Below are 119,451 nucleotides of genomic sequence, written 5' to 3'. Positions count from 1 at the left end.
TGTTTTACACTTGTTTTTCATGTATTAACAATTGTAATATTTGTTGATGATGTGTGCTAATGAAGCTGTGAATATATTTATTGAATATAAATCAAACTAAGTGTGATTTTTTCTATCTGTTCATCTCAATTTTAGATATTTAAAACAGAGATTGCATGACAGCAACCATACACCAACTTTCTCCAAAATTCAACAAGATGTAGCTGTGATTAATTCCACTTGTTGGTGGTCACACTTGTTGCTACCAACTGAATGTGGCCGAAGAATTGAATTAATGGATGTGAACCCATAAATTGTTCCTAAACATTTTTTTAAGACAAAAAATTCTTTACCGCCTAATTATTTTTATTTTTACACTTGAATATTTGATTTAATGAAATATTTCTATCTCTTTGTACGTAAAGAACTAATTCAATCTCTTGTTTCATGAATTATAAAAAATATAATATTTTTTAAAAAATTAAATTATTCAAAAAATTAAATAAATCTTTATTTATTTATTGAATATATTCGAGTCAAATAAATAGTTATAATTAATAGTAAAAAATGACATCTATAATTTTATATTTATGTAACATTGACATTATAAATTAATTTGATGTAAATAAAATGTCTTGTGTCATTTTAAATAATAATAATTAATTAATTATTTGTTATAAAAAATTATTTGATTTAAAATAAAAATATAAAAAATTAATTAAATATAATAAAAAAATAAAATTTTTAAATAATTAAAAAATTAGATTAATTTGTTTTAAATATATTAGTTGTAATAATTAATGTTGGAATCTCGTCGATTGCCGAAGGGTCAATAGACATCTCAAGTTCTATATTCTCATAATCTGCCAAAGGAGAGGAGAAATAAAAGAAAAAGACCAAAACATAATGAGAACAACACGGCTAATGCTCGCAAATTAAAAGTCACTTGATCCCATTCTATAGGAAAGTTGAGGAAAAATTCATGATTAAGTTGTTATTGTTATGAATAAATATGTAAATGTCTATCATATTATGATTCAAAAAGTTCAAATCAAGTCAAACAGTTCAATAGATAAGATACAAGAAATGTAATATGATTTGAACTTTTAGATATAATTATATTAAGAATATGATTCAAGGGGTTGTTGATATATAAATAGGCCTCTCACTTCATTTGTAAGTACATATTTAAATAAGATATTCTTACTCTCTCTAAATACTTTATTTCTCTTTAAATACTTTATCTTATATTTCTTTTATAATTGTTTTTATTTCATAATAGTTATTCAATTTATTTATATTTTTTAACTTCTTAATTAAAGTGCCTTACCCTCAGCCGCATTGACTAAATTGTTACCCCATTTTTCTAACTCATCGGAAGAATTAGGGAAAGGCACCAAAGTCAAAGTAGAAATAAATAAGAAGGCTGCAACCTTACTCAAATTAATGTTGGAAATTGTTTACATACACAGCCCCTTTTCAATAGAAAATGTACGGTGGCTGTCGGCTACTTTGAAAAAATTAAAGTCTCCAAATTTGCAAATTGAATTTTTTTCCTATTATCGAAAAGAAATAAAAGATGAGTTTTAAATTTATATATTAATTTTTTAATTTAATAAATATTTTTTAAATTGAAAGTGAAGACTCGTGATAAATGATATCAAGCTACTAAATTCTTTATTAGTGTAGGACTCTCAACTATTTTGTTGGTTTTGCGGAAAGTTGGAAGGTTTTTTTTTTTGTAATTTTGATAAAGAGGAAATTAAGTAGAATTAACAGTGAAAATATAAAAGAAGATACACCACCTTAGGTGATTTAATATCCAATAAATTTATTGACACTTATAAGAAAATACAAATAAAATGAGATAGAAAGGGTAATGTAATTTGGTCAAGGGAAATGTTAACAAGTATATGTTTTTAGACATTTTATTAAAATAATATTTATAAAAAATATTTTATTTTTTGAATTTGGCAAACATAGTATATTAAATGAAAAAAATATTTTTAAAATAAAAATTTTAACTAATCATGAGAAGTATACTATATATAATCTTCATAAATCAATGTACAGTACCATTGAATCAAAAGTTTTTCCCATAACCATAAAATGGGGATAAATTATGAAAAAAAGGAAAAAATAAACATAATAAAAAAAGGAGCAAAATAAAAGTAAACGTTAATTCGAGGAAGACAGGTGACAGCCAGTCAGCCAACGCGCGCTAAGCAATTACAATATAAGATCAAATTGGCAGAAATGAAAGCGAACGTTGAAAACTAAAATCTAATACTAAACAAAGACAGAGAGAAGCTCCATCCAATGCTCCATGTCAAGGTTCTGATACGAGAGAAGGGACACATCAAGCAAACTTCAAACTATCTATATAACCAAAAGTAGAAGCTAAAGTCTTTCTTTCTATATGATTCTGGTGTTCTATATAGCCAAACCAAAAGATAAAATAGAAGCGTAAGATCAAACTCTCTCAGCCTCAATTTCCAGGCCCGTCACTCAAACAGGTCAGTTAGTTCTCTCTCACGTTCAATTATCATTTTTGCTGTTTCGATTTTTTGTTGTCTAACATTGCTTTCTTCTTAGCTTCTTGGTTCATCTTTTGAGTGTTGGGTTCTTCTTCTTTTGAGGCTTTTTCATCGAAATGGATTCGTTGTCAATATTTTTTTTTTCATTTTCCTCCTCTATTTCCGGGTAGAGTTGAATTTCTGTTTGTTTTCTGAGAAAACATAAGAATAAAAAGATGGCAGTTGCAGCGCAGGTCCATTGGATCTTTTTTTTATAATGTTTTACGTATATTTTATATAAGGTTCTAAGGATTTAAAGCTTTTGAGTTTCGATTGAAGAATTCATGATTCTATTTCCGGGGTACCTCATTCCAAAAAAAAAAAGGAAATAATTTTTTTCTGTTTTTCTTTGTTATTAATGAACGATAGTTTTCTTAAGATCAAAGACAAGATTGACGTTCTTGATGGGTTCTAAGCGTGCATTTTGGAAAATACTGAGAATTAATAAGATCAAAATGTAAAGTTTTGGTTTAGTTACTCTTTACTTGCTAAAATGACAGATTTTAAGGTCTAAACCACTGGAATTTTGTGGTTCATAGCAGAAAGCTGGTAATACTAATTTTTAATCAAGTTGAAATATAGCATCTGCTTCGTTACTGAGAAAACAAAAGGAAAAGCTCAAAAGACGAAAACTTTTTAATTTTTATATTCAGGGGGAAGGGCCATGCTGATTTGTTAAGTCGATGGTCCCAACTATATGGTTTTTTGATTTGTTTCCTGTTCTTATTTCTTTTTACGAGTTGAGTTGTCCTGGTTAGAGATCCTCGTTAAGTTCAATGATCTCACCCCATAAATTTGGTGTTGCGGTAAAATATCAAGAAGTGGGAAAGTCCTAGAATTGGATTGTCGTGTAAGGTTCAATGTTTACACAGCTTAGCCTGCTGTTTCCAGCTCTCGTTGTTTACCCGATCTGATGGCAGGCAGATCGGAGGTATGGGGGAGCAGGAATATTCTAATTTTTTTTTTCACTAATCCGTCTCTTTCTTTAGTTTAAAACGTATGGAGCCAAGGCTAGAGGCCGTTGATTGTGTTTGTTATTTTGTGGAAGTGACTATGGGCGGTGAGATCTGCATCTGCTGATGTTTTTGTTGGTATCAAGAGAATGGTCTATGCAACAAAATCTTTTGCTTTTGTAATCTTCTGGATTTTCCAGATCATTTTTTTTTTATTAAAATTGCGTCTTTGAATAGGATCAAATGGAGTTTTCAGATTGGTAATCAATCCTAGTATTTGTTTCTTGGTCCCACTAGATCTGTGGCCTGAAGTGGAGGTTAAAGATCATATATGGCATCATTCGCTGCAAATTTAATTTCTGCTCAATCTAAAGGATCTATTGGTTTGATGAGGAGGCTTCTTTTTTGTCTCTTCAAGCTATGCAAGTACTTATGAGGCAACAGTGAATTTCTCACATCTTAGAGTGTATGGGTGATGTATGGACTTTGAGTTTGACAGCCTTACCTTGAAGCTTTTGTCTTGGTAGCTCTACAGCAATAACTTAGAGCTAGAGAAAGTGATTCTATTATCAGGCCTGTTTATTGTTTAACGCCTGCTGAACGAAAATTATATAATCCAAGCAACCTGTTTCAGATGCGCGATTGCGATGGCTGCTCCAACTAACGTTGTGGGTTTTTGTTGATATGTAGTGTAGACCTAACTTTTGTTGGCCTTTTGGCAAAGATCCAGACACTCCAAAGATGGTTAGACTAGACGGAGGAAGGGCACATCTTACGGGAAGTTAGCTGGGTGGTTGCTGAGATAAGCGTGTTCTTTAATATATCTTCTACTCCATGTTTGAAACAACTCGTAAATGACAAAAGTCCAAGCTATGTCACCCTTCCAGATGTCATTTGCCTACTGGACATTTTGTTCTTTCACTTTTGAATTGTTAACTCTTAGGACAGCTGTTTATCTACGGGATGGCTGCCTATCAGTGCTTCACCACCGAGCTTTTCCCCTTGTTGTCAACTAACTTATCATACTGCCCATAGTTGAATCTTTATCTTTTGCTTTCCGGGACTAGCAAGCCAATCTATTATTTCACATAATCTTGAAGTATGTTAGTGGCCGTAAACCCTTTTGATCTGTAGGATTTCCTGACGTCAAATATGTTATTCACTTACTATTACTTTTACCATAAGCAGATGTGGTACCTTTTTTTCCTTCTTATTTTAATGATAGCCCATATTTTTGATTTGAGACTATGTTATGGGAGAACTAGCATGGAAAAACAATAGCTCTAAAATAATGCATTCTAAGACGTCGACGCACATTGTGGCAAGCAGTACCCTCTTTACGCTTTCTGTTTAGAGAAAACCCTGTACTCATCAATATGCTTGCCAGTCTTATCTAGGAGGTGTTCTGGATAAGCGGTCACCTCAAAGTCATTTACTCTCCATTCTCTTAGTATTTAACCAATGATCACCTTAGTTCGTGCCATGTTTGGTTGTTGTGGTTAGAATTGACTGTTTGTTTCAGGCTTGAAGGAAATGCTCCTTGAAGATTTTGCTCATCTGTTGCTTGAGTTAATAATAAGATGCCACTGATAAATCTTCTAGCATAATGCTTGTGAATATAAGTAAAATGTTTAAATTTTGGAATTTTTGAGTTACAGTTCTGGATGAGGCAAGTGATTGTTGAGAAATATACTTCTGTTATTGGCAGGTGAAGCTTCTGCAGCAAATGAGTGCATTGTCAATAATTTTTGTGATTGAATAACACTAGCTGTTGTCATGGGCTGTGTAAGCTCAAAGAGAAGAAAACAAGAACCTGGCTACGAAGAGCCAACTGTTCTTGCTGCTGAAACTCCTTGTGAGTAACAGTTCCCAGCCCTTTGTAGCTTGCAACTTCATCATGACGTTTGCCTCTGTTTGTCTTTCTCTTTACAATAGTGGTTCTCTTCTTTGCAGTTACGGTTAGTGAAGTAGAGGCCTTGCATGAGCTTTTTAAGAAATTAAGTAATGCAATAATTGCTGACGGGCTTATTCACAGGGTATGTTGTCTGGTGGTTAGTTTTAATTTCACATTTATAATTCAATCAAGCATAAGATTTAATTGCAGTGACGTTTTGACAAATTTCAATGCTTTCTTGTGAATAGGAAGAATTTCAGCTTGCCCTCTTCAGGAACAGAAATAGGAGGAATCTTTTTGCAGACAGGGTGTGTAGTGTTAGCTCCCCATTGTTTGTATTGTTGTATCCAACTTTATTATGTACTGAAACCTATAAGTAGCTTTGGCTGATAATGCAGAAGCTTCAACTGTTCATATGCTAGCTCACTAGAACAGAACATTTATTTTTCTGCAATCTTACTGTTCCCTCCTTCTAAATAACATCGTTGATGGATTTGCAGATTTTTGATTTATTTGATGTCAAACGTAATGGGGTCATTGAGTTTGGAGAGTTTGTTCGATCATTGGGTGTCTTTCACCCCAATGCGCCTGTGGCTGACAAAATTGCATGTAAGGTCAATTTTATGAATATTCTAGATCATACATGTGCAAATGATGGACCTTTCTTCATAAGCATAGCCTTCAATATCATGCTCAATACAATATGTTTTAAGTTGAGACAATTTTTTTGCAGTTGCTTTCAGGCTTTATGACCTAAGACAAACCGGCTTTATAGAGCGTGAGGAGGTTCGTATTGAAACACTGCTAGACCTGTTAGTTTTATTATTTGTAGATCTTTTTATTTTATGTATATTAAATGGTTCCTAATCTATTGATGGTTGCTAACAAAATTGGAATAGTTTTAGCTAATCATCTCAGAAAACATAATTCCAACAATCGGCGAACTCCTAAATATTGCTCTTTCTACCATTGGCTTTACTGATATATGCTCTCATAAAATTTCGTTCTGTAGGATGATAAAGAAAAAATATCTTGATTTTTAGAAATAGAATATAAATGCACATCATGATTCTTGGTGCTTATGATCTGTTTCTAAATCAATCTTTGGATACTTATATTTTATCAACTCACAGTTGAAGGAGATGGTGTTGGCACTTTTGCATGAATCGGATCTGGCTCTTTCAGAGGATGTTGTTGAAACAATTGTGGATAAGGTGCACATAACTCCAACCTGTCAACTATCTGACCCATTCGTATTCGATGTGGACAATTCTGAATCTGTTGCTTTCATCTTTTCCACAGACATTTGGTGAAGCAGACACACAAGGCGATGGAAAAATTGATCCAGAAGAGTGGAAGGAATTTGTATCAAAGCATCCATCTCTGATAAAGAACATGACGCTCCCATATTTAAAGTGAGTAGCAAGTGTTATAACAAGTTCTGGTTATATGCTTGGTACTGATCTCCCTTGTGGATTGTGTCTTGCAGGGATATAACCCTAGCATTCCCCAGCTTTGTGGTCAGGTCTGAGGTTGACGAGTCAGAAGTTTAGGCTTAATGCTGAAGCTAAAAGGGTATCTTAATCATGCCTTATCCTATACTGTTGGAGAAGATTCAGAAGAACATCAGATTTTGTGTTACCTCCTCATGAAGAACATTATCTAGGAAGAAGAGTTTAGGACCCCTTGGGCGGCAGGCAAGAAGCAAGATCGAGTTCACAAGCTGCAACCTTATTCTGCCATCATCAGGTTGTTAAATATTTTTCCAATATGGCGGGTTCTGTACAGAGTTGTAGATATGTTCTGTCAATGTACATTGTTGTTAAGCATCAGAGATTTTGTGATAAAATAGTTTGAAGAGATATGTTTGCAACCCAAAATCCTTGAATCGAACTACGAGTTTAAGACAGATTGATTATTCCCTCTTCAAAGTGAAAAGATGATGAGGCAAAAGCGAAAAGCACTACTAAAATAAAAATGTGGGTTCGGTCTCGCATTGTGAAACTTCCGTATCTGTTTAGACAATTAGAACCCTAGTTATGGCTAATTAATTTTTGGTCAAAACAAAGATTAGGCTACCTAACCTTGTCTGCTTAGAGTGTTTGTAATCATTAAACCTTATTAGAAAATTACAAAAAAAAAAAAAAAAAAGTGGAGCAGAAGTTCCAACCTCCAACTTGTGCTTTTTCAGTATTAGCTATGAAATTGCAGACATCCTGTTTCAGAGACGATGCCATTTTTTCCAGGAAAATACTGTTCTTTCCATGTTCCTGGGTTTGGGTCTGCTGTGTCTCATCTAAAGAAACCCATTGCCATAGCCCGACAAGCTTAAGGTTAAGGTCCAGGTTTGCATTTCTACGAGAAGGCTTCGAGGCAACAACATCGGCACGATGATGCATCAAGCTGGCGAGCATGTTGTCCCGACCCTCCCTGCGCCTCTATTATCCCTTTGCCTCAAATCAGAACGTGGCTTCCTACCTAGACGACCTTAGCTTAAAAAGGATTGAACTATTCTTTTCCCTTCCCTCCTTGGATACCTTGGAAACTTTTCACCCAAGGACAAACTTTACGGAAAAAAAAAATTGTTGTTCCCGATAACAAGTGAAGGAAAAGTTTGTCGTATAAAAGAGTTGCAGATGCAACGGTCCACATGGTCTTTGATCAAGATCATGAGCTAAGAAAGATACTTGCAATAATGAAAAAAAATAACCAAAAAAAAAAGAGGTAAAGAAAGTAAGTAATCTATCCCCTTTAAATGGACTGGATTGACACCACATGAACTTCAACTGTAGAAAATCTTGACCATTCAATCCCATTAACCTTTCTTCTAACAACTCCTCCAACTGGTCCCAAGTCCCAACCCATCCGATCATCCTTTCTAGGTAAGACTCTGCATCACTGTCATCACGCATGCTGCCTATTTTTTCCAACCCATCTTCAATTTCTTTTCTTTGTTCACTTTAATAACTTGGGTACATTTCTTTGTGCAAAAATCATTTAAATTTCCCATAAAATTCTTCATTATGTTGATATTTGTAGGCATTGAATATTGCTCATTATCCTTAATTATCTAATGATACTGCTATTTAATTACCTTCGATATTAAGGCAGTGCGTTTTGAAAATGACTAAATATTATCATTGTTCCTTAAATTTTCATATTCCTTCATCAACGTGACAACATCAAATTAAGATTGACTTGCACAATTGAATTTTGTATGCCAAAGTCAATTCCCTAAAGAATAATTTAACCAAGACATTTCCAGCTTCATGATTATCCTGTGATCATCATAATTAAAAGCCTTGATTAATTTAGAGGGCGGAAATCCGCTACAGTGATCAAAATTTGGTATGGTGAAATATTCTAGTTGTTACGTTATTATTGGCCAGGTTGGAGTTATGGTCAGCCATCACACCAAAGAGGGATGTCCAAATCTGTTTAGGAAGACAAAAGCTATTTAACTTTTGTTGAACACGAAACGGTAGAACACGTGGCGTACCGACAGTGAATCTGTTTAGGAACTTTGGTTGCTTCTCAAACACTGAGGATTCTGTCTTGTCTTTTTTTTTTTTTTTTTCTTCTTCTCTCTTTTTTCTTGTTGGAAAAGATTACGAAAATTGAAATTTTCTTTCTTCTAAAATTTCAAGAGCAAGAGTCCACGCGCCTTCAGGGCGGTGAGATAAGCTGTTTGTACTATCATAGTATGGTCCTAGATTTCAGTGGTCCGACAAACATCATCTTTAACGTGGTTCTTTGTAATAACGTTGTAACCTTTCCATTTTTTACTAATTTAATTTAATGGTGCTAATTTTTTCATTCTTATTAATTTTAACTCTATCTTAATAGATACATAAAATAATATTTATTAATATCAATAATCTCATTCCACTATTTTTTTGTTTTAAAAAAATTTAATTATTAGAGAGATTTAATAAGTATCATATAATCAAATACCTTGTATTATTAGATCTAATTAAATAAAATTAAGGTTAATTGACTTTCAATAGTAAAACTACTAACATCATGAGTTTGGGTATAGTTTGAATAATGATCTTAAGATTCCATAACCTCGATTATAAATAATAATTTTTAATAATAAATTTTTATTTATTAATTTTTTGTTATGAATGCAATCCTTACCAAAATTCATTAATCATTCTTTCGAAAATATCATTAATTGTTCTAAATATGATTTTAAACTTTAATTTTGTTTTTTATAAACTAACTTTAACTTACTAATTTAATTTTCATTAATAATTATAAAATTAACTTTAATTTATTTTAATTAAGAAATTAACAGATAATGTCTAAGATATTAAAATACAAATTTGAATAACTTATCAAATAGTAAGATTTGGATTAAAATACTTAAAAAAATAACAACGACCTATCCGTTATCATCTTTATTAATTATGTTAGACAATATGCTATTGAAAAATAATAATAAACTATTAAATCTAGTAAATTATTGTTTATTTGATTTTACTATTTTTCTAATCAATTTATCTCAAAATCGTTTACTTACGAGCACTAAAAATAATTTATTTCTTAAAAAAAAACTCCAAAGAAATGACTAAAACAAGCATATCATAACAACAAAAATAAGAAAAAAAAACAATTATCCATCGCTTTCCCAGTTTTCTCCTCAGCTGTTGACGCTCAAGAGTTAGCGCGTGATTAAAGAAACTTGAGTGTCCAAAAATTTCCAAAGTCGAATGATTAATGCCTACTTAATTAAAGCTTAAATTAATTTATTACTAATAGTTTCTTCTCTTATCTTATCAGCTCTCATTGAATGCACATTTCGAGTCCAACGCTTTCACTTGATTGGATCTCTCTCTGCCATTACCAAATCATCAAAATCCCACAGAATCTAACTCCATTCAATTCCTCCTTCTTTTTATCTTAATCCAAATCCTCTTTGTTAATTTAAGTTTCTTTTTTTTCTGAAAGAAAAAACGTTCTTATGGCCGATCAGCTCAGCTTATTATGCAGGTAATATTCGAATCCTATTCCTTCTGGAAATAAAATAAAAGAAAGAAAAGAAAAAGTTGCACTTTCCTTTTTCTGCTACTTTCAAATTTAGTTTAGTTAATTAATGATTAAAGGTAAAAAAAAAAAAAAGAAAGATGTGATTTTCACGGAAAAAGTGTGGATTCGGTGCAGTTCAGTAGGCTGTGATCGGATCCACTGGATTTATTCTCGTGATGCTGAGAGCTCTGTTAGGAAGTTGTTTCTTGGAGTTTCTTAGCAGGTAAGGGCTGTCTTAAGTGTTTTTTTTTTCCCATTATTGTTATTATTAGTAAACTTTTGTTTTATAACTAATTCCTGTTCCGGTTGCCGAAAAAATTATGGAAGTGAAGAGTGAATCCTGAAATGAGGCCATTTTCTGGGTTTGATTTTTGTTAGATAAGGAATTAACAAAAAAAAAAAGATTTTAGTAAATTGAAAGAACATTTCAGAATAACTAGAACCATTTAGCTAAATAGTTGAATTTGAAGGAAAAATAAAATGAAACTTTACATTCTTGAATTCATGATGATGTTTTGAATTTATTTATTAGATAGTTCCGTTTTGTTTTCTTTCTTTTTTTAATGTGTATGCTCTGTTGTAATTTGAATCAATAGGAGTTCCTTCAATTTGTAATGCAATCAGTTGATGACAGTAAGGAAACGAAGAAGAGTTTGAAGCGATCAAGATCATTGTCCCCTCGGGATATGCCTGTGACCGACTGCACTGCTATGCAAACTATTGACGATTGCATTCTTTTCCCTGTTGAAGAGATAGTCCAATCACCATTGCCTGGATACGTAGCGCCTACCTCTGTTAGTTTTAGTCCGGATGATAGTTTGATAGCTTTTCTATTTAGTCCCGATCACACTTTGAGCAGAAAGGTTTTCACTCTTGATCTCAATGCTGGCAAGCAAGAGCTATTTTTCTCTCCCCCGGATGGTGGGCTTGATGAGAGTAATATATCGCCGGAAGAGAAGTTGAGGAGAGAGAGGTCAAGGGAGCGTGGGCTGGGAGTCACACGTTATGAATGGGTGAAGACTATCTCGAAGAAGAAAACTATTATGGTGCCTTTACCTGGAGGGGTATGTTAAAGAATTCCATCTATTAATTTGAATATACTGTTGCAAAGGCTTATTTAGTTAACTTGTATTGTTTAATCCTTTAAAAGGTGTCTCATATGATTTATTGTAGCCTTTTCATTACAAAACATAAGAGTTATTCCCCAAAGTCTTGGTATTTTGACATTCGATTTTTCTTTGTTGATAAAATTTGTTGTAATCTAAAATATTCTTAGAAAATTACTTGAACCAATGAGGGTGAATTTGCTATATTGGTAGTATCACTCATTCAACAGAGTACTGCCTTCAAGTCTCCCTCTCTCCCTCTCTCTTTTAATTTGGGGTATCAGGGCATGTTTCTAAGTGCAATAACATATGATTGAGATGAAGGAAGTGTGTTTCTTTATTTGTTCCTAATTTGGACTGGTGGAGGTTATGTCAGTTGATACCTTTTCTTCGTACTTCATTGACCACAATTTGCGAATTTTGCATGCTGGATTAGTGATGCTACCATGATGCTGGATAGTAGGTTCCCTTGTATTGTTTCCTGCACTTCCTCATACTCACTGTTTATACTGATACAACAAATTTAAACACCATCACCACACCTCAACCCTTGTGGCCCCACTTTAATACCTTCAGCACTGTTTTCACTCACTAACTGGTCAAAACTGTATACCCTCCACATTCAACTTTAGCTTCTGTTATTTCTAAAAATTCCTGGTTGTTGTGTGAATTAGCTGGCCAAATAGCATTATTTCTCAGCAATGTAATCATTTCGTGCAGATCTTCTACCACTTTGGATCACTTAGCATTGTTATCTTATATGCTACTTATGTATTTTTTCTTTTCTTTTATCCAATTCTTGCTAATGACATACAATTTAGAAATTTTGTTTTCCCTGGTAATTTGGTTTCTTCTCCGTGGCAGATTTATTTCCAGGAGTTTTCTGATTCAAAACCAGAGCTCAAGCTTCCAAGCATGTCATCATCACCAATCATCGATCCACATCTTTCCCCAGATGGCACTATGCTTGCTTACATAAGAGATTATGAGCTGCATGTTCTGAATCTCTTGTACAGTGAACAAAGACAATTAACATTTGGCGCCAATGGGGACATTCTGGTAAGTTTATATTACCAGTATCTATATGCAGTGGAATTTTATTGTTTCACTTCTCTGGATGTTCATATATTTACAACAAGCTTTCTTTTCTTTCTTTCTGTCCTCGCGTATGGCCCTGCTTGCGAAGGGAAGGGGTTGGGGGGGAGAGGGGAAAGTTGGTGTAAAGAAGAAAGTATGTGAATTTTTAATGATGCAATCTATACAAGGTCTTGGGGGCCATCTAGAACAAGCCATTTTATATATGACTTGAAACAAATGGTATACGTATACCACTTTGCTCAAGTCAGTTGGTTGCAGGATAACATAAGCTTCAGCTACTTAGGGTCCGAATACTTGCTCTGGTCTATGCTTATCTAATTTCTCTTTTCCTTGTACCTTGGTGCTTCTTGTCAGCCGGAGCAATGATTGTTGATAGCAGCACTGCCTGTAAGGAAGCGAATGAACCTGTAAAAGTTGCTCTGGCACAATGCCAATTCATTAACTACATTATACAGCGTAGAAATCATCTGACAACTTTTCCTGCTATTCATAAAAACTATTCAGTGCAATAATTTCAAATACATTAAGCTCCAGATTGTCAAAACAGTTCAACAAGACTTTTGAATTTGTTGGCATTCAAGTTTTTGGCTTATTTCTTTGATCTATATGTGGTTTCAATCTACTATGTGGGTGTGGCAAATAAGCAAGTTAGACTTAAAACATTTGACATTTGTTTAGTGTTTTTTTTCTCATCTTGAATTTGACACTGTTTTTAATGAATTGCAGACTCATGGACTTGCTGAGTATATAGCTCAGGTGAGAATTCCTTTCAATCTCCTTCCTTTTGTTTGCATATTTATGTAAATTTGGTCAGTGATTAGTATGATTTTGGAACTAATTACTGATCTTGACTGTAAAGAGAGTTTACAGTTTCTTTTCAGTGGCATACAATCGATGCCATCAAGTTACCAATGATGCCAAAATTCAATCTTTTTTGTTTTTTTAATATCTCTGTTGTGTATGTGGATTTTCCCCCTCATATTTTGGGAATTTCGCTGATTGAAGGAGGAGATGGATCGAAAAACTGGGTATTGGTGGTCACTAGATAGCAAGTTCATTGCATTTACGGAGGTTGATTATTCTGAGATACCTCTTTTTAGAATTATGCACCAAGGTAAAAGCTCAGTTGGTCCAGAGGCAGAGGAAGACCATGCATATCCTTTTGCAGGAGCTTCAAACGTCAAAGTTCGCCTTGGGGTGGTGTCCACTGCTGGTGCTTCTGTCACTTGGATGGATCTTTTCTGTGGGGGATCAAACTTCGATGACGAATATTTGGCTAGAGTCAATTGGATGCATGGAAATGTTCTTACAGCACAAGTCTTGAATAGGTCTCACTCCAAATTAAAGATCCTTAAGTTTGATATCAAGACAGGCCAAAATAATGTTGTCATGGTTGAAGAACTAAAACCTTGGATTAATCTGCATGACTGCTTTACACCTCTGGACAGAGGAGCCACCAGATATTCTGGGGGGTTCATCTGGGCAAGTGAAAGAACAGGATACAGACATCTTTATCTGCATGATGCTAATGGGACTTGCTTAGGACCCATTACAGAGGGTGACTGGATGGTTGAACAAATTGCTGGTATAAATGAGGCTGCAGGGCTTGTGTATTTCACTGGAACTCTTGATGGACCTTTGGAATCACACCTTTATTATACTAGACTATGCCCAGATGAAAATTCTACTTTGCAAGCTCCCATCAGATTGACTCATGGCAAGGGAAAACATGTGGTTGTGCTTGATCACCACATGCGGAAGTTTGTTGATATTTATGATTCTCTTGATTCTCCCCCTAGAGTTTTGCTTTGCAACTTGATTGATGGAAGTGTAATAATATCTCTTTATGAGCAACCATTCACCATTCCCAGGCTTAAAAGGCTTCAACTTGAGCCTCCAGAGATAGTTCAGATACAGGCAAATGATGGTACCATACTATATGGGGCTATATATAAGCCTGATGCTGCAAGATTTGGTCCTCCACCGTACAAAACCTTGATCAGTGTGTATGGTGGTCCTAGTGTACAGCTCGTATGTGATTCATGGATAAACACAGTTGATATGAGAGCACAATACTTGAGGAGCAAAGGCATTTTAGTTTGGAAGGTTGGCATTTCCTGCCTTGACAGCTTATGTACCTGATCATTTTTTTTCCTTAAAGAAAAATTAAATTCCTAATACGCTATTCTAGATTAGGAGATTCATTTGTTTGAAGTTCACTGCACTTACTCATGCCTAATACGCTATTCTAGATTAGGAGATTCATTTGTTTGAAGTTCACTGCACTTACTCGTGCAAGTTCATGATCCAAACATGATGTCATGTTTCAAACTGTTCATGAAGATCATTATTACATCTTCTGTATCTTTCTACTTCCTCGTCTGACATATGCTCTTTGCAGTTAGATAATAGAGGAACGGCTAGACGTGGACTGAAGTTTGAAGGCTGTCTCAAAAACAACATTGGCCGTGTTGATGCTGAGGATCAGCTTACTGGAGCTGAATGGCTAATCAAACAAGGGCTAGCAAAAGCTGGCCATATTGGGTTTTACGGTTGGAGCTATGGTGGTTATCTCTCGGCTATGACCTTGGCTAGGTTTCCTGATGTTTTTCAATGCGCTGTCTCTGGTGCTCCTGTTACATCATGGGATGGATATGACACATTTTACACCGAGAAGTACATGGGATTGCCTTCTGAGGATGCTGAAAGTTATGAGTATAGCTCTGTGATGCACCATGTGAATAAGATGAAAGGAAGGCTGCTATTGGTTCACGGCATGATTGATGAAAATGTACATTTTAGGCACACTGCGAGGCTTGTTAATGCACTTGTGGCAGCTAGAAAGTCGTATGAGCTGTTGATTTTTCCAGATGAACGTCACATGCCACGCCGTCACAGAGACCGAATTTATATGGAAGAGAGGATATGGGAATTCATAGAGAGGAGCTTGTGAGGTAACTTCTTGTTCATTCATCATCTATAGTGTTGTTTGTCAGGAAAGAGAATACTGTGGGGTTCATTTCTCTTCTTAAGAGAGTTGGATTTTCCTACCCTCTTTTTAAATTTTATAAAAATCTGGGAAAACATCTCATGTATTTTTTATTTTTAGAAAAATTTTAATTTCATAATCTAGCCAATCAATCTTTACATAGAGCAAAGTTGACGCTGGTACTCTGCCAAATGCTATGCATTGATGAAGATCCAGTGTGACTGATGCTTTCTACTGAAAGGGATTCGGAGAGTGTGGGGTTGAATACTTGCGGGGGCCCAACCTCATCATTTCATTCAACATAGCTACAGAGGTATTTAGGAAGGAGGGTAGCATGGCCAAGTTCTGATCAACGCATGAAATGGGTGGCAATGACTTAGTACTTGCTATGTTTTGTCTATTCGCTGAGTGGAGGAGAAGCATAAGATACGTATAATAGGTACAGCAGAAGATGGATTGGAATGCTTTTTGTTCGTGCTTGCCCGCACCCCTCTTTCATTGCATAGACTTGCAACTTCCCATTAGGCTGATTTTATTATCTATTTTGTAGCTTCAAACATACAAGTCTATTACTTATCTATATGCAATTTCCTTTCATCTTTGTCTCGAAGTGTACGAGGGGACGAGAGGGGAGTGCCGAGTGCGGCACACATTTTTCAACAAATGAGATTGAAATTTCTTGTTAATTTCATGCGCATACTGGCGGCAACATCTTTTTGAACTTTTTAATTAAAAAAAAAAAGGGAAACTCAAACTCTGCTGTTTGAACGATGAGGTTATGTACTTATGACATGTCAGGGAGCTGTTGGCTCGCATATGGAAACTTGATGCAACTTTTGCCCCCTCTTCTGGTTTTGACGTGGGAGCAATTATCGGTCCCAGTCAAATGTTTACATATCGCAGCCTTCACACCAGATCCTATAAAGAAACATAATTACGGAAACGCCCTTCCTCACTTAGTACGAAATTTGAAATTTTTCTAGAGACATGTACAAATACAATTATAAAAAAGAAAAAAAAATTAATTTACTTAATAGTAATGATATTTAACGTCAATTACAAAAATACTTTTACATGAAACAATCCAAAGTTGCCGACTGTTTTTCATCTAATACATATTATTTTTACCTTTTATGTTCTTAATAGTTAGCATTTAATCATCTGTCATTAAGAAGTAGAAATAGGACAGTGCAACACAAGCCAACACAGTGTCTCAGATTGAGGGTAATTCAGTCTTTTACCATATGTGATTACAAAAGCCCGTAAATTAGTCAGTAACCCGTCCGAAACTAGCGTGAAAATACGTTCTGTCTGACGCTATAAATAGACTGGCGGATTTAATTCAGTCACTCTAAAACCCCACTCTCCCTTCTCTTCTCTCTCTCTCTCTCTCTCTCTCTCTTAGGAGTTGAGACTCTGAGAAAAAGAAAAGTCGGAGAAATGACTTTCAGAAAACTTTTTGAAAGGGAAACTAATGGTAATTGAAAAGAAAGAAAGAAAGAAACAATCAATGATGCGGCTTTTCTTTAATTTCTCTTTCATTTCTAATTCACCATTTCTGTACCAGCATTTGTTTTAGTCTTCCATTTTCTCTTCTCCAGGTACGAATGCGATCATCATTTTTTTTTTTATTTCGCATCGTTGATTCAGTCCTCTTTGGTTACTTAATTTTTTTTGTTTTGTTTTTTTCATTTCGTTATTGAGCTTTTTTTAAGGTATGATGATGCCTTGTTTATTTAATTTTTAATTTTTTATGTTTAAAAATAGTTTATTTTTTGCTTGAAGTGTTTCAGATTGTTTGATCTATAAGGAGATCGCATAGAAAATTTGAAAAATCCTGATTTTTTTTTACGAGATTTAATTTTGTAGACATTTTCTCTTTGGTTACTGAGAAGTGTGAGCGAGAATTATAGAATATCCAAGGTTCCTCTTTCCTTTTTTTTTTTTTAAGTATAATTACGTTTTGTATGTTAGTATCTGATTGAGTTCTATCAGGAAGTGATGCTTTTATTAACTTTATTTTATTTATGTAGTAGTTGTTATTTGTTTGGAAAAAAGAAAATCTGAATAAAATTTTTTTAAAAAAAATCAGAATAGCAGAGTATGAAATTTAAAGTCTTAATTTTATTATTTTTTAGAAGTATTTTTATCATTATTGGTTTTGACAAGATAATAGAGTGAAGAAATTAAAGGAATCAATGTTTTCTTATTTTGTAGAAAAAGAATCTCCTTTGGTTTCTTTGGTACTGAGATTAATGTTTTATTCTCTAATTCTAGATGTTTACTAGTGTTTTACTTTTGTTTTGCTCTATCGGTAACCAAATGCTCACTGATGCTTTTTGTGATATCTGATTACATCTTTATTTGGTGTATTGTAGGGAGTTTGAATTTGAAATTGCAGTAAAGGTCTTGGACTGTCTTTATATTCCAAAGAAACCAGGGAGTGAAATAGATCCTTAGCTCTTCTTCTATCCTTGGAATAAACTAGGACTTCTTTGGATCCTTACTATGAGATCTGACCACTTCTGGCTAAAGGTTTTTTTGAATTTCTCTGCTGCATTGTTTGAGGATTTTTAATGGAATTTGGTTTTTCGAGGTGCCTAGTTTCATATAACTTTCTATAGGGTAGACAATGTCAATTGCCAGTGTAGCTTTAAGCCAAGTCATTGAAGAGTCTCTGAGTTTCCCTGGAAATTTTGTGCACCGATATGTTCAGACTTTGAGTGACTCGATCTTAATTTTTCTCTCTGTTGGTGGGTCTGTCATTCCCATGCGTGTAATGGTGTCAGATTCAATTGCTTCTGTGAAGCTGAGGATTCAGAATTCAAAAGGCTTTTTATGAGGAAGCAGAAGCTAGTTTTTCAAGGGAGAGAACTGGCTCGGAATAATTCTCTTGTCCGGGACTATGGCGTTGCTGATAGGAATGTGATGCATCTGGTGTTAAGGCTTTCAGATCTCCAAGCAATCACCGTTAGGACTGTATGTGGTAAGGAGTTTGAGTTTCATATTGCGAGGGGTAGAAATATGGGTTATGTGAAGCAGCAAATTGCTAAGAAGGGAAAAGGATTTCTTAATCTCAAGGATCAAGAGCTGGTATGCAACGGTGAGGAGCTTGAAGATCAGAGACTAATTACTGATATCTGCAAAAATAATGATGCTGTGATTCTCTTGCTGGTTCGAAAGTCTGTTAAATTAAGGGCTGTACCCTTTGAAAAAGATATTGAAGTTTCTATTGAGGAACTGAACTTGAATGAGGGGAAACCAGATGCAATTGGACAATATCAGGGTGTCACACTCTCTCAGGAACATCACGTCATGGAGAGGAAGCTGATGCAGAGAGATTTCATTTTGGAGCCTCTGGTTGTTAATTCCAAGATTGAACTGCCATTAGTTATTAAGGAACTAATTGACTTAACTTTTAATGGATTAGAGAGAGGCAATAAGCCTATTCGGTCATCAGAGGGGTCAGGTGGAGCTTACTTCATGCAAGATTCATCTGGTCAGAAGTATATCTCAGTTTTCAAGCCTATCGATGAAGAGCCAATGGCTGTAAATAACCCACAGGGCCTCCCCTTGTCACTAGATGGCGAAGGGTTGAAGAAAGGCACACGTGTAGGAGAAGGTGCACTGAGGGAGGTTGCAGCTTACCTGTTGGATCATCGAATGGCTGGACCTCATTCATTTGATGGTGGAGGGAAGGGCTTTGCTGGGGTTCCTCCTACTGTGATGGTTAAATGTTTGCATAAAGGATTTAATTATCCAGAAGGTTATGAGTATGATCCCAAGAACATTAAGATTGGGTCACTGCAGATGTTTGTTAACAATGTTGGAAGTTGTGAAGATATGGGCCCTTGTGCTTTCCCAGTGGATGAGGTGCACAAGATCTCTGTGTTGGACATAAGGTTGGCAAATGCAGATAGGCATGCCGGAAACATACTGGTTACAAGAAATTGTGAGGAAGGTCGGGTTTCTCTTGTTCCTATTGATCATGGCTACTGCTTGCCTGAGAATGTAAGAGTCTAACTTGCTTATTTCTTTAGTTGGCAGGATTTTGTTAGAATTTTGTTCCCTTCAGACAATTGATTGCTCACCTCATTCTCCATGTTTCAAATTTATTGCTTTGCAGCAAGCATTTTACATTTTAACGTTCGAAGACAAAGTGCAACGATTAAGTCTGTGACTCTTCATGTTGAGAAAGAAATTGCTTGTTGCCTTTCTTCTAATTCTTGTGTTTGCTGCATACACAGTTATAGTCATAAATCTCAAAAGGAGTGTCTAGTTTAGCTGTCTGGTGATCTTATGTCCATAAAACATAAAACGGTTATAGTTATGCAAATGCTTTGCTTTCATGTTGTTGAACATGTCATCACTTGAACTCTTGGTTCTAGATTGAAGTTGCAAGAAACCTAGCTTTCCAAATGAAAAAGCTGTTTTACAACCCAAATTTTGTCTGAAAAAATAGCAATTTTTGGTCAATTTCTTCTTCACTTTGAAATTCTTGAGATTTGTCAACTGTTCCTAGTTTGTATCAACTCTTGTTGCGAGAGATTAGAGCTTCTTTAGAATTCATTTTCATCACCTTATGATTGCTCTGCTTATTTTTGCAGTTTGAAGATTGTACATTTGATTGGCTTTACTGGCCTCAAGCTCATGAACCTTATACTCCTGGTGTCATCAATTATATTAAGTCACTGGATGCTGAAAAAGATATTGAACTTTTGAAGTTTCATGGTTGGGACATGCCACCTAAGTGTGCCCGCACCCTTCGCATTTCCACCATGCTTCTAAAGAAAGGTGCAGAGAGAGGACTCACACCCTATTCTATTGGAAGAATCATGTGCAGGGAAACAGTGAAAGAGGAGTCAGTAATTGAGCAGATTGTTAGAGAAGCTGAGGAAGCTGTGCTCCCTGGAATGAGTGATGATGCATTTTTTGAAGCTGTGGCATCAATCATGGATCGGCATCTTGATGAACTGACCTCATAAGCCCTGAGGTGACTGGTTAGGTAGCTTTGCACATCTGCATTCGCCACATTGCAGAGTTATTGCTGAAGGATGATGGTACTCCATATTTTTGTTAAATGGTCTGCATAAGTTCTGTGTAATATTGGGTTGTTGCTGGAACTTGTGTCTCCATCATCTGTTTCATTTTGTTCATACATCTAACTTCCCTTTGCAGCCCATCTTTGAACCATAGTCTATTACCTGGAAATGCCTTAAGGCAATCTATCCAAGAAGAGAGTGTGTTCTGGAGATTTTAGTTGTTTGGTTATAGCTATATGTGAATAATAGTAAACAGTAAACACACTCTCGTATTCTTCTTTTTTTTTTTCTTTTCATTTATTCTCTTTATTTAGCCCCCGCCCCAATAGTTCAAATATTTGGAGTTGGCTTCCCCTTGACCGGCACTACTAAATTTTTGCGCACAAAATAGAATGGGAGCTTTCTACACAGAGTTTCAGCAGGATTCCATATCTGGTTAGCACAATACTTTGAAATGGTGTTCATTGTTATTATTATTTCGTATGAGCAATTCCAGGCTTCCAGTGGTAGTCCATTATCCTGGAGGGTTCAGATGATGGTCTCCCGCCTATCTAGGGTCTATCTCCAGATTCACCCATCTTCTAAGGCTCTTCTGGAAGACTTTGAGACTGCTTCTCTGACCTTGCTAGAGACTGTCTGAGAAGCGAAGTAACAACTACAACTGGATTAGACACTGTTATAGTTGAAAGCTGGTATTACGATTTTGACCCATTGCAGCAAGCTTTTGGATGATACGATAACTGAGAGATCGGTCATGTGAAACAAGATGAGGCCTGGTTGCGCCAAGGTCACCATCTAGAACCAAAATTATTCCACCACAGCCAGGGCGAAGTTAGAACATTTTGAAGGGAGAGTCAAACAGAACGAGGTATTAAATAATTAAAGAGAATTTTATATATAATTTAATTATCATTTATTTAAAAGATTAAATAAAATTCAAAAGACATTGAACATATAAAAAAATACACATTAATAGTAATAATAATGTTATTTATATATATGACTGAATCGAATAATAAAATGAATATCTCTCACTCTTTAGGTACAAAAATGGAAGAAAAAATAATTTTTCAAACTTAAATGAATTGTCTCTTTACTTCATGTGTCTTAACTCTCCTCTTATTTTTTATTTACCTTTTAAATTGTTAATTAACATGTTGGGTTATTAGATTGATCTATTGAGATGTAATATAAGATTGAACTGTTAAGATATAATATATTATAATAGGTTTAAATTTATATTAAAACTTAATGGATTTAGATTAATAATTTCACTTTTATTTTTTTGTAAATTTGATAAGCTTACCAAACTAGTTTAGAATTTATTTGTTAGACTTAACTTGTAATATGCTAACCATAATGACTCTAATTTTATCAAACAGTTTAAAGAAAAAAATTAATTATTAAATGAAAAATTATTTTGATAGATATTAAAAATAAATATAATAAATAAAATTGTATTGAAAAAATATAATTATATCATTCTATCAATTTATATGTATATCCTTATTACTTAAAAATTGTAATATACATGCTAAGATACATTGGTTATTTTGAATAAAAAATAATATATTGATGAAATTCTAAATAATAGTGCAATATTGTAATTTATATTTAAAAATTACATAATAATTTATTTATTTTTAAAAATTAAATCTAAATAATAAAAAAAAAATATGACAAATAAAAGATAGAATCTACATATGACATAATAAAAATGAAGAAAAGAACATAATTGATGGTTCGTATAAATTTATTAAAAAAAATTTATACAGATTTAAAATACATAAATAAATAAAATAAAATAAATAAATAAATAAAAATAATATAAATTAAAAATAAAAAATTTTAAAATTGAATAAGTATATAAAATTATTTTGTTATTCTTTATTTATATTAATTATTAAATAAAAATTTATTTGAGAAATTTATTTAAAAAATTAAAAAAATTATTTAATATGTAAAAAAAATTTTAAATTTTGAGAGGGTCACGCCCCCCATCCCATAAGGAGGCTCCTCCCCTGACCACAGCTGGCTTCGCACCCATCGCTTTTTAGCTGCACTTTTGCTGCCTAACTCCCGTCTTGTAGGACAGCCAAACTTGCTTTTTTATTTGTCCCCTCAACAAAAGAACAAAATTCTCTGTGAAACGTTAATCCACTAAAGTCGCTGCATGCCGTGTTGCAAAGCATTTTTGGTTAAAAAGATGGACACTTACCCCATTGAGGCTGGCATTCATCAAAAACAGGGTGGAAAAAGTTTATTGGCATTTCCTCTGCCGATCTACAGGTTAAAGTGGATTTAGAACTCATTTATTGGCACCTGGTTGCAGGCATTCGGGTAGTTTCCAGCCACATGTCTAGAATGGGACCCAGGTGCAGTAGGCCATCAGCTAGTTTCATCCACGTGTCTAGGATGGACCCAGGTGCAATGGGGCAATATCGTTTTAAATTCCGGGTCCACGAACTGCGGGTCGAGCTCAACGCCCATGGGCTTGATTTAATGGCCAACAAATCAACAGTGCAGTGGCTCCGCATTTATTTCTTGCAAGTCAGTCACTCACCGACACCAATAATTTTAAAATAAACCTGAGCCACGCGTACACAATAAAGTTGCAGCGACAACAGCCCACCGAGGCGACAAAACAGTTCAAACGAAGAAAAATATTAACATCATTTCCTTATTACAACACCATTTTGATTACGTATGGAATTTATAATTACAAATTAAAAAAAAAAGTAATATATTAGCAGCAGTAGTAGTAATTCTTAAGACTCTAGGCGTAGTAATTCTTAAGACTCTAGGCTTCTATAACATGTTTGGAGTTAAATCAACGAGAACAGGCGACCCTTATTACCATATCATGGAAAAAAATTAGAAAGATAAAAATTATATTTCATACAATTAAAAACTAAAAAAGAAAAAGGGGTAAGAAATATTTTAAATTTTTAAACTTGTAGGCCAGCCAGGAAAGCAACCCCAGTTGATGGTAACCATGACGATCCATAAATAAACTGTCCCACGGTGAATTTGCCTGCTTCAATCTCTGAAGTGATGACCCTATACCCGGGCCATCTGACCCGTTGCCCAACTGCCGCACCCGGCCCAGAATTCATGTATTCACCATAATATAGTGTATCCAAGGCAAACGTAGCATTCCACTCCAGCCATCCCCTAGGGTGAATGTGGTCACTCATGTACGATAACATGAACACAGTCCTGGAGTACAACTTCCACGGACGTCCTAGATACGTTTGGAAGCTTCCTTTGGCCGCCACGAGGTCGGACGTGGGTAGGATCCGACACGCATGGATGGAAATACCTGTGTTTTGGTTGGGGTCCTTTCGGTTTTGGGCCGTGATGGTGTTCTTCTGGAGGGGCATGGGCTTCCGGGCGTAAATGCTACAGTTTTGGAGTACCACAGCGGCGTTACCGAAGATGAAATCCACCGTCCCGTATATGTCACATTCACGGTAAAACTGGCGATTGGAGTGAGTGTATAAGGTGTCTTGGTATCCAATGACGTTGCACCTGTACACCACGGCATGGTCTGCCCCAATGCGAAGTGCCACCGCCTGGTGCTTGGCTGGTCCAGCCCAGTTCTCAAATGTCATGTCTCTTGCAATAAAACCAGCTCCAGTTGCCGCTGAAAAAAGAAAACATTAAACTACCAATGAATACGGCTTCCTCAAAAAATGATGCAAACATGATATCCCATTAGTATTAATTAAAGTTCGATCAGGATGGGATTATTAAACTAAAAAGTGCTGATTATTTGACAATGATACTATGCAGATTCGTGAGAGGGGATAAGCTATGACCCACGGCGAATAATGTCACTCTTTCCGCTTTAGATTGTAGCCACATATCCAGTTTTGGACTATATGAGGTATTACATCATTCCGATTATTCCCAATGAGCTTCAGGCTCAATACTAATTTAGTGGCAAATCAACAAAAACATAGCTTAAGCAATGTTATTATTCCAATCAATCATTTCCCAACGATTTCCTTCAAAAAAAAAAAACTCTTCTGTTTTCGGGCATTTTTGAAGGGTAATTGTGGTTTCCATGTTATGGACGGAGAAGTAGGCAGATAAAAGATAAGATGAAGTTGCTTCAGGAATATTAGTACTTTGTCTGTCTAGAATAACAGCCCACGTGCAACTTCTACCTCATGCATGGTGAATGGTTTGGGTCCAATGGGTTTCCTAAGGAGTTTTTATTTGTAGTAAAATAATATATATATATATATATATATTCACCTACTTCCGCGTAAGAAAAACAAACTCACCGAAGGCAGCGGTGTGGAATGTCGTCATGTTGTCAAATACACTGTTCCCTCCAGTAATCACTGTTTTACCCTTGCCGTCACCTATAAACATCAAGTTGATCTTCTTCCTCCCCACCTTCAAATTACTCTCTTCGTACCTGTCAATAAGTAGCAATAAAGTAAATTAACTTTTTCCATTTCCACCCAGCTGTAATTTCCAAGTCAATTTTTAATTTACTTTCCGAGAAAATGTTTAAAGAAAAACTAAAAAGAAAATTTTCCCAAGCGTATTCCACTAAATGCCCACCCACCCTAACCATAAAAATATTTCACGTGAATAATAATAATAATAATATCTTATTCACATGATTGATGCTAATATATTTTTTTTATGATTATATTGCGAAGGTCAAAACTTGCAATCATTAATTGGAATAAAAAGGGTTCGGTAATGAACTGCAAAGAATGCAATACTTCAAGGCTACTTTCGTCATTTTAGGTTATAAAAGGATGGTAACGAAAATGAGAGGGAAAATATATATGGAAAAGTGATTTCAGAAAAGGCCAAGGGGAAAAAGCTGTCGCTAGCAAAAATTGGATCTTTATTATCACCGCAATTTTACCTTCCTGCCCTCACGTAAATGATGATCCGCCGAGCACTATACTCCGGCGCCTTCTTAATCGCCTCGGTAATCGTCTTAACGGTGCCGTTTCCGTCTTTCGAAACGATGATGTCTGCCTGGATCGTCGACACGGGAGTGTCCAGCAGCTCCCTCTCTTTCCTCCCCAGCCATTTCGGGAAATTCTCGTCATCGATAATTTCTCCCGATATGTCGTCATCCGTAGCCAACAATCTCCTGTTCTGTATCGGCACTCCTGCGAAATCGTCTCCGCCACTCGCAGCAAAAATCGACAAGCAGTTGCTCACGAGTTCGGACAAGTCCTTCATTTTCTCTGCCACTTGATCCTTCACCGCCCCGCTCACTCCCTCGAATCCCTCCGAACACGTGTCCTGGTTTGTCAACGCTGCGCTAAGCCACGTCATCACGTCCTGATTTGTCCCGGCCTTAACATTATTATTATTAGCATTGCCGTCCTGAGAAGGAACGACGGAGAAGAGGGAACGGGAGAGGGCGTCGATGGAATCTTCAAGAAGCTCGAGGCAGTCGTCGTATGCCGACCGTACACGTGGATCCATCTGAACGTAGGAGATGGACGTGGTCGTATAAAGAGCCTTGCTAAAGTGCTGCAGCGTCATATTGAAGGAAATGTGGACGAGGTCTTCCTCATTGGCAGTGAGTGAGCCAGGGAAGTCCAGGAGTGAGTTGACGCAGAGGTTGGGGAACCGAGTTTTGCTACAGGTCCTGGACATCGCTTGGGTGGGCTTCCGGCGGATTTGGGTGCCAACTGGGTCGGCGCCTCCTTTACGGAGCCCAATTACAAGCCCAGCACAAACAGCCGAGATAATGATCATAGCCAGGGCAACAACTGAAACTATAAGAAGCTTTTTCTTGTGGTTTTTAGCTCTGGGTTCTTCATGAGGTAGTTGTTGTAGCTGAGGAAGTCCAGAGCCTCCAGGTTCGGATGGTCGGAGCCTATCGTATCCCATTGCTCTTTCTGTGCTGAAGCAGCTGCAAAATCAGTCAATGGCTTTGAAGTGTAGAGAGAAGGAAGAGAAAGGAGAGGGATGAGTGGTGGTGAAAGGATATAAATATTACTACTACCACATGAAGAGCTAAGGGAGTATGTGAATGCACATAAATAAAGAGTAAGAGGGTGGGGTTATATAAAAAAGAAATAGATGGACTGGGGGATGTGAGAGAGTAACAGAGAAGGTTGGTGTGAAGTCTATGTCGAAAGCATGAGCTGTCCTCTACTTACTACTTTCTCAGCTCTTTGCCCACAGGGATGGACTAGAAAAATTTTTTGAAAAAAGGAAAAATAAATTTGTAAGTTGTAACTTTGTTGTAACTTTTCTCTTTAGATTTTGAAAAGTGGATGATGATAAAATAAAAATTAATTATCTGATGAGTTAAGGAATCGATGGAGATATGATTTATGAAAGAAAGTTGAGAGAACTTTTTGTTTGCTTTTAAGCAGTTAAGTATGAAGACTTAGTTAACAAGTTTAATTAATGAGTGGATTTGTAGGGTTTTTTCCTTTATATAAATGGATTGTGATTCATATATTGTCAGTTAGTTGTGAACATGATTGAGCTTAACAGAAATCTCAGAATCTTAAGCTCTTTTCTGGCATGCTTATGCCAGTAGTTAGGATTTAATCTTGTTCTTAATTAGCTTATTGGGTTTTTTTAGGCATATATGTGCTTTTGTCTCTTAATCAAGTGTATTGCTTTCTTCTAATGACCAAGATCTGATGTCAATCTTATTCCACACAGGATACAAATATAAATATTAGAACTAGGTGTAGTACATTTAAGTTTAATGCTGTGAGTTAGGCTATGTACCAAATTAATACAATTAAGTGGGACTAAAGCTAGCACAGCCATCAGCATACATACAGAATAAATTAACCACATAAATCTAGCATTGAGAAATCAGTAGGGGGCACCGAATTACTTCAAAGACAAACAACAAAAAGAAATGAATTCTAGAACAGTATATGCCAATTTGAGTTTGTAGCCTTTTGATGATGTATTAGCTTTAGACAACATAAACTCCTCTGTGACCTGTTTTATGGCACATTGTGGCAGTGTACTTTGAGGAAAAGAAAAAGCGAATTAAGGAACATAAAGTATATTTTGTACTAAAAAGACAAAAAAAAAGGTATACGTACCTTCTTCAGTCGATCAGCTAAAATTCTTGTGTTTGATAATTTCCCTGGGGGCTGAGCTGCTAACTGCTAAGGTAGTACGTGTATTTATAGACATAAATTTAGGTTTAGGGTTTAAAAGCAGAGATGACGACCTATGTGTGCCGTACAGGGTTGGCACATTTAAGAAAGATTTTTTGTATTTTTATTTGAATTGTTAGAGTCCCCATATAGCAACAAAATTAATAGGAAATCAAAGGAAATAATTGACTTTATTGATGGAAAAAGGAGAGAAAAGCGAGAACCGAATCTCTTCACGTTCAAGCCAGCCATAGATACCTTTAAGTCCGAGAATTTGATTTCGATTCTTCTTCCTTCTATTGAAATTTAACAATCATTTTTTTTGTTTAATTATTTTTATTGGCTGAATTAAGATCAATTTTAATTTCTTTCAAAATTATTCTTGGTACAATTGAACAAAGGGTAGAAGAAGTTAATTGAAGAAAGGAGGCAGAGAGACAGGTTCATGTGTTGCTTAGCCTACAAGGTATATCAATGAAGAACACTCTGCAATGGTTAGTTAAACTGTAGCATGTCAACTCAATAAAAAAAAAAAAAAAGTGGATGCTTATGCTGTTTGCTTTATGCCCTCTTTTGAAGGAAGTAATCAAGCAGACCATAATTTAGTGATTTTCATGAAGATGATCATGCCATAATCATCTAGCAAGAAGAATTTATACCATTGTACCCCAATCCGACTTTTCTAACAGAATCCCATGTTGAGTCATGTTTGCATGAAAACTATAGGGTAAGCTATAACGTATACTATAAATTATCCTTTAAAAATATAAAAAAAATGGATTAGATAGATTAATAAATTACTAGTAATTATTAATTGTTCTATTCTTTTAGATTATGCCTTTCTCCAACCTTCTATGCATCCATAAGCAAGCATTGGTTGAAATGCTTTTGGGTCCTTTCCACATCATCCAATTGTATCAGAGGCTTTACTTCAACACATTTGGTTAGTGGAGATCCACGGCAAATATTAAAGTGGGACTTGTAAAGGGACGAAAACGACACACAAAGTAAGAGTATTTGTCTAAATTTTACTTAAAAACTTTACTTTATTTCTGGTAAAGAGGCAAAGTTTTGGAGAGAAGAAGTCACGGACCATCATTTAGGAACCCCAAAGGGAAATCTTTGATATGATTAACGAAACAGAGTAGTTCTGGAAACGAAGTTTCCAGCTCTCAAGCCCACCGGATTGGGGAAAATTGTATATATAAATAAACTATATATATGGACTGGATAAGACTTACCTAACAAAACAGTGGAAGGCTAATGATACAGAACAAGAAGACTGAAGACATATACTTAGTAACAAAATGTGCTGTTTAGGTACACAGTATGAGAAATTCCTCCACCAGCTCTCATCAAGCTTTGTGTGCGTTTTCTTTTTCCATCACCTTTAAAAACCACTAGAAGGGGAAGGAAAAAAACCAGATGAAAAGTAAAGACGTGTGAATGACGTACCAAAATTTGATTAAAATTATCCAAAAAGGAGAGAAAAAGCCCCCTAGAGTAAAGAGGGGGAAACTTTAAACAATATATTAGATGTTTTCTTTTTTTTTTCTCTTTTGTCCCCAACATTAATTAATCGTTGAATTTTACAAGCTATAGCTTTTTCCTTTTTTTTTTTAATTTGCAATATAATCAGTACTTTTTTCCTTCTAATTTGAATTTTTTTAATAAAAAGCTAAATAAAGTTAAATTCTTCAATTAAAACAAAATTTTACTAACGGATGTATCTGAAAAGATTCATTCAGATTATCATATTAAATAACATTTTCTTCCATTAAATTGGAAATTCATTTAATAAGAAATATTAAAATATAATCTTAAAAGGTATTTTAAAACATTTATTGGCAAGAAAATATATGTAATAAGAAAAAAAATTGAGCGGAAGATACTGAAGGAGAAGGACCCCATGGAGAAGCCAAAATCCACCGACAGTTGTTCAGTGGATAAATCACCCAACAACATTAAATAAGGAAGGCGACCACGTTAATAGTAGTAGTACATTTATTTGGTGGTGCTAAATCTTTGATATGTTTGAATCCAAGCGCTGCGGTTTTGCAAATTGGCAATCGGCTATTGAATGTGATGTCGTGTGAGTGCCTACTCTGACTTTCCGACCTTGTGAACTGTGGAGTGAATAACGTGAGAGGACTGCTGTCGCTCCCCGTTTCTCGCATTCACTTTTGTTATGCACTTTTACACTCATGTCCCCCTCCCTTTCTGCAATTCCACGGCATGGGATTTACTTATTTGTAATCAAACAGTGAAAATATTGTCCGAAATTAAGTTGATGTCGTGTCAGCGACGTGTTTGTGTAGCAAAAATATTTAGTATTTTGCATTTTGGGTAAATATGTATGGACCTTTTTTCACGTGTTCTTACTGCATGTATAAACAGCTTATAAAGTGATAAAACATTGGAGATTAGTTCGTATGGCTCACAGTTTCAATGGGCTGATTAAGCACACAGTACTGTACGGAAACCTTCTGCAACTCTTTTGTTGAAGTTTGCCCATATTTTTCTCAAATTGAAATGAAAGGAATTCACAGCTTACTGATGGACATTATATAATCCAAAGCATGCCTGGTCTTATTAGTTGAATGAAGTTCAATTACTTTAAAAAGAAAGAAACTACTAGGTTTATGTTTACTGGTTGAGGTTTTATGTCTAGTTAGCGGATGGGGAAAGGGCTCGATTCAATGTTCTTCACTCTGATTAGTCATTAGTGAAAGGACACGGAAAATGAGGAAGATTCCTTGACTCTCTCTTTCTTTAATCAAATCATTTTAACTCTTAAAATGACCAAACTGTATAGTTGATAGCATAAAAATAAGTGGCTTTGGATACCTTTTCTATTTGGACCAGGAATTCTAAACTTTAATTAAAGAAGATCACTTAGTCATTTTTGTCACTTTGGCACTTCATCTTTTGGTCTTTGGGGTCCCCAGCACACATGGTTGTTCCCCTTCACAAACTCTTGCACTGCGTTTGCTTCCCATGGAGGACGAAGGCAGAGGAAGAGAGAGGTTTGACTTCTTGTTTCCAAACAAGGACTAGTGTACACATCCATGACCATGAGCCAGTTAAAACATTTGGGCGATGTAGGAAAATAGCAACCACGCTTTTCCTTTATTTCTAACTTGGAATGACTCACAATTTTGTCTTAACTTCTTTTTTGTTTGTCCACTTTGTAGAAAATAATAAATAAATAAATGACCCACTTCAATTCCAGTTCTGCCACACAGTCCGCAGACAGTGAAAAGCAAGCTAATTCCTTGGATTTAACGTCGGTTTTGATTTCCGAGCAGAATTTTGCAATATTTGTTATATATGGTTTCACTGAATTTCATCACCTGTGCAATTCTTGAACTATCAACTTAATTATAGGCTTTGGCTTTTGATAATCTGCGATTCTAGCTGTAGTAATTTTCATATGTTAAAGAAATGTACAGTTTAGATAAGTTTCTTTATGTCAGAAAATAAAATTAAATCTAATTATCTGACCGAGACTGCACTTGTTAGCAATAGCAAGCTATTGGGTATTTGGATTAAGACTATCTTTTGAGGAGTGCATCGACCCATCGACACATGCTACAATGATTTGGGTCATGCCACTGAAACTTTAATCATCAAGGTTCGATAAAGAGATTACTATTCAAGAACAATTGCATTGACTTTGTAGACCATAATTTCCTTTCCTTTTGACTTTCTTTCTTCATTTACTACAGTCACGAAATTCCCAGTGAATTACTTTGGTTTAGAACTGATTGCACCAAGTTCGTAGCTGATGGAGAAAAAAGAAGAGAGGAAGGAGGAACATCAAATTAGGCTGTGTGGAGCATCTAGTAAGAAGGAAAAACAATGAAGAACAGCAATTTGACCAGACAGAAAAGAACATGAAAAAAGAGCAAAAGTTTGAGGTCCACAGCACAAGGCACAAAACCGAAAGCTATCCAAATGGGCAAATTAATTAAGCATGTGCCCACTTCCATGGTGGTAGGAGACACAGCACCTTATTTCCCAAACCCGATCACATGATTTGTCATATGATTTGTAACAATGCCGCTTAGCTATTTTGCAACAATCACTTTCATTAATACTTGGAATGGTTTTCCTTTTTCTGTTAATTAATTATTGAGGTGCCGCTGGGTCTTTATTTGAGCCAAAAAAAAGGGTTTAATGACACCAAGCTGGTCATCATCATCATCATTGTCGTTCTATCCACTGCTTTTGAAACTAAATGGTCGCAATTAAACTCATCTTAGTTAATTTTTCTCTATTTCCTTTCAGGATTTAAATAAATCTGTTTAAGTTTTGAGTGGCAAGCTATGCATGCACTTGCACTGATTAAGACTGTGTTCTTTATTAGTCAATTGGTTAGTCTACTCTCATCCACAATTGATTGTCAACCAATCAATGGTCTGTGTCTTCTCTAACACCATTATTTACTTGTGCTGTAATATTTTAGTATCAATATATGATTCCAATGCCTTACCTCAACTATTTCACGTGAAAATCTAGAATTTTCCTTTTTATAATCTAATAATAAATTTTTTACTTATACTAAGATGAAATATAATCCATGCTTAAAGATGATGACTAGCCCCACCAGTCGGCACCAATAAGCCATGAGCAGTTGATAAGCAGCTTCCATGAGTTTACATCAGAATGGTCATTAAGCATGCGAGCATGCCCATCTGCTTGAAAACAGCAAAGGACAAACATAACACTCCCAAAGCTTTTGAGCGTATGTCGAAGGTCATTGTTGACGCGTCGTAGCAATATTCTAGCTAGAATGTCTTCTTATGCCCATTCTCGGCCAGCCACGACTGTTTGCTCTGTTCTCTTGTCATTGTCTTTTCCATTTTCTTTGGTTTCTGTCTATTCAGTTAGTCAAGATTCTATTTCTAGAGGATGATTATCCTTTATAATAAGCTTTTTCTAGTATATGATATTGATATCGATACGGTGTATTACTATAATACTATTTTGATGGAAAGAAGTTGTACTTACAGGCACTGAGGATGCACAAATCTACCCTTTTTATGTCAACTCAATCTCATCAAAACCAAGTTAAAAATTGGAGCTTTCATGATCTGTAGATAAGTAAGAAAATAACATGAATGGCGGGGAGCTTAATTAACCAAAATCATCACAATCATGCTGTGTGTTTAACCAATGGGGACTACAAGACCGAAAGTTAATCAGTTTGGTTTTTAACTTTCTATAAACAATCATTTCTGCTCTCTTATACTTTCTTTTTCCTCCACTCTACCAAATTCATCATTTTCAAGCTATAATCCCATCGCATCTTCTTTGCTACAAGGATGATCATTTTGTTTCAGTTAATTATTTCAACGAACTGATGTTGTTTAATTCGCAGTCTTATAAATCTGCCTGGCTGTGCTTGTTAGAGCCGTGAATGTTTCCCAAACAAAGACAGTAATCCAGCTTTCATCATCTTTTTTGTGGCTGCTATGCAACTTTTAAGAAAATCCAGATGAATTATGGAGGTCAATTTGTATGATCAGTCGTTCCAATCAAAGTTTGAGCATGAACTGATTTCGATTTCAATAAAAAGGTTAGGCTTCTTTATTGGTGTGAACTCTTGTGACGCTGATGTTCTTTGGCAAAAATTATAACCAAAACCACGTTTATATAACCGTGGCCATAGATTTGATCATTTCAGAAAATTAAAAAAAAAAAAGATACATCTGAATCAGATTCAGAGGTTCGTTTTCACTTTAATTTCACTGGTGTAAGAGTTTCTTGTGAGAATAAACTGCCAGCTAGTTTTAACTGGTAGAGCTTCTGGAGTTTTGATTTGCAGAGCTAGCATATCCCTAACCGTAACCTACCAATTAGACCCAGAAAAACAGAGAGAGTTTCTCTTAGAAAATTTGATCATGAACAAGAAATGATTGATTAGCACAATAATTTTAAGAACTAATATAGAAAAGTTGTTCAAGATAATAAGTAATGGGGTACGCATGCTTATAGTTCTGGTAGAATTAGCACAGGTGTATAACTATTGATCTCTTGATTGAACTGTGAGATGAAGGGTTAAGATGATAAGTATTAGCATTGGGTGAAAATTTGGTGATGGTCTTGGCACTACTTGGATTAGATGTTTGAACCATTTTCTTACATAATAAATAAAACTTTTGGATGGATGCTTTAATGCTGGGATTTGGGTTTCCAGAGAAATAATTTGGAATGGTTGAACATTTAATTGGTGATGAATACCCCTGGATCCCACGTCAAATTAATGGGGAACATGGGTACTGCTGGATTATCTTCATTTATTTAGTAACCTATCTTGTTTTGCAAAACAAGTGTTGCATACTTGACAAGGTACAAGGTGCTAGTTTTCGCTTCTTCGCGTATCAGATGCTGTGCAGATCACTGCCTACAACTGATACGTAGATTTTTTTCTTTAATTTACAGTGAAAAATCTCTCTTTATTGAACAATGAATCTAGGATACCTACAGTGGCAATCACTTTACACTGCATATGAATTCTTATAATGAACCACAAACAATGGAGTCCAGATGCCATTGAATCTTTTTCAAAAGGAATGTTCAAACTTCAGAAAACCCATGCTGGGGAGAAAACAAAAAAACGAAAGAAAGAGTAAACCGGTAAAATTAATTGACTGGTTTTCAATGAATCATTGAGGCCTCAGCATTTGGCCTTTCAAAGTTGTACTGATCCAAAACTTGTCTAGTTATTACATCAACCCTTAACGACAATGAGTCACCGACTTCTCCAAATTTTTACGAAAATTTTGTGTAGAATAGCTGTAGCAAGATGTAGGGCTGAACCAATCAGTCCTTTTTTCCTCATAAAGCCTCTCTTTAGTCAACCTGTTAGAAGAGAAGTGAGGAAACTTTTAACTAAAAGAGTGAAAAGAAGAGACAAAACGCAATCAATCCAGTTGGCCCAACTTTGAATTTAGGCATCAAAGTGCTCCTGCATTTTGCAATGAGGTTATCAGATGCCAGCAGGCTTATTAAGTGATAGAACTAAGCTAATTTCTGGTAAAATTCAATTGGATAAGAGAAGAAAAAGAACCTTTGGAAATTATTTCGTGTATGTATATATATATGGATTTGGAAGGACCTGCCATCTTCCTCTTTTGACATTATGTGAATCATTAATTTCGAACAATAAAACTGTCATGTGCCATGTTCAAGTTTATTGGTGAAAAAACAAAGAGTTCTCCACAATTTCATGAAATATAAAAGATTTCTGGATACAAGGGACTCATAAATGTTCTTCTTATTTGTTTTCATTATTGCATCATACGTCGCTTTACAAGTCAAGTCACCATCCTCTCCGGTAAAACCTCACAGCCTAGCTATTTGCAGAGAAGAGAGAAGCAGCAGACTAAAATGGGGCTGAAGAGATCAGGTAGTGGTGGAGATTCGTTCACCCTTGGATTTGGATCACAGGGCGCACAGGACATCATTATTGGTAGATACGTGTCCGGCCCTTCCCCTTTTTTGCCTAAACAATAATAAACACAATCATATATGAACAAGCTAACCATTCCATCTTTTATTATCCAAAAAAAAAAACTGTGCATATTCTTCGTCTCATGTCTCTACCCTACAATCTTAAGCATTTAGTGGTCAGCTAGCCTACGTGTTCATCATTGCCTTCGCAGCCCCAAGAAGGAGGGGAACTACAGGGCCCATGGGAATTGGTTGGACAGTCATAAAGTTCAATGTTGCGAAAGCGAAGGTGTTACCCTTTAGCTAAAAAGCTCAAGTTTCCTTCAGACGTTTGTGAAATGAACCAAAAAAACAAAGAAAACCCCAAAAGTTTATATCCCCACACAAGCATGGTTACTTCGCAATGTGGAAAAGATCAGCCACTATGATTGAAAATAGGGTAAGATTTCTCATCCTAGCATTGTGGCTGTTGAAAATAGTCTAGAGTCTCCCGCCCCAAAATCTTATTGTCCCATTTTATGTTAAACACTATATATAGCACATCTGTTATGTTGATGTGGGGTTAATTGCATTGTATGATTGAAAGATCACAACTTGGGTTCGCAAATCATATGTTTATATAGAAAACTGTCTCAACATTATGATCATTATTAGTTTTTAACAATGGAAAAACGAATGTTTAAAGGATAATGTTGTCTTATGACCAACCAGATTACTACTATAATTAGATGATATTTGCATTATTAGGGGTAGGGTCCTCTAAATACAATATCAGACTACATGTTAAGGTGTCTCTTTGCTTTGCAGTTATGGTAGGACATGTTCCTTCTGGATTTCATGTGATCATTGCCTAATAATTTGATTAATATAAACATGTATCGTTTGTTCACTGTCATGCAGTTCTTGATATGAATCATTACCTATCTTTGGCAAATCTAGATACATTCAGATTTCACAGCTTATAATTTTTATTCTGCTGTTGATTTATCCTCCATTTTTTGTTTTTGGTGGGCTAAAAGCTAATGAGAAGTAGAAACAAAAGAAGCAAAGATCAATACAAGTTTCCATTTTCCAGCATACATCGTACATGTGCGCTCTGCACACAACTCCTTAATGCTATACCCACCCTTTACTCTAGTGGTCTCGGGTAAATGACACCATTATCACTTTCAGTGTCCTTCTTTTTACATTTAAACCAAATATTTTTTGGTTTTCCTTATTGCTTGATTTATATGCTATCTCTTTCGCTTATACGGTCAAGTTTGGTCTACATGGAGCTGGCCGATCAAGATATAGATATGTCAGCGTCTATGCCATTAATAGGTTACAAACACCAGGGTGGGGTTAAAAGCCTAGATCATTTTTCCAAATTGACCTTTCTTGCGTCTGCTGATTGATCTAAGGCACTAACCTGACATCAGAATCAGTTTCTCCGCACTGTAGGGCCGTTCTCTGCACTATACCTTTTTTTTTTTTTTGAAGGGCCTCTGCACTACACCTGGTGGTATAGTGCGTTCAGGTAACAAAAATTTCTTCATACGGTTTCCATGACTTATCAAAGTAAATTCTCGGCCACTTCTAATCTTCTATTCCGTGCCAAAAAATGGGACAGTTATAGAGACTTTCTAATCTGCCAGCTGCATGTTTAATTGGAAATGCCCATCTCTATCATTTCGTGTGCATTCATTCAGTAGTTGTGTTAGATGCAGGCCCTCATCATTGCCACCCAATAGGTAATTAATTGCAAATAACAAGGAAGATTTCCACCATTGGCTTTGCAATTCATCACAGCTGTCCATTCATAAACGCTGAAGTGCTATAGGATCCTTGAAGAAACACCACTCCCCCCATTCGATTAGTCACCATCATCCACAAATTATGAGATAAAAAGTTGCTGTGTTTGCATTGGTGTTAATCATGCTCCAGTAAAAGGCCGCTTGGAGACAAGGACAGGCATATCAAGACATCGAGCATTTCTTGTCAATTGTCATCTCCCTGTTCAAAACAACGACCCTATCACTGTCCCTTGATAATGGATCAATGAGGAAAGATGATCAGAGCAAGCGTGTTTCAAAATGACCGTTAAAACCTCATAACTTTCCTTTGACAGGGTATCCGTTTAATCATAAAATAAAAACCACTGCAGCGAAAAAGCTAGTTTCTTGTTCCGATTTGTGTTAACTTTTACCATTATTGATTACAAAAGCTCTTTCTTTTCTCCGTCAGCAATTGAACGCATGACTTGGGTCGTGGGTGCAGCAAGCATCATCTTCGAGAAGAAAGGTAAGCAGTATTTATAGCTTATCAAAGGATCATTCAGAGACAGGATAATATGGATTTTATAGACTTTTGAGCCGAAGTGTTGATGGAATGGCCCATCCTCCGTCTTGACGTTTTACTTATGGGGAAACTATCTCCTGCAATTGAACTACGATCCAAGTTTGCTGTGAGCAGTATTAAAGAGAAGAGAGAAAATAAGGAACAACGTTTTCGGTCAAGAGACTTGATAACAATGGTGTGAGAGAATTCAAGACTGGGAAAATTTTTTGAAGTTTTCATTCCGTACAAGTGTTTGCTTTTCCAGATTTAGTTGTTTGATGTTCCTTTCTGCACCCTGCACGAAACGTTTTGGTCTGCTTCTTTTGTAGCCCTATTGTTACAGTGTCTAACAGAGCTATGCCCATGTATGAGCAGAATTCATCTGCTTTACTTCTTTTCGGGAGTTAAACTTTTAATCGAATAAAAATCAGAACTAATACATAATGTTTCCTCCTATCTCAAACTGCCAGCTAGAAATGCAAAATATTTACAAAATAGAATAAAGGCTCCCTTATGTTACTTGGGTCAGAGAAGAAACCTTTTAAGATTGTCCAGTCCAATGAACCACCAGATTACTGAGAAATAGAGCTCTGGGATGGGATTTTCCATCTTGCAGCCTTTGTAGTACACCTCTTTCATGGTATTCAATTACAGGCAAAAAGAATCAAGTTCCAATAAAACATTTAGACAGTTAACACAGCAGGAGTGACAAACTGAGAGGGTTTTAAAAACAGGGGAGATTGCTTTCCGCTCCCTGTGGTCCACTATCGAGCAGAAGAAATTTTGGAGTAAACCCAAGAATTCCAAATAGGAGAGAGAGAGAGAGAATATAGATATTATAACATGCAATGATATCATGAGACAAAGTGCCATATTGATATTTGATCCAAGTTGTTTTCTCAAAGCAGTTTCTTGTTGGAGAATAGTTTTAGGGTTATACAATAATCAATAGTACTTCGTTAAACTTCCGGGACAGATATTAGTAGAGGTTAGGGAAAATGAAAATTGGCTTGCATCATACGGTCTTCGCTAGAACGGTAGTTGTATTAGTAGCTTGTGCAATGCTCGAAGATTGCCTGTACTGAGGCGGGTGTCTTAACTGTCTTCTCATGGGGTTGCTTTAGATTAAAGCAGAATCAAGTGTAGGCCACTACAAGGAAAGTTTTGATTAACATAAATTGAAGTGGAATGGTGTGCCCGGATTAGAGTAGATTAGATCAGAGTTGCTTCATCGTAAAGCAAGGAGACGCCAGTGGCAGTAACTGAAGACACAGTCAGTGGCAAAAGAAGAGAGAAGGATTTATAAGAGAGACAGATCTCAGATGACAGACTACAGAGAAAGAGAAATGTCAATGAAATGACAATGCACAAATCATTTACCAGTTGTTATTATGACATACAAATTTATTTATTTGCTTTTGGATTTAAGGGATGGAATTTGAATTTTCCTCTTTTAGCAAGGGAATTATGTAGTAACCACTAAATCAAATGCTTGGTCCTAAATCGACATACTAATTAATAACATGAAAAAGTATATAGGGCTAAGTTTGTAGCAGCAAATAAAAGCAGTGGGTTTCCCCTGTCAAAATTTTATGCCTTAAAGACAGTTATGAATAACGCAGCCCAAACCTTCAGGAATTGAGCAGGTACAGTTGGCAAGTGACCTATGCGTATTAAGCTACTATGTCCTCCTGTCCAAAGCGCCATCAATTTTTTTGGGAGACAACCATTCTGCATTGTACTCACGAAAATCCAAAGTTTTCCTGCACCATCAGCCATGAGAGTACGCATTGGTTATATATAATATTTCTCACACCACACGCAATAAGCTCCAAATGGTTCAAACTCCAAATAGCTACACAATGGAATAGTTCAATACACAATGTTTAACTGATAGTAGTTCTCTGATTCTATCACACCCTAAAAGGGTCTGAAATCCTGTTTCCTCTCAGATTGAACATGATTTTTAATGCTTTTCTCTCTCTTTTTTTTTTTTTTCCTTTCTAGTTTTTGGGAATTAGTTCGAAAGAAAGGAACAAGGAAATCACCACATAAACATGTAGAAAAATAAAGCAAACATAATGTAGGGCCTCTCATCAGAAAACATAGAATTGCAGAAAAGAGCAACTCATTCTTATCCATTGCTAATTTTCACCATCTAAATTGAAGTCAGAAAGCAACACTATGAACTTAAACATCTATCCAAATTCATCTAAAAGCCAAAAGATACTTCAACTTCTTCACTTATAACTACTAAAGTAAAAGCTTAAGCAAGTTTAAGAAAACGACCAAACCGACCTAATTTCTGGAATGCTTTTGCTCCACTACCATCTTAGCTTCTTCATTGACTGAAACCAAGCTCTCCACATAACTGTAACCTTCTACACAGAAATCAACACCATCAACTGGAAGCCTTTTCGTCCCTTCATCAACAGGATCATACAACAAAAGACTTGGATAGTTCTCTCTATCGTTAACTCCTATATGTTTAATTACCACTTCACGATCTCTCCATGTTCCCATTGGAACCAAAGTCTTTGAAAAATTCTCAATCGCAACCATTCTAGTCCAATGTTTCGACCCATCTTCACCATCACTCTGGACCCAAAACTCGAACCGATTCATATTAATACCATTAGCAGCAAAAACTAGAGGATATACAGCAATAGCCAACAATCCCATGTAAGACATAACTTTAACATTACCAAATCGAGTAACGGCTGGCAATGCTATTCTCTTAAACACCTCTCTTCCCATGTCAAAGGAAATAACAAACTTTCGATCAGCGAAATCTTGCAATCCAATGGCTAGCCAATTCAAACTACCATCAACAACCACCCCCTCCGGTACTCCACATAACAGAGTTGAGTCGAAACTTTCTTCTATTTCTTTCCAAACCCCTTCCCTCCAAGAATAAACTTCAACCCTCAAGAATGGCGACGCATCATTTCTTTTAAAAGAAACGATCCTGACTAGTTTATAATCATTGTTGAAAGAATCAAAGCCGAACCCAAGAAAGACCAACCAAATAGGGTTACTTTTGGAGGACGTAATCAAGGGAAAAGGGAGGTGTTTAAATTGCTTAGTTCCAGGGTTCCACAAAACAAAATCAGAAGCATAACAAGGGGAAACATCGAGACAAACCAAACCGTCGACGGAACCCACGATTTTCGGCAACCGAAGTAGTGATTCATCCGAGGGGAAATCCAAGAGCTGGCTGCGGAACTTTCGAGTCGGGTTAGTGATCAGCCAGAAACCAAATTCCGAACCGTTTTGGATTCGGTAGCGGCGGATGAGAAGAGATGGGTCGGAAGATGAGCGGCGGAGATGGGCGGCGATGAAAGCAGGAGTGGAGGTGAGGTGGGCCCAGTTTTTGGAAACTAATTTAAATCGGGTCAGGGACTTGACCGGTAATCTAGAGAGTATGTCGGTGATGGTATTTTGAGGTAATGACAAAGAGGAAGCCATGATTCTCGGCCTTCTTCCTGAGCAAGAATTCATTCGGGGCCTTCTTTCCTTTTGTCTTTCTTTTTTTTTTTTTTTGGGGTGTTTGGGTCTTCTCCCCTGGAGTTGAATTTGTGTGGAAAAAAGGAAAGATTCTTGTGGTTGTTTAAGGATATTAATAATGGTTTTGTGAGGGGGTAAGTTTTTTTTAAAAGGATGATTATTCCTCTAATTTGAGATAATCTAACTCTTAATAAACTACAATTTTATTTTATGAAAAGAGTTAACCGATTCTGGCCCATTAGGCCCAATATAAGTTTTACCTGGGCTGGTATTCATCTTATTGGGCTCAGCCCGAGTAGTAGTCTTTTTTGCCCCATCTTACAATCCTAATTTTCAAGAAAAACTACCCAAAAAAAATCATACTCCATTTTATGCCAAAAACATATACATTTTTAGGATGTAATATACCCCTTTCTAGTTCTACCAAAATAAAATTAGATATTTATGTTTTTTCTTTAATTTTATATAAAAAAATTACAATATTTAAATTTGATTATAAACTTATGAATGATTTTATATCTTAAAAATGATTGAAATATCAAAATAATAAATTTAAATAATATTCATAGTATAAATATTATAATATATTTAAAAAGTCTATCAAATAGTCGGGTTGCACTTATCCACCGTAGTTTTCCTAATTTAAATGATTGAAGATAAAATTCTAGAGCCAAAAAACCAATACCATCTCTTTTATGTAGACAAACCGTTGAGGAATTCGGAGTACTTAAAATCAATGCAATTCACCTAAACAAATCTTTTACAGCCATGGTCACTCTCTAAACAAAGAAAGACGTTCAGACCGAGTCAAGCTCGAGCACAACAAAATTCCCTAGCCATGGTCCAAGACTCCAGCTCCAACTGATATCTGATTCCGACAACAACGTTGAGGATACATGTTGGAAAGAATGGGCTTCACATTCTTTTAACATCTGGTTTTTCAAGTCAGTTTCTAGTATTCAGGCAACGAAGAGATTGGAGAATTCTCAAGTTCTCAACAGGACAGACTGGTTCATTCACCAATCAAATTATTATTATCCATGATGAAAGTGCTGTCGGGCAGATTACTTGAACTGGTGTAGTTCAACCTGACCATTAAAATTAGGGTCCCACCACTGTTCAATCCCATGAGCTCTTTTAAAACCTGGAAGTGGACTTTGATTAATAGTCAGGTAAGCTGATGGAAGAAGATGCAATGGCTCTGAATTCTTCCTCAATACGGTTGAGAAGAGACAAACAATTGAATTCTGTGTTGAGAGCCTTTCGATTTTCCCAGCTCCAATCTCCTCCATAATCTTCCTGTGTTCAAAGTAACCCTTGTACTCTGAGCATATAATATCAGTTGGATTCACAAACAGGTAAGGGGTCCATGAAGATAATGCAGTAAACTGATCATCTCGCTCAGGCTTTGGCTGGCGACCCTTTATGGCAATTGCGAGGGCTGCGTTGACTACACTATTTGTAAAGCGAATCCCGTTTTTGAGTACTTGGGGCTTGAGTATTTCTACCGGGGCAGACAAGAATGGGGGATTGAAGAGGTAAGTTTCCACCAAACAACCCATCTTAGTCAAGTTCTTCCCAGCGAGCAAAGCCACAGCTGACCCGAGTGAATGTCCTGCTAACCAAATGTTGGATCTATCCGCGGTAGCCGTAGCAGCTATATCCTCCACACACTTCATGGCGAGCTGAAACCGGGAGCTTACATGAAGTCTGTTGCAGATGCATTGGAGATCCAACTTGAGATCACGTGAGATAGAGGCTGGAGCATTCAGAGTACCCCGAAATGCAATAACATGATGTGGGGCATTTTGGGGTGTTGAATAATTGCGAGGAGAGAAGTTGATGAATTCATATATGGCACCAAAAATGGATTGATCAACATCATCTATAAGAAGGTGGTTTAGTTGAAAATTAAAAGACTCCCACCAAGGAGGAGAGCAAGCTTGGGGCCCCTGTCGATTCTTCTGGCGGTCACGTTCTAGAACATAAACGCCCTGAACCAAGCTCGCAGCAATGGATCTTCGGTGATGTTCATTTGTCCTGCGAAAATTCTCACTGTTAATTTACAAGTTGAAAAACACTTTTTACTAATCTATTTAGAGTTAAGATATCGGTAAAACTTTAGCTTGAAGTCTCAATATCCCGCAATGAAATGATAGCCGCAGCGGAAGCTCTTACCAGTCAATAGCTGTCAGGTGTGAAGGCCCCGAATGACTGAAAATTGCACTGTCAGCGGCCATTACCTATTTTTAAATATAATGAACGAAGTAAGTCCATCAAAAAACGAAAAAAAAATGCTTTTCTCAACTATAGACTAGCTAGACCATGTAAGGTGGGCTAAGCCTAGCCAGAGCTAGCATCTTGGAGGACAAAAATAATTATTGGCAGAGTATTTTTCCACCATTTATCTCATAATTTAAAGAAACACTCTTGCACATGCTTAAATGGTGAAAATTATTATGCTTACTTGGTTCGTGCCGCTATTTTAAAATATTTCTTATTAGATTAATGTCTATGTTCATCGTTTTTAGTTTATTTATGAGTTGGTTTCTACAAAATTCTGAAGAAGCCTATAAATATTGGATGTTACAGTTTTCTGATATGCAGCAGCAAGTAAAAACAAATATTGTTCTCCTGTTGAAAGTTCTGCAAAATTATTAGTTTGTGCTATCAAATAAAGAGAAACATATGAAAATAAGAATTCCGTTAAGTTACAGTATATATGTGATTTGGCTACGAGAATATGGCAGGGGAGATTTTAATAATATCCTAAGCTTATATGTAGGCATCTAAATCATTAAGACAAAGAATATAATAATGTTAATTTATCTAAACACATTAATGAGTTCAGAACCGTACCTTTAGGCCAATAAAGAAAGGTTTTCCAAGCGTAATACACTCGCTATTGGAAAATTTCATGCCATTTTTGGGCTTGTCTCCTTGGCCAGAGAGGAAGAGGCACTGAGAGTTGCGAAACAAGTATTAGAACATGAGCAGCAATCATGGTGGCGTGAAATCAACGAACACAAGTCTTCTTTTGTTTTTTTTTTTCTATTTTTTACACTAAATAACAATACAAATTTGAGACGTCAAAAGTTGAAGGCAAGAATACTCCATGAGAATTTTTTTTTTGGCTTTAAATTAGAGTAAGTACGTTGAAGATAAGTTTGATAAAACGAATAAAGTAAAACAATATAAATTAGAATATCGCATCAAATCCTTATCCAAGAATAAAGAGCAATTATTTAGTTCTAAACACCTGCGATCCACTCATTAAAATAGACAAATTTTCAGTGGAAAATAGAAAGTGTAAAGCCGAAGTGAGACCAAAGACCAGGCAGTGTTTTGGGACCAAGTACGATTCTCAAGCCCATCAAAGTTCCTCTGCATTGCAAAAACCATGCACAATGTAGATAATTTTTTTAGAGATTAGAATGCGTCAAGCCCTATTTGAAGGTAACAATCGTTTACATCATGGAAAAAGGAAACAAAAGATCAATCTTTTTTCTTCAGTGTCTACACTATAATGAAGGTAACAAACGAGTGGAAATTACAATACCCAGGTTCTTCCACCAATATGTCAGTGATCTAACTTTTTCCCTCCGCAGTCTACATTAGAATGAAGGTAATAAACGAGTGGAAATTACAGTACCCAGGTTCTTCCACCAATATGTCAGTGATCTAACTTTTTCCCTCTGCAGCGTTCTTGTAATTAACTTGTCTTCCACTAGAGAGGTCACGCAAGAACATGGATTACCTGTACTCATGCAGTTCTGACCGACAATCAAAACTAGGATCCCACCACTGGTGAATTCCATGAGCTCGTTTGAAATCTGGTGACTGACTCAAATTAATAGTGAGATAGGCTGAAGGAAGCAGATGCAGTGGTCCTGAATCACTCTTCGTTGAAACTGACAATAAACTCCCTATAGAATTCTGTGTTGCAATCCTCTCAATTTTTCCAGCCCCAATCTCCTCCATCTTCTTCCTGTGCTCAAAATAGCCAATATACCCTGAGCATATATGATCTGCAGGATTCACAAACAGGTATGGTTTCCATGCAGAGAGTAAAAGAAATGTATTATCTTGCTGACGCCTCTGATGGCGACCCTTCACAGCAACAGTGAGTCCAGCTTTGACTATGCTGCTTGTAAGGCGAATCCCATGCTTCAGCTTTTCATTCTTGATTCTTTCTACAGGGACAGAAAAGAATGGGGGATTGAAGAGGTAAGTTTCAACACTATAACCCATCTTGGTCATATTCTTCCCAGCAAGCAATGAAACAGCTGAGCCAAGTGAATGGCCAGCTAACCAAATACTTGAAGTTCCAGCAACAGCAATCACACTTTCCACAGCCTGCATTGCAAGCTGAAAACGGGAACTTTCATGCAGTCTATTACGGATGCATAGGAGATCCAACTTGAGATCACGAGACCTGGAGTTTGACTTATTTATGGTGCCCCGGAAGGCAATAACATAATTTGGAGCATTTTGGGCTGAATGTTTGTTGTTGAAAGCAAAAGGCTTGAATTGATAAACGGCACCAAAAATGGAGCTATCAACATCATCTACAAGAAGACGGATCAATTGGAAATCGAAGAAGTCCCACCAAGGCAGTGCATGAGCTTGGGGGCCTTGGCGATTCTGTTGGCGGTCACGTTCTAGAACGTACACTCCCTGAACCAAGCTTGCAGCAACAGATCTTCGGTGATGAAAGTTTTTCCTGCCAAAGTACCACAAATAACATCTTACATCTACTATCAAAAGAGGCCTTTAATTTGTATTTAACAACCTCCTTTTTCAAAAAAATATCTGCTGTTAAAAACTAATAAGGAATGTATCCAAAGTTATGCCAGCTGCGTTTCATACAGGTTAAACTTCTGCCAGTGGTCGAATGTTAATTCATAACTACATGTTTCACAGGTTGTGGTAAAAACGTGGCCATTAGTGCAGCTTTGGCTGCTGAAATCACTGAATTTGGCCCCTTAGGATCTGTGTGCCAACAAATCCTCTGAATTTTTGTCTTGCTTAGAGAAAGTAGAATGGTGAGTAAAGCATCAAGGTAACTAGCCCAAATCTTAGACAAAAGCCCTCTTGGGGTTGAATTATCCATATTTTCCTCATACTATCCATAATAATTTAACAGAATAAGGTCAGGTCATTAGAGACAAGGGGTTTCAGCTCAGGATTAACTACTATCAGACATTATGTACTGGATTTATGGTCTGTCACTCCATTCTCCACATCATTGGTTAGTCTGTTGACAATTTGAGAATGCTGATTCAAAGAACTCTTAAGATGCACTGTGTATCAATTGACAAATTCCAGGAGTTCAATATTTCCTACACATCCAAGTTTATCAATTGCATATTGTCTAAAATTTAAGATGTAAATACACGTTAGAATTCTTACTAAACTAACTCCCTCTGTGAAAGAAGGATCTTTACCAGTCAACTGCGGTGAGGTGCAAAGGTCCTGAAAGGCAGAAAATTTCTCTCGTAGAAGCTGGCTTGTCTTGCGTTTTCACTTTCAGCTCTTCCATATATCCTCAACAAAGGGAATATGCTGCATAGCAGAAGAAGATTCCCATGATTAGTTAAATATGAAGACACAGTATGACTTTTTTTAAAAAAAAAATTTGACACAGTGTGACTTTATGCATGAATTGCATCCAGATGATTAAGTATCATGAAAAAGTTTTACAAATTTCTCTTTTCTTCGATGTTTTTCTCCAAATTTCAAAAAAGAAAAAAAAAACCAAATCTCGAATTCAAAGAGAACAAAAGGAACAAACAATTGAATTTTTTAAGCCACCAAGATTGATGATTCTCAATCACGGACATTCAAACACTTAACCCTACGGTGCCTGACATCACGAGAACAATGCCCCCTAACGGTACGAAAGAGAAAAATACAAAATATAAATGAGAAAGAGAGAGACAGAGCAAGAACTGAAGAATTTGAACGGAAATCAGATTACCTCTACGCAAATCAATGAATATTTCCGAATTCACCACCCATTTCACCTAATTTTTTGCTTTCTTTTCTTTATTTTCCCTTGTGAAAGAAGAAAGAGAGAGACAGAGGAATTCGTTGACAAAGATGCGCCATTTGACAGAGTGGCGTTTTACACTCGCCAAATACAAGTCGCCAAAGTTTCTCTTTTTCTTTTTTTTTTTCCCCCTTTTCTTGTTTTGGCGTGTAAATCCAAAAGCTACTTACTTATAACACGAGTCAACGCCAAATTTCAATAAAGAAAAATAAATGGGAATATGCAGTTGGAGGAGAAGAAAACAAAGGAAATGAGCTGATCTCAGGAAATCGGATTTGCTTGCATAGTTTAAGAAATTAGAAATCCGGCAGCAGAGCAAAATAAGACAGAAATGCCTTTCTCATTTTCTCCTGAAATCCACCCGTTAATAATTAAGTAATAGCTCTCTTGGCGCTTTCCACCGCCGTTCCTTGGCGTCTCTGTTTATCGTTGCATTAAAACGCTGCGTTTTTGTTGATCTCTTTTCTCATATGAACGCCGCGTTTATCGTTACACACTAAAATCCACAGTGGAGGTGCAGGGAATCGAACCCCGTGCCTCTCGCATGCGAAGCGAGCGCTCTACCATATGAGCTACACCCCCGCATACTTCTGTCAAAAGCAATTAAATATTTAAATTCACGTACTGAAAGGTTAGCCAGACCTAGAATGGCAATTCGGATTGGTTCATTTGCAAATTTTACTAGCTAAGGTGTCAATATTGAAAAAGAAGAATCAAGATTGAATTGAAATGAAAAAATGACTGATCATTGCATTTGATCGATTACAGAAGCAAGTCTTTTTTATTTGCTTGTTCAGTGCACTTTTAGTAGAAGCTAATCCAACTTTAAACAGAGCCTTTAGTGCAGACCCTATGCCCTAACCAACTGCCTAGGTTACAATTAAAGGCACGTATAAGTCCTGTGCCTGTGTGCTGATATAAGGAAACGGTAAATATCAGAAAGAAAGTTGCACAAACAGGATTTAGAGGAGAAGTAGCACGTTACTAGACAGTGCTAGAATAAGAAAAATATAATCTCCAAGACATTTGACCTACATTTCTACAACGCGTAAAATCCTATCTTTTTTTTTTAAAAAAAAATCTATATTCGCTCATTTATTCAACCTCCTATATATTTTCTGTTGCAGAGGCAGTTAGCAAAGCTCTTTAACCAAAGTCTTTATCAATGGATATAACAGAAGTACAAGAAACTAATCAAGAAGAAGCCAAGATATATAGGTGCAGACAAGGCATCACCGTGGAAGGATGAAGTGCCCTTGAGTCCTGTTTCTCTTATATTTCACGACCCCGGAACTCACTGCTGCATTGTAGCGATTATAGGATGCAAGACCAAGTTTAATCCTACCGTCGTCAAAGAGGGACTGAAGCAAACTCTGATTAACCATCCTTGTTGATTTTAGCTCCCTGGATTTTCTCTTCCTCCTCCGACTAATACTTTTCCGGCTTTAACTGATGTGATGAACAGGAAGTCCGAGGCCAAATGGGGTAATGAATTCGGATACATGTGCATCCCTTTCACCATTGCTTGACAAAATGATCCTTTAGATTCCCTTCGTGGAGCTAAAGCTACAGGCTACAGGAGATCGGAAAAAGCTGTCTGTCGAAGCAATATTCGCATATTTAACAAACTAATGTATATAGTCAAGTTATTTGGATCTAAGGTATAAATTAAATTTCCCCATCAAGCAGAAATCTCATCTACTCTGTTTTGTTCCAATTGAACTTCTCATCATATGTTGATTCTCATATTCAATCAGAGTAAAGAGCTCAATTTCTTGTAAAAATAGTAAAGCCATTGGTGGTACTGCAGCTATCGGCAGCTTTGGCCTATAGAATTATTTTCAACGCTACAATAGCTTTCATTGCTCCCTGTGTTTACGGCCATTCCCAGGTATATAATCCTCTATAAATTGAAACCTACAACGATTTTTCTTCTTTGTTCTGTCTTTGACATTCATGCTAGCGTGTATTCATAAATAAACCTTTGTCAAAATAACAAAAATGCTCGCATATATTCATTATACAATATATATCTTCTGCTGAAATTATGAATCCTCTGTTCCCCTGTTTTTCCATTGATGTTACATGGATAAGATGGGCATTGTTATAGCAGTTAATCCAAATGTGATTGCTTTGCGACGATTTTGAAGAATCTCTCGAAATCTTCAAAGACGCTGTTGTGACGACGCTGCTTGCTAAGGATGCAGCTTTGATTAGCCGGGGAATCAGTTCAAAATTTCTCCCCTAAACTTTCTAAGATCTTATTTATTGAACAATTGGTTGTTGAATTCATTCGACAGAGAGAGAGCAGGGGCTGCCAATGCAAGTCTGTTAAGTAGCTCATTATTATTTATTTATTTATTTCACAGTTGTCACGGAACGTGCCTCAGAAGCTCAGACTGCCGTTCTCTTGGCACTCTCTTATCATTTTATTATTCACATTTGAGGTAAAGAACATGTAAAATTCACGTTGGAGCTGAAGGCGGGGAATCGAACTGCGTGCCTCAAAATACGTAAAACTGACGTTGGATGCCTCTCGCATGCAAAGCGAGCGCTCTACCATATGAGCTACACCCCCGCTTCTCGCCTTTTTAGCGCGCAATATGATATTTAACCAATGAGAAGGTCAAAAATGCACCCAGATGGGGTGAAAAGAACGATCAAAAATATCAGAAAATAGCACTGATAGGGTAGAGTTAGAGAAGAAATAACAGAGTACATGTACAATTATTTTCCAGGAACAAAATTTTCCTGGCTAAAGGAATGGACAGTGCAGCACCGCGTTCCAACTTAAGTAATTCTCAAATTCAATGGCTCCACTCTGAGTCGAAAACCTTGAATTTTTAACGAAAAGTGACATCCCCAGCCAGCTCACCATCCTAGACCACGACCTACTCCTTGTTAAAGTATTTCCTTTGCTTTTCACAATCCTAGACCACGCCTGTCCTGATCTATATAAGCTTATTTATTCAACCTCCTCCTCTTTTCAGTTCCAAAGCTCTTTCACCAAAGTCTTATATCCATGAATTCAACAGAAATACAAGAAATTGATCAAGTGGAAGCCAAGATAGGTACAGAAGAGGCATCACCGGTATCCAAGGATGAAGTGCCCTTGAGTACTGGTTCTCTCATATTTCATGAACCGGGTATTAACTGCTGCATCATAGCGATTATGGGATACAAGTCCAAGCTTGATCCTGCGGTCATCAAAGAGGGACTAAAGCAGACTCTGATTAAGCACCCTTGTTTCTCCAGCAAGCTGGTAAGAAATCATACTACTACCTTATTCTGTAAGATTAATCTCGCATAGCATCTTCTCTTCTTGTTAGTCTTGGTTTCTCTTCGTCTTCATTACCTTTCTTTGGTATTCGAATAAACAATAAAGAATTATCAGCTGTTGCATCGCATGTTTAATTATAAAACTAAACCACATGATAGTGATATATATTTTTTATTATAGCTTAGTGCAATAGATCAGGTAAATTAATCGCTCGGAAAAAGGGGTGTGTCTACATCTGCTTTTGACTTGTAAAACCTTGCTGGCCAAACAATGTAGAAAAACTCAAGGAAAAGAAGAATGGAGAAGATGAACAAAGCAAGCAATGGAATCAACAAACTGGATTCCTATTTTTCATTCTCATTTCTATATTTTTCACACACCAACAATAAAATTGGTATGGGAAAATAAAAAACTCTAAGGAATATAGCTGAGCACGGTATTCAAAAACATGAGATACTGTGCCAGCAACTGTGTTTTTCAGAATTCTACACTAAAACAAAAACATAAGAATAGAACGCATAGCCACTAACAGCTTACAAAAGGAGAAAAACGACAAAACTAAACAGATCCTTCTTGTTGTTACATGTCAAAGCATGAATAACTTTGTTACATGTTTATAGGAGTGAGCAAAATCAATTCAAATCAATTATCTATCCAAATTAAATGTGATTTAGGTAAAATGGTTTGGTCTAATTAACCCAAAATATTTGGTTCAATTAGTTTTTTAGTCGGTTCTTGATTTTAAAATTTTTGAACCAATCCACCCAAAAAACCAAACTAGTATTTTATATATTTATTATATTAATATATAAAATATTTTTTATATATATTAAGAAGAATTGATAGTAAACTTAATTAATAATTTACTTAAAACATATATAAATCATAATCATAGCAATTTAATATTAAATATATATATTTATTTATAAATTTTTATTAATATGAAATTACAAGTTATATATTTTAAATGATATAACTTATATGTTAATATTATAATATATGATAGTAAATATCCTACATATTAATATATTATAATTATTACACTTTAGTAATATTTTGTAACATGATATGTTATGAATATATATATATATATATATATATATATATATATATATATATATATATAATTGTATAAATATATTATATATACATGCATTAAATTTATACATAAACATTACTATAATTTCTAATAAAATTTATTTATATGATTTCACTTAATAACTTTATAAGTTATCACCTTATATTTTATAATATATTGTTTATAATTAGTTATTATTTATACAAACTTTGAAATAAAAAATTATAACATATAAATTATGTCATTAATTTCATATATATATATATATATATATATAAAGTCATAATATATATATATATATATTTAATTTACAAATAAGCATTATTATAACTTATAATAGACTTTATTTATATGATTACATTTAATAACCTTATTAGTTATCACCTTAGATTTTATAATTTATTGTGTATAATTAGTTATTATTTATACAAACTTTGATATAGGACATTTTAACATATAATTTGTATAATTAATTTTATATATATAATAAAATAATATATTATGTATACATATATTTAATTATACATAAGTATTACTATAATTTATAATAAACTTTATTTATATGAATACATTTAATAAGTTTATTACCTATCACTTTAGATTTTATAACATATTATTTATACAAATTTTGATATAAAACATTATAACATATAAGTTATTTTATTAATTTCATATATATATATATAATTATGGATGAAGTTTATAAATTTTAATATTATAATTAGTAAATAAAAAAAAATTTAAACCATTAATCCAAAATCGGACCAACCAAACCAATTCTATATTTGGTCGGTTTGATCTTTCTTTATATTTGGTTGGTATTAGTCGATTTTTAAAAATAATTAGTTCATTTGATCCTTAAGTATGGTGATCAAACTATCTAATCCACCCATTTGCTCACCCCTACACCTTAGTTGTCACATGCCAAGACATACATCAAGTGGTTACATGTTAGTTGTCACATGTCGAGACATGAATTACTTTACTACACATCAAGGCATGAATTATCTCAAAAATAGTTGTTACACGTCAAGGCATCTTTTATCAAATTTGAATCACTCACAAACTCAACAAAAGATACGATCATTAATTTTTTAATATCGCAGTGATTTTCTATTTTATTATGATAAATGCCAAAAAAATTATGCCTACAAAAACTTATAGAAAAAAGATTTATAATTAATGTATTAACTATTCTTGAATTTTATGTGTTTCAATTCATACATAAGAGCTGACTACAAATGTATCTGCTTTCTTGACAATAATATTAATAGGTGATGAACAGTGGTAAAAAGAAATGGATTCGGACACAAGTAAATGTGGACAATCATGTTATACTCCCAGAAGTAGACACGGTAATGGAATCTCCAAGCCAATTTATTGAAGACTACGTCACCTATCTCACCAGAATTCCTATTGACTTGTCCAAACCATTATGGGAGCTTCACCTTGTCAACCTCAAAACCCCGGAGGCAGAGGCTGTTGGCATCTTCCGGATCCACCATTCAATCGGTGATGGCATGTCTCTCATTTCTCTTCTACTTGCTTGTTGCCGGAAGTCATCCGATCCGGAAGCCTTGCCTACGCTTCCAAAGCAAAAACAGGCAGATTCAAGACACCCGCATCCGCATGGTTTTTTTCGGTTATTCTTGGCTATCTGGTCAGTGTTAAGGTTAATTTTGAACACCCTTGTGGACCTTCTTCTATTTGTGGCAACAGTTGTATTTTTGAAAGATACGAAGACTCCTCTTAAAGGTTCCTCTGGCGTTGAGCAAAACGCTAAGAAGATTGTGCACCGGACTGTGAGTTTGGATGACATAAAACTAGTGAAGGATGCGATGGGCATGGTACATTTCACTCGATACTTCTTTAAGTTATGCTTTTGTTGAAGATCATGCCCTTAATTTCCCAATGTTTTTTTTTTCTTTTCACTTATGTTACTAGACCGTTAACGATGTCATATTGGGAGTAACAGAAGCTGGTCTCTCACGATATCTAAATCGCAAATATGGTGAGTTTTCTCTATAAATACAGATGATGACATGAGGGCATATAGTAGTAATTCTAAAATTTGCTCTTTTCTCGACTGTGGATAAAGGATTCTTTACTTTATTAATCGGCAGGTGAAGTTGATAGAGGCAAGGGAGCGGAGCAGAAGTCAAATCACCTTCCCAGAAACATCCGTCTAAGGGCAACTGCTTTGGTGAATATCAGACAAACTGCCGGGATCCAGGTGAGTTTTCTCTCTCCTTTTTCCAGAGCAAATGAAAAAGTTGAATATGCATCTCAGAGTTTTCTTGTCTTTGTACGGGAATGTTATCTTTCTGCGTTGATTTAAATTCCTTGGAAATATTTTTTTCTTCTTCTTCTAATGCTTCTCACTGCACTGGCTTTGGCTGATATGATGAACAAGAAATCCAAGGTCAAGTGGGGTAATCAAATCGGATACATTTGCATCCCTTTCACCATTGCTTTACGAAATGATCCTTTAGATTACCTTCGCGGAGCTAAAGCTGCAGGAGATCGGAAAAAGCTATCTCTTGAAGCTATATGCACACATTTAACGAACAAATGCGTAGTCAAGTTATTTGGATCTAAGGTATAATTAAAATTCCCCTTCATTTTCTCAAGCAGAATCTCTTCTACTCAGGTTTGGTCCAAAACATTAATTAACTCAGAACAAAAACTGAATTTCATGTAAATATGGTAAAGCCATTGGTGGAAGAATAACGATTTGCTTACTGCAGCTATCGGCAGCGTTGGTGTATAGAGTTATTTTCAACACTACGATGACGCTTTCAAATGTGGTTGGACCAGTAGAAGAAATTAGCTTATATGGTCACCCAATAGCTTTCATCGCTCCCAGTGTTTACGGCCATCCTCAGGTATGCAGTCCTCTACAAATTGAAACCTTGGAGGATTTTTCTTCTCTGTTCTATCTTTGACATTCATTCTAGCCTATATTCATAAATAAACTAGCATATATTCATTAATATTTTATATAATATATATATCGTCTAAAATTTAGTACCCTTCTGCTGAAATAATGAATCCTTTGTTCCCCTGTTTTTCCATTATTGTTGCAGGCTTTGACATGTCATTTTCAGAGCTACATGAACAAGATGAGCATTGTTCTAGCAGTTGACCCAAATGTGATTCCTGACCCTCGCCTACTTTGCGACGATTTAGAAGAATCTCTCAAAATCTTCAAGGACGCTGTTGTGCTTGCTAAGGATGCAGATTGATTAGCCGGGGAATCAGTTTGAAATTTCTCCCCTACACTTCCTAAGATCGAAATTGTTGAAAAGAGAGAGCATGGGTTGCCAATATAAAAATTTGTTGCTTGATTTTTATTTTTTTTTTTAATTTAATCCAAAGTTGTCGAGTGAATGAAGCGATCGTGAGGCTCCATAGCCCCAGTTACATGGAAAATATGTGAAGTCATGAAACCGTCTTTACTTGTATTTCCATATGTAAGAAGACAGCCATGTTACTCATGGCATGCCTCAGAGATTGTGTTTCCGGCAGATTGCATATGATATTATAATGATTTGAAGAAATCTCAAAAATTGCGAGGCTACCTTAGTTAAAACACTTGAGTTTCGGAATAAGTTTTTATCCGGTGAGAATAACTTACCTGGCTTTGACTTGTCTCACGACATGGTGAACATTTATTGAGGCCTAGAGGGGCGCCATGAGACCATGACTCCCCCTCAAACCCAGTTTAATCATTTATTAATATAAGCTTTCCATTTTAAACGACTATTTCCATTTTCTAAACTAATAATCTTGGTGATGAATCTGTGGCAAATTTGGGTTGAAGTAAACTAACAAGAAAAATTAAATTAACTGTCATTTACTTTCCTAATTTATTTCAATTTCTTTGATGTTCCAATCCGTATACCTTCTAATTTAACTAGTTTCCATTTTCATGGTTAATTGGAACAAGTAAAAGTCTTCCCATTTCTGAGTTGAGTTTTAGTACAAACAGAGGTAGAGATTTATCAAGTGGATGGCTTTTTATATTTGGAAGTTTTTTTATTAATTATGATATAACCAAGCATTTTCCCAAATAACGTGTTATTGGCAAGAAAAGATTTTTCTTTTCTTTCAAGTTTCAACACAACACGTTTACTTTTGTCTTTCTTTGGTGGAAAAACAGATGCTAGTCTTCACAGCAAAAGATGGAAACTTTAATCAACCATTCGGGCTCTCGTAATGTGGAAGTTACCCAATAGCCCAATTGGATAGAAAGCTTTTAGCAATTCTAAAATTCTCTACTAGGGCAAGAAAACCTATACTAAGCAAGGTATGAGAAATTGTTATGTGGTTAATAAAAACTAGTAAAATGTTCAATAAATAATGCATGCCTTTAGACAAAAGAAAAAAGAAAGAAAGATATAACAAATTAAAAAAATCATTATTGTCACTAATTCGAATAGTGATTTTAAGATGTTCACTACTCAAACTCAATTATTAATAATAATTTTTAATATATTATTTTTTATTTATAATTTTTTGTAATCAATGTAATATTTATTTAAATTCATTAATTATTTTAAATATAATTTTTAATTTTAATTTATTTTTTATAAACTAATTATAATTATACATAAAATTAATTTTAAATTTATTTTAATCAAATCATTAAACAAATTTAAATTCAAATATTTAATGAGTAATGCAATATTCGAGTAGGAATTTGAATCATAATTTCAAATTTTAATAAAATATTTATAAGATTTGAGTATGCTGACAAATAATAAGAATCGAGATAAAATATTTAAAAAATGATAAATATCCTATGAATTGATATCTTTTAAAGTGAAAAACCTTGAGTGTGAACGGTAGTAGTATTTATAATAATTTAGAGATAAATGAGGGACGTTTTAGCAAATATAGGAAAGCAAGGTTCTGGAACTCTCGGGTTGAAATCTTGGAACTTCTGTCCTTTCCTGTCCGTATATAAACCCTGAGGGGACTCCAACAGCCGACCAGACGTAAACACGCTCGGTGACCTGAGCTAGACTTATTTTAACTAGTCGTCATGGCAATAATCTCCGACTACCAAGAAGAGGAAGCGAAACCCTCAACTTCTTCATCGCAGCCTCGTAAACCGGTGTCGTTTAACGCGAGCTTGGATCCGTCGAACCCTGTAGGGTTTTTGGAAAAGGTTTTCGATTTTCTGGGGAAAGAGACTGATTTGCTTCGAAAAGAGAACGTCGATAAGGAGATCGCGGCGATGGTGAGGGTTGCGAAGGAGAAGAGCGAGAAGAAGGTTGAAGAGGTAGCGCCGAAGGTGGAGTTAAAGAAGAAGGAAGTGAAGGAAGAGAACGAGATCAAGAAAGAAGTGAACAAGGAGCCAATGGACCTCGATAAAAAGGATGATAAGAAGGAGGAAGAGACTAGCTCTGGCTTGAGAGGTTCAAATTTCTTAATTTTTAAATTTCTTATTACTATTATTTATTTGTTTAATTTAAATGCGATTATGCAAGGCTAATTGATGGGAAATTTGGGGAAAGACGGAAACTTGAGGTTTTCCTTTTTTAAAGTAATATAATCTGAAGTCTGCATTGCTAAATGTTTGTTTCCTATTGCGTGTTTAAACTTTTGGTGATAGCAAATGTTGAAGAAAATAATTAAAAATATTTGGGGTGGTTAAAAACAATGTTTAGAAGGAGAAAGGTTGTATATTGTTGGATTCTTTGGGGTTTTAATTTGTGTTTATAGCTTGGTTTGCCTGTGTTTGTGAGGAATGAAGTGAAGAAAAGTAACATCCTTTTTTCTGTACTGAAACTTGACTGGAGGCTCTTGTATTTTGTATACGGCAAGCAAAATCCCATGTTAAGCAAGCTCGAGCTCAGTTTTAAGCATTGAGTTTATAGTCAAGGTTGAGCTTTGTACGGTACCAAATACTAATGATGTAATGCTTCTGCCCTGGTCCCTCTATTTTTGTCATGGTGGTATGATAAGTGAATGTCTATCACTGAAAATAAAGTTACTAGTTGTGGCTGGGTGTGAGGGGTTATTTCTTATTCTTTGGTTTGTAACTAGTTATTTTGTTTTCTAGAGAATACATGGAACTATGTTGGGTGGAAAATTTTTGTCCCTATACGTTTTGGTGTAAGCAGGGAGCTTTGATTGAGTGAAGCTTAATGGTTGTCTTGGTGTAAGTAGGGGTTGGTTGGTTTCCTTTTCCCTGTGCTTGGCATTCACCTAAAACATTTTTAACAGCTTTTGGAAATGTGTTGTTAAAAAAACCAATGTTTGGAAATTGAGGTGGGTAAGTAGGAAACAGATGTTATACTTTGGTTCAATCACTCACCAAATGTTGAACCTTCTGTAGATTCTGCTAGCCTTGGATGTTGTAGATAGCTCTAGAGCTTCAATGATTGTGCAATTTTTTCCTTATATGTTAAATTTTATAGTTTTCCCTCTCTCCATATTTCTGTGGCTGTGGGTATGTTGGTTTGTGTACATGTGCATTCTCAAAATTGGGGCTAATGGTAAGTGTAAATGGTATATTTTATTATATATGGTTGTATCTGTTAATTCCATCAGATGTTTGGCTATGAAGAGATATAAACGCTGTTGGAATGCTGGAAAAAGGGTGTTCTTTACTTTCTGCTTGTGTAGTGTCTTCTTTTTATTTGTTGTGGGGGGGGGGGGGGGGGGTGGGTGTTGTTGCATGTCAGTTGGTGTTAATATATGATTAAGTATTGCTGGGAGATTTTGAAATTGATACTGTTAGATGCATGTGAAAGTGAAACTAAATACTAGTTAGATTACTGACTGTCATTGATTGACCTTTTCTTAAAATGTTTGAACAGTTCCAAACAAAGGCAATGGTCTTGATCTGGAGAAATACTCTTGGACACAGACCCTGCAAGAGGTCACCGTTAATGTTCCAGTTCCTAGTGGAACAAGATCAAGGTTTGTTGTGTGCGAGATAAAGAAGAACCATCTAAAAGTTGGACTCAAGGGCCAGCCTCCTGTTATTGATGTAAGTTAGTGCATATGCTGTCAAATAGGTCCTAGTTGGTTTACATCCAAATAACATATTTCTTTTTTTTTTTTTCAGGGGGAGCTTTTACAGTCTGTCAAACCTGATGATTGTTATTGGAGCATAGGTATGTTATCTTAAAGAAAATGAGAGAAAATACTGCAAATCAGACACTTCTTTCAGCTTTTTCCATTTTTCTCCTATAGCCAGAGTTTACAAGTTGCAATTATTAAGTTATTGCTAGTACCATTGTGGATATCTGCAGTTGTATTAGTATAGTAACAATGTTGGGTGTCCAATGTGTTAAATTTTTAATTAGAGTTGTTAATTAGTTAAAGAATTGAGCTTTGTAGTTTATACCTATAAATGTCCAAATATTTTTTAAAGTGGTGGCATTAGAATTAATGCAATTTCTTTATGCGCAGAATTTGCTTAACTGTTGTAAAAATGAATTTTATTTTGTGACCTACTAATTTTGAAAACCAATTTTAATTTGTTTTATAGTGATACAAACTTGCTCATTTATTTAAACTCCATTTTAGTAAACTCTTTAGCCATATCTGAAATCAATTTTCTAGCTTTGATTGAGATGAGTTCTCATTTTCTCCCCTAGTTTTGTTTTCTTTCATTATATGCAAATTACTTGTAATTTATGCAAAAATGCTTTTGAATCTTTTTTTTTTCTGTTGTTGAGAGAAAAAGGGTTTATATTTTTGTTAATTTTATATTGCATTTTAGTCTTGTAACATGTAAATTTCACCTGGTATCACTGTTGTTCCGTGACTCTATCTTTGTATTGTTGATCAATTATTTATACCTGATTATAGAAGGCAATATTTTTTTCAAGATTGTTTATATCATGCCATTGCAATTGTGATACCGAAAGTCCATTTAAATTTATACTTTTGTGGAAATGAACTAATACCTTTTGCAATTCTACAAACATATTGCTAATATATAACAATATTCCCACACTTCTTGTAGAGGATAATTGTTCCCTCTCAATCCTTTTGACAAAGCACAACCAAATGGAGTGGTGGAAATCATTGGTAAAAGGTGATCCTGAAATTGACACTCAGAAAGTTGAACCAGAAAACAGCAAACTATCTGACTTAGATCCAGAAACACGACAAACTGTGGAGAAGATGATGGTAATTAGTTATGTCTTTTTCATTTTATTTTGCTTCTGGGTAGTTTCTATCTACCGCAAGCGCTCTCATCTCAGATCATGTCAAATTACCTAACGTTCTTTTTTTTTTTTTTTATAATTCCAGTTGTGGTTGTACTTATGGTTCTGTAAGAGATTTTGCTTGTCTCATAAGTATTGGTCTTATACATTTAGGTTATAGCCTTTTTCTTTTGTAAACTTTGATTCATTTTAATTGTACTTTTCAACTTGTTCTCCCGCGCAGTTTGACCAGAGACAGAAGGCCATGGGCCTTCCAACCAGTGATGAGCTTCAGAAGCAGGAAATTCTAAAGAAATTTATGTCCGAGGTAACTACTACCCTCAGGAACTTTGACTCGCATAACTGCATACCCACCACATATACATATTGCTGTCCTCTCCTCATCCCTACTTTATTACTTCCTTTATGGAGCTTTAGCTGATGAAATCTGCTTAACTATTTTGTTGATTTTTTGTAGCATCCTGAGATGGACTTTTCAAGGGCAAAGCTCATGTAAACGGGGGCGCACTCCGCATCTATCTCCAGTCGCATATATGTAGGAGTTTTATTGCTTTTTCCCAGTGAACCTTTTGCGTGGATCCTTTATTTTGGTTGGGGCAGCAGAAATAGAAATGAATGAGGAACGGTTTGAACTTTGTTCATAGGGGGTATTATAAAATTTTGTGACATCAGCGTTTTTTTAGACTTGAATTGGGAGTAAATTTAAGCTTTTAATTGCTCTCGTAATTTCAATGCTCCTTTTTATCTCGAAGATAATTTTGCCTTGAGCATGGTAAAAAACCGGTAGGGACCTACAACTCCTGCCCTAGGAGCGTGACAAGCACCTTGACCCAAGTGGTAAAACTGATTGTCCTTTTCTAGGAGGTAGTACTGTATTATATTTGATGAGAAGCCCTTGGCTGCTGCAAATTAGTTGTACCCCTAGTCGGGGGACCAATTGGTAAAATTGGCTGAGGGGGAGTTGAGGCCTGAGGGTCAAATTAAGTTATAGATACATGCCTATAAATATACAAGTGTATATTATGTTGCTAGATGCTAGAATTTGTATGCCTTGATTGGGAGATCAACGATCCCCACACGCTCTTATTATGCTATACTAGTGCATGTGGGCTTTTTTCTATCTATTTTTTTCTTTCTCTTTCTACCCTACTCTTTGTTTCTTTTTTCTCTTTTTTTCTTGCCTTCCACGTGGCTAAATGAGGAAGCTCCTTTGGGTCTTCTTTTTATATATGTTATAGATTTGAGGCATTGGGTGCCCTGGATACATCTTTAGGCATTGGCTTGGGTTAGGCATTAGTGGTAAGGTGATGGTGGCCTGGTGTCAATCCATTACCGCGAGAGCTACAGTGGTGAGTGATGTCAAACCATTATGTTTCAGTTTACCTTTAATTTGTTCTGAAATTGATTGTTGTCTGGTGCTTCATCCGCTCCTTATTATTGAGGAGCAGTTTTTTCCGATGCACAAAAATAAAAATTCCTTCCAATGACAAAAAGGTTTATTCATTCACGCCATCGACTGAAGAATGAATAAACTGTGGACCTTTTATTACAGAAAACCTCTTCCTTCTCTCTCTGGAAATCGGTGGTCAGTAAAGCTGGGGTTATTTCTGCTGGCACCGCTGGACCACAGATAACCTAAGACGAATGCAACTTTGCCTTGTACGTTGAAATTTTGTGGTGGACACACTCTTCTGCCCTGTTCAATTTTCTCCGTCACTTGCGGCTCATCGCCGACAAACGAATATATCCACCAACCAACAGCTTTAAGAATTACTACTCTACAGGTTCAATTACACATTAATCGTAGATAAGTCTTGCAAATAATACTAATTTATTTAGGAAATTTAGGTTACTAAAAATGTTAATTAATTATATACGATTCGAAAGTAGTAAGAGGCTATTGAGAAAATATTTGTAAAATTATTAAATACTAATTGAGGAGTTTTACGAAAACTAATTCATTTTGAGGTCATTGATTTAAATGATTGGGGTTTACTAAAAATAATAAAGAAGCATATGTGAAGTTAGACATTGAATTTATTTTAATCAAACAGCATTGAGTTTATTATAATAGCTTGTTAATTAAATAATCAACTGCGTGGAGCTAAACTTATCCTTGCTGCTGCATTTATCTGCTTAAAAATCAAGAACCTGAGACGTTGGCTTGACATGAATTATGGAGTCCCTCATCACTTAGACTTGTCTACCCTGGGTGGGATTTCATCAAAAATCCAATAATTAATGAGAAGGCCCGAAGTCGACAAAATCTGCAAGTGACAAAACCCTCACCTCTTTCACTTCCCAAATAGTGGAAGCTGCGACCACCCAACAAAACGTGCCCAGAAAAGCCACGTCCGTCACCTCCAACGCCCTTTTCCCTAGAAAGTTAGTCTGGTCCTGAGGCACCCACCACCAAACTTGTCCGATTCCGGGGCAGGTCCTTTTAGCTACCCTTCCCCTGAAAGAAACTATTTATTGTTTGCTTTTTCTTTCTCTTCTTTTGTTTTGTTTCCTATCTCTTTCCAGAATCTGCCTTACCCTTCTTTTACCAGCCAAGGCCAAGGTGATTTCAACTCCGCAACAACATCTGTAATGGTCCCTCAGTCCCCTCGTCATGTCCATTTTGCATTTACATCCTTCCCTGAAACAATTATTGTCAATACAGTTTGCAAGGTAAACCTTTTAGTGACTCACCCAATGATGGACTAAAAATATTCCATATTCTTCTGCTGCTGTTTTACAAAATAGAAGAATGTGTCCTTTTCCATGAATGTTGTATTTCTTTCTTCTTCCTGTTCTTCTTCTTCTTCTAATACCGAATTTGCATGTGCATCGAATTACTTACGAAGGAAAAATAATTGAGCTCAAAACATAGGGAGATATATATATATATATATTTATTTATTTATTTATTCAAGTCAATAATTAAATATGAAGAGAGTAAACTTTTGTGGGATCAAAAGTTTGGTACAAAAGTCATTAATATTAACTATGGAATTATTAAAATTTTGGTCACAATTGTTTGGTCATTGTCACAATTAAACTGATGCTGATGCGTGGCTCTGATATTAGAAGCTAAGTTACAAAAATCTTTTTATTGCTAACAGGCACAGCCATGGCAACTGTGCATTTCAGATGTGATATCAACGTAGAGGTGCACTGCAAATTTGATCTTATGCTCATGAAATACAAGACAAAAGGATTGGAACTCTTTATTTATTGTCATAGAGTAATCATATATATCACTTTCATGCCATTTCTTTCAAACGAAGAAAAGAACAACTAGATTTGAGATTGAGGGAACAGCATGCTCCTATATTTTCAAGGTTTTCTTTTCTTTTCTTTTCTTTTTTATGGATGGATATTTTTTAGATTTCTATATGTGGAATTAAACCATTGCAGCCTTAGCTAATCAGGTTTAATATATTGTCATTGTTTAATGTTTCTTTCAAAAACATTCTATTGTACCTTGAAAATACACTAATCTAAGGATATTTTTCTTTTAATTATTTTATGTTGAATTGATTCTAATCTAGCCAGATCTTCATTATCTATAAACTATTTTGTTTTTGATCGAAAAGAATATGACCTAAATTATATACATAAAATACCACACAAGTCTATATCCTCCTGATAGTAATCATAAGATATTTAATTAGTAACTCCTGGATTTATATGTTTGAGCTATGCATGCCTTAAATAGTTATAATAAATAAATATATATATATATATATATATATATATGCTTCAACCCAGAAATGAAAAAAATAGGTAAAGTTACCAAAGCTGATGATCAAAATGTAAACAGTTAACATTATTTCTTCAACTTGGTCAACAATAATCTCATGTATGCAGCAAAGAAATATTTTAACCATTTATTATGGGAAACTCAATTAAATTCATTTGGTTTGTTAATTTTACTACTTTTGTTTTTGTTTCTAGATAAGTTGTTAAAAAGCGAAAGTAAATTGTAGAAAGCAAATTATATATTATATATGATTTATTAAAAATGTACCAATATTTTGGAAAGCAACATTAGTTCTATTGTAATTATTGTATATAAAGCTAAATTAATACATTTTAGTTCTCAAAACATCATAATTATAACTTTACCAATGTAATATTTATTTTAATTTTAAAATAAAAATAATAAAGTTTGGAGAGTGGACAAATGGTTTTTTATAATATAGTAATAAAAAAGCATTTCACGTACAATTTTTTATTACAATTTTATAATTATTGATTTATAATAAAAAATTACATAAGAATTTACTATTTATACCTGTAGGCTTCATATATAATTGGTAAACACTACAAATTTATAATTGTGATTAATTAATTATAAAATAGTTAAATTATGCAATTAGTACTTGTACTATGTAAAAAGTATAAATTTAGTTTCTATATAATAATTTGTGTGAATTGGGTTCTTGTATTTTGTTAATTTGTTAAATTCTAATCTTTAACTCTAATTTTGTTAAATTTGACTTTCAAATATGTTGATGTGGTATTTTGATTAAGTTGACATAACACTAATAGAGATGACATGATATAATGCTCGTTTACCTAGTAAAAATGTCAACTCTCCAAGTGAGGTTAACAAAGAAATTAAAAAAACACCCTAACTCTAAATTAAAAATTAAATGAGATTAACAAAAAAACAATTAAAAACTTTAAAAAGAAATATGATTAAGGGAGAAAGAAAAAAAAGTCTACCGTCGAAGAGGGAAAGGGAGAATCAACTTTATTGATGTTCAATGACATAGAAAACATTAACGATGAAGATGACGACTGGTGGATAGCAGTGGAAATGACTGCATCTCAGGCTAAGCTTACGCACTTAAGCTAATTCAAAGATTAAAACGTAGTTTAGCTAAATGTTCCAGCTCTCACCCAATGAGAGGCATGCCACAATGAGAAAATGAGCGAAGGAATCTTATTCTGGGACATTAACTTTGAAAAGGCAACTTGGGAATTCAAATCCTGATTGATGGGTTGCCAATTGCCAAATATCCAAACAAGAGTGCCACCTTGTGATTGCAGGAGATGATGCGGGAATAGGGGTTTGTACAGTTCTACGAGTCTTTAACTGGACAAGTTAAGGTATCAATGAAATTTTCTTGTATATAAATGCTTAACATAGCTCTCTGAAGAACGCAAGCCAATAATCTAATAAAGCTAATGTTGAAGGTTTACTCTACATTGACAGATAAAACCAGACATCTTAATAAAATTCAGTTAGTTTTTCAATTTTAGATGGATATAGAAATGATGTAAGTTGTAAGAGTTATATCTTCAAACAATAAAATGTATCCGAAATTTTGATTTTTTTTTTTTAAAACTGCTTTTGAATACGGAATTCAAGGTAAGGAAAATAATGGGTTTTCTTTTTTAAGATTCAATTAGTTTTGAATCAACAATTCTTCATTGAAAATTCAACTAGTTAATATAAAAATTTTGTTGTAATCTCATCTAATTTTTAATTTAGAGTTAGAATATTTTTTTTTTAATTTCCTTGTTAAACTCACGTGAAGAGTTAGCATTTTTTTGTTAGGTAAACGTTTTGCCATGCCAGCATTACGCCTCGTCATCTCTATCAATGCCATGTCAATTTAGTCAAATGTCATGTCAATTTGGTAAAAATGCTACATTAGCATATTTAATGGTGTTAGAGATAGGGATTGAGATTAACAAATTGACAAAGTACAAAGACTCAATTCACATAAATTATTGTATAGGGATTAAATCTATACATATTTGCATGGTATGAAAACCAATGGTATACTTTAACTTTATAAAATTTATATTTGATACACTGAAAATATATAACTATTATATATTGTCAGACCATCAAGTGATATCAATTTCATTATAAAAGTAAATTTAAAACTTTTAAAAATTTAAAATTAAATATTAATAATTTTTTAAAAATATATTATTAAAAATAAAAACAGTTTGTTTTTTACTCTCCACAACTCCCTTTCAACCGTCCTTTTCTTGTTCTTCCTTTTTTTTTTTTTTGTCTTTCTCGGACAATGAAAAAAACTTACAAGTCCCTAAAAGTTTTTAAATTTAAACCCTTAATTATAAGGCAATAATACAGAAGATGTGTTCCCATCAATAACAGTTTTTTCCCCAAATTTTCACGCAGTAGAATAATGTTTGACAAACGGCGGAAAAGGACATTTAATTTGTCACTCCCCAAGAAATTCCAAATAGCTTCGTAAGTCATAACGGGACACAACAATTTATCTGCCACATAATCCGGCAGATACGACGACGGATGACAGTCCATTCTTTCTCTTCCTAGCTAATTAAATTACATAACACCAAACAAAGCCTTAAAAGAGTTTAACATGTTGGCCTTGGCCAGTCATATTCAATTTTGGCGCCCATCATTAATTTCTTTGTTCCGACAATAAATTATTGAATAAAAAGGTCCAATGAAAAAAAACTCTTAAGTCTGATGATTGATCAGTAGGAACGTTGTGGAACTTGGGATCAATTTGGATTCGAAATTATATAAAATAAATACCTACTCATCAATAAAACTTTATTAAATTCACTAATTTGTACGAAATTTTATACAATATCTTATTAAACTAATTCCTTTTACTTATTTTTATCCTAACTATATTTCTTAACTAAACGTGTAGTTAATATAATTAATAAATTATTATTGTCAGGCCAGAGCCTCCTTCATGGCCCCCCAAAATTTTTAATTTTTTTTCATTACAGATAAATTTTTAATTTTTTTTTATATATTCTCTTAATGGCCCCCTCAAAATAATTTTTTATTTAATAACTAATACAAATAAAAAATAATAAAATAATTTTACATCTCTCACTCAACTTTAAAGTTTTTTTTTTCAATTTATATTATTATTATTTATTATTTATTAATTATTTTTATTTTTATTCTATTTGCTCATATATTTTAAGATTATGTATATTTTTTTTTTCAAATTTTTACAAACTATCAACCATAATATTTTTCTTTCTTTTTTATTATGTCATATGTAGTAACTTCTACTTACTATGTTCTTATTTTTTCTGTTACGTAAATTTTATTTTTTTTAATTTTAATTTTAAAATTTTAATAAATTATTATATAGTTCTCAAATATAAGTTATAGTGTTACATTGTTATTTAAAATTTCATCAATGTATTATTTTTTTTATTAATTCTAATTATATAACAAAAAATTAACTTGAGTATATTTTTTTTATATACTTTACGTTTTATATTTAGTTGAAATGAAATTATCTTGAATATTTAAATTTTTATTATCAATATTTTTATTTTTAATTAAATTTAACATATTAAATTTTTAATTTTTATTTTTTTATATTTGATCCCTTCAACAAAAATTTGATTAACTTCATCTCTTATTATTGTCTATAAGCATTTTAATTTCTTTACAGCAACGGCATGCCATGTTCGATGCTCTGATGTGACGTGGCAAGGCACTTGCCATCATGCACCTTTATGTAAGAGGACAGTGGATCTCACCAACATTTGGCACGTGTCCATGTCCAACACGAAGCTTGGAATCATTATCTTTGAGGCTCAAAGAGATTGTAGTGGTTTTTGCCAAGGACAAGTACACTTTGATTGATTACTTATGTCGTTTGGCCCAGAAAAATTGTAGTAAATTTGCATTGTACATTTGTACTGCGCCAAAAACAAAATCGAAAATAAGACAAACTTGTAAATGGTACTGCATCGAAAATGAACAAAGGAGTTTTGAAATTTTGAATGGGAAAAACCTTAAACTTCTGGCTTCTTTTTCGTCACTATAATTCTAAACATTTTATCTACGTTCATCGATTATGTGATCAAAGGTTGGTCATATCGGTCCAACTCAATGTGATTTTTGTGTCAATTGATCGATTAATTATATGAAATAACCATTGTTTATGATATTTGATGTATAATTTATTTATAAAAATAACTAGTTAGTATGTATCAATTCCCTTTTATATATAAAAAATATAATACTAAATGGTTTTATTTTACGACGGCATATGTGGGCCATTTCTGTTTCTCGTATTCAATGCGAATCGACGTGCTGAAAGGAATAAGAAGTCTTGTTTCTTCTTGAAATCAGCCTCACTGCTTCAAAATGACTCTATATGTCATGGTTGGTAGGAAAGTCACTCTTGAACAGTGACTTGTAACGTAATGAATGAGGAAATGTATTCCTTGAAATCGAACTCGAAGAGAGAGAAACAACTTGACAGCGAAAAATCTTAAAGCAGTGAGGAATCACCAAGTGCAAGCCATTGGCTCATTTTCAGGAACTCAATCATCTCTCTGCTGCATGGAAAAATTTATAGTATTAGAGAATAAAGGCTTTCTTTTCTTTTCCTGTATTTCGAATCACACTTTGGTTCAAGTGTTTGGCAAGACTTTGAGTTGATGATTATGACATATGCACAAGCAAACTGAACATCAGAGATCGCAGTCTTCTATTCCTTTCCAATACGACCGTGAAGAAGAAACCATCAAAATTCGAAGTTACAAAAAGGGAAAATTCTTAAGCTCTGATTCCAGGGCATCGAAAACAAGGTCATCCCCGTGATTTAATTACTACTAAAACGAACATCAAGTTATTTCATGGACCTGGACTTCGACAGAACTTAAGAAGTGGAACTCGACTTTAGCACCCTTTAAGTCAATGTCAACTGGTTAGAAGGCCACCACTTTTGCCTCCCTCACAAGCTTCTTTTCCTTTCTTTTCTTTCCCCTCAACATCACATCCAAAAGAATCCAAAAAGTGCCTTGGAGTTTGGGCCCTGTAAACCAAAAACAATTCCCATTACCCTTCTTCTAACCAAGACAAAAAGCACTATCAGACAAATCCTCTCCAGCTGCTTCTGTCCTTTTCGTTTTATTTTTATTTTTTTCTATTCACATTCACATTTCTATTGCCACTTCCGGCTCTCCAAATGCCAAATGGCCCCTAATTTGATGAAACCTTAATTTGGTTACACAAAAAAAGAAAAAAAAAAAAAGAGTTCAGTTTCTTTTGAACCAAGGCACGAATAGAATTTCATGCAAAGATTCATGTAAATAATAAAGCTATTTTTCCTTTTGTGTTTGTAATTAAATGAAGTAAACGCTTAATGCCTCTTCTCATTTGTGAACAAGAGATAAAACCCAAAATAGCAGACAAAGTGGAGGCCGCAACATCGATTTGTCGTAAGAAAAGTAAAATTAGATGCTAAAGCTACCCATGAAATGGCTGGATTCATTTCACCTCCTCCCATTAACAAAACCAAAGTTTTCTTGTTTTGTCCAAGTCAACTAAATGCCAGTTGGATTCCGAAGAAAATTTAAGCTTCCACAGGCCGGCAATTCCCCGTCAGGTTTTGCCTTCAATTCCATCCTTCCAGAATTATGTAGTTTTCTGCATTACGCCAGTATGGGTCACTTTTGCTGATTCAGTTAATTATCCCCCATTATTCTCCAAAAACCAAAATGGATGCATTCAGCTAGCAGTGCTTTAATGATTTCGCATGATAGCTTGTATAACTAGGACATTTTTCATTCTTTGTCTGCTAAAGTCCACTACAAATATCTGAGGCTTTGCCAAGTGGAGCGAGGGAAACTCGCCAGGTGTAAGGGTCTAATTGGATCAAAGTGTTGCCCCATGTCATGCACCTACCTTGAGAGGTTCACACGGATGGAGGAGCCTCCCCCTTTTTGCAATTTCCTTTTCCCAATGTGGGAATTTTAAGGTTTTCTTTTTTTCTTTTTTCTGGGTTTGTACTGTCCCGTGAGCCATCCCAAAGTGTACAAGTTAACATTCCTCACCCTTCATCACTGAAAAGAGGCATATACTCTCGCTTTTTCTTTTTAAAGGCTTTGGGTTGAAATTCTCCTTCTTTACAGCCCAACTCCACATTTCACCCATGAGTTTCATTTTTTCTTCTTTCATACTTGAAAGCTATTTGACCCTTGGCACGAAGCAATTAATTAAAACTTCTGAAAGGGAAATCCTTTAGTGGAAGGGGGTTTTACTGTTTTCACTTTCATTTCCAGTCGATGGGCAGTGTTTCATATTCCAAACTTGTTTTCTTTCTTTTCTGTCCAAAATTAAAGGGCAAAAAAATATCAATAAATCTCTTTCAAGCTGCCCCGCACCCCACCCAAAAACAAACAAACAAATAAATAAATAAATCTGGGACTGAAACTCTTCCATCATGCATTAATCAGCATGGCAAGAACTTGTGGTCCTGTTAGTAACTTTGTTGCATACCTTAATTTGTCAATTTTCTTTAAATGGTCTTTAGAGTGCATGAGACATTTATAATTAATGAAAATATGAAAACTATGAAGAATCAACCATTTTCTCTAAAAAACCAGTCCATCATCGCATACACGAAATTTTGTATGAAGAAAGTGACCGCCAGCTTAAACTTTATGCAAAACTTTCAACAATGGCTTTCATTTTTTATAAAAGCAATGGGAAAGTTTGTGTACATCCCATCAAAACGAAGGGTTTAAATTTTTTATTATTATTATTTTCTTTTTCTTGGCTAAACCTGAATGGTTTGAAGTTTTGTCCCATATTGCAACTTGGATATGTCTTTTAAGTATGGGCATGCTATCCTGATAGATAGACTGATAATCAGGAGAAAATAACTAAAAAAAATATTAATATATCATTTCAATCAGCATCATATGCTTCATGCCCTTTGAAATGGAGGCAGTAAAACTGGGTTCATAAAAACTTATCTCCCTGCATTAAACAAATACCAAAACTTTTCCCCAATTAAGCCTACTTCCCAAGTCTTCCCTTCTTTCCATTTCATTGCTTGTATTATTCTTTTCTTTAACTTTATGCTTGGAGTTTGACTGTTCCAAGAAAAGGACAAATGTAGGCTGACACTTTCAGAAAAACTGTTTGTTAAATCCAAATTGCTATGTGGAGGAATAGGGCTCACCACATTGATAGAGAATTTGAATAATTTTGATCAAATTGGAAGACAGAATCTATCCATCTTTCTACAGCTAATTTCTTTTTCCTTTTTCAGGAGAGAGAGAGAGAAAAAAAAAACGAAATCATTTTCTTTCCAAGCAAGATCTTTGATACCCAGCTTGCATCTCTTGTCAGTCATGATGCATGCATCTTCTTGAATTTGCCCAGAAGCTTCTGAATTTTCAGACAGGGATTGAAGACCTCTCATACCGCCAAATGTCTTTCTTTTTTCCTCCCCTAGCAAATACTCTGCCTCATGACGCCTAAAGTTGCATCATTAAGCTAATCTCAGCTACGAAACAGCTAATAATTACTCGTCACAGGGACATGCAAATTGTCGCCAGCCATATCCTTATCGTTCCTTTTTATTTTATTTTTTAGTAGAAAACCAAACTCTTATCACTTATCACCCTCTGTCTCTGAAACCGAACAGTTTCAACTTGTACTCCGCATTTCCACACCCCAGTCGGCTGCACATCGCTATCGCACACTGCACATTTTTTGAAGAATTAATATATATATATATATATATATATATATATTTGTATTTTTTTTTCTAATTTTGCATGCAATGTAGTCAAAATATGGAGACTCCCTTTGAGAATTGAGGTGACGTTTTTTTCTTTTTCTGACTTTTTGCATGTACAACATTGTTCTATTTAAGGAGGTTCCAATCTTAGCCTGAATATCCTAAGTACAACTAACATTCAATTTGCTCAAGATCGACTAATAATGATGCAGGTCTATATTTAATTAACGAAAATGAAAAGCCTTTCGATTCATGGCCGACTAAGCTTTGCATTTTTACTGGAACCGTACAAAAAGGATGGAACTTTTTTCACAGCCTCTAAATTGGGTACCTGATTACATTTCATAGAAATGATTACTTTTTAGAACCCAAGTTGCCACGACCATTGCAACTAGGCACTACTTGGTTGACAGATTTGACCTGCCTTTGCTTTCAAACAATCAAACCTCAGCGGCTACCATCAAGTCACTGCTCACTAGGTACCAGCAAATTGTTACTGGTACTTAAATAAAGAATGAATGAATATCAACATCGCAGTTTAGGATGATTCTAATTCTGTATTTTTGTTAATCAAGTTGAATGATTTATTCTACTATATCCATTTTGTACATTTTTTTCTCCTTTTGGCCTACAACTCCTAAGATGCCTGCGACCTATCTGTAAAGTTCTTTACTTTGCTTGATGGATATGGTTTTCAGGGTTATCTCTTGATGGATATGGTATTTGCAGGGTTATCTTCAGGCCAACATGAAATTCCATCTTCAAATCAAAACTGACTAATTTCCATGAGTTCCTGTCCGTGGCATGTTTTAATAAAACCTTAAGCCGGCTCATGATAGATCAATTTTGTATCTCACTGGGCCATGGAAAAGATGCAAGTTGGTCAAGACTGTGGGCAGTTCATAACTCCAAATGATTGCCTGAGATCTTTTTCTTTTTCTTTATAATTAATTTGATATTTCCATTTATTTCTAATCAGCAGTCCGCACAAACATAAGAAAATTTTGTCCTTATTGTTGTTCTCGTTCAACAGGGTATAATGTCATCTTTGATTAATATCAAAATCAAAATCAAAATGACACTTGAACAATGGAAAAACGAATAATTTTACATAGTACAAGCCTTAGCTTGTGGTGGCTTTATGATTGCTAAATGCTAATCAAAGTGTTCATAATACATTAAGTACTTGTGGAATGTGAAAGCATTTCTGCACAAGCCTTGACTATGCCTAGTGGGCACATAATCATATTTTGTTTATAGAATTAAAGTTAAATTTGTCATTATATTATGAATTCATATTAAATTTTATCATTGTACTTCAATTTCATTGAATTTTGACATTATATTTTTTATTTTGTCAAATTTTATATCTAAAATAACCAAACTGACATAAATTTACCATTTGCATTAACAAAATATTTTGTGAAATATTCAAATTCTGTTAATCTATCAAAAAATTAACAAAATTAAAAATACATTTGTAAAATTTTCCCCGTTGTATTAATACCATATTTTGTCAAATATTTCAATTCTATTGCTTTAAATCATCTATTAAACCTTCAAACCTTTCGGTGATTAGACTGTGTTTTTCAACTAACACAATTCCTGTGGCTTTAAAATTAATTTACTTCTATTTGATAAAGAGTTTTTTTTTCTTTTTTAAAAAAACATCATGCAATGAGAAGATGGCTCAACCAAAATTTTCACCCAACGTGCAATTTTAAAACAAGGCATGCGCTATCATATCACGAAAAGCTGGTTAAGTCTTATCAAGTTCAATCTAAAATTCTAACTTAGAATAAGATTAGTTAATTCTTACATAATTCGCTAAAATTGCTCAAAAAACCAAATTGTGATATAATGGGATAGCTTGAGCTTTGTTCGTAGGAGGAATTTTCTAAGGTGACTTATTTGATATAAAATTTTACAGCCAAATGAGTGGTAGAGGACTTAGCTTTGCTTTGTTACCTTCAATAATTGCATTGACAGTGAACCAAGCCAAACCCCTCTTTCCCAATCTTTTTTGTTTCGATTCAAATTCGTTACCAGCTTTCCTTTCTAGTAACATAGCATTTAATGCAAGTGCCCAATTCCCAAACAATACACAAAATAAAAGGAGACATATTGACATGATAATTGTTTAGATCTTTCCATACTTTAGATCAATAATTGCTACCACATTATAAGTAAATTTAAGATATTTTCATCAATACCCAAGAACGTGACGACTATTTTAATCTTATTAATCTATGTAAAATATCCAAGTTATAATCTTTACTTATTGTAATGCAGAGGGACAAACAAAGAAAAGAAAAGCCATCAAACTAAGGGAACAACAAAAATCCCATCATCAGCTCGGTCTCCACTTGTTGACTAGCAACAAAAGTTTGCTGCTGCCCTGCAATCGAGTATCCCATCCACATGCATGGGAAGTGCAGGACACGCGCACAAGAACCGCGTGGGTAAAAAACACAAAACATAGTGTTCCTCCTCTGACATGAGATATAGGTCGGAGTGAGTGATGAGCACTGTCCAAGCCCACAAACATGTCCAAAGGCATGGTGCATTCACCTGTGCAAATTGCTACTATAATAATACAAAAAATATTATTATATAATAGTTCAAACCCAAAAGAAAATATATTTTTATTAGAATAATACTGACTGTGTTAAATAAAAGAGTAATGATATGGGACGATGGGGTCAGACTACAATATATCATGTCCTTTTACACTTTGTCCTTATTATTACTGTCACCTATTTTATTACATCATTTTTTTTCATTTTTCATTTTCAAAAAATCTAAATTAATGGGCACCCTCTGATTATTACAAGTGTATAAATTCTCTCTCTTCCCCAGTCCAACATGAAAGCCAAAACCAACCAAATTTTCTCTCTCTACATTTTGGCTGCTCTATTATAAGGTAGTACTGCCTTGCTCTACTTTGGAACGCTGTTTTCTCGAGAAGTGACATCTTCTTCCTTGAAGGAAAAAAAAAAAAAAAAAAGGGGAAAAGCTTCCTTCTTTCTGTGAAGAATCAAGAAAGGTGTGCCTTGTGGGTGAGAAATGTATGCAGAGACAGGGCTATTTTTCCCTTACATGCAGAACTTTTGTCAAGATTTTCAGCAGTTTGAAGAGTTCTGCAAAACCCAGAAACCCAATGCTTCAATGGTACTAAATATCTCAATCTTTGTCTCTGATTTTTTTTCTCACTTTCATTGCTTTGGTTTCTTTTCGGTGATCTGCATTTGTTTGATTGGGTCTAGTTTTGAGGTGGGTTTTGGCTTTGATTGTCTGTAGCTGAAGAATTTTGGTCTTTGATCTTTGCTTCACTGTAATGGTTCTTTATTTTTGTTGCTTCTAAAATGGAGCAAAAAAATGGAGACAATTTTGTGTTTCACTTAAAATTTCAAGTTTTTAGTTTTCTTTTGAGCGATTTCATGTTCATTTCTCCGGATTAAAGATTTCAATTTTAGGAAAATTTTTGATAACTTTGTTTTCATGTTCCCCCTAATGACTAAGGAAAACAGTGGGAAAAAAAATGTATTTTGGAAGCTTCAGCCTTTATGTTCTATGCTTTTTGGGGTTCTTGTGAAAAGGGGGGACTTTAATTAGTTTATTCTTTTTAGAACACTTTCTCAGCAACCAAACAAGGGTTGAAATGGAAAAAATATTTAATGTTATCTTTACATGCTGGATCTGGAAAAAGGAAAGAAAACAAAGAAAAGTTGGAATATAATTGGAAAATGATTTCCATGTCACGAGTTCCGTGTTCTTGAAGATTTCTTCCATTTTCTTCAACTTTTTGGTGTGAACTGGTTATTGGGTTTTTCACTTTTTAGCCCACTTACACAGAGATTTAAAAAAAGAAGAAGAAAAAGTCAGTATTTTTTAGTTTTTTGAGTATAAAGGGTGAAAAAAGTTGAGGAAGTAGTCAGAGGTTCATATTGCACTTTATTTTAGTTGGTATCAAAAGTAAAATTAAATTTTGGAGAAAGTAGGAGAAATAAAAATTACCCTTTTAAATGGTTGTTAAACATATTTTCTTCGTGTGATAAGGGTGATTTTCTGAATAAATGTCTATCCTGTTACCAAAAGAAAAATGTTGTCTGTGAGGACTTGGACTTTTTGTTATTTGTTGAGAAGGTTTTGAAACTTGATTAGTAGAGTGTGATTGCTGTCAGAAAGAGAATTGATCTTAGTTCCTTTCTCCATTAAAGGGCAGCTGTAGTTTATGCGGCTAGAGTTTGGTTTTGTATAGCACAAGCATGTTGAAGCTTTAGTAAGTTATTAAACTGAAATTTAGATTGATTCCTTAAACAATCAAATATTTGAACTTGCCTGTGTTTCTGAACTTGTTTTTGTGGGTGGTGGGGAAGGAAGAGGCAGATGAGCACATTTTAATGCACGTTATAAGCTTACCGGTGGCTGACCTTTGCACTAGAATCTTCCAGTTTGTGTTTAACACGTCTGATGTGGGGAAATTCATTTGTAAAAGACTCTATAAGTAGTAAGACTGTCTATCTGAAAAAAAGAACAGAAGATACAATGAAACTGAACTCGTGTATGTTGAGGCCATTCAAAAATTGCATTGTTTAGTCTTGGGCTTGAGGCTAAAGCTTTTCTTGGAGTTACTAGAATACAATTCCTGTTATCCAAAGCAAATTGTGTTTCTGCCTGTATTAATTTTAAGATTTTTATACTGAATTATTGTTTTAGCCTCTCCTACTTTTGTTTCTTTCAGCAAAAGATCCTTATCAACAATAATGATGCTTTGTTTCTAAACTTTCCCTTGTCTTTTCTTTGCCTAATGTAGAACAACTTGGTTCAGACATCCACAATATCTGAATATGACCTGGGAGGAGAAGGTGATCTGTTCAAAGCTCCAGAACCCATCATTGAAGAACCAATTGTGGGCCTTGATCCCATGACTGCAGCCATCTCATTAATCTCCTGTGGTGAAGATGTCATTACTTCACAAGGACTTAAGGCTGCAGATATAGAATCAATTCAAAATGAGCAGCTTTTAGAGGTTCTCTATGAGTGCGAGAAGGATCTCATGGCGCAAGCAGCAATGGAAACACCACTGTCAGACGTCTTGGATATAAAGATTCCTGTTGTGAAGACAGATGAAAACCAAAATCAAGGAAACAAATTGCTCTGTGATGTACCATTCCAGAAAAGTGTCAGTTCAGGTTGTTTAAGCTCAATGGAATGGATGCAAGGGGCTGCAATCAAGCCTAGTTTCCTGGATTTCTCTGGAATGGATTTTGGTTCTGTCTATGGAATGAGGAGAGCATTTAGCGAAGGAGATATAAAGGTCAGCCTTAATTATTTTTGCATTGTTTTCTACTTGTTTCACTTGTCCAGTGACTGATATGGTGGCTGTTAGTTTTTTTGTTGTCATTTGTGTGGAATACCATTTCCTTTCTTAACATTAATAGATTTTAGACTTGATTTCTTTAGTTGATGCACCAGATTTTTAAGTTTGGAATGTTAAGCCACTCCCTTTAATTACCTGGACCTTGTCTAATTAGAGGAAGTATCAATCCATCCATAACTCTCCTGCTTTTTAACTTTCACCTTCAGCCGTACTTTTGCAGTCGGAACCCAAAACCTGACCAAGTATAAACCATTTGTGCTAATTTGCTAGCATGTTCTCTCCATTACAAAGAATTTAGTAAATACTTTGTAGAAGCCTCTTATGAACACCACTGTGTTTATCCCTTATCAAATTCATGCCCTAAAGCGATTTGGATCCTGCTTTCATTAATTCTACTGATATCTAAAATTCAAACACGTTCCTTCTTTTGTCTTCTTAAAAACAAAAAATCCAGCATTTTCTTCGTCATTTCCCTCTTACAAACCCACCAGAATCAAGTGACTCATCAAATTGCAGTTGAGCACTGAGCACATATTCTTTGTAACAAAGTCTACGGACTGAGAAACTTTTAGATGTTTCTGGCGATTTCCACAGGATGGGGTGGGTCATTGATACTGAGTTTTTATGACAGACTCTTGGCAATGGTAATACGACTGTAATCCACTCTCCCCTTGAGCGACCATTAATTGTCAGCAGCTGTTCTACTGAAGATCGAAGGGAGAAGCTTTCCAGATACAGGAATAAGAAGACAAAGAGGAACTTTGGAAGGAAAATCAAGGTAAAAATTAAAGTTTTTTCCGATCCCATAAATATTAGTTGCATTTGTTGCTTGGCTTTTCACATTAAACAAGATAACTAAGTGCCTAAACTGTTTAGCAAGGAGTACATGTACAGACTGAAGTTAATTTTCATATTCCATATCTAGCCCTTTGTCAGACTCCGTATCAAAACTCATGATATGTTCTTTTTTTTTTCAGTATGCTTGCAGGAAGGCTCTTGCTGACAGTCAACCAAGGATCCGAGGAAGGTTTGCAAGGACCGAAGAATCTGACAACTCCAAGAGGCAAGAACTTTTTTCTAATTAAATAATTACAATGTAAAACAGGAATGATGTAGCTAGGTCCAATGAAGTAATGGAAAAGATGAGTAGTAGTGTCAATTTGGCATATATAGCCTTTGTGGAAATCTTAGAATGGTAAATGCTAAATAAACCAGAACCCAGCTCCTGAGAAACAGTTCTGTCTTATTTGCTGTAATAACACCCTGTGTATCGGAAATGGCCAAGTAGGATGTACATAGTGTCTGTTCAATAAAATGGCAAAGCAGAAATTTGTTCCTGTTCATATATGTCTTATAAAATGATGATGTTTTCTCCATCTGGTGATTCCACAAAAAAGATGGTATGATTTGTATACTCCCTGATCACGTTTAGTAATTTTCTGAAGCATCCGGTTATGTTCTTGTGGAACAATCAAGGCTCATTACTACTCAGTCGCAAGGTTGATGAAAGAACGCATAAAATTGGTGTGCGCAAATGTTTCTATTCCATCATGAGCTCATTTGGCAATCTAATCGATCTCCTCTTATTGGCCTGCCGTGTCTGCCAATCCACTTCCACGCAATCTCTGATCATGAACATAAAGGTTGTGAATTTTTCATGATGGCGCTAAATCAATACCTGTCAAGGAGGTCTTTCTCCTTCTGATTAGGTGTCACGTGTCCCTTTGGTTTCAATGCAGGGATGATTGCGAAAACTTTCAATAATTTTGTCAAAGAGGTATTATTACTTGGGAGTTTAATGTCCACCAACCATAATTCTCACATGCGGACAAAACACTGAAGAATTTCAATTGTAGTGATATCATTCTTAATGGTAAGTTGAGCTAACAGTACTTGTTGGGTACACCGGAGTCACAGGACCAGAAACGAATCTTTAAATCGTTGGACTGTTTCGGTGAAACAGTAAAAGTACAAAGTTCACATACCACTACTTTTGCGGGGTGCCTGTCCCTTGTAACTCTGGCTTCTGGAAAAGTGAGCCGACTCACTAGGTATCCCGAGTTCCTGTTAATGGTTGCTGAGTTAAACGGTCATGGTACGTCAAATGGACGTATTTACTGCAAAGCCATTTCTAGTTCTAGTTCAGAACTTACACGCACAGTACTGAAGGCCACTAGACGGCTGGAGTCCGTTACCAAATTCCCATGCAACTATTTCTGTACGTGGCGCGGTGCCCATTGAAGATCACAGAACAGAGACCCATCTTACAAATTCCAGGACTATCAGGATAATTTGTTCTAAAGATTCAGTGTACTGCCTCCTCATTTTCTAGTCTATGTCCGAACAAACCTTTTGTTTCACTCTTGATAAATTTTGATGCTTGCTTCCCTCTGAAAATTTTCAGTCTCAATCGTTTCTCAAACAGTTTTATATCTTTGGGTTTCCACAAACAGAATCCCTCTTGCGGGTTGAGGCACAAGGGAGTAAATTTCTCTGAGATTGCTCACCCGGAATCAGCTCTAGCACGCATGTCCAAAGAAATGGTTTATTAGGCATAGTTGGGCACATAAAGTATATGCTCTGAAATGTCTCAGGCACTTCATAAAACGAGATACAAATAAGGGAATAAACCATCCCCATGCCTGGAAAGTGCAAAGTTGGAACTTCATGCCCCTCTCAGCGGGTTTTGCCATGTCCTGACTAACCATGGGAAGGGTTGGCACTTGACAGACATAAAACATATGATTTGATCAGAATAGTCTATGACTTCACAAAAACAAATCAGACATTGGCCTTGAAAAATGATCAACAACCAACCAAAAGGAGTCTTTGGCCATTTCTTAACAGAACTTCTGTGCTATATAAACTAGGGATATGCCTTGCCTTTAGGGATCATGACTGCAACATGAATATATACAGAGTCTCTCCAATTTAGGCAGGTAATTGACTGACAAAACTAGTCCAAACTATTATACCCAAAAAGAAAAGAAGTCCAATGTCCAAACTACCTTAGATCCGTGCATGTGCACTTCAAGAAATTTTTAGTTCCAAAATATAAAGCATTCGAGCTCATCTTTTGCCTCCAATGAACTATGGTTTCCAAAATAAATAGTAAATGCATAAATTGACCAATCCCCCCATTGGATGCATCAACTGCATGTGCACCAATCGTCTCCTTTCTGAAACAGATAACTGGGCATAATTGATATAAATGTTGAAACATGTTTTAGTCCATCTGCAGAAACGTGGACTCTGCCAAGGTCTGCATAATTTTGGATCGTAGATAATAAATCCAATATCAGAATCAAGGATTTCCATTTTCGGTATAAACTATTCTGCAACAACTTCACCACCTTCCTTCCATTTCCTCAGCAATCTGTTCATCAGTTTTTCCCTCTTATCTCTTAGTTATTTTTTTCTCTTTTACAAATTCTCTGTTCTCTGCTATGTTGTTCCATATACCTTCTGCGGCACTATTGTTCTTCAAAAGCATCATTCATACTGATTCCAAAGTCAAAACCCATAGCTCTGGTGACTTGGAGATGCTGTGATTCCAACTTCTTTGAGCCTGCTCAGAAGAACCAGATGGACCTGAAATCAGTTGAGCCAAATCAAAGAAAGAGTGCAAACACCAGCTCCAACGATGTAAAACAGTATTAATCCACAGAGCACGTGGTTTTCAATTTTGACTTTAAGATTGACTCAATCCATGGGTTCACGTGACTCAAACCAAGCAATTCTCCAGTTTTGGGCTTTGACCAAAAACATAAATTTTCCAAATTATCTCCTATACTACCACCAAATTTTCTTGGATGACAACCATATCATTTTCAGCTCAATCCACTGATTGTCCATGGCGATTTCAATTCTCCATTTCACCTCCACCTCACCAGTCACCACCACCTCCAGATGCAGTAAAAAGGACAAACAAGAAGATCCATGTTTAGAATTAGATGTACAAGCTACAATCTGAAGAGTTAAGACTTTGAGCAGAAGCAACTTAAGCTACAGGGGCCAACCATCTTCCCTAAATTATTACAGCCTGGTTATTCCTTTCTCGACCTCCTCTTACTCCTGCTTTTCCTCACCCTCTATAATTTCTAAGCAGCGAGCCATATCCTGATCTACCAAATATAAAATACCCACCAAGAGCATGCTTGCTTGCCCTGGAGCCGGAAGCATCATAATCCTGCACATTGTATGAACCCAAAGCCCAAAATCATTAGGATTATAGATATATACTATCTTTATTATTATTATTATTATTATTATATAAAAAAACGATCTCTCTTTAAGAAACTTTTAATTTTCATTACGCTGCAATTTGCGCGAAAACAGGACATATCCTCTCCAAACATGGATCAAAGTCTTGCATCATATTAGTGACCAAACCCAACCCATAAATAAAAAATATTGTCATATTCTTTTCTTTCCCACCCAAATTTCTTTTTCAATAGCATATTCTTACAAAAACATTGATAATACCTAAATATGCTGCTTGTTGGCTGTTGTTCAGCTCAGCTGGGTCCTGGTTGTCCTCTTTGAGCAGGGATTTGGTCTGTGAAGATCAGCCAAGTGATCGGCACAGGCTGACGGTATTGGTCGCAGAGACGCATCGGCCCAAAATTCCTCTTCAAAACGCAAAATACAGATTCGTACACCATCAACAGACCGTCATTTACGTTTATCATTTCCAAACCCATGTATCCAACTGGCAACCTCCACCAGATTTGTTTCTAACTCAACACATGATCCAGCTAAGGAATTTAATCTTCACCAGATCTGGGAATTTTCAGCACTTCCCAAATGATTAAAAAAACACTTGGGGTACATAATTGAAGAGATTGTTGATATTTTGGAGACTTCAGAAACTCAGATGGTGAAAGCACCCATCTACCATGAAGCTTACCCGAAACTGTAAGAATTTGGTGTCAAAATTCAAGAAAATCGCAATTTTTATACCATCGTCATTTCCAATTAAACCAAAACAATTCATAAAATGCCATGAACACCCCACCATGTAAATTTGTTAATTTATCAATAATTTCTGATCAGACCCACCGGTTGCCGAACTGGGCTGCGTTTATTCCATCCTTTTTTCCGGCCACTCGTTTGCAGAGAGATTTTTCACACAAACCATGCATCAAGTCCTCATACCCCGGTAACTTACTCGCCCATATGATCAGATGAACGAAATTTCATGCATGAAGCATCATCGACCTGACGATGGAACGAACCATTACATCAAATTAATTACACCATGATGAATTAAATCCATTAAACTTACAGGAAATAATAACTGAATAATACTACTATTAATTAATAAAAAAAGCGAAGCTAGAAATTCATATGTTAGTAGCATGAAATCGCTTGAAGCAACAATATCGGCAGCGTCCAACCTCCATCTACGAATAATACCCAAAATACCCCTCCAAGGAAATGGTGGAAGACTTCACGACCACGACTTCACGCGGTGCCGCTATCGATCAGAGACCAAAATCCAAACCCATTGGAGGAAAGTGTTCAGAGCAATTAATCCACGAAACCCAAAATTCAATGGAATCATATACCCAAAACGAAAAAAAAAAAAAAAACAGTGAAGTCTTGAAAGATCCCATAACTCTGATATGCAGAAGTTTTTACATAATAGTACTAGAAAAACAAAGAGAAAAACGTCACAGAGCACGGGCCTATGAAGTACACAAAATAACCCAAAAAGGAAAAAAAAAAAAAAACCCCATCCAAAATTAGTGGAACTACAATTATTTAAATCAATAATAATAAGATTAAGCTCTCCTCCTAAATCCCTGTGCCCTGTGGTCCGCCAAATTCAAATTTTTGCAGACTTTATATCAAAAACTAATTCCAGAGCTTCCCAAAGTACCAAATTTGACGCACCATCAAACATAAGTAAGAATCAAATCCAAAACCCAACCAAAATCTGTCACTGCTGACAACAAAAATCGTTACAGTAAACTTACAAGTTCCAACTCTCTTGGAATCAAACCTTCCAAAATCCTCTCTGCTCAGAAAATCATACAGGAAAGTTTGAACTTGGCACCAACCCAAACTTAAAGGAAAAAATAAAAGAAAAAAAAGGAAAGTGTCGTTAGCCATAACCAGACTGGTCTGCGAGTCACGAATCGAAGAAGGAAGAAATTGCACCCAACAATTACGCAAAGGCGCAAGTTAGCGCATCTATCACCCACATTGTATACGACCCCCCACGTATTCGCACAAAACAAATAGTACTGCTCTCTTTCTTTGCTTTCACAAGATAGATAACGCCGACCCCGCTTTCCTTTCTCTCTCTCTCTCTCTTTCAACCCTCTCAAAAAAATTTTTCCAGAAAAAAAAAACTGCTCCGATATAAGATAAACTTCTTCTTTTTTTAATTTTAATAATGTTTACGAAAATTTAATTAAAAATTATATCTTCTCTCTCTTTTTCTCTCTTTCTCTATGCTCTGTCGCTGTAAGGGAGAGAGCTTCATCGAAACAGATCTCTATTCCATCCAAACCCCAGCACTTCTCGTCTTCTCCTCCAAATTCTCATCAGTTTCTCGTTCAGTTTCTCCTCCTCCTTAATTTCTTCTCTTTATCTCTTTTAGATTCATCCGATTGTTTCCTGAGAAGGAAAAAGGAAAAAAAAAAACGGAAGAAAGGAAAGGTGCAGGTCCAATTGTTCTCTTTGTTGGTGAAAATTGAGTTTGCAATTAGGGTTTATGGGTGTTTTGGGAATTAGGTTTTCCATGTGAAATCGAGGTTGTTAAGCGTTCCCCAATTGGAAGAACGAATAACTGAGCGTTTTTTTCTTTTCTTTATGTCGATGAGAAGGGATTGATTGATTAGAGAAAATATGATAATCAAGCGCAACCTTAAATCCCAAATGCCGAGTCTAAAACGGTGCAAACTCGGCGACTCGGTTGGTGAAGACGAAGATAACTCGGGTACAACTCGCAAGAAGCAAAAAATCAACGGCTATTATCCTCTAACGCTCCTTGGGGAGGTCGCCGCTGGCATAATTCCGGTCAGCCTCCATCGTATTATCGCCTCTGGCCAGGCCGAGAAGGCTTTCGCGGCCTCATGGTGCACCGAAGTCTCGTGCTCCCCTGGTGAAGTGGAGTCCAAATCCAAGGGCTCAGATTCGTCCAAGGCCAAGAATCGAACGGTGGAGATTGCTCGGCCACCGCTGGTGAGGACATCGAGAGGGCGAGTTCAGGTACTTCCTTCACGGTTTAACGATTCTGTTATTGAGAATTGGAAGAAAGAAAGTAAAACTAGCTTGCGTGATTATAGTTTCGAGGATGATGACGACGATGATGATTTTGAGTGTAAAAAGGATAAATTCAGTTTTAAAACACCTAAAACTTGTAAGCAAAACCAAAAAAATCGGCGGAATGAAGAGAAGAATGGTTATAAAGGGAGAAAGTATGCTACATTGTGTGAGGAAGATCAAAGAGAAGCCGGGCATGGTAGGACTTTTGATATTAGGAAGTACTCAAGTTCGCTGAGTTCGTTAACGTCAGTACATGAGCAATTCGTTGATGAGGATGAGAAGTATGCAAATGGGGTGGGCATTGTTGATTTAACAGCTGAAGAGCAACTTTTGCGGGAGAATGGTGAGAGGAAAGATGGGTTGTATGGACCAGAGGATTTTTATTCGGGGGATATAGTATGGGCAAGGCCTGGGAAGAGGGAGCCATTTTGGCCAGCTATTGTTATTGATCCAATGACACAAGCGCCTGAAGTGGTTTTGAGGTCTTGCATACCTGAGGCTGCTTGTGTGATGTTCTTCGGGCATTCTGGGAATGAGAATCAAAGGGTACGGATTACTTTCTATATAAAGTTCCTTTATGCTTAGGAGCTTGTTTACTTGTGTGGTGCTGCCTGCGATGTGGTCATTAATTAGGTTTCTTTAAATGGTCATGGACAGGATTATGCATGGGTCAGGCGGGGCATGATTTTCCCATTCGTAGATTTTCTAGACAGGTGTGTAGTTTGTTTTGTTGTACAAGCAATTGAATTTCTTTCTGTAACTGCTATGTGCTTAGGTAGACTCTGCTGCATGTAGGTTCCATGAGCAGCGTGAATTGAACAGGTGCAAGCCTAGCGATTTCCAGCTGGCAATGGAGGAGGCTTTTCTGGCAGAACAAGGGTTTACGGAGAAGTTGATACATGACATAAACATTGCAGCTGGGAATCCAACTTATGATGAAACTGTTCTTAGATGGGTTCAGGAGGCTACTGGTTCAAACCAGGATCAGGATTATCACCTTCCTAACCAGGCAAGTTGCTATAGAAAAGTACCTTGTTTCTTTGGAAACAAATTTATTGAAATTTCAAAAAGCCATTTCTTACCATTTTGAAAGCCTTCTGGAATTCCAGACACCAGCAATGAGGTAGGTGGTTTTCCTTTTTGGCCTTGGGCATCCATTTCTGTATCTAACCTCAGTTCTCTCTCTCTCTCTCTTGTAGGGTTTTTTTTTTTTTTTTTTTCCTCGGGGGGGGGGGGGGGGAGGGTTCAGTTAGTTTTTGAGCTTTGTATAATTCGATATTGGACCTAGATTATGTAAAAATTCATTTCATATCCTTTTTTGTTTACATGTTTTTCTGAAACAATTGGAGCATACAGGTTGATGATTGCACAATGAAAGCTGTTCCTTCTAGTCATTGAAATAATCTATATTTGCAGGGCTTGCTTGGGAAACATAACGATGCGAGACCCTGCGAAGGCTGTGGCATGATCCTCCCATTTAAAATGGGAAAGAAAATGAAAACATCAACTCCTGGAGGCCAATTCTTGTGTAAAACATGTGCTAGGGTTTGTAGTGACACCTTTTTCTGGATCTTAAGTTATTTTTCCATTGTTTTATGTTTTTGTTATTTTCCCAACAACATGCAATTTTATGCAGTTAACTAAATCAAAACATTATTGTGGCATTTGCAAGAAGATTTGGAATCATTCAGACAGTGGGAGTTGGGTAAGGCAATTTAGAAACTTGAGTTTTGATTTTTTTTTTCCTGCTGCTGTACAGCAGTTATTTTTACTAATTTATTGTTTTCTTATCGCTGAGTTAGGTGCGGTGTGATGGTTGTAAAGTTTGGGTGCATGCAGAGTGTGACAAAATTTCCAGCCATCATTTTAAGGTCTGTATGTCATTCTTGTCAATTCAATTCATTATTTTGTTCTACCTTCTAATGAAATCGATGAATGGAACTTTGGATTTCCCTGATGAAGTCATATTTGTTTCTCCAGGATCTGGGGGCCACTGACTATTACTGTCCTACTTGCAAAGCAAAATTTAACTTTGAATTATCAGATTCAGAGAAGTGGCAGCCAAAAGCTAAGTAAGTCTGTTCTATTTTGAAATCATATATGTTGTGTGTGTGTATTAGGAATAGACCAGCACTACTGCTATAATGACTTACCTCATATTATAAATTATACTAGTATGTGTCAGAAATTTTGTCATGGCATTCCAACTGATCCTTTATTCTTTATCTCTGTGTATCTAGTATCTAATGCTTGTAAAACCTTTGATGCAGATCAAACAAGAACAATGGTCAGTTAGTTCTGCCTAACAAGGTTGCTGTTCTCTGCTGTGGCGTTGAAGGCATATATTACCCAAGCCTCCACTTGTAAGGAAAAACCTTTTTTATTGAAGAATAAATTTCGTTTTTCATTTTCCACTTTGGAATGATACTTTTTAAAACATCTCAGTGTGCATAGACTTCTTTTTCTGTTTCAAATTGTTCAGTAAGCAGATAAGTTCGTGTAAAGTTGTTTTCTGAATACCTTTATGAAACCATTACAATTTAATAGTCTGTGATTCCATTCAAGAAGAGGCTGCTACTTCATTTAATTTTACATTTTTGAACAAGTACACTTATAGCCCTCTTAACTGGGATCGTTATTCTAAACCAAGACAAAATGATTTTTTCTTTATCTCCTTAGCATGTGAATAATCTCAGAGAACACTAGGGTGAATTTCATTTTGAGCCTTAAATTGTTCCACGTGGGAAAAGAAATTTAGCTTTTCTGAATTTTGACTCACAGTCTTTATTCATTATGATATCTTCTGTTTCAGAGTTGTGTGCAAGTGTGGGTCATGTGGATCTGAGAAGCAAGCACTTAGAGAATGGGAAAGACACACTGGTTCCCGAGAAAGAAATTGGAGGATTAGTGTGAAGGTGAAAGGTTCCATGCTACCATTAGAACAATGGGTTTGTAAAAGCTTTTGACCTTTCTTTCTCCTTTCAGTTCTATATTTCTCATCTTTCCTCAGAGTTCATGTCTTCGAATGTCGAGGATAGAATTCTGTTAAGAAAAATGGATTCCAGATGTGATCAATAACAGATATCATGTAGAAGACAAAATTCTATTCTATTTCTGTCTTCCCCTTTTTCCTTTTTCATAAATTTTTGGTGGACATTAAGTTGAATTTAGCATGGAGGAGGGATGTGTTGGTTTTATGTTTTGAAACCTTTATATCATGGCTTTTTTTTTTTTTTCCTGTTTAAATTAATAAAGGAGTCTACTTCTCAGAGCAATCCATCATTACTTTCCTTTTTATTACCCTTTTGGCATTGTTGTACATCCTTCCATAGATATATATTGATAGGTTCTTGTCTAACCTTGCAGATGCTTCAGTTGGCAGAGTACCATGCAAATGCTACTGCCTCTAGTAAACCTCCTAAACGACCATCAATACGAGAGAGGAAGCAGAAGTTGCTTGCTTTTTTGCGGGGTATTCTTTAGGCATCAGATTAGCAATTTGACGAGTGTACTTATTTTTTTTTCATTCATCGCCATTGGGTTATGCTAATTATTGCATTTTCTGGAACAGAAAAATATGAACCAGTACATGCTAAGTGGACAACTGAACGGTGTGCTGTATGTAGATGGGTTGAAGATTGGGACTACAACAAAATTATTATCTGCAACAGGTAACTTTAAGTAGAGTTTACCTTTTATATAAGATGTTGTCTAGACTTATAGTTTTTAAGGATCCATAGTTTGGTGTACTTAAAAACAGTTTTCTATTAAGATTGACTTAAAGTGTCCTGAAAACTGTTCTCTTCTGGCATGTTTATGAAAGTTAAAAGCAATCTCCTGCCTTTAAAATAACACTGATCTTAAGCTAATTAAATGTTAAAATATAAATCTTTTTCATGCTTTTATATCTCTTTGGTATGACCATGATAGATCTGCACTAGATTTTTATTGTCCATTTTCAGCCTCATTTTTACAGCCGTGAAAGGCATCTGAGTTCCAACTATCTATCTTTCATCATTGTTCTAGAGTTATAACCATGTACTTGCTAGACAAAGCAAGATCTCTTTGTTGGTGTTCACCCAGAGCAAATCATATTTGTTATGACATTGATTGTTTAATTCAGATGTCAGATTGCTGTGCATCAAGAATGTTATGGTGCAAGAAATGTACGGGATTTCACTTCATGGGTTTGTAAAGCTTGTGAAACACCCGAAGTTACACGAGAATGTTGCCTTTGTCCGGTCAAAGGTATGGTCTATAGATCAGCTCCCTTTGCTCTTTTTGGTTACAGACTATCTCCCTTTTTTCATTTTCCTTTAACAGCGAGGTTGTGCATAATTCTAGCTTTCCTTTCACTCACTTAGAATTGCATTTCCACCTTGTTTGAGAGCTTCTTGTGCTTTAAAATCTTAGTATGAGTGGTTTAATTGCATTCTAATAGTTAGTTTCCACATCTGTTTTTATTCAATTCAGTCTCTTTTGTTTATTATTAATTTATGTGGTTTTCCCCCATTTCAGGAGGTGCTTTGAAGCCCACTGATGTTGAGACGTTGTGGGTTCATGTTACTTGTGCTTGGTTTCAACCTGAAGTATCTTTTGCAAGTGATGAAAAGATGGAGCCTGCTCTTGGAATCTTGAGTATTCCATCAAATTCCTTTGTGAAGGTAGAGTTGCTCTTATAGTCATCAGTGCATTGTGGCTGTTGTTCTTCTCTCCTTGTATCATGAAAACTTTATGATTTATCCTATTTAAAGGACATACCCTATCCTTAACTAAGATATTAAATATCATTAGATCCTTGAATTCATTTTTTTTTTTTGAGCTTGATCTGAGGCCAGTTGCCTGTGCATCTTTTTACACTTGGTGTGGAGAGCAGTTGCTGACTGCATCATGAGAAACTCAAAGATTCCTTGTCATGCGGAATTTTAGTTGATATTCGTTAAATAGTCGTCAGGCTGAAAGTCAGGGTTTTCCTTTTGGCACAGAGATTTTTACTGATTGAGGCAATAATATTAGTAACATGCTGTTTTGTTGAGATCTCTTTGCTATTTTATCTGCCAGTTCTTTATGTAAATTTGGTTGGTCAGAAGAAACAATGCCTCACATGCATATATACATGCACACATGCATGTTTGAGAAGTGGTTTCTTTAAAGATAATAGAATTTTTTGGGCATAAATTGACTAGATATTAGTGTATATCTTCGGGATAACATATCTGCTAAAGTTTATCTTAACATATCTTTGTGATAATTTATTCTGGTTCTATTTTATCTCTTGTTGTTGGGCATGAAGATGTCTTTATTAGCTGGTTGCTCTTCATTAATATAAGCATTATAAATGTTCCTTGTTTACGTGAACTGCAGATTTGTGTTATTTGCAAGCAAATTCATGGTTCTTGCACACAATGTTGTAAGTGTTCCACATATTACCATGCCATGTGTGCATCAAGAGCTGGTTACCGCATGGAGGTAAGTTACTTTTAGCTGATCTTTCTACCTAATACTTGCACTGCCATTTTCTATAACCAACATAACATGCACTCTGTTTGGCATCTAAGTTCTATTTCCTTTGATAACCATGTGGAATATTATGATATCATTCAATTGGATGTATCATGAGTAAGCAGTAACTTTGAAATTCTAAAAATTTGACACCTAATCAACAATTTAATGCCACTAAATGAGAGTTACGAATGAGTTACAGTTTTGAATAGTGCAGTTGAACTTAAGATATGTAATATGTGATACACCCCATGCTGCAGGACTATCTGTACTTGGATGGGATGCAGCTATGTAGTGAAGGGCATGCTCTAGTCTATGAGTATTTGATGAACCTGTATTTATGTCTAAGTAATTCATACTGAAAAAGAAAAAATATTTCATCTTCTGAAATCAAGATTAGTTCCTTTGGTGCAAATCAATTAAGCATAGCCTGTCTGTATGAGATCCCTAGCTGGTTCTAGATCAAACCTTGAACTTAATTTTATCGTATTGCTCTTAGGAACTTGCTCTTTCCTTGAACTTTTTAAATTCACATTACAATTTAGAATGTTATTGCATTAAAACGAAAACTAATAAACCTTTAAAAAAACAGCAACTTGGAAATCCTACGAAATATTATGTGATTTGCATAGATAGATATGTCATGATGCTGCCGAATTAGTAGTTAAAAGTTGATTGCTTTCCATGTGGATTTAGTTTGATTTATCTTGTCAAGGATAATCCAGTTGATCTCCTGTTACCATCCATTGCATTGTCTGTTCTGTTTAAATTTCAGTTGCATTGCTTGGAGAAAAACGGCAGACAAATAACAAAAATGGTGTCGTATTGCGCTTATCACCGGTATGCTTTAAGTATATCTGCTGAGTTTCTCTTTATGAGCAATTTCCTATGTGCCAATCTTTGACTCTTGTTTTTCTTCTCATATCAATTTGTGCAGTGCTCCCAATCCAGACACTGTTTTAATCATACAGACCCCTCTGGGCGTCTTCTCTGCCAAGAGCCTTGCTCAAAATAAGAAGAAGACTGGGTCAAGGCTAATTTCATCAAGCAGAATGAAAGTTGAAGAGGTTCCAACTGTAGAAACTACTAATGTTGAGCCGTTTTCTGCTGCTAGGTGTCGAGTCTTTAAAAGATCAAACAATAATAGAAAGGTAAACTTACATGAAAGTTTGAAATGTTCATACATATTGTTTTGGTTCAGTATCAGTTTGCCTGAATTCATGCTTGTATATTTTTGTGCTCTGTAGTTGTCTAAGTTTGTGCCAGATTTTTTTTTCCCTCCTTTTCCTTGGTCCACTGGGAGGAGCTGGAGTCTGTTTGTTTATGAGTCTAAACTTTAAAAGCTGCCTTCTGTTTTTAACATAAAATGAAAAAGGAAAGGTAAGGGGGAAAGTTAGACAAGCAGAAGATTTTGCTTCCTTTCGAAGTCAATTTTTTCCTCAATGTTGCTTTATGTATTCTTTTCTGAATCACGACAATTCTACAAGGAAAATAATTCAAGCTTCTTTCTCTCCCCATATTATTTAATCTCAGTAATATTTTTCTTATCACCCAGAGAACTGAAGAGGAAGCCATTGCCCACCGAGTAATGAGACCTTGTCATCATCCTTTAAGCACTATACAGAGTTTGAATGAGTTCAGAGTAAATTTCTCTCCTTTCTACAATATATTGGTTTGTTTACACTATTTGTCCTTTCAATTCAAATAATAGAAATTAATCTTTTGTTAATATCCTTGATTGACTTCATTCCATTTAACAGGTTGTAGAGGAGCCTAAAGATTTTTCATCTTTCAGGGAACGACTTTACCACTTACAGGCAAATCTTTATCCTTTTTCCTTTTGAGAAAGCATTCTTGTCAGTTTGCTAAAATAATGTGTGCATAATGAATGCAGCGAACTGAAAATGACCGAGTTTGCTTTGGTAGATCTGGAATACATGGGTGGGGCCTCTTTGCTCGTAGAAACATCCAAGAAGGAGAAATGGTATTTATGAATAGCCTTTTGTGCTTAATTTATTTTTAGGAGAAATGGTTTTAGAGAGCTATTGCTTGGGGGTTTTCCCCTACAAATTGATTATAGAAAGATCCATAGACTGTAATGGACATCATAATGCCTCATTCAGTTTTAGAAGCATTGAAATGCACAAGTTTTGATTTTATTGCTATAGGTCATTTACAATCACAGTAAATGATATATAAAACTTAAAATAGTACTTGCATCTCTATGCTTATCGTTTAAATGAAATTCTAATTTCAAATGCCATATAGAGCACAATTCAGTTACAAATCTGAAAAGGAAATAATATGTAGTATTTCTTGTATATTAATGTTGTGTTCAAAGGAGTATATATAAGAGACAATCATACAAATCAGTTGAAAAGAAAACAGTGTCTAGAATTTCCTGAGAACATACAGCGTATATGCCTATGGGTGCTTTTAAAATAAAAACATTCTGAATATATGTGAAACACTTGTATACTAATCTTTGGACAAGTAATGTTTTCTTTGTAAAAAGGGTATTCGTAATAATTATATTAAAGCTTAAGTAGTGTTTGCATTTCTATGTTTATTTTGTATACTGAAGGACAATCTAATAAAAAATGCAAGATAGAGAATATTGGGCAGTAACATTTTGTACTGTACATTATGCCTGCATACTTTGTATTTCTGAACAATTGGAATATTAACATTTCCTGATTTGCTGGCAACTGAAATACGTTTTTACATGGAGTAAGAAGCTTTTGTTTGTCCTCAGGTTCTTGAATACCGTGGGGAACAAGTGAGGCGAAGTATTGCTGATCTAAGAGAAGCACGCTACAGAATAGAAGGAAAAGACTGCTATGTAAGAGATCTTTCTTATACTTGTACAATTTGCAAATGTTTCTTCTCGTTTTTGTAAAACAGTTTAGTTAGGTTGGAAACATTTGATTCAAATTGTTTTGGCAACTCTCATGCTAAAAGTTGTCCAGTGTATTTTAAAGCATTTTGAAGTGGCACTTCCTTTGGTCCTTGCATCTTCCACCTCTCTCTCTCTCTCTCTCTCTCTCTCTCCTCACTGGTACTATGGATAATATAAGATCACAAATCAACATCATGTTCTTTGTTCTGCCAAAAATCTTTCAGTTGTTACTCCCATCTTTTTGGTCTTTACTGCTTCTATGATATTCTTGAGACTGAATTGTGGAAACCACATATGTTGCAGTTGTTCAAAATTAGCGAAGAAGTGGTGGTGGATGCCACTGACAAAGGCAACATAGCACGCTTAATCAATCATTCGGTAAGCAAGCACTTATTGGTTGTCTAATTTGCTTTTTGGTTTCTATGGGTTGTCCAGGGCAAGAAAGGAAAAATATTTTGGACTAGCCAAGTTGTGTCTCTTATAGTGATCTTTTGGAATTTGTATTATATTCTTAATTCATCTCTTTTGCAGTGCATGCCCAACTGCTATGCAAGGATTATGAGTGTGGGTGATGAAGAAAGTCGGATTGTTCTTATTGCTAAGACTAATGTGTCTGCTGGAGACGAGCTAACGTATATCTCTTTCTCCTTTTCACGTGTCTGCTAACACACACAGGTGATTGTTGGTTAATATTCTTAATGCGTTGCTCCTGATTGGCAGGTACGATTACTTGTTTGATCCTGATGAGCCAGATGAATTCAAAGTTCCCTGTCTATGTAAAGCTCCAAATTGTCGAAAATTCATGAATTAGGATACACACAGCATCGCCATTGTTTCTCCGCAAGGATCACTAACCCATTTCCCCACGCAAGGGGAATTTTACAGTCATTATACACCAAATTTGTAATTTTTTTTTTCTAGAAAAGAAAATGTATCTTTCTTTATTATCTTCCCCCCTCTTTTTTTTTTTTTTTTCTTCACAAATTGGATGCTTAATAAAACCATAGATTTGGCAGTTGCTTCTTGAAGCATGTGTATATTTGTTAACCCTTGATTCCATCATAGTTGAATGCTAATCCGTTTTTGTTTATATCATCAGCGTAGGAGCTGACAATTCTTTTACTTGTCTATATTTGTGGAGAGAAGCAATTGGACATCTTTTGGTATTTATTTTCGTTTCTTTTTCCTCTTTAAAAATTGTTAAATGCAAAATAAAATTATACTTGGATTAAAATTGAGTAAATATCAAACATATAATATCAAGTGTAATGTAGCATGCAAAATACTTGCAATCAATGGAAGTCTTTAGAATCTAAAAAAATTTCGATCGAATGTAAATTGGAATTGTTAATGGGACATTAATTACAATAATTCTAAAAGTTGCAGAAAAAATTTAAAAGATTAATTGCACTAAAAGATAAAACTCCATGAAAATCTTAAAGAAAATAGAAACTACTTTGCGCTTATTCGCTTGCTGCTTCTCCTCCATTGCCTTCGCTGCCACTGCCCTATTCTTGCATTGTTCTTGCACCATCTCTTCTGCTGCAGCTTGCACCTGAACCATCTCAACAGCTTATCCTCCTACAACCACCATGTCCCTCTTCTTGATGACTTGAACTCGCACCGTTTTCGTTGCTCTTGCTGTGCCTAACCCATTCTTCGCTTCCTTTCTGGACATCATCAACCTTTACAAGTGCAAAGCAAAGACAGGATTCAACTCGAAAAGACCACAGCTGCACCACATCATCAATCTCGAGTTGATTATTCTTAACAACCGAATTCCACATTGTGGTCAGAACATACATTGAACTTTTCACCATGTTCCACCTCCTAAAGCTCAGTGTAGTCTCCTCTAAGGATGGTTCTAACAAGCGCACCTCCATACTCTTTTCGTCATTCAAATCCTCTGCCTCTTTTTTGTAGAGAAATTCATGACTTTGGATTTGGGAGAATGGTATGGAGAACCGACTGGCTCTAGGATTTACGTCAGAGAAAAAGATGGGTTTTTGTATCACCAGAAGCCAATCTGAACCACCCATCTTGCCAACAATATGCTCTTTGAAGTTTTCAGGCAAGTCTGGCGGTGGGTTAGAACAACTTGGTATACCTATCTTGCTTCTCTTCAATTTCAGCCCTCCCTCTTCTTCTTTGTTGCTTTTAAGTTTTCTTTTAAGACCGCCATTCTTGATTAACTTCTTCCCCAGCTTAAAATTGATAGCCTCTTCTGCATTGTTTGAAAAATACTTCAACTTGAAGACCAAACCTTGTCTTTTCTTTTCTTCACCTTGTTTGATCTTCAAGTTTTTCTTCTTCAATTTCTCCCGTCCAACTCTTGCTACCTCTAACAAATAATCAAATGAACTCCAATTCGAATCAAATTCAAAATCTTTAAAATCTTTAACACAAAGCAACTTCATATTTTCTTTTTTCGTAAAAATCAAACAAGTTTTTTTAAGTAAAATAAAAGAAAAATATTTGATTTCTCATTGTAGAATTATTTACTTGCAATAAAAGTTATACAAAATATAATAAGTTGTTTACTTGCAACAAAAGCTATTAAAATCTACGGCTAGATATGAATAAGAGAAACATGGGTGGGCTTTGTTGATTTAAAAGCTGAAGAGTAACTGTTATTATGGGAGTTTTAGACGAGAATGGGGCAGAGGATTTTTATTCAGGGGATAAGTTTTCAGCAGCCTCTAAGGCATCCTCAGCTTCTTATATCACCCGTTGGGGTTTTCAAAAAAAAAAAAAAAAATCACCCGTTGGGACTCCACCTCTTGCGCCTCATTGCCGTTCAAAACTGGTTTCGGCAACTCTGGGCTCCTATCACCAAAATCAGCATTGGGCACTTCTGATTTCTCGGGAGAAAGGCTATCCATATGGTGTGGCAGTTCCCCACTTTGAATTGAAACTGGCTGGCTGCTCAGCAGCAGTTGGAGCAGCTTCTTCTTTCTGCTGGTCTGAATTCGGCTATCTCTGCATCCAGCATTTCCGCGTCAGAAATCAAAACTGGCTTCGCTGTTTCTTCTACGACATGATCAGAACTTTGCTCTGAAATAAATTTCAGCATTCCACCATTGACATTTGTAGCCTCTGCTTCTTGTAGAGGTCCATGGCTTTCTGCAAGTCAGAAAACAAATTCCAAGACATCATCATTAGTTTAATTTCAGAAGTTCAAATTACTATTTCATACTGTGTGCAAGTATTCGTTCTGGAAGAAGAAAAAAGTCTTAACATTTCAGCTGGACGGGCTGAACAATATCACTGCTCAAAACTAAAAGAAATATTAGAGATTACAAAGGGTCTGTGCTCAAAAATAGTGAAAAACGCCAGGAAAGAGAGCGTTCCCCCTCTCCCTAAAAGCCCCCAACACAAGAACCTAAAAGGAAAAAATAAAAGGGAAAGAAGAAATCCAAAGAATGTAAAGAGTTATAAGTAGACATCACTTTTCAAAATATTGAGCGACCAACCATATAAGAAGTATTTGTCCCCCTCCTTCCCAAAATATGCACACCAAGATTCTAAATACGTAAACACATAAGCATCCCAGTTCCCACCAAAGAAGTAAAGGAAAAACAAGAAAAGAACTAAGATACATGCATGCATGCATGCATTTGCATATAAAAGCCTCCCACACGAGGAATACAATACACATATAACATATAAAGACATGTGACTAGGTTTCTTTCTTCTATTACTACCTGAAAAACAGAAGCATTAGTTGCAGGAATGAGTAAAGGGCTCATCACAGCAATGGCAGCCTTTTGTATTGCTCGTTCACCATTCTGACAATATATGAGACAAATAAGATTATAAGATCAGCGTATCTGACACTTCTTTTTCTTGTCTATATTTATGGAACAAACCAATTGAACATTTTACTTTATGTTGGATTGTTGACTTGGTGCCATGCTATGAATGAAGAACACTGACAACCGACTCCATGATCAAAGCCCACTGCAGACTTAAAATTTTAGCATTAAAATGAAAGAAAAAAGAATATAACACGAAACGATATATTACTAACAAGAAAAATACTGAAAATATAATATCAAGTTTAATATAGTAAGCAAAATATTTGCGGTGAATGAAAGTCTAATAATTTGAATAAATCTGTATAGAACATTAATTTGAATTGTCAATACCGCATTAATTAAAATAATTCTAAAAGTTGCTGAAAAAATTAAAAGATTAATTACATTAAAAAAATTCTATGAAAATCCTAAAGAAAATAGAATCTACTTTGCTTGCAATCGCTTTCGGCTTCTCCTCCGTTGCCTTTGCTGCCACTACCCTATTCTTGCATTGTTCTTTCACCATCTCTGCTACAGCTTGCACCCGAACCATCTTCACAGATCATCCTTCTCCAACCACCATGCCCCTCTTCTTGATGACTTAAACTTGCACCGGTTTCATTATGCCTAACCCATTCTTCGTTTCCTTGCCGCACATCACGACCCTTTACAAGCGCAAAGCAAAGACTTGATTCAACTCGAAAAGACCACAGCTGCACCACATCATCAATCTTGAGTTGATTATTCTTAACAACCGAATTCCACGTTTTGGTCAGCACATACATTGAGCTGTTTTTCATGTTCCACCTCCTAAAGCTCAGCGTAGTCTCCTCCAATGATGGTTCTACCAAGCGCACTTGCATATCCTTTTTATCATTCAAATACTCTACCTCTTTTTTGCAGAGAAATTCATGTCTTTGGATTTGGGAGAATGGTATGGACAAGCGATTGGCTCCAGGGTTTACGTCAGAGAAAAAGATTGGCTTTTGTATCACCAGAAGCCAATCCGAACCACCCATCTTGCTAACGATATGCTCTTTGAAGTTTTCGGGCAAATCTGGCGGTGGGTTGGGCCAAAGTGGTTTATCTATCTTACTTCGCCTCAATTTCAATCCTTCCTCTTGTTTAAGTTTGCTTTCAAGTTTCCTTCCTAGATCAGAATTCTTGTCTAAGTTCTTCCCGTGCTTGAAATCCACCTCCTCTTGTTTGATGTTGAAGTTTTCCTTTTTCAACTTTTCCTTCGCAACTCTTGTTACCTCTAACAAATAATCGAAGATACTGCAATTGGGATCAAGTTTTGAATTTTTAAAATCATCAATAGAGAGCAAATTCATATTGTTTTTTTTTTATCTATATAATTTTTTAAAAACGAGAAAGAAGTGTTTGCTTATTTGTTGTAAAGTTGTATATGTATACTAAAAATTAACTTAATAAAAAATAAATGATGATTAATCAATTATTATATGTTCGAAAAAAAATTTTAATTGTGTTTATCAGTTTTCAAACACCTAAAGATTTCAAGCAATAGAACATAAAAAGCAAGAAAGTTATGAAGAGAAGAATGCTTATGAAGGGAGAAAATATGCTAGATCCTTTGAGGACGATGGAAGAGAAGCAGAGTATGGTAGGACTTTGGGTATTAGGAAGTGGTCGAGTTGGCGGGAGTTAGTTAACTTTAAATACATGAGCAATTCATTATTCGTTTAGGATTAGGAGGATGAGAAGTAGGCGAATGGGCTGGGCTTTGTTAATGTAACAGCTGAGGAGCAACAGTTATTATGGGCTTTTTGCGGGAGAATGGGCCGCATAGTTTGTATTCGGGAGATATGGTTCTAGTGTGGAGAAGGCCCGGGGAAGAGAGAGTTGTTTAGGCCAGCTATGGTTATACGAATTACTTTCTATAAAAAGCAAAATTTAACTTTGAATTATCAGGTTCAGAGAAGTGGCAACCAAAAGCTAAGTCTGTCTATTATGAATAGAGCAGCATTACTGCTATAATGAATTACTAGCGATAGAACAGAGAAACGTAATCGTAAAATAGTTCAGCTCAAACAACCAATCAGAATTTCAAAGGTGACAATGGTAGACTTACCAGCAATTGGAACAGAGAAAGATAATGATAAAACTTCTTTTTATTTCTTTATAGCAATAACAATAAATATTATTAACATAATTTTATTTTGATCGTTGTCATGTTTTAATTATATCATAATTTAACATTACCTTATGGTTAAAAATTTAAGTTCATGAATTGTATGTTAAACCATTTAACTTGAGACGAAGGGGGTGAAAAGTATACATCATATTGTACCTAATGAACAAAAACCATGCCTGACTTTGTTCATTAACAAAATGAACAGGTTGTTCCCAAAGAAGAAAGAAAGAGAAAACTAACAGATTGATTTTGGTCCAGGACCAGCTGATTGTCCACGTGTCCGCCCAGGAAATGAGGTCCCACATCCAATCCGTTCATTAGCCAATTGACTTGAACTACTAGTTTTTAACAACGACCGACACAGTACTCTTACACGTGTCAAGCAAAGACGGCCCTTGCGCATATCTCCCATGCTGATTTGTTCGACCCCACCGAATATGCAAATATCCTTTAACCTGCGACCTATGCGCGATTCGCACCAGTAAAGACTTCATCCGACCGTTCATTGAGGCGGTTCGTTTCCCTCTCGTGCTTACGTGTCGATCAGGGAGAGCATCACGGACGACTCTCAGCTGCTGCATGTTTATATTTAACATTTTATAGTACTCTCTCCACCCTCAACGCAACGGTCCGATGGTCCTCCCTCTGCTCTACGAAGTGGAATGCAAGAGTCTCTTCATTTTCCATTTTCTTCTGTCTCTGTCACAAACTCTCTAGAAAAACCCTAACCATCCTATCTGTCTCTGTCTAAACCTCCAAAAAGAAATCGTTCACGTAGAGTCAGTGTAACGCCGTGTTAGACAAGTTTCATTCGTAGGGCTTCGAAGGAGGCCGTTGGTTTTGGAAGATGAAGATCATGCTGATGATTCTTACAGAGTTTACCGCTTCAAAGTCCTGTTCCCTAACGGGACTAGCGTGGAGTTGTTTTTAAAAGACCAAAAGCCAGAAATATCGTTTGAAGATTTTATCGACTTGATCAGGGTCGAGTATGATTATATCGTTAGAAGCCAGCGTCAGTCGGTTAAACGAAAAAGAATGATAAATTGGAAGAGTGAAAAGTTATATCCTGAAGGTGACATAGGCAGTAAAATAATGAGTCAAATCAAGTTGCGGCATTTTAAGCCCCTGAAGTGTCACATTCTACGCCTTCATGGGAGTATTTTAGTTGCCTAATTGTTTATGCAGTTTGATTTGCTAAAGAAAAATGGTTTAAGTTCATGACACAACAAAAACGTGTTTTTAAACCCATACTTGTTTGGTGTTGTTAACATAATCTGGATGGTTCTGGAGAGGTTGCCAATACTTATGAGGTAGTGTCTTTTCCATCTTTCTCTCTATTCTTTCTCGGGGGGAATTTGTTTGCTTATTGTTGGTTTATTTTCGTTGTTGATAGTTGTAAGCCTGTCTTGCTTCTTTGTAAAACCGGATGTCTTTTACTGAGAGGCCATATTTACTATTGGGATGAATTTTCTTGGTCAGAATATGTGGGATTTGAAGCCGGATACGGATTTGTTAATGGAGTTACCAGAAGAATACACTTTTGAAACTGCTCTTGCGGATTTGATTGTAAGTTTCATCATGCTACTGGGATTCTGGATTTTGTTTTATCCTTAATTTTGTTCTTTTGGTAGGCGCGTTTACTCTTCTACTCGTTTAACAGGACCATTCCTTGCATCAGTATGGTTGAATGGTAAAAACAAAAGGAGATTGATAAGGTTTGAATTTACTCGTGAAATGTGATGATTTATTTATGATTGCCATTTCATTGCTGCATGATTATTCTATATATGGTCTGGTTCTTTTTTTTTTTTTTTTTTACTGGAATTTATTCTATAATGAAATATAATCTAAGTTCAAATAGTAAATTGGTGGTGTAGAGAAAATGAATTAAAATTTGATTGCATATGTTACTAACTGAGATTAATGATCATGGCCAATTACAGTAGCTTTAGAAGTGTTGTTTATTAACACTATAAAAGTTGTAGATTTATGTCTTTTTGCTAGTTCCAAACGATTTTGTTGATAGATGTCGTGGTTCAGAACTTGTTTGAAGTCTATCTTGTTCAAACATGATGCCGGATCTTCCGTCCGTGTCTATTTGAAATCTGTTGTATTCCACCATCACAATTATCATGTAAAGGCATTTTTCTACCTCGTCTTTATGTGATCGTGTATCATGGGCATGCATGTGCTGCTTTTTCTTCATATAACTAATTCAACCTTCCTTTTATACTTATTTCTACATCATAAAATGGTTACATCATACGGTACTGTAGATGGCCATCTTAATATTTTTGCAGTGTGAATGTTCTTGAGAATACAATCTCAATTTTTGACACTGGGCCTGGAATGGACAGCAATGATGAAAACTCTATTGTTAAGTGATATGCTTTACAAATTCTTCTTGCTCTTCTTTATTTTTAAGTTTATGTTGTATTAGCATATCCTTAGGGTATGTAATTAGATTCAGTGATGTATTCTAATGCTCTAGTTTTTGGGCAGATTTTAGATGTCTTGTTCATCACCCCACCCAAGCAAAAAGAAAAAAAAAACCAGAAGATTCCTTGAATTTGGGAAGTCAATAACTTTTAGTAACCAATAACTCAGTTTGCAATTGACTCATTCATAATTTAACTTTCAGTCTAACTTGTTCAAACATCAGTGGGATGTATTTGGAAGGAAACTTGCATTGGTTACTTCCATAAGGGGTTTCTAAAATTTAATATTTGATATTGTACAAATGATTAAGATAATTTCTACTGTCTAAAAAGAGAAAAAAGAAAGAAGATAAGAACGAGGCTGACCCCAAAGAGAATAATATATTCTTTTTCAATTTTAGCTCTAAATTGATAGTCTGCCCTTGGTTTTTTTTAAAATTTTCTTTGCAATATTTTTAATCATATTTTATTTTTAGCATATTGCAAATTAATTTTTTAAAATGTTGGCAGTGTAGTGACATTGTGCGTAATTTTTTATCATGCAAATTCAGGAAAAAATTTGATTCAAACTTGCCCATATTTCACATAAATTTCTATTACTGTTTGTGTTTCTTAATTATCAGTTTTTTAAAGGTTTGCTAATGAAATTTTACTTATTCTGCTCATTTTATTTAGGGAAAGATGGGTGCCTCTCTAAACAGATTATGTAAAGTACAGGCAATAGGGTGCAAACCTCCATACTTAATGGTAAAAATTTTTGTGGATTTCTGTTCCTTTTTCTTTTGGTTGTATGCGGTAGTATCTCCGTTTGAAATGCACGTACTTGGACTTTGTTCTTTTTTCTTCATGCTCTTAGTTGGTATCATTTTCTATTTAATCCATGTATGACATCTGAAAAAAAGCAGTGATCTCTATGGTGGTTAGTTTTACCCCCTACCATATTTGAGTAGGCATGCATTCACTGTTTTCACTAATTAGGTGCAAGTGTGTGTTGGATTAGTTTTCCTTTAGGGTTTTACCATCTTTCTGTTGATCAGAGCCATTTATTTCTATAAAGAGATTGCGATGTTCAAAGGATTTTATGGTGATTTGATGTTTTTCTCCATTTTAATATCAACTTACTCTGCACTATGAAAGATGGCAATTGTTCATTTCTCTTTATACGATCTCTGAATTTGTCAGTTAGAAGCACTTTTCTGTGACAATGCTGCCCTTTTTGGGCATGCTTGGATATGGAGGACTTATGGCATCTATGCATCTAGGGAGGTATGACCTCTTGGAAAAATTGATCATGCCCCTACCTTTTTTTTGTTCTGATTAATGAATCATGATATGATAGATTTTCATGGTTTTTTTTCTTCTCGTACAACTGCGCTATAATTTTTTCCATGAGAAAAGAGTCCAAGAAAGTTTACACATTACATTTTGGGCGAGAGGCTATACTCAGCAATTCTAATCCTGAACGTACTTGGAGGGAAAGCATGTTCTCTGAGCTCTAATTTCCCTAAAGAGTGTAATATCTCTCTGTCTCTATCTTGTTTTAGAAAATTGCAGTATTATTATCTAGAAAGTTTCTCATACTTTTGTTGCATTATTGTTATTGTATGTTCTTTTTACTTTAGACTGATGGTGGCATCAGGGATGCTTCAGAAGATGAAATTAGAAATCTCCTCATGAGAGCTTTACAAAGGTTTACTCTGCTGCACTTACTCTTGGTGTATTGTTGTCTCCAGGGCTAGATCCTTAATCCATGTTCCCATGTTCCTCACTTTTCATATTAGAGGTTTTGTGCATGTGGTGAATTTCTTTGTTCCCTATTTTGATTTGTCAGATCTTCTAGGATGTTACAGTCAAGTATATTATTTCACATAGTTGCTGTCCTATTCTGCCTGTTTATTTTGGACTGTTGCCTGTTGTCCATTTCTCAGTATGTGTGACATTAAATTGTCATGGACATGTGTAACTGGTTACACTCTGCAACGTTACCACATTACATAGGCAGAATGGATGGTAATTTTCAGGACAAGGCATGGTCAGCGATAAGTTGGTAACTTTCAGGAAAAGGCATGGTCAGCAATTAGTTGAAAATGTTATTTAAGATTTGCAGGTGGTTTTTATAAGTTCTTTGAGGAGTTTACTGCCTCTTTTCCATCTATAACCATTTCTGAACGTTCTTTGTAGCTTGGATCAATATCTTGAAAATCCTGTTCACTTTATGCTGAAGATTTTTCACTACAAATTTATGCTGTGATTTATTGACAATATGAGGGATGGTCTTACGTTTATGGCTAAATTGGACAAAGATTTCTGGCAATTAGCTACTCTGTTTGTACAAGTATGCTTAGCATTTACACAAATATTGTAATGTGAGCCTTATTTTTTCTTTGAAATTATGGTATTATTATGCATTACTCAGGCATTCAGTTTGTCCATAACTTTCATTTTAGGTAGGTGACGTGTTTTCCGGTAATTTCTGAGTTCATATATTAGATTTTGATAGTTTCATTGTTTGAATCACTTTACAGGTGGAGATATTAAAGCCTAGACAAAAAAACTAGGACATTTTTAAACTCCTATGCAAGCTTAAGGACATTTACTTTCCATATATTCAGGTGTGAGTTTAATATTTTAAGTCCATTACAACTAGGTGACATGTGAAAGTTGTAATATGGAGTTGTTGGATGGGAGGAGTCAATCATGTCACAGGTGGCATGAAGCTGGTACCTCCCCCCTCCCCCTATGGTATCTTATCAGTAACCTTCTTTGCGATTTATATGGTGATGTACTATTTCTTTGTTTTTTTTTTTTTTGCACATCTACGTTGTTGCTACTTCGTGAATGCTGTATGTATATCAAGGAGCTAAACTATTCAAATTTTTGAATTTATTCTTTTTTGTCTGTTTTCTGCTCCTAATTTGATGGGCCAGTCAGGTGCTGGTACGTCTGCATTTAAAGTTTTGATTATGGTTTAATAGTTCACAAGAATTTAAGAATATGTTTGACATTTAACTAAGAGTGGATTCAGAGAGATCTTTTCCCTTCATAAATCTTGTCTTCATTTATTCGTTTTTGAATATGACTTCCTAGCAGACTAAGTATGTGCAAAGTTGTGTCTGCTAATTCAGTTTCTTGGTCTAGAAGTCATGTTGGTCTGGATATTTGAAGGATTGAGTAATAAGTATTTTGTAGTTAATTCTGGGGTCTATTCAAATTAAAAATATGGGCATTATTCTTTGTCTATTTGGCATTTTGAACAATTACATTTGGTCTTATTTGTCATATTGCCTGTGTATATGGCTCACGGGCTCACACTTCTAATGCAAAAGAAATGTTTATTAGGTATCTCTCATGTGAGGGTCCTACATCAATGAAGAGTAAGCTTTGATATCACTTGTCATGAGCCTGCACTTCCAACTCAAATGGCAAGCTTATTAGGTGGAGGAAGGCCTTTACTCATAAGTCCAACATCATCTTTTGTTGCTAAGGGATCTGTGACAAATATAAATATATATATCTATATATATCTTCATGTGCTTTTCTATCGTGCTTTATGTTTAAATATACCTTTCAACTTCGAAGCATTGAGTTGAATTTCACTTTCTTCTATACTATTGTTTAGTTGTAACTTTTTTAATTTATAGATATGTATTTTCGGTGTGTTTTGCATTTCTATTATCCAATCAACTTTGTAATTATACTAGAATCCTAGTTGGTTCTTATACATTACTTTGTTGGCCTGCAGTGTGATGAGTTGTCCAACGCTGGCAGGACTATTACATCTGTTGAGTTTCAGGTTTAGCTTATCACTGCTGTATGATTTGTGTTGTTTACAGTTCACTTTAAATATCGAAATGGAATATAAATTGCTGGAGGGAGAACACTTATGCGAGGATATACTTACTATATGAGGAAACTTTTCTGTCAAAAGATAAAAGAATGATGATATGTTACTTATGTTATCTGAATATGTATACTCATCTTATGTTAATCTCCTAGATATTAATTTGGACATGCTTTTTTCCTTTTCTCCTTATCGTTGAGTGGTTGGTAACCTTGAAAAAACTTTCGGGAGTATTGAAGGAAATTGCTGCTGTTCAGGTTAATGGTGTTGATTTGACATAAATTGAAGGGGGCAGAGCTGCAATCACCAACTTGCTTTCTTGCAGTGGTCCTGAATTTACCATACTGCTTCACTTCTCCCTAAAAAGGGAGAATGTTGCAACCAAAGGTTCTGGAAGTCATCATGTCTTGCTATTTACTGCTTTTATCAATTGCAATCTTGCTGTCAATGGAAGAGCAATGTTGTTTTGTTTAGTTTTAAGTTGCTGAGGTTTTATGTTTGCCAGGTTCAAAGGCTTCTGAAGGGACAAATGCTTGCCTCAAGTGTATTTATTTTCCCATACATCAGGTAATGGATTATTTGTTTTTCTATTTAGACTTTGTGGAAGTATATAAAATCATAGTTTACAGGGGAAAGAGAATATTGAGAGGATTTTGGAGAAGTTGGATGCTGAAGGATGTGGAGTTGGAGAAAACTATGAGAATTTTAGTTGCATCCCAATTTCATGTCTTGGTCGTTTACTTCCAGATGCTCGTTGGGTTAGTTTCCTATTAAGCTTATGAATATAATGTGGTTTTTCATGTGTCATATTTGGTAAGTGGCATCATCTTAAAGAATTTGGCATTTTGCAAAACAGATAGATTTATGTTTTATGGTATTAGGCAAACGTTGGCTTTTGTCTTGTGCATGTTTAAAACGACTTGTTCATTATTTATCTTACCATCCAAAATTCTGGTCTGAGTTTTAACTCTTTGGACGTATTCCATTTAGGCTGAAAGGCATGTTCATTTTTTCTCTTTCTAATTAAGGAAGTTGCCTTTCAACAGATGCACTTGCAATGTTATCTCCTATTAAATTCTATTTGGAAAAATGTCCATAGTTATTTCACCTTTTGTGCACGCTATTTTGGTGGTGTGTTGGGAGGCATAGTACCTAAAACCCTTATCTTAGCCTCTCTGGAGTTTCTTTTCTTGTACTATAGATGTCTGCCTAAACTGAATTGAGAAATACATGCACATTTGAAGGCTTAAAAAGGAAATGTTTGGGGACACTCTAGAAACAAAAGGATGTGATGGTCCTTTAAGTGTGCAGATTCTACTTATAATTGTCAAAATTACCTTAAGATATCCGGGAATAGGGTTCTATCACTCTATCTTCGTAGGTTTTTACCTTAACTTTAACCATTTATTTGTGCATCTGGACCAATGGTAATTGGTTTGCCATAATTTCATACACATTAATGCTTCAGTGTGGTGTGCTGCTTGGTGGGGAACCCCAAGATTTAATATATAATGTACCTGCTTCATTAAAGGCATTGCTTCCTTTTATGGATTTGAGGCAGCACAAGGGGGATAAGTCTCGCTTATTGAAAAGATGTTGCTTGAGGGTTAAATGCTCTGTTGGTAGTGTTCAAAATTTATGAGAATATATATTTATACATGCTTGTAATGTTTCTTACTTTCTGTAAAAAGAATATGACTCAAGAAAACTCGTTTTTGGTTGCGGAGACTGATGCTGGCTTCAATCCAACGCCATTGAAGGTAGGCAACTTTGTGCGTTCTACTCTTTTCTTTACATGGATGGTTCCCGTATTTGCCATAGCTTGCTGTTATGTTAATACTTACTTTTCTTTTGGAACTTAAGTTGTTAGGTGGCTTGCTTCTAAGTGTTAGAGACAGTATTTTGATTTCTTGATGCGATTCCTTATGCCCTGCTACGTATATATTGGAATAATGGTCTTATGTGCGAAGATGTGTATGTATGTTGCATTTTGCTATGTGTTGAGAATTACTTGTCAAGTGGTTGGTGGTACCGTGCTGGATCAGTTACAGCAATGATGGAAAATGTGCTATAACACAGCTGTAGGATATCATTATTTTAGTCTTGAGAACCATTTTACAAGTTCTTTTGGTCTGAAGCTTATTTATTAAGGCACTTTTCCTTGTTCAAGGGCAAAGTTTTAGTTAAAATTTAGTTCACCCCCTGTTGCTGCAAGCAGTCTAACAATCTCTGCTCAAAGATGAAGGGCACTCACACAAAATATGTTGCTTAATATATAGGGTTGTCCACATACAACATTCATATGATGATTGACAAAAGAGTTTATAAAGAGCCAAAGTAAGTTAATCAAATTGATGGATTGGACTAGTTTAAATAACGATATGATTATGTTGTTTATCTTTACAGACTGACTTGGTGCACCATAATCCTTTTTCCATTGCTCTAAAGAGCTTTGGCTGCAGGCATGTGGAGAAAGAAAAAGGTGAACTTTGTTTTTGGTTGGGGTCCATGTCAGATATGGGATTTTGTACTCAGTATACGTTTTTTTTTTATTCCAATCATTTTGATTCTGTAGATGTTGATGTTGAAATATGTAGAGGCGGCAAACAGTTAACCTTTCTACAACTGGAAAGGGAGTATCAGGATTGGCTTCTTCAAATGCAAGACAGTTATGAAAAAGAAATCCGGTCTGGTGCGGATCAGCCAGTACTTGTTGTCGGTCCTTTGAACAAGAAGGCACTAGGCATATCATATGATGGTAACATTATCTATAAGCAGTTTGATGGTATATGGATGTTTGATAATTTTTTATATTTTCAACCTCATAAGTTTGCTTTATATAAATTTTGCTAAATAAGATTAGGTCTGTATTTGTCATTAATTTGCTTCTTTCAATCCTGTTTTGGTTGACATTACTTACTCATATATTGTCTTTTTTCAACTTGCAGTTATAAGGGTTCGTAAAATTCTTAAGAGAAAGGGAGTATTGTGGGAAAGTGGCCAGAGAATCAACATTCTTAAGGGTGCATGTGCAGGGTTTCATAAGAACAGTGTCTATGCTACTTTAGAATGTTTTTTGATTGAAGGATTTCAGGGGGGTTTTGGTGGTAAGCAATATATTTAAACACTGAAGAAGTTCAATATACCAGTATCTTTAACTTAATTATTGCATTTCGTACATCTTTATACTCCGGTGATGTGTCTGATGTTTTCGTTAATATGTTTTATACAGGAGAAGCTCGTATTATATGCAGCTGACCTGCTTGTGCAGCTGCTTTCTAAGTTTCTTGTAGTTTTTGGTGTTAATTCATCATTGTTTACTTATATACTTCATTTCTGAAATGGAAGTTCACTAGGTCTATCGAATGGCTGTATTCTATCTGTGAAGGATGCAAATGCCAGCTTTGATATTCGCAATTCATTATCTCTTCCAGTTAGTGTAATTAATTCTGGAAAGGTTAACTTTTATCGTTTGTTCCTATAGTGCTATGAGATTTCCCCTTTCATATGTTTGCATAACATGCTGAATTCTGAGCCATTTGCAGTGCCTAGCTATTGATGATACTGATTGGGATTGTCAACTTGAGAAACAATGTCAGAAGGCTCCCTCAAGAATTGACTTGCTGAATGTGAAACTGTGTCAAGAATTGAAGGTTGATGGGTTTGGTGATTCTTATCTGCTCATAATAGAACTGTCAAATAATTTTGGCATTGTCACAACAGAATGTATAGCCTTACAGATTGCAATCTCAATATCAACTTGCATGTGTGTGATATTCAACAAGCAATCCTCTATCTTCTTGGCGAATAAATTGGATAATCATTATTTTTTCCTTCTCTTTGGTTCTATTAGTTCAAGCATCTTCAGCCCAACTTTATTTCGATAATACTGGTTTCTTGTCTTAGGCATTGCCAGCTGATGCCACATTACAAGCTGGACTAGTTCCTCCAAAGGAAATTGTGGCTGTTCTTCATCCAAGGAGTTTTGGTTCTTCTAGTGCTTCAAATGACTTGGACCAGAAGGAGATTCTGAAGATTAATTTAGAGATGTCAATGGAAGTCAATTTTAGAAGAACCAAGAACCATCAAGATGTTAAACATATTTACTCAGGCAGAATTACACCTTCATCCTGTAAAGGGTTTAATGGCTTGTACGTATTCCCACTTGGTGCAAGTTCCCACACTTGTTTCAAGAAGCAGGCATATGTACCTTTTTATTCTCTGTTGTGAGTAATTCAGAGACTTCTTTATTTCTTGTTTCCTACTTTTATTTTTATTATCTCCTATGTTTTGAAATTTTTTTGATCATGCAGTCTAATGGAAGCTCACATTCATTAGGGACATTCAGGTTGACAGAATTGCAAGAAAATGCTGCTGGTAGTGCCTTGGCATAAGGTTGGGAAGTGGCAGCTTCTGAGTGATGGGAAGATTCCTTTATATAATGTGAGGTAGGAACTTGAGGATATGTGTTGCGGATTTGCTGTTCAATGAACTCCCTACCAAATTAAGTTAAATGTGTTTGGAATTAATATTCTTTCTAGAAATACATTTTTATCTGGCACCACTTAGGAGTTTTAAGTTTTAAATTAGATTGGCATCATAGTTGTTTTCTGTAAGATTAATTTTTCATAACAGAAAACATATTCAGCTTATTCTTTATTTGCCTATTTTACTCTATGGTCCTTGGACAGGGTCGGTTCATGTTTTCCATTTATTTCTATCGCATGCTATGACATATATGACAATTGGATGCCATTTTCCTCCATTCCTGACTTCAAGATCAAGCTTATTATGAATGAAGGTTTGCTAGTTGATGTAACCAAGATGAAGCCATTCCTTTCTTCTGATAAATTGGTCCTTAATATTGAGGTATGTATCTTTTATGAAATTTATTTTCCTTTAAAAGACCTTACATCTATATGCCTAGAAATATGGACGTCATTTTCTGCACATCTGCTCTTCTTTTTTGGTTTTTTTTAGTGCTGCAGCATGTCATGATTGAAAGTAATGAGTTGGACTCAATAGGGCCTCATTATGCAGCCACCTTGATGATATATTCAAAAGATGAGTCGGTGTCGATTTCTGTTGAATGTCAAGGTGCCCTGCTGTATTTTTGTCATCTGCATGTAAAAGCATCACTAGAGAAACAAATTTTTATTTGATTTATAGTACAATGTTCTGAGCGTTTATCATGTTGAATTTTTTTGGCGCATATCAGTTACCCCTGGAGCTTTACGGAATGCCAAAGCCTGTCCAGAAGTTCTTGGAAACCAATTACTTCCAGGCTTCATAATTGAGCAGCTCATACTAGAGATGCAACTCTTTTATCATTTTGACGCCCTAGATTTGCCTGAATTATGATTAAATTCCTCTTTCAATAAGTTGTTTGGTTCTGCATATAGAGGGAGAGCGTCCTTTTATTTGCCATGTTATTAAAAGAAAGTAGTTAACTCATTCTTTCTGCCTAAGCATTTGTGTATTAACGCGTGGTTGTCACGTTCAAGCTCTCAAGGATGTAATTTTTGTTGAATTGTTCACTTATGTAAATTTCTGTTGCTCAATATTACGTTATGAGCTGAGCAATAATTATCAATAATTGATAATGGATGTGGCAGAATCTTTCCTAGAGCTTTACAATTCAGTTGTAGTAATTCTCTTACCTTCCCCGTCCTGTTTGTCTGAGCTTTTTTTCATTAGTTAGAATAATGTTCGAATCAATTTAGTAAATGCATTAGTTCGGATAAACCTAAAAGTGAAAAAATATCTTTGGCTCTCCAAAATATGTTTGAGTTGGAGTGCAAAACTTTTCACTGCTTCTAATGCATCCCAATTTTTTTATTACTTGTAGCATGCCTGCCATCAAATGAAAAAACTGCTTCTGATGCATCCCAAATTTATTATCTACCAAACTGAAAGATATAGTGAACAGGGCATCGTTACATAACATAGAGTTTTCCCTTTTGATGGATGCCATGAAGTGTTCTATTTTGTTAAAGGTTACTGTATTTTTTTTCTAATTTGAAAATTTATTTGAATTAACATGCTTCAAACAGATTGTTCTTTTGTTTTCTTTGTTTTAGATGGGTATTGTATTCTCATGCATTAATCATATCACAATATACTATCCATTGTTTAAACCATTTGGCAATGTTTGGCGTGCAATCCACATTATGCTACATCTCCAATCGGTATTATGGTCTGCACTATATTTCATTCCTTTTCAGATATTTTTGCTGAATTGTGAATTTACCTTGACTTGCATTGTGGTTTTTTTAAATATATATATATAAATCTCTTCATTTGTTAACTCAACTTTGAGTACTTTACAAGGGTAAATGTTATATTCTGGATATTAAGTTGTAATATTTGAAATATCTTGAGTATCTGGCACATGGAAGCAGATTATAGGTATATCTCTGAACTAGTATCTTCAAGTCACTAGTGAAGCTGGTGTAAATAACAAACAGGGAATAAGATTGTTATATGAACTTGTAGATTGCTTGTTAAAGATGACATATTACTAACATGGTAATTTATTTCCCTCAGATGTTTGATGCATATGGCAATCATGTTGCAGCGGGTGTGGAAGTTCAGTTCCACTTGGATGGATTTGTTATCCAAGAACATCTAGGCTCAAAGTATAAGGTTAGGTTCGTTAAAACATTCTATACCCGTACTCTATGAATAAACAATATTGCAAAATATATTTGACATTCAGCAAAGTTTGAAGTTATCTTCTTCGGTGTGGTATTAGGTGGAGAGAATGTCATAATTCGTATTTCTCAGTTGATGCTCTCTGAGCATGATGGTGATATTTGGTGGTCAAGATGGTGTTCAATTTATAATGTGCAATCTGACAGCAGTTTTCCAAATGTAGGTGGATGACCGGGGATGCATTGACCGTGGGTGCCTATTGAAAGTAACTGCAGGTTATGGAAAACCAGGTTTATAGCTTTAGGGTTCAGCTAACAGGTCTTTCCTGGTAAAGTGGTCCTTTATGAAACAAATTTCCTTGCAATATTTATGACTAAATTTGTATTGGTCATTCATACTTTATATTATTATTTGTAATTTCAGTTAGTTTTTCTAGATTGGTGTTGATAGTGTTTTTTCAATACTCACCACATCCTAGGGGACTCAATATTGATGGTCCTTACATAGGATGCAAATGACCAAAATTTAAGTATTGACTATACATTTGTGGGCTCTTATTCATTTATTTGGTGTGCATGTGTGTGATTATCTAGTCATCCACAATTGCAAAGATTAGATGTGATTCCAAGACAAAGTTAATTGATAATTCTTGTGAAAAGAAAAGGTTAATCTGAAGGTAGCTAATCTTTTAATTCGTATTCATTTATAGAAGCAGCTTTAGCTTATTCTTTCTCTTTCACAATTTGTAGTCGGCTCAAACCTTGGACTAACATGTAAAGTTGCAGTTGCAATTGCTCTCTCTGTTTTACATGATGATGAAGTAGTTTTAAAGAAGAGTTTCAAACTGATAAAAGGGAACTAAGAATTGCACCAATGGTTAGTATCTATTTCCTTCTGTTTCAGTTTCGTCTTTCAGACTTTTCACTCAAATTTCTCTCACCTTTTCTGTTATTATTACATGTGTTCTCTGGTACCAGAGCATTGCATTGCTGGCTTTATACTGGAAGATTTAGCTTTTGAAGTTGTAGATTCCCAAAATTCTGGTCTGTCTTTTAACTCTTTGGACAAATTCTGTATTGGCTGAAAGGCACGTTGATTTTTTCTCTTTCTAAATAAGGAAGTTGCCTTTTAACAGATGCACTTGCAATGTTATCTCCTATTAAATTCTATTTGGAAAAATGTCCTTCATAGTTATTTCACCTTTGGTGTACACTATTTTGGTGGTATGTTGGGTGGCATTGTACCTAAGACCCTTAGCACTAACCTCTCTGGAGTTTCTTGTACTATAGATTTCTGCCTAAACTGAATTGAGAAATACATGCACATTTGAAGGCTTAAAAGGGAAATGTTTGGGGACACTTTAGAAACAGAAGGATGTGATGGTCATATAAGTGTGCAGAGTCTACTTATAATTGTCTATTTCATCTTGTAAGGCATTATTTCTCCGTCAAAATTAGCTTTAAGATATCCAGGAATAGGGTTCTATCACTCTATCTTCCAAGGTTTTTACCTTATCTTTCACCATTTATTTGTGCATCTGGACCAATGGTAATTGGTTTGCCATAATTTCATTGACATTAATGCTTCAGTGTGGTGTGCTGCTTGTTGGGGAACCCCAAGATTTAATAGATAATGTATCTGCTTCATTACAGACATTGCTTCCTTTTACGGATTTGAGGCAGTGAAAGGGGGAAAAGATGTTGAAAATGTGTCTTACTTTCCCTAAAAACAATATGATTCAAGAAAACTTGTTTTCGGTTGCAGAGACCGATGCTGGCTTCAATCCAACGCCATTGAAGGTAGGCAACCTTTTGCATTCTACTTTTTTCTTTGCAAGGATGGTTCCTGTGTTTGCCTTAGCTTGCTGTTATGTCAATATTCACTGTCCTTTTGGAAGTTAAGTTGTCAGGTGGCTTGCTTCTAAGTGTAAGAGACCGTATTTCGATTTCTTGATGCGATTCCTGACTCCGTGCTACATATATATATATATTGGAATAATGGTCTTATGTGCGAAGGTGTGTATGTAAGTTGCATTTTGTTATGTGGTGAGAATTACTTGTCAAGTGGTTGGTAGTACTGTGCTGGATCAGTTAGAGAACTGATGGAAAATATGCTATAAGACACCTGTATGGTGTCATTATTGTTGTCTTGGAACCATTTTACAAGTTCTTTTCGTCTGGAGCTTATTTATCGAGGTGCTTTTAAGGCACTTTTCCTTGTTCAAGGGAAAAGTTTTAGTTAAAATTTGCTTCACCCGCTGTTTGCTGCAAGCAGTTCCAACGATCTCTGCTCAAAGATGAAGGGCACTCACCCAAAATATGTTGCCATAATATATATGGTTGTGCACAACCAACATTCTTATAATGATTGACAAAAGAGTGTATAAAATTGATGGATTGGACTAGTTTAAATAATGATATGATTATGTTGTTTATCTTTCCAGGCTGATTTGGCCACCATAAATTTTTTTTCCATTGCACTAAAGAACTTTGGCAGTAGGCATGTAGAGAAAGAAAACGGTGAACTTTGTTTTTGGTTGGGGTCCATGTCAGATATGGGATTTTGTACTCAGTTTACATTTTTTTTAATCCAATAAATTTGATTCTGTAGATGTTGATGTTGAAATTTATAGAGGCGGTGGACAGTTAACCTTTCTACAACTGGAAAGGGAGTATCAGGATTGGCTTCTTCAAATGCATAACAGTTATGATGAAGAAATCGGGGTCTGGTGAGGATCAGCCAGTTCTTGTTGTCGGTCCCTTGAACAAGAAGGCACTAGGAATATCATCTGATGGTAACATTATCTATAAGCAGTTTGATGGTTTATGAATGTTTGATAATTTTTTATATTTTCAACCTCATAAGTTTGCTTTGGATAAAATTTGTTAATTCAGGTAAGGTCTTGTATTTGGTCATTAATTTGCTTCTTTCGATCCTGTTTTGGCTGATATTACTTGCTCATATATTGCCTCTTTTCAATTTGCAGTTTTAAGGGTTCATAAAATTCTTAAGCGAAAGGGAGTATTCTGGGAAAGTGGCCAGAGAATCAAAGTTCTTAAGGGTGCATGTGCAGGGTTTCATAAGAACAATGTTTACGCTACATTAGAATATTTTTTGATTGAAGGATTTCAGGGGGATTTTGTTGGTAAGCAGTTTATTTAAACACTGAGGAAGTTCAATCAACCAGTATCTTTAAGTTAATTATTGTATTTTATACATCTTTATATTCTGGTGGCATGTCTGATATTTTCATTAATCTGTTTTAAACAGGAGAAGCTCGGATTATATGCAGATGACCTGCTTGTGCATCTGCTTTTTAAGTTTCTTGTAATTTTTTGTGTTAATTCCTCATTGTTTACTTATATACATATGTCCATTTCTGAAATGGAAGGCCACTAGGTCTTTTGAATGGCTGTATTCTTTCTGTAAAGGATGGAAATGCCAGCTTTGATATTCACAATTCATTATCTCTTCCAGTTAGTGTGATTGATTCTGGATAGGTAAGCTTTTATTGTTTGTTCCTATACTGCTGTGAGATCTCCCCCTTGCAGCTGCTTCATATGTTTGCATAACATGCTGAATTCTGAGCCATTTGCTTTGCCTAGCTATTGATGATACTGATTGGGATTGTCAATTTGAGAAACAGTCTCAGAAGGCTCCCACTAGAATTGACTTGCTGAATGCAAAACAGTGTCAAGAATTGGAGGTTGATGGGGTTGGTGGATTTTTATCTGCTCGTAAAAGAACTGTCAAATAATTTTGGCATTGTCACAACAGAATGTATAGCCTTAAAGATTGCAATCTCAATATCAACTTGCATGTGTGTGATATTCAACAAGTGATCGTCTATCTTCTTGGCGAATCAATTGGATAATCATTATTTTTTTCTTCTCCCTGGTTCTATTAGCTCAAGCATCTTCAGCACGACTTATTTCAATAATACTGATTTCTTGTCTTAGGCATTGCCAGCTGATGCCACAGTACATGCTGGACTAATTCCTCCAGGGGTATTTGTGGCTGTTCTTCGTCCAAAGAGTTTTGGTTCTTCTAGTGCTTCAAATGACTTGGACCAGAAGGACATTCTGAAGATTAATTTAGAGATGTCAATGGAAGTCAATTTTAGAAGAACCAAGAACCATCAAGATGTTAAACATATTTTGCTCAGGCCATATTACACCTTCATTCTGTAAAGGGTTTCATGGCTTGTATGTATTCTCACTTGGGTGCAAGTTCCCCCGCTTGTTTCAAGAAGCAGGCATATATTCCTTTTTTTCTGTTGTGAGTAATTCAGAGACCCCTTTATTTCTTGTTTCCTGCTTTTAATTGTATAATCTTTTCTGTTTTGAAATTCTTGTGATCATGCAATCTAATGGAAGCTCACATTCATTAGGAACATTCAGGTTGTCTGAAATGCAAGAAAATACTGCTGGTAGTGCCTTCGCATAAGGTTGGGAAGTGGCAGCTTCTGAGTGATAGAAAGATTCCATAATATAATGTGAGGTAGGAACTTGAGGATATGAGTTGCGGATTTGCTGTTCAATGAATTCCCTACCAAATTAAGTTAAATGTTTTAGGAATTAATATTCTTTCTAGAAGTACATTGTGTTCTGGCACCACTTAGGAGTTTTAAGTTTTAAAACCAAAAATGAAGTTTTAAATTGGATCGGCATCAGATTAATTTTCTGTAATATTAATTTTTCATAACAGTAAACATATTCAGCTTTTTTTTTTATCTACCAATTTTGCTCTTGGGTCATGGGACAGGGTCAGTTCATGTTTTCCAATTATCCCTATTGCATGCTATGACATATATGACAATCAGATGCCATTTTCCTCCATTCCTAACTTCAAGATCAAGCTTATTATAATGAAGGTTTGCTGGTTGATGTAACCAAGATGAAGCCATTCCTTTCTTCTGATAACTTGGTCCTTGATATTGAGGTATGTATCTTCTATGAAATTTATTTCCTCTTAAAAGACCTTACATCTATAAGCCTACAAATATGGAAGTCATTTTCTACGCATCTGCTCTTCCTTTTTGGTTATTCTTAATGCTGCAGGATGTCATGATTGAAAGTAATGAGATGGGCTCAATGTGGCCACATTATGCAGCCACCTTGATGATATATTTAAACGATGAGTCGGTGTCAATTTCTGTTGAATGTCAAGATGCTCTGCTGTATATTTGTCATCTGCATGTAAAAGCTTTACTAGAGAAACAAATTTTTATTGTTTTATAGTACAACGTTCTAAGCGTATGTCATGTTAAATTTTTATTTTGCACATATTTGTTACCCCTGGAGCTCTACGGAATGTCAAAGCCTGTCCAGAAGTTTTTGGAAATCAATTACTCCCAGGCTTCATAATTGTGCAGCTTGTACTAGGGGTGCAACTCTTTTATCATTATGACACCCTAGATTTGCCTTAATTATGATTAAACTTCCTCTTTTGCTGAGTTTGTTTTCTGCATATAAAGGTTCATGCTACCGGTTTTTACAATTTTTGAACCATTTTTTGTTTTCAATTCTATGTTTCTTAATTTCTTATTTTTTCTGCGTAGCTCCTGTCTTTGAATGTAGAAGATAGACTTCTGTTAAGAAAAATGGATTCCACATGAGGCAATAACTAATATCATGTAGAAGACAGAATTCTGTTCGAAGTCTGTGTTTTCCTTCCTCCTTTTCCCTAGGCTTTTGGTGGACTTTAAGTTGAATATAGCATGGACTGGGGATATGTTGGCTCCAAATTCTGCAACTTTCATTTCAGACCTTTTGTTTTCCTCTTTAAATTAATAAAGGAGTCTACTTTTCAGAATGATGCATCATTACGTTGCTTTTTATTACCCTTTTGACATTGTTGTACATCCTTCCCAAGATATATGTATAGATAGGTTCTTGTCCCTTGCAGATGCTTCAATTGGTAAAGTACCATGCAAATGCTACTGCCTCTACTAAACCTCCTAAGTAAACCATCAATCCGAGAAAAGAAGCAGAAGCTGAGACATTGCGAGACATTGTGAGTTACAAATCTGAAAAGGAAAGTATTTCTTGTATATTAATGTTATGTTTAAAGGAGTACATAAAAGAGATACAAATCAGTTAAAAAGAAAGTGTCCAGAATTTCCGAAGAACATACAAAGTATGTGCCTACGTGTGCTCTTAAATATAATATTCCGAATACACATGAAAACATTATTGTTTACTAACATTTGGACAAGTAATGTTTTCATTGTGAAGAGGGTATCATAATAACTTTATTAAAGCTTAAAATAGCGTGTGCATTTCTGTATTTATCTTGCATACTGAATGACATATTAATTGAAATGCAAGATAGAGAAATATTTTCAGGTTTATAGCAACAACATTATTCCAACAGGATGTTGGACAAACTTGGTATTGGGCAGTAACATTTTGAACTGTACATAACACCTGCAAACTTTGTGTTTCTGAAGATTTGGAATATTAAAATATTCTGAGTAAGAAGCTTTTGTTTGGAACAAGTAAGGGGAAGGATTACTGATTTATGGCATCATTAAGAGGGGCCTGCTTGATAAAACTATAGATTTAGTAGTTGCTTCTTGAAGCATGTGTATATTTGTTAACCCTTGATTCCATCTTGGTTGAATGCTAATCCTTTTTTTGTTTATAAAATCAGTGCGTCGGACACTTCTTGTGCTTGTCTATATTTGTGGAGAAAAGCAATCGAACATCTTACATGCTATGAATGAAGAACACTGACAACTGACTCCAGAATCTAAGCCCAATGCAGACTCACAAATTTGGCACTAAAATAAATTAAAAAAATGAAAATGACATGAAAGGATGTATTATTTACAAGAAAAATACTTGAATATTCTTCATGAAATACACAATTTAACACATGACACAGTGCAAAATATTGTGACATGAGAGGAAAGAAATCTAGAAGAAGGGAGAGGAATAGATTTGGAATAGCATTTTAGTCCCTTGCCTCATTTAATACAGAAAACCCAGCTTATATATAAGCTTATTTTAGGAAAAATTTAACTAATTTATTACTGTTAGTAATTCAATAACAATTACAGTAAAAATCAAGAATACAAAAAATTATTAACATCTAAAACTCTTATGCAGTATACTTCTTCATTGCTCTTCAAAAAATCTATCATGTAATTTTCTTCATTAAATAAATAGATTTACCTCTAATACACCGCGATTTTTTAAAACTTTGGTTTCAATATGCATGTTAATTTACTGCTTTCGTTTTGGTATTTATTTTGCCCTTCTCTTAAGAAATTGTTAAATGCAAACATAGAATCATGCTTGACTAAAATTGAATAAATATCTAACATATAATATCAGGTGTATAGGAATGAAATGGTCTTTTTAAAGAAAATTTGGGATGTGAAGAAGGTAGTGGATATTATTAAAATTAGACTGGCTTAGTGGGTGAAATCTGAATGGCCTCAAGATAATTCAGCTGTTACGGATATTGCTCATTCTCCAACTCTGGCTGCTGTGATTATGGAAAGCACCCTCTACTGGTTGGTTTAAACTCAACACGGACGGTGCAGCCAGGGACTGCCCGGGTATGCTGGGGATTGGTGGAGTCCTTCGTGACAATAGTGGCGCTGTTAAGATTATTTTTTCCGAAGCAAGAGGCCGGGGGATGCCAGTGTTGCTGAGGTTTTTGACCATTCGAGAAGCTCTGGTTGGTGTGACAGGCTGGGGCCTATTGTTGAAAGCGATTCTAAAAACGCAGTCAATTGGGTCCTGAAACCATCTTCCTCCCCATGGCGTTTGAGAAACCTGGTTCTTAAAATTAAAGCTTTGTTGGGGAAGATTCCGAGATGGAAGGTCAACCATATTTCGAGATCATGTAATAAGATGGCGGATAATCTTGCTAAATTGTGCGTTAGACAGAAATCATGACTTGCTGCAAATTGTTCTACAGCTTATGGTGGTAGGCCGTAATGTGGAGGCCTTTGTGTTCTATTGTTAGGTTTGAGTGCCTGCCTGTTTGTGTCCTATTGGCTTTTTTTGGGCTGTGTTCACGAATGGAATTGAAGCATAATTCATATCAGGTTCGAGCCAAGTGTTTCAGAGATTTTGGTGCTGGTCTGTGGTCTTGTATATCCTTGCATTCTGGTTCTGATATGAGAGTTAGTAAGAGAAGGAAACAGGCAAGCTGGCTGTGCTTTCCACTCCTACTAATTTTTGTTGATTGCAAAGTTTTTGAGAGTTGTGGTAATGTTGTTTTTCTGCTAACAATTGTAAATGGGTTAGGTGCTGCCAGCTGATATTTTTATATGGTTTAGGTTCTTTGTTTGTT

General features: G+C 35.4%; 11 protein-coding genes, 1 long non-coding RNA gene, 1 other non-coding gene and 1 pseudogene across 17 annotated transcripts; 8 read left to right on the top strand and 6 right to left on the bottom strand.

The window, feature by feature from the left end:
* The first annotated feature begins 2,246 nt into the window (after positions 1-2,246).
* SOS3 (Calcium-binding EF-hand family protein) lies at positions 2,247-7,282 on the top strand. Its single transcript, XM_007038986.3, has 9 exons — positions 2,247-2,495; positions 5,217-5,363; positions 5,462-5,544; positions 5,651-5,710; positions 5,903-6,011; positions 6,136-6,188; positions 6,536-6,616; positions 6,705-6,817; positions 6,892-7,282. The coding sequence occupies exons 2-9, from the start codon at positions 5,285-5,287 to the stop codon at positions 6,953-6,955; spliced, it is 642 nt and encodes a 213-aa protein (XP_007039048.2). The 5' UTR covers positions 2,247-2,495; positions 5,217-5,284; the 3' UTR covers positions 6,956-7,282.
* A 2,895-nt stretch (positions 7,283-10,177) lies between these two features.
* Positions 10,178-16,227, top strand: LOC18605768 (prolyl oligopeptidase family protein). Of its 4 annotated transcripts, none has more exons than XM_007038982.3 (7): positions 10,178-10,397; positions 11,030-11,497; positions 12,404-12,598; positions 13,364-13,393; positions 13,643-14,743; positions 15,039-15,591; positions 15,790-16,227. In XM_007038982.3, the coding sequence occupies exons 1-6, from the start codon at positions 10,392-10,394 to the stop codon at positions 15,588-15,590; spliced, it is 2,352 nt and encodes a 783-aa protein (XP_007039044.3). In that variant the 5' UTR covers positions 10,178-10,391; the 3' UTR covers position 15,591; positions 15,790-16,227. The 4 variants fall into 4 exon arrangements, with proteins under 4 accessions (XP_007039044.3, XP_017973587.2, XP_088661047.1 ...); XM_018118098.2 differs by having other exon boundaries at positions 15,771-16,227; XM_088804921.1 differs by adding an exon at positions 10,574-10,656 and having other exon boundaries at positions 15,039-16,227.
* A 732-nt stretch (positions 16,228-16,959) lies between these two features.
* On the top strand, positions 16,960-21,089 carry LOC18605767 (phosphatidylinositol 4-kinase gamma-like protein). The gene is made up of 3 exons (XM_007038979.3): positions 16,960-17,227; positions 18,005-19,637; positions 20,234-21,089. Exons 2-3 carry the CDS (start codon positions 18,465-18,467, stop codon positions 20,609-20,611), a joined length of 1,551 nt encoding a protein of 516 aa, XP_007039041.3. The 5' UTR covers positions 16,960-17,227; positions 18,005-18,464; the 3' UTR covers positions 20,612-21,089.
* Positions 21,090-23,454: 2,365 nt separating this feature from the next.
* On the bottom strand, positions 23,455-26,685 carry LOC18605765 (Plant invertase/pectin methylesterase inhibitor superfamily). The gene is made up of 3 exons (XM_007038976.3): positions 25,563-26,685; positions 24,961-25,097; positions 23,455-24,314 (listed from the first exon to the last, which is right to left on the bottom strand). Exons 1-3 carry the CDS (start codon positions 26,546-26,548, stop codon positions 23,617-23,619), a joined length of 1,821 nt encoding a protein of 606 aa, XP_007039038.2. The 5' UTR covers positions 26,549-26,685; the 3' UTR covers positions 23,455-23,616.
* Positions 26,686-39,061: 12,376 nt separating this feature from the next.
* On the bottom strand, positions 39,062-41,182 carry LOC18605763 (F-box/kelch-repeat protein At3g23880-like). Its single transcript, XM_018118392.2, has 2 exons — positions 39,868-41,182; positions 39,062-39,332 (listed from the first exon to the last, which is right to left on the bottom strand). The coding sequence occupies exon 1, from the start codon at positions 41,068-41,070 to the stop codon at positions 39,868-39,870; it is 1,203 nt and encodes a 400-aa protein (XP_017973881.1). The 5' UTR covers positions 41,071-41,182; the 3' UTR covers positions 39,062-39,332.
* Positions 41,183-41,785: 603 nt separating this feature from the next.
* Positions 41,786-44,342, bottom strand: LOC18605762 (GDSL esterase/lipase At4g10955-like). The gene is made up of 3 exons (XM_007038973.3): positions 43,936-44,342; positions 43,255-43,319; positions 41,786-43,116 (listed from the first exon to the last, which is right to left on the bottom strand). The coding sequence occupies exons 1-3, from the start codon at positions 43,993-43,995 to the stop codon at positions 42,141-42,143; spliced, it is 1,101 nt and encodes a 366-aa protein (XP_007039035.3). The 5' UTR covers positions 43,996-44,342; the 3' UTR covers positions 41,786-42,140.
* Positions 44,343-44,486: 144 nt separating this feature from the next.
* LOC18605761 (GDSL esterase/lipase At4g10955-like) lies at positions 44,487-47,492 on the bottom strand. The gene is made up of 3 exons (XM_007038972.3): positions 47,057-47,492; positions 46,524-46,641; positions 44,487-45,799 (listed from the first exon to the last, which is right to left on the bottom strand). Exons 2-3 carry the CDS (start codon positions 46,616-46,618, stop codon positions 44,830-44,832), a joined length of 1,065 nt encoding a protein of 354 aa, XP_007039034.3. The 5' UTR covers positions 46,619-46,641; positions 47,057-47,492; the 3' UTR covers positions 44,487-44,829.
* Positions 47,493-47,637: 145 nt separating this feature from the next.
* TRNAA-CGC (transfer RNA alanine (anticodon CGC)) lies at positions 47,638-47,710 on the bottom strand. Its single transcript has one exon. It is a non-coding gene; the product is annotated as a tRNA-Ala (tRNA).
* Positions 47,711-50,058: 2,348 nt separating this feature from the next.
* LOC18605760 (wax ester synthase/diacylglycerol acyltransferase 11-like) lies at positions 50,059-55,078 on the top strand. The gene is made up of 7 exons (XM_018116966.2): positions 50,059-50,390; positions 52,761-53,333; positions 53,431-53,497; positions 53,610-53,719; positions 53,900-54,085; positions 54,234-54,371; positions 54,573-55,078. Exons 1-7 carry the CDS (start codon positions 50,151-50,153, stop codon positions 54,729-54,731), a joined length of 1,473 nt encoding a protein of 490 aa, XP_017972455.2. The 5' UTR covers positions 50,059-50,150; the 3' UTR covers positions 54,732-55,078.
* A 1,338-nt stretch (positions 55,079-56,416) lies between these two features.
* BOB1 (HSP20-like chaperones superfamily protein) lies at positions 56,417-60,404 on the top strand. The gene is made up of 6 exons (XM_007038969.3): positions 56,417-56,909; positions 58,317-58,489; positions 58,568-58,616; positions 59,474-59,640; positions 59,902-59,985; positions 60,136-60,404. The coding sequence occupies exons 1-6, from the start codon at positions 56,534-56,536 to the stop codon at positions 60,172-60,174; spliced, it is 888 nt and encodes a 295-aa protein (XP_007039031.3). The 5' UTR covers positions 56,417-56,533; the 3' UTR covers positions 60,175-60,404.
* Positions 60,405-74,053: 13,649 nt separating this feature from the next.
* On the top strand, positions 74,054-77,920 carry LOC18605758 (CCT motif family protein). Its single transcript, XM_007038968.3, has 4 exons — positions 74,054-74,365; positions 76,011-76,514; positions 77,209-77,355; positions 77,555-77,920. The coding sequence occupies exons 1-4, from the start codon at positions 74,261-74,263 to the stop codon at positions 77,660-77,662; spliced, it is 864 nt and encodes a 287-aa protein (XP_007039030.3). The 5' UTR covers positions 74,054-74,260; the 3' UTR covers positions 77,663-77,920.
* A 1,386-nt stretch (positions 77,921-79,306) lies between these two features.
* On the bottom strand, positions 79,307-82,859 carry LOC108661420 (uncharacterized). Of its 2 annotated transcripts, XR_016025118.1 has the most exons (3): positions 81,977-82,821; positions 81,063-81,797; positions 79,307-80,766 (listed from the first exon to the last, which is right to left on the bottom strand). It is a non-coding gene; the product is annotated as an uncharacterized LOC108661420 (long non-coding RNA). The 2 variants fall into 2 exon arrangements; XR_001927231.2 differs by having other exon boundaries at positions 81,063-82,859.
* On the top strand, positions 82,828-93,287 carry SDG29 (SET domain group 29). Its single transcript, XM_007038963.3, has 23 exons — positions 82,828-84,401; positions 84,513-84,568; positions 84,651-84,864; positions 85,272-85,400; positions 85,492-85,560; positions 85,658-85,726; positions 85,836-85,927; positions 86,126-86,218; positions 86,668-86,803; positions 87,222-87,327; positions 87,427-87,526; positions 87,979-88,103; positions 88,374-88,519; positions 89,220-89,324; positions 90,133-90,197; positions 90,295-90,508; positions 90,913-90,999; positions 91,118-91,174; positions 91,252-91,341; positions 92,113-92,199; positions 92,560-92,634; positions 92,788-92,888; positions 92,977-93,287. The coding sequence occupies exons 1-23, from the start codon at positions 83,436-83,438 to the stop codon at positions 93,065-93,067; spliced, it is 3,273 nt and encodes a 1,090-aa protein (XP_007039025.2). The 5' UTR covers positions 82,828-83,435; the 3' UTR covers positions 93,068-93,287.
* A 5,710-nt stretch (positions 93,288-98,997) lies between these two features.
* Positions 98,998-112,225, top strand: LOC18605752 (structural maintenance of chromosomes flexible hinge domain-containing protein GMI1-like; annotated as a pseudogene).
* The last annotated feature ends 7,226 nt before the right edge of the window (positions 112,226-119,451 follow it).

Source organism: Theobroma cacao, chromosome 3 (genome assembly GCF_053813885.1).
Source record: "Theobroma cacao isolate CCN51 chromosome 3, ASM5381388v1, whole genome shotgun sequence".
In the NCBI taxonomy this organism is placed as follows: domain Eukaryota; kingdom Viridiplantae; phylum Streptophyta; class Magnoliopsida; order Malvales; family Malvaceae; genus Theobroma; species Theobroma cacao.
The sequence above is the reverse complement of the archived record's forward strand: the minus strand, read 5'-3'. Positions and strand labels throughout refer to the sequence as shown.

Bases quoted from the DNA above. Each gene is read 5' to 3' on its own strand.
- LOC18605762 (XM_007038973.3), bottom strand. From the start codon at position 43,995: ATGAAATTTTCCAATAGCGAGTGTATTACGCTTGGAAAACCTTTCTTT. The intron at 43,320-43,935 runs GTACGGTTCTGA...ATTTAAAAATAG, and splicing joins CTTTCTTTATTGGCCTAAAG to GTAATGGCCGCTGACAGTGC. The intron at 43,117-43,254 runs GTAAGAGCTTCC...GAATTTTCGCAG, and splicing joins CACCTGACAGCTATTGACTG to GACAAATGAACATCACCGAA.
- LOC18605763 (XM_018118392.2), bottom strand. From the start codon at position 41,070: ATGAATTCTTGCTCAGGAAGAAGGCCGAGAATCATGGCTTCCTCTTTG.
- LOC18605758 (XM_007038968.3), top strand. From the start codon at position 74,261: ATGTATGCAGAGACAGGGCTATTTTTCCCTTACATGCAGAACTTTTGT. The intron at 76,515-77,208 runs GTCAGCCTTAAT...TTTTTATGACAG, and splicing joins TTAGCGAAGGAGATATAAAG to ACTCTTGGCAATGGTAATAC. The intron at 77,356-77,554 runs GTAAAAATTAAA...TTTTTTTTTCAG, and splicing joins ACTTTGGAAGGAAAATCAAG to TATGCTTGCAGGAAGGCTCT.
- LOC18605765 (XM_007038976.3), bottom strand. From the start codon at position 26,548: ATGGGATACGATAGGCTCCGACCATCCGAACCTGGAGGCTCTGGACTT. The intron at 25,098-25,562 runs GTAAAATTGCGG...ACTTATTGACAG, and splicing joins ATTTACGTGAGGGCAGGAAG to GTACGAAGAGAGTAATTTGA. The intron at 24,315-24,960 runs GTGAGTTTGTTT...TTCTTTTTTCAG, and splicing joins ATTCCACACCGCTGCCTTCG to CGGCAACTGGAGCTGGTTTT.
- LOC18605761 (XM_007038972.3), bottom strand. From the start codon at position 46,618: ATGGAAGAGCTGAAAGTGAAAACGCAAGACAAGCCAGCTTCTACGAGA. The intron at 45,800-46,523 runs GTAAAGATCCTT...GTACTTTGGCAG, and splicing joins CACCTCACCGCAGTTGACTG to GAAAAACTTTCATCACCGAA.
- BOB1 (XM_007038969.3), top strand. From the start codon at position 56,534: ATGGCAATAATCTCCGACTACCAAGAAGAGGAAGCGAAACCCTCAACT. The intron at 56,910-58,316 runs GTTCAAATTTCT...ATGTTTGAACAG, and splicing joins GACTAGCTCTGGCTTGAGAG to TTCCAAACAAAGGCAATGGT. The intron at 58,490-58,567 runs GTAAGTTAGTGC...TTTTTTTTTCAG, and splicing joins GCCAGCCTCCTGTTATTGAT to GGGGAGCTTTTACAGTCTGT.
- SOS3 (XM_007038986.3), top strand. From the start codon at position 5,285: ATGGGCTGTGTAAGCTCAAAGAGAAGAAAACAAGAACCTGGCTACGAA. The intron at 5,364-5,461 runs GTGAGTAACAGT...TCTTCTTTGCAG, and splicing joins TCTTGCTGCTGAAACTCCTT to TTACGGTTAGTGAAGTAGAG. The intron at 5,545-5,650 runs GTATGTTGTCTG...TCTTGTGAATAG, and splicing joins CTGACGGGCTTATTCACAGG to GAAGAATTTCAGCTTGCCCT.
- LOC18605767 (XM_007038979.3), top strand. From the start codon at position 18,465: ATGAGGAAGCAGAAGCTAGTTTTTCAAGGGAGAGAACTGGCTCGGAAT. The intron at 19,638-20,233 runs GTAAGAGTCTAA...TTATTTTTGCAG, and splicing joins GCTACTGCTTGCCTGAGAAT to TTTGAAGATTGTACATTTGA.
- SDG29 (XM_007038963.3), top strand. From the start codon at position 83,436: ATGATAATCAAGCGCAACCTTAAATCCCAAATGCCGAGTCTAAAACGG. The intron at 85,561-85,657 runs GTAAGGCAATTT...TCGCTGAGTTAG, and splicing joins ATTCAGACAGTGGGAGTTGG to GTGCGGTGTGATGGTTGTAA. The intron at 88,520-89,219 runs GTAGAGTTGCTC...CGTGAACTGCAG, and splicing joins CATCAAATTCCTTTGTGAAG to ATTTGTGTTATTTGCAAGCA.
- LOC18605768 (XM_007038982.3), top strand. The intron at 11,498-12,403 runs GTATGTTAAAGA...TCTCCGTGGCAG, and splicing joins TGGTGCCTTTACCTGGAGGG to ATTTATTTCCAGGAGTTTTC. The intron at 14,744-15,038 runs GTTGGCATTTCC...TGCTCTTTGCAG, and splicing joins AAGGCATTTTAGTTTGGAAG to TTAGATAATAGAGGAACGGC.
- LOC18605760 (XM_018116966.2), top strand. From the start codon at position 50,151: ATGAATTCAACAGAAATACAAGAAATTGATCAAGTGGAAGCCAAGATA. The intron at 53,498-53,609 runs GTGAGTTTTCTC...ATTAATCGGCAG, and splicing joins ATATCTAAATCGCAAATATG to GTGAAGTTGATAGAGGCAAG. The intron at 53,720-53,899 runs GTGAGTTTTCTC...ATGATGAACAAG, and splicing joins GACAAACTGCCGGGATCCAG to AAATCCAAGGTCAAGTGGGG.